Source organism: Microtus pennsylvanicus, chromosome 10 (assembly GCF_037038515.1).
Source record: "Microtus pennsylvanicus isolate mMicPen1 chromosome 10, mMicPen1.hap1, whole genome shotgun sequence".
Taxonomy (NCBI): domain Eukaryota; kingdom Metazoa; phylum Chordata; class Mammalia; order Rodentia; family Cricetidae; genus Microtus; species Microtus pennsylvanicus.
In genome coordinates this window covers 26,996,915-27,106,784 of record NC_134588.1, presented here as the reverse complement: position 1 = coordinate 27,106,784, position 109,870 = coordinate 26,996,915, and the positions used below count along the sequence as shown (strand labels likewise).

Below are 109,870 nucleotides of genomic sequence, written 5' to 3'. Positions count from 1 at the left end.
AAGCTACACACACACACACACACACACACACACACACACACACACACAAATATGAAAAGAAATAAAAAGGAGAGAAAAGGACAAGGCTGCTCCTAGGAGGTATGGTGGAGAAGAAAGCTTATTGTAGATATGGAGGAGAGCATAGCCAGAGGCAGGGACATCTGGGAGAGCCCAGAGCGGACATGACCAGACTGAGCTGGCAAAGGGGGAGGGTTAGGGAGAGGAGAAAGTAGAGATGGGTACCAGGTACAGCAGCCAAGAGCCAAAGGTTCAAAAGAGAAGAGTAACCACAATGTCCCCTGGGCTGGGGAGTTCAGGGTACAGGGTGTGCAGCCATACCCTGTAGCAGGTAGTGACTGAAAGATGCTGGGGGAACCAGGCAGCCAGGGCCAGCTTTGGTGTGTTAAATACGCACCTCAGCTATAGTTTGAAACTTCTCTCCCCCCCCCCCCGTTCTCTCTTGCACACACACACACACACACACACACACACACACACACACACACACGGGAGGAACAAAAGATAGAATGTAGAAAGATAGAGACAGCCAGACACGGAGAGAGGCAGAAGTGTGTAATTTTACATCTAATGAAATGAGATCCAGGCAATGATCACCAATGGCCTAGATGCAAGGTTGGTGGGAAAGTCTATCAGATAGATCAGCTGACACCACCCATCCACTAATCAATATCAACAGCAAAAAATCTAGGGCAGCAAGGCACTGTATACCTATGAAGGATGCTACAGGAAGGATGCAGCCCTGCCTGTGATATGGTCTTACTGAAATAAACCCCGAGTTTAACCAAGTCTCTCTATCTTATTAGCAGCTTACGGGGCTGGGGGTGTAGCACAGTAATAGAGCATTTGCCCTGAATGCCCAAGGCCCTGGGTTCAATTCCCAGCACCACACACACAAAAAAAGAGGGTCATCTTAAGTTTAAACACCACCAAAGGAACAGCCAGCCCAAGGAAATGTGGACAGTACTTCAGGAAAAGCTCACTGATCTTAAGTAGATGGCAATTTAAAAAGAGGTGACACTCAGGAACGCAGTAAACAAGATAAAGCAACTAAAGGTATAGCGTATAAACTGAGGCCTTATTCAAACTAACTGCCTTGGTCAGTGTTCTCTTGCTGTGAAGACACCATGACCACAGCAACTCTTACAAAGAAAAGCACTTAATGGGGCTGGCTTACAGGTTCAGAGGTTTAGTCCATTATCACCGCAGGTGGCACCGCAGGGTGGCACGCAGGCAGACATGGTGCTGGAGAAGCTGAGAGTTCTACATCCAGATTCCCAGGCAGCAGGAAGAGAGCAACACCAGGCCTGGCTTGAGCTTCTGAAACCTCAAGCCCCTACCCCACTCCCTCACCCTCGCACCCCCAGTGAGACAATTCCACCAACAAGGCAGACAAGCAGCTAAAGGGCCTATTCAACACATCACAGCTGGGCCTGGCTGCCAGGTTCTCCCAGCATCCTTCAGCCTACAGGGGATGCATGAGCTGAATACTTAGCAATTATTCTGTACTTCACTGGATAACATGGCATTATGGTCAAGTGATTAAACAGTCTATTTTTAAATTGTGTGTGTGTACATGTGTGGGGGTGGGTGTCTGCAGAGGTGGGAAAAGTGTTTGCCCCCCCCCCCCCCAGAGCTGGAGTTTCAGGAGCTGCACGCTGGGGAATGGGAGTGTGATTCTCTGCAAGAGCAGTGAGGAGCCACTGAGCAATCTCTCTGGCTGAAGTCCTATTTCTTAGAGCTACCTACCCAAGGTTCACAGGTGAACAAAATGGTCTGGCATATGATTTTAAAAATAACCCCTGGAGAGGAGCTGAAACAAACAGCGTGGTCTGAGTTGTTGAAGCTGGGCTCTGGTTATACCAACCCTTAGGACTGTTTGGCAAGTCTCAGAATTAACTTAAATAATACGGAGAACATTTGGATTTTATTATTATGTGTACCACATGTGTATGTCTGAGGGGTATCAGATCCCCTGGAACTGGAGTTTACAGGCAGTTTTAGGTGATATAGGTGCTGGGAACTGAACTCGGGTTCTCTGCAAGAACAGTATGTGCTCTTAACCATCGAGCCATCTCTTCTTCTCCAGCCCTATAAGAAACATTTTCAGAAGTCACATGGGCTCTTTTGTGGGTATTAATGTACTGACCACTCTAGAGTGTCAGGGGCAGGAAGGCTAATCAGGATTGGAGCGTACAGGGAGAAAGCAAGGCAGGAAGGACTGAATTTGACCAGAGCTGGAGAGAAGAATGTGATGTAAAAAGGGGGTCGTCGCTGCACCCTACTGCTGAAATCCGGCCTCTATGTGCCAGCTACACTCTAGTGTCCTGGAAATGCTCCATCTTCTGTGACCCTTTTGAGAAAGAAAAGTGTACCTTGATGCACTTAAAAGACTTCTCTATCCCAGTCACCTGGGTGATGGTCTATGGCGCCATCTGCTGTCTACAAATGGAACTGAAGCTGCCAAAGCTGAGTCCCCAGGAACCAAATCAGGCTGATTTTAGCATGGACCCTTCTCAGCCAGAAAAGACAAACACGCACCAAGTAAACATATAAGAAGCTTTTAATTTTGTCACCATAAACATTATACTCTGATTTTTCACATACAGTATAAAATATTTACTCTGCTAAATAAATAAGACACAACATTATTGCAATCAGCACTGAAATCCACCCCCTAGACGAGAGCTCCTTGGCTCTGGCAGGGAGTAACTCCTGAGTTTGTGTGAGATTCCCCAGGCTGTGACAGATATGCCCCCGAGGCTGCGACGGGCAGAGGCCTTAGGAACCACACTTGTGCTTCGGGTTCATAAAGTCCCACATAGAGGTCATGGACCAGTGGACAGAGTTGGAAGGGCAATTGCTTCACGGGTTCGTTCAGTCCTATAGGGGGGAAGTGGGGGAGTCAGGGAGCCAAGCTGGGGCGAGAGAAAAGTGGGACTTGGCATGTTGTGAAGAGCCTGGGCCCCATTCCACTTTCCCTCAACTCGAGTGGGGACATCTCATGGCTCTCAGGGTGAAGAGGACTGCCCAAGGTACTGGGCTAGGCAGTTTGGGGGACCATATCTACCACCCTAGGAGTCTGGCAGTATCGGCTATTTTAGGGGAACCAATCCTTGGGGATCCCATCCTACTCAACTCCTAGGCACACAAAATGAGAATGAATTTTACTTCTAATGCGTTAAATAAATAAATTAAATATTTAAAGGCCTGTGCCTCCCTGATGGCAACACAAGGGCCAACGAAAGGGCCAACAAGCTGAGCCATTTCCCGAAACAGGTGGGGTGGGAGACTCAGCAGAAAAGCGGTGTTGTGGACCGTGGGGTCTCATCATGCCTCTTAGGGCTCCTCCTTCCTCCTTCCATCCTGTCGAACCCTATGGAGGAAAGGCCCATGCACGAGCAACGGGGGCAGAATCTGGACAAGAGACTTAAGAGGGAAGTTCATCCAGGTCCCCAACAACTTCCGTGGTGACTCAAGCAGGAGGTTAACTCTGAGCCTCGGTAATGCACCGGTACCCGCACTTGCATCCCTGCGGAACGTCAGCCAGGCACCCAGTGGGCCGGCTTCTATCTGTGCAACTACACACCTCACAGCCTTCGGGGGGCAGCAGAGAGCTACACCACTTAGGCAACAACAGACCTGGAGAGGCCAGCTTAGCAGCCCTCTAGGCCGAGACTCCTGAGGCAGACCCTTCCTCGATGCCTCACAGCATCTACACAGAGTATTTGGACAAGTCATTCTTGTCAAACACTACCTGTGTAGCGAAGTAAATGGCGACCAGACCCAAGCCTGCAGCTGACACCATATAGGCGGTGACAGAGTGGCTCAGCTGGACAATGGAGCCCATCAACAGGGACGGAGCCACCTGGGACAGCAGGAACGCACTGTCCAGGATGGCGAGGTCCAGGCAAATGCCCCGTCCAGTCACAACCTTAGCCTCGGGTGGCTCACCCACCACCACTCGCATGGAGACATCGCAAGCGGAGGCCCCGCAGAGCGCAGGTGGAGGCACCAGGATGCTGCCGCTGCTGCCAGGGTTCACATGTCCATTGGGGAAGGGAGCTCCTGGCTTAGGGCCTGACAAGAAGCTGGTTGTCTGGCTGTCCTCACTGTTACCACCACCTCCAGCGTCCCCTCGGTATTTGGGCAGGAACACCTGAGGGTGGGGGGCAAAAAGGAAATAAAGACAGGTGTGTATCCAGATGCAGGGATCCCCAGATAAGAGGAGAGTTCCTCACTGCCTCTGACTCAGGGGCTCTAAGAAACCAGGCAACTGGCCTTCAAAAAAAAAAAAAAAATCCAACAACTGGGAAGACTCTACTTGCTGTGGATCTAAACAGAAACCCGGAATTGGAAGCCTGAAGTCTACTCTAGCTTTTCTTAGAATAGATAAGAAGCCAACAAACTCAGATCTGCAGGTTGAGAGAGGCACAGAATTCTCTAGAAAAGACAGAAAGAATGGGACAGACAGAAGCAAGACACAGAACAGAGAAACAAAACCCAAAGGAGGGCACTCCAAAAGTCCCCAGTCCCACACAGGCTACCTCACCCCCTGTACACCCCCCCCCTTCTTCTACTGGGCCACAGGAAGTCTTCACTGTCGTTGTCTCTCCTCTAGGGTCCAGGCTCTGGCTGGAGATACTGCCCAAGGTGAGGTCATCACTGTCCTGGCCTTTGACCAAAGAGAGCCCAGAAATTGGGCCTGCAGAAGAGAGAGGCAGCAGGAAGGCCATTATAGTGACCTCCACAGCCCAGCTGCCTGACCCCACCAACCCTAGGCCCCGATGGCCTGGGGCCTCCTACTGCAGGACAAGACGAGGTCTTATCCCACACTGGTCTTCGTGCCAGGCAGAGTCGAGCACGGAAGCCTGACGGGGCTGCCTGCACCAGAGAACTGGGAGCTGGTGGCCAAGGCTGGGGAGGCTCACGACTCATCAACCCATCCCATAGCTCAGAGAGTGGTAAAGGACAGACAGACAGACAGGATGCAGGACCAAGCCTGTCTGCAGCTGCTGCTGGAGTCAGGCCTCTACAGACCCTGTCCTCAAGCCTGGTCTTTGGACAGCAGCTTTTCTGTTTTTGTTTGTTTGAGACAGGGTTTCTCTGTAGCTTTGGAGCCTGTCCTGGAACTAGCTCTGTACACTAGGCTGGCCTCACACTCACAGAGAGTTCACCTGCCCCTGCCTCTGCCTCTGCCTCTGCCTCTGGAGAGCTGGAATTAAAGGCATGTACCACCCAGCAGATAGCAGCTTTTAGAGCCCAGCCCAGAGCTCCAAGAGAGCCAACAGAAGCCCAAGGGAGCAGGTTTCCATTCCCAGCCCACCTCTCCATGCCTCTGCAAATTACTGTGATGCAAACTGGCTGTGGCCAGGGCCGTGTCCTTCCTAACTCTGAAAACTACGAGGGAGGTCTGTAGTCTCTCCCCTAAGCTACACCAACATGTGCTCCTTAGGGTAGAGTTCTGAATCCAGGTCTTTAAACTCAGTGAGGACAGGGCAGGGGTCAAGGTGAGCATGCTGTTTAGGTCAGGAGACCTCCCACAGAAGGGGCCTTCTGCAGGGGCTGGTTAGTGCAGGCCGAACAAGGAACCAGGACCTCAGTTTATTGCTTAGGCAAACAAAGTCAGTATATCAGGATCAGGTATGCGCTGAGGGGACTGAGAGAGGGGATGGAGGCAAAGGGGGAAACAGGAGAGGTGGGGGGTGGGTGACAGAGACACAGGGAGGATTAGAAGGGAAACCAGAAAGAGGGGCAAGAAGAAGCCTTCTCAGTCTTGCAGCAAGCAAGATACAGAATGATCAAATTCCTCTCTGAAAGAATAGCTAAGGCCAGGCTATTCCCGTGCCATCTGCTGCAGCTACACGCCAGGGACCCATGCCCTACCTCTGGATACAGCCCGGAGTAGAGGGCTTCCGTTGCTTATTCTCCAGGACTCCCAGCGACGGACTCTGCACTTCCTGCAATCATCCACTCAAGTGCTCTCTAGTTCTAAAGCCAGGAAGTCATTCCTAGAATCTAATCTACACTTCTTCGGCAGCTGGAGCCTCTGGCCCCAGCTGTCCTCTCTGGTCAGAGAAAGCCAAGCCTCTTCTAACATCTCTGGTCAGACACCCCATTCAGAACAGCTCAGCCCGCCCCACCCTGTGCCTGGCCAATGGGAATACCTGTTTCTCGCGATGGTAGAGGGAGGCCAGCGTGTAAGGCAGGATCTGCAAGGCCGAGAAGGTGAAGCCGGTGAGGGCAGCTGAGGCTGTTACTACGACCACACTGTGCGACAGGCAGGTGGCACCAGCAGCCAGAGGAAAGGTCATCACACTAGCCAGATAGACTGCCCGGGTGCCAAAGCGCTGTACCAGCCTGTCCATGACCAGGGAGAAGAAGAGGGAGATGGCGCACTGCAGGAAGAGCCCCAGGCTGCCCATTCGGATGCCTGGGGGTAGGGAAAAAGTGGGGTAAGGACCCTACAAAGTCTGGGAGAGCCAGAGACTAGTGGCCATGGGCACCTGCTGCCCAGGGCCCTCCCCGCCTGCTCACAACAATGGGATCTAGATTGTGGCCAGAGCTGTCAGATACACTAAGGAAGAGGTACAAGCTGTGTAAAGGAGAAGGGCTGAGGAGCACAAGAGGGCCCCACACTGGTTCTAAGACAGCTCTGTGGAATGCCTGAAGTAGAAGGCATGGTGAGTTCCTGGGAAAGTAAGCAGGGAGCAGAAGGCCCGGTGGAAATGGAGCCATACAGACTTAGATGCCCTGCTGAGAGACCACAAGGATAGCAGCCTCATTCATGAGCACATAGATGAATCCTTTTTCTTTCACTGACAGGGAGCTGGGGCCCAGGGTATTGTCACCAGGCAGGGCAGCACCCACAGCAGCCTCCCCTGGAGCCAAAGGCTTACCTTCATCATAGTGTCTCCGGGCCTCAGTGCCTGGCTCGGCTCTGGGTACGCCCTGGTACAGCCCCTCTCCCACAAAGTCTGTGTAGAATAGTGTGAAAGTCATGAGTGCCATCCAGCTGCACAGCTCAGCCACGAAGAGCCGGCGCAGGGTGCGAGGCATGCGGCAGCACAGCTGGTGCAGCCGGGGAAACAGGGCGCCCAGATTCCGGAAAGCCAGGCCCACACGGCACGGGCAGCGGCGGCGGGGTGACGTGGAGGGGACCAACAGCCCTTCTGCTGGCTCGGGTGGGCCCAGGACTGCCTCCTCGGCCACAAACAGAGTGGCTGCCATACAGGCGAGAAAGATGAGGCTGAGGAGGCCAAAGAGGCATTCTTCCTGAGTGCCCAGGTAGGGGGCCAGGGCACTGGTGTCCCAGTCAATGGCAGGTAAGAGGTAGCCCAGGCAGCCCCCGAGGCTGATCATGAAGGCATAAACAGAGAAGGCTTGACGGCAGTGGTCTGGGTCCCGGAAGAGGTCGGAGAGTAAGGCCTCCAGCGGAGTGAAGCACACCTGACCGCAGAAGTCCAGCAGCCCCACTCCCAAGATCAGCAGGGCCAACTCCAGGGGCCTGGTATCCGGGCACAGCAGCCCTGCCAGCCAGCCAGCTCTTGGGATGAGAAAGAGGCTTAGCAAGACACCCAGGGACAGAGCCCAGATGAAGGGCCTCCGGCGGCCATAGCGCCCACGCCACTGGTCACTGGCTGAGCCAAGGAGTGGAACAGAGACCAGGCCCAGCACTGGGCCAATGCCTGCAAGGACAAACAGCACAAATCAGTGGTTGGGACAAGAGGGACAAGGGGGAAAAGCTCTAGCTCCTTGGCATGACAACATGTCATACTGTGGCAAGACCCCACACTCGGCGTGGCAGGGACTCTGCTCCTCTCAGTATGGTGTATCACAGACACCGTGTTTTCTGGTGAGGAAACTGTGGCAGGCATGTAACACCTGAGAGGCAATGACACGGGTCTGCTGTGGGTTAGAAGCAGGGTTTCAACAATAGCAGAACCCAGAGCCTGCACCCCTGCATCCTCACAAGGCATTCTTGCAGGAGGGAAGCCACAAGAGTAACCACCTCTTGTCTGTGGCTCTTGCCGAGCTTGTTCACACCATCAGAAGCCCACTCCACCTGTCCTGTGCCCGGGAAGGAGAATCCTGACTGGGAAACCATGGTGAAGTCCCAATCCTACCGAGCAAGACACACCAGCCAGGCTAAAGAAGACAGACCTAGTCTCCCCTAAGCTTCCCTTTCCTTCTGTGTAAAGTGGATTGTCCCCAAGGGCTGGTGTGAATGGGAACAGGTAATGCCCCCACCCCCTCCCAGGCAGATCTGCTGCCTACAGTCCAGAAGTATGTACTAGAACAGACGGCAAGGAGGGCGGAGTGACTCACCCAACACCATGGTCATGAACTTCTCCTCTACCCCGACTTCCAGCAGAAGGGGCGGCACATAGGTAATGCCAGCAGCCAGACACACCTCCAGGCCAAAGGTCAGCAGGTTAACCAGCAAGAGTTGGGCTTTCCGATGCCGTAGCAGGCGGCTGGCCCACAGCCTCTGGATCATGATGGACAGGGCAGTTAGGGCTTCAGGGGCTGTTCATATACTCCACAGCTGCTTTGGCTCAGCCCTGCCATGGCGTCTCCTCGCTACCACCAACTTCCTAGGGTTCAGTCGGACTCCCATTTCTGTCAGCCCTTTGGTACCAGTGCAGCAGCATTTCATCCCACGCTAAACACATGACATCACGCAGTGCCTTGATGGGGACACATCTCATCAGTCAGATCCTAGAAGGGCAAGACAGTCACAGTCACGTGAAATGTTGGGACCCGGGCACCAGATCTCCGACGTTTGCTTCACATTCTCTGAAGCCTACTCTGCCTTTGCAGGCCAGTGAGGTAGCCCTATGCTCGGCTGCCCCCAACCCAGCCACTCTGTCAGAAACGCCATGTTAATTTTAGTCTAGCATTGATAGAAGATAAAATGACAATTGACCGTCAGCACGCCAAGGCCAAGCAGATGTCATTTCCTCTCTTCTGAAGCATCTCTACAATTGCCCTTTTTGGAGAAACTCAGGACTGGCTCCCAAGGTGGTGCTGGGCACCCTCTGCCAGACCCAACTCATTTGCTTTTCTCTCCAACTTCCCAAGATGGGGCCACTCAATTCTTGTTCGAAGTGACAGTTCTGGAGCTGAGGGGTGGCTCAGTCAAGCGTCTACTGTGCAAGCAAGAGGCACTGAGTTGAGATTCCCAGCAGATTCTTAGCTGGGCACGGTAATGCATATCTGTAACCCTCAGGCTGGGAGGTAGAATCAGCTGGACACAGGAATGTATATCTTTAACCCTCAGGCTGGGAGGTAGAAACAGGACGATCCCGGGGTTATCCAGATGAGTCGGTGACCCCCAGCTCCAGTGAAGACCTGGTCCCAGAAAATAACTCGGAGAGCAATAGGAGAGGACATTTGATTATTAATCTCTGGCCTTTGCACACACTGATACACATGCATATGAACACATACCACACACACACACACAAATACTTCCAGGCGAGGACGGGGGTGGATGCTCAGTTGGCAAAGTGCCTGATACAAAAACAAAGATCTAAATTCCGATCTCCAGAACCATCTAAGAGCCAGTGTGGCCTCACTCAGCTACAGTCCCAGTGCTGGGGCGGAGCCTGGCAGGTGGCTCTAACTCATCGGCCAGCCAGCCTAGCCAATTGGTGAGCTCCAAGTTCAGTGACCGATCCTGCCTCAAAAAAAATAAAACGTCAAGGAAGACATCCACTAGCTAACCTATGGCCTCCACTCACACAAACAAGAACACACAGCACACACGTAATTATGCTCGTGTAACCTGTTAAAAAGCAAAACAATAAAGTGGCACTTCCTCTTCACTACCCGAGGCCCTGAGCCATGCATGTCACACTGTAACCCCCACCCCCCAGGCCAGAGACATGAGGGAAGAAAGGGGACAGTTCCTCACGTGGGGTTTCAACCTGTCACTGAGACGCAGAGTTCCTCTTGGAGCCCAAGGATCTCTTGAGTTTTCCCTTGAGTTCACTGTTCCCAAGAGGTGGGGGACAGTACAATCCATATATGACTGCCCATCTGTCCCAACCAGCTGGGACCACTCCTTAACCCCAGCCTCACAGCACAGGATCCTAGATCTCAGCCCTATGTATTGACTGGTACCATCTGAGATGATGCCGATGAGCCCTGAGCTAGTGGGATGCCATCGCTTCCTGGCTGACCTCTGGCCTCCATTCACACAGTCCCTCCATAGTTACTGGGTTCACTGGGTGAGTAACTGCCAGGTCTTGCTTCCCGACAGGTACTACTGCTGCCTGCTATGCAAACTATGAAAAAAGGGCATGGTGGGTAAGCAATCCTACATACAGTTCCCTCGCTTGGAATACTGAAGCAGGAGGATCATCAGTTTGAGGCCAGCCTGAACTACATAGTGAGCCCCAATATTAAAGGAGGGGTTGCGTGTAACTAAGAGGTAGAGAAACTGCCTAGCATGTGCAAAGCCTTGGGTTTAACCCTGCAGCAGCGCCACACACCCATGCATACACACACACACGTACGTACACACACACACACACACACACACACACACACACACAGGTTTCTAAAGACTGAAAGGGGAAATTTCAAATCAGCACAAAAATGTACTAAAAGCCCGGGGGGGGGGGGGGGGGTTAGGCCCTGGTGAGAAAAGCTAAGAGCCTGCCAACCTGCATTTACCCCAAAAGAGGAACAGGAAACAAACTTGCCACTACACCCCACCTTTCCACTCCTCACCAATCAACCCGATAAATGTTGCTGAAGAGAGGCTGCTCCTGATGGGAGGGGCTGAGGCGGCTGCAGCTCCCTCCACACGTCCCCTCCGCCAACAACCAACTCCTGATAAAAGACACTCCTTTTATCCTCTCCACTAACACCAGGCCCCATGCCCCCACCCCAGGGGACCCTGTGTCAAAAAGCTTGTAGTAGGTGCTAAGCTGCGCCTCAGAGAGACCAGACACCATCTAGCTGAGGAAGGTCTGTCTACTCCATAGAGGCCCCCTGGGGTTCAGCTGCTGGAAAACCAGGAAATACAGAACTTGAGATAAATCTGGGCACTTGGCAGCTCCCTCCCCAAAGTCCTTACATGTTGGTAAGGGTTTATGAAAGGTTTATGGTAAGGTTTATGAAAGGGCAGCATGAAAAAGGAAGATAAAATACTGACCCATACATTCCTGAAGCGGAAGCAGCGACAGTCATCAGCGTTAGCTGGGCTACTTGGGTTCAACTTGACCCCTGCCCTTTCCCTAGTAATACAGAGGGAAAGTTCCCCAGCCCAGAGGGGCAGATTCTGGGGTAAAAGACTTCTAGCCATTCTACTTCCCACCCTTGCTTGGCCTGGGAGGGACTGGGCACTCTCCTGCACTGGGTTTAAGAGACCAGGTCCTCCTTGAGCAAACAGAGACTTTGCCAGACCCAACCTCACCCATAAACCTGCCCTTATTCTCCAAGTCCTGCTTTCTCCATTAGTCAGGTCACTCCACCTGCCTTCCTTCAGGTAAGGCAGTTCTCCCTCAGTCCTCTGGGCACTTCTGGGAGTGGGGAGTTCTTAGGCCACCGGAAAAATAGGAACACAAGCATTCCCCCATCCTCCTGTAGTCCAGGCAGCTTCTGAGCTAGGGTGCTTCTCTGCACCCCACAGAGATCCTCTTCCTGGTATCTGGGGTCCGGGCCAGGGTCTCACACAAATGATTCATGGAAATGAGTGGGGTGTAAGGCAGGCAGGCTCCCAGGCCTCTGCGCTTTGGTTGCTGAGTCTGCCCTCCCTCTTTTTATACCTTCTCTGCCCTGGAAGAAGAAACACTCTCAATGGCCCAACTTTTCTGAGTCCAGAATTATCCACGGAATTCTAAGCCCCAAAGAACGCACCCCCCCAAAGTCCTACTTTCTTACCTCATTGCCCTACCCTCCTCAACTGCCGCCCTGATAAGGGTCTGCCAACCCCATTGCAGGCCCCCATGCCCTGACTCCAGCTGACAGAATTACCCACAGGGCCCTCTGCCCCGGTACCACTCTGGTGGCAGCACCAGAGTGTGCTCTCATCAAAGCCGTGAAGGGACAGATCACAGTTGCCCCTTTCAATCCGGGCTCCCTCATCCTCCTGGGTTAAGGAACACCGGCAGGGCGACAGGGTCTAACCCTCCCCATTTTCTTCTCGTCAGAGACTTTCAGATTCAGGTGCTTTCCCCACGACTTCTGGAGCGCTTGGTCTGCCAAACAGGAGATCAACCCGCAGAGCCAGCTGCTCACCTGGAGAGGGGGTGGCAGGAAGAGAAAGGCGGAGGAAGGCTGACCAGGTCAGGGGAGGACGGATAAGCATGAGCAGCCTTGCGGGTGCGGATGTTCCTCTCAAGCTTCAGACTCCTCCCTCTGTAGGTCCTCGTGGCCAGACAGCAAAACAGCCAGAAGAAACCACTCGGACGGACCCTTCACGGAGCTTTCCCTAAACCATCCTTCCTCATCCCTATCAGGATCAGAATTAAAGCCTATGAAGGTGGAATGGGGGTGTCAGTGAACCTGGACTCTTAACAATTCTATGAACCTCAAGATGCAGCACCAAGCCCCAGGGCAGGTAACTCTTTGACACACTTCCCAGCAAGACTAGGGACCTGAGAAACGTGTGTGCAAAGGGATGAACAGGTTCAGCAGAGGTGTGGGTTTAAAGGATTGAAAACCTAGTCTTCCTCCCAAACACACCTATAACATGCCCAGCCACAAACCCAGTGAGAGCCAAGACAGATCCTGCTGGCCCAGAATGCCCCCACTTCACCCCCAGCAGGCAGCCTAGGGAAGCGAAACTGAGTCACAGGAACAAACTTGGCCTGAACTTTGTCCAAAACTCAAAAGACAAGAGTGGAGGCCAGCATAGGAAAGTGACCCAAGTGAGCCCTGTCCTTCATGGCTCCATAGGGGAAGGGCGGATCAGAGGCAACATAAAGAGGCCTTTGAGGGCTTTCAAAGGGGCTCCTGCCACCCCGCATGGCTGAGGTGGCCCGGCGGAGCAGATACCCTCTGCTGACAGAGGCCACAGCCAGCAGAGTCTGGGACAGGCCCCGCCCCGCCACTGTCACACAGAAATTCTATGGCCTCTTTATGCATGCCGGAGTCCCCACACCCCGCCCAGGCACATCAAACAGCCTCGGCCCTCACATTGACCCCGCAGGCTCTGCGACCCTGTGTCCTCCCCTCCACACTCACAAAGAGGGCTGCTTTCTCACAGACGGGGTCCGCTGGAGACTCAGAACACACTTCTCTAGCCGGCACCACAACCCACCGTTCTTCCCGGAGAGAGAAACCTGGTAGGGACTGTCTCGCACGAGGCACAGCCAAAGAAAGGGGTTGAGCATCCCAGTTCAACTTCTCTGCTCCTCCACAGTGCACGGGATTCAATGCTTTGTTCCACACTGGGCAGCCCCTTGAGGCTGGCAGCAAGAAGATGACTCTCTGGGGTCTGAGTGTTTCCCAGCGCAACACCCCTACTGCCCATACCCTTGCCTCAGTCCCAGGAGACCAGTGCCCTGAGCCTTGCCTAATAGAATTTGGTACACAGCACTCTAAAGTGCAGCTGCATCCTCATGGTAGCTTCTTCATAAGGAAACTTAGAGACACCTTGAGGCACGGAGCTTGCAGACCTCAAGCAGGTGCTGTGGAAATGTCTACCTGGGCTCCTGGGACGGGGGACGCAGCATGGAACCACTAAGTCCCCATACCTCCCAGCCCATCACTCACTAGTCTTTGGCTTTCTGGGACCCGCTATTTCCAAATATCCCTTGCCCCACTCAAGAAAAACTCCACAGTGACTACTCAAGCAACACCACCTCGGAGGCATCCGAGGACCCCGTCGTAAGGCAGGCTCGCCACTCTGAGGGAACCCTAACAAAGAACAAGGACTGGGCAGAGGGAAGGGGGACCCGGCCCCACCCCAGGCAGGTTCCCCAGCTCCTGCCTTCCCCGTGGCTGGGAGGCCAGGGATTTAGAGTTCACCCTGCTGAGCTGCCTTTTCTTCCTTCAGACTAGAAGCCTTCTGCTCAGCAGCTTGTCAGAGAGAGTGAGGGGCTGCAGGCCGGGACACAAAGGGGGATTAGGGAGAAACCTCTGGGCCTGTGGAGTAATCCATCAAACTCTCCCCCGCTGCCAGCTCTGGCCCCTTCCCACTCAGTTCCCCTTCCAGCTGCTGCTGGCCCCCCACCTCCTCCTGCTCCAGAGTCCTGTCACAACCAGGCAGCAAAGAGAATCCCAGGCCCTGGGGGGGCAGCGGGGGCACACTAGAGACACTGGGAAAAGGGCAACGGCTCCCTCCCCCCACTCCCTCGAAATGTGTGAAAACCCAACAGGTGGCAGTGGCTTGGAGGAAAGTGGCCTTTGTTGCGGTGTCTAAGAGCCCAGCGCAGCTTCGGAAGGAAACAAATGCTAGAGCCTGGGGGAAGGGGAGGGGAAGGGGTAACAAGCCAGCCCTGGAGGCCGTGCGGATCTCCCCTCCCCTCCCCTCTCCTCTCCAAACTAATGACAGGGACTCTGGGGCTGGCCTGAACCTCACCTTGGCCAGCAGTCAGTCCTGGCCAGCCCAGGCTGAGGCTGCAGTACCCTTAGGTCTCCTGGTCGGCCCTGGTGACAGTCAGCACACACGGTTGTCTGTTTCCAGGCTTCATTGCTGACAACAGCTGCCACCCACGGTCACACTGTATGTGTTCTCCATACCAGGACAAGCGGCAGTCTTCTACCAGAAGGAACCCTCTTCCATCCCTGGGGCTCTCCTGCACCCTGGCAGGTTCCACGGTAACCCAGCTTTTGGGGGATGCCACTTTCAGCCTGCTTGTAACTTGACCTACTGACCCTTAGTTTCCACATCTATAGCTCTTAATTGCAGTTAGCCCGTGTGACTGCTGGCTACGTGCACGCCAGCCCCACTTCCAATCAGTTTACTCCGCCAGCCACTGGGTGATAGGGGTGCAACTAGCATCCTGTTTCACAGAAGGAACTTCATGCCACTGACTTCGGGCTGCAGGTATGGCTCAGTGATAGGGTGCTAGCATGCAGAATGTTCCGGAGTTCCGGCCTGAGCGCCACGAAGCCAAAATCCTACAAGCCAACAACTTCAAAGCCACGTAAGAAAAAGGCTAAGAAGGGCCTTCGGTGGAGGGAGCCTGGGAGGGGCTTTCTCATGACCTAACACAGAGGTTGAAAAGCTCCATTCTCCTCAGCTTCCCCTCTTCCCCCCCCATCTACAAGGCCTCTCACCAGATCCCAGCAGCCCCCAGCGGCAAGAGGAATGCCAAGAATGTAAACGCCTTCCCAGGTGCTGGCCCCAACAGGTGAGGCGAGGCCAGTGCCACAGATCTGCTGCCGAGGGAAGGCTGTCCCATGGTGACCAGACAGTTGTTTCCATCCACAGGACATGGACGACAATAGCTGACCCCACCAACTGCCCAGCGGACATTTAGTACATGCCAGGAGCGTGGTAGGTCTCGTAATAAAGGTCTACCACACAGACTTGCTATTTCATAGTCCTAGTTCCCAAGAAACAAACTTCAGTTTCAGAGAACCTCCAAGGTTGAAAAACTAAAACCAGGAAATCTGCAACCATTCAAAAAAATTCTGGAAGACACTTTGAACTGCGAGCCAGAAAGACGTAGTCCTATTTCGGCAGCACTGATAGCTGTGTAACACAGAAAGCCATTTCACCGCCCTAGGACTCGGTTTCCACACCTGTAAAACGAGAGCTAATCTAATGCCTCTCCGGTGCACAGTGAGGTGACCTAGCACCTGTCCTGAGTCTCCGCTAGGGTGATCTCATGGGCAGGTGTCCCCTGACAAGGCCACAGGGCATCAGGGAGGGGCTGGCCACAGCCGGTCTCCCATGAGTCAGGGAGATGCAGTGGGGAAAAACTCCCCAGCAGCACTTACCCCTTCAGGCCCCAGCACACACTGCTCAGATCCCAGCACTAGGCCAAGGTCAGAAGTCACCTGAAATGCAGCCGAGTAAGCAGGGCGCCGGGACAGAATTGCCCTTTTTGCTCCTCTCTCCTGGAGCTGGACTCTGTTCCTGGCAGAAATCAGTAACTAAATTCTTTCTATTCGTGGTCCACAATAAAAGAGTGCCAAAAAGTTCTGAAGTCCTTTACAGAGGAGGAAGAGAACCAAGGGAGTGACGGGGGTCTCGGCACAGTCTCCAGGCCACTCAGAAGTTCCCTCCCACTCTTTCAGAGCCTCTGCAAAGTGAAACTTCAACAGCCTTTCTCTCAGTGAACTTGACACCTGTCCATCAGCCAGGCCAGCCTGGGCAGCTCTTCCCATGGTGCACACAGCCAATCGGAGTCCTCTCCCTTAGCCTGGCCTCTTTCTAGAGGTGAGGAACGCGAGAAAGAGGCCAGGGCTGAGCAATTTGAGCCAAATTCAGGGCTGAGGAGAGCCCCGGGCAGAGGCTCTGGATGCCCTACCTCCAGGGTCGTAAGTCTGGTGGCCTCTCTCTACCCTGACATACTCAGGTCTGTGATCAGTCTATCTGTAATGAGAAGGATCTGGGGCAGTCAGTTCTGTGGAAGTGTAGTCCCAAAGACGAGGAACACACCTGAAATCCTAGCATTAGTGAGGCTGAGACAAGAGGACTATGGATTTGAGGTCAGCCAGGTCTTCATGGTGAATTCTAGGCCAGCCAGGGCTACACAGTGAGATTATGTCTCAAAAACAAAGCAGGCTGATGATCTAGTTCAGTGGAACAGCTTATATAGCTTATAGTTGATCCCAAGTCCAGAAAAAACAGTCAAGCAGGTGAACAAGGTTAAGAACAGATCCCAAAAGAAAACATGAAGAAGCTGGTTTACCCATCCTTGGAGGAAGTACACCTCAACGTACTTCCTAAGGACCCCTAAAGAAATGTCGAAGAGAGTGGTTGTGGCATGCACCTTTAATCCCACACTCGGGAGGTAGAGGCAGGCAGATTTCTGTGAGTTCGAAGCCATCCTGGTCTACACACAGCAGTTCCAGGACAGCGAGGGCTACACAAAGAAACCTGATGTCGAGGAGAAAAAAAAGTGTCTAAGAGCCCTAAAACGTGCCCATCAGTACTCACAGAGCCGAGTTCTTTACCATCCCCCCACACCAGTGAAAGTGATGGAGGCACAGAAATAATTGATTAGAGCCCTACTTAGCAGGAAGTGCGATCCGTGTGCAGGTCAGGCGGTGTAAGAGCTAAGACACAGGCCAGCGAGTAGGGGGCACGGTAGTGTCAAAGTCAAAGCTTCCTGGAGGAAGTGGACCTGTGGCTGAGTCACGAAAGGTAAGCAGGTGCTGCACACAAAGGGCACAGAGCCCCTGGAGCCTGGGATTTCCAAACACAGCCAGGCCTCCTCCTGGCCCCTCTCCAGTGAGGTATACAGGAAAGAACATGAGAACCAAAGCCACACCACTGGGTTCTGATCTCAGATCCGGCTCTCAGATCGGTGTATCCTAGATGGTCACACCTCCTTGGGCCCAAGACAGGGGAATTCACTGGCACTTGGCTCGTTTTTGCTTTTAGCTATTTCCCCTTTCTGAGCAGCCTCTGCCCTTCACCTGAACCCTTTAGCTCAAGTCCTACACCTAATCCTTCAGGACCCCCCTGTACCCCAAGATGTCATGTTTTTTCTCTTCCCCCAACTCTTTGCCACAACTAAGGCACGAGGCTGGATTCTGCATTTGCTCCTCAGTCTCTGGTTTGCCCCTTTCCCATGGCACCCACCCTGTGCAGTCCAGACAGCAAGAAGCAGAGCAGCCCAGGCCCTGGGGGTCCAGAGGGCAGACCAAGACAGGAATCTTTTGATTGGATGAGGGAACCCAAGAGTCAGCCAGGGCACTCTCAGGCATCTGGGTGCACAGATCTCCAGCAACAGGGGCTGAGATTCTACATGGCTATACCCCTAAGTGATGAAGTGCTCCTAGCTTGGATACTATTTGCTAGCTCCAAGTACACTTGAGATTAGATGCTTGGGGGTGCTGAAGGCCCTCTAGGGAGAGGAACTGCTGTTGGGGGCTGGCTGGTCCTGAGGGTACCCCATCTGGCTAGTCATTTAGCCTGGCCTGGGTTTGATGACCAGTGACAGCGAGGATAGGAGTTTCTTCTGACCTTCTTCATTCTGGCTTGTCCCAGCACCCCAGCAAAAGTGATGTCCAGAGTTTGGGGAAGGCGAACAAACATTTTTTTGAGTATCTGGTTTACGGAGATTTTGCCAATATATGTCACATCTAATTCCCACCACAGCCTTGCAGAGTGACTAGAACCTCCACCTTACAGAGAAAGCAAGCCAACAGTGTAGACAGGATGACATCTTCAACCTCGGAATTAAAAAGGCTCCCCATTCCAGTCCCTCAGCAAAGAAGGAAGAAACACAGACCCTGTAGCAGAAAATGGGATTGAACAGGTAATTCTGGCCAAAGATCAGGCTCTGTCACTGCCCTGTTCCCCCTCCCACCCCCATCCCAAGCTACACTCAATACACTAGACAAAGCTCAGTACTCCAGCTCTGCTGCTGGGAGTCAAGTGGCATCAGCATTTGAGACGCTGGGCCTGGCACCAACTGGTCCAGCCTCCGCGCACAGTGTCCAGCAAGCAGGGCCACTGGCTTTTCATAGGAAGTTAGGACTGCAATCTAACCCGGTGACGGAATGAAAGCCTAGAAAGCTAGGCTGGGCTTTCCTCGTGGATACCAGAGGGTAGCGTGAAAGACCCCAAAGGCTGGAGAGAGAAGACAGACAGACGCTCTCACTTCAGGGCACCCTCCCCACAGTCTTCCTAAAAGAACACGTAACCTATCCACACACATTCACTCCCTTACCTCGCAGTGCCCTCCTCCAGACTGTGAGTATACTCCTGGGAGGGAGGCAGGCAGTGGTTTCTGCACTAATCATAGAACACGTCAGAAAGTACAGAGATGTCCACCCAGTCTTGGTTTGTTCGTGGCACCGGACTCAAAATTCAACTGCAAATGTGTTCCTCGTGGCTTATGTATGGTTATATATGGTGATAGTCTCTGGCTAAGAAACCAGTTTCCAAGTTAATCCACCATGATTGCCTGCACACAGCAGCAGCTGACATTTATCTCCATAAGCAGCCACTCTGCACAGAGATTTACCTGCAGCCATCTCCTTAATCCCGAAATCCTGGAGGGCAGGTCCTCCTATGCTTGCTTTGTGGAGGAGAAAGCACAGTCAGGAGCCAGTAACTCACTCTGGAGGAAATGGGATCTGAGCCACTTGCTAGGGCCAAGTCTCTTAGTGACTTGAACAAACTTCCCAAACGGACAGGAGTCTAAAGAAGTCTAAAACAGTAGCCTTTTAAAAAAATAAGTATAAAAAGAGCAGGGCCCAAGTTGGACGTGATGATATACACCTATAATCCCAGCACTAGAGCGCTCAAGACAGTTGTGAGTTCAAGAGCAGCCTGAGCTCCACAGACACTGTCACAAAAAAACAGCAGGGCCCCCAAAGAGTCTCAAACCAGTTGCTGCAGACCACCCAGACACGAGTGATAAATATAACAGTTCAGACTAGCGTGCATTGAGCATTTACTACATTTTCAGACAACAAAATGGGTTTGCTTGTTTTGCTGGGGGGGGGGGGTTACTTATTGTTATTTTAGTCTCACGTAATTCAGGCCTTCCTGGAACTCATTAAGTAGACAAGACTGGCCTTGAACTCCTAATCCTCTTGCTTCCGCTTCCCCAGTGTGCTGAGCTTACAGGTGTAGGCCATCAGGCTGGGCTAAAGACACACAGTTAAATTCTATATATGTTATTTGATGAAGTTATATGTTTAGACTGTGTATCTTTTTAGTGCTATTTGTGTGCTGTAATTAACTTAAATAACAAAGCTGTACAGAGGACATGGTCATTATCATCATTGTCCCCATTTCGCAGCAAGGCTGAAAAGTTAGCACAACTAGCAGGCTAGTGGAGCGCAGCCTGTGGAGCGGAACAGGCGACGGAAAAGCCGCCTCTCCTGGCAGTCTGTGTTCTCACCACCCCCCACCCCCCAGTGCAGCAAGGGACCAATGGTTCCCACCTGAAGTCAGTCTTATTTCCGGTGACCTTGAACCAGTCATTCCTCCCCACCTTCCAGCTGTTCTGTCCCCTGGCTCTGTTCCAGCTTGGGACCAGTACCCAGAAGCCTGAAGGGCATAGTGACCACCCAGGGACCTTGTCCAGTTCCTCTTCCAGCTCCTCCAGGGTTACTCAGAGAACCAGGAGGACAGCGGATTTCACCCTCCACCCCAAAAGTGCATAGGAAAGCTCGCTTGGAAAAAGACCCTAACTGGGGCCCGTGTGTCCAGAGCGGTATCGTTATCTTTAGACTCATCCAGTGAGTCAAGCTGCTTTTACTAAAAGTCTGGGCACTTTTAGTACAGTCTTGCTTCCAGGACAGCCCTGGAGCTGGGGCTGGCGGGAGATAAGGGAGGAATGAGGGGATGAAAAGGATCCAACAGAAGGACCAGAGGCTTCAAACACGTCCCTCTTACTCCCTAGGACATGGAGCTGTGTGGGGTTCTGAGGTTTCCTGTCCAGCATATAGTTCTTGGGCCCCTCCTCTTCCCAGATCCATATGTCAACTTGTTCCCCACGTCTTAGGCACGTGGGCCCACACCGAAGCTGTTATTCTGGGAAAGGAATTGTGCTTCACGCTTAGGAAACAGAGGTCAGAAACTCCAAGAGTCTCACCCTCCCTACCGAGAGAGCCCAGCAAGAGTCATTCTGAACCCCGTGTCTACACCATGCCCGCCTGCAAGGCCCCAACTGGGCTATTCAAAGTTCAACTTAGCTGGGGTAGGGTCTGCCACAGCTGGCATCAAGTTCTCTCCAAGTACCCACCGGACCAAACTCCTCCTACCTCCTACTCAAGACTCCTGAGGAAAGAGGAAGCACCGGGTACCCCGTGGCCTTGGACGAGTCAAGTGCGTGTCACGAAGGAGTGGGCTGAGTCGTAGGTCAAGGGAGAGAGCAGTCACAGGGCTCCCTGGAGGGGTGCGGAGACCAGCGGAGGGCTGAACCTGCAGGCTCCTGGGGTTTCTTCAACGGGCGTGCTGCCGCCCGCCTAGCGCTCTCTAGAACCGCAGAGTACTCCCCATCCCTACCTGAGCCTTGGGACACAGGAGCTACAGACGGCGCTGCTTTCCCCTCCGCAGGAGAATAACCGAGGCAGAAGGAAGGGGCACAGAATCGCGCGTGTACACATACATTCACCAATCCAGCCTCAACTCCACCAAAGCCTAGCCCCAATTCTACCGCCAAGAAAGTTAAGTCCCCCTTCTGTCCCGAACCACGGCGCCCAGCTGGAGGCCCCTTCTCGGACTCCCCCTAAGCGTGAACTGTGCACGCCGCGGTGACTCATCTGCCCCTTTCGGGCGAAGCCCAGACAAGGGAAGAAATAAACGCAACTTTCCAAAGAAAACTCTGCAGCGGGAGGCTGCAGCAGGGCCGGCCTGGCCCGGGACTCCACGGCCCCGATCCCGCCCTCCGCGCGCGGCCCCGGACAGCAGGCGCCGCAGCTCAGAGCTCCCGGAGGAAGCGCACTCCGCGCGGACGCGAGCGGGCGCCCGCCCTGGGCACCGGGCCGCCAGGGGCCGCGCCCTCCCCACGAGCCTCCTCTCGCGCAGGGCCGGGACGCCACGGCGCGGCCCCATCCCGCGGGAAGCAGAACGCCAACCGCCGAGCGTGGCCACCCGCGCGCTCCTTTCCCACCGGGACCGGCCCCTCCCCTACCTGGCCCGGCGCGCGGCTGTCACCTGGGGCTGGCGCGTGCAAGCTCGGACCCCTGCTTCTCCAACGCGCGCCAGCGGGCGGCTTTTAAATCTCCAGGTTACTCGGTGGGGGGAGAGAGCATGCGCGCTGGGGCTGCCAGGAGGGGGGCGGGGCGAGGCGGGTCGGAGGTGGGGGTGCTGGGAGGGGATGGAGGGGTGGGGCCGGTCCCCAAGGGAAGAAAGCGGGAGGTGGAAAAGCAGTCTCCTTTCTGGTCGCGGCCGGACGGGCAGCCCCCGCGTGGCTCCTAGACTGCCCTATCATTACCTAGGGCCGTGCACCGCCCCCTCTGCCGCTCGCCACCAAAACATTTTGGTAAAAACTACCCGGCTCCACGGGGTACCTCCCCTCCGCTCCCGAGCCAGTCTGCGACCATTACCCGCGCGTGCCATTCTGGACATCCTGCTGTCCAGGCACAGCCACGACTCGGGTACCCGCCCTGGCCCATGCCTTGAAAGGATCTGTGACATTCTGCGAGTTACTCTCCCTGCTGTCAGAAAGCTAACTCAGTGCCTCCTGCAACTCAAAGACAAACTCCCAATTCTTTTTTTTTTTTTTGTACTGTGATTATGTATACGGAAGGAGAGGTGATAAATTGCCACCCAAATGTTCCCAGTCAATGTTTCTAAAAGTCCCTTGGCTAGCAGGAAGCCAGTGCAGGTGAGAGGCAGATCGCTGCGGTTCTGGCCTGACCTCGGGGTGGAGGACGGGGGCTTTATTGCGTCTCTTTCATCCATGGAATTTTATAAAGAGAGGAGAAATTCATTTAGGCGACTTGTTGATTTCAATACCAGCCAGGGATTTCTGCGAATTTTTGTGGTGCACGAGACTCAACTGATCACAAAATATTAGAGGAAAATGTTACATTGATATGTGTTGTGTGTTAGGCTGAGGATTATTTTGATTGTCTCGGTATGAATGTGAATAGACCTTTTTTTCTTGTCATTCTCTGAGCAAGATAGACATAACAAGTTCTTACCTGTGTGAGCATTTATATCATATTAAGTGTGTGTAATCTGTCAATGAAATGAAGTCTTCAGGAAGATGTGTGTAGGTTTGTGTTCAAATACACCATGCTACACCACGAGATCTTGAGATGGATCGGGTATCCATAGGGTCCTGGAACCATCTGCACTACAAAGTCCCAGGAGATGCTTTTGATGGGAAGGACCTGGCTGGCCTTGGGTCGAAACTGGCCTCTGTGGTGCTGGATTGCAGTGCTAGCCTGGTGTTAACCAGCTGCGCACCACGGGGCAAGTCCTTCCCATGTTCTGGGTTCTGTTAGAAGAGGCAGCTAGTCAGCTGATCCTTAAAGGCACCCCCGGGTGGGAGGATGGGGGCAGAATAGAAAGGGAGATATCAAAGGGAGAAGTGGGGTAGTGGGGAAGAGAGTGTGTGTGTACAGGGGCAAGCAGAGGACAAAAATGTCAAGAGCTTACATTTTGAGTCATTAAGTTCAATTTGAAAACCATCTGGGCATGGCCTCTCTGGGAGCACATGAGCCTTCATCCCTAGCCGGGACCCTGGCTTTCCAACATTTTTGGCATAGTTATTTGTGGCCAGCAGAGAGCTCAGGAGTCCTGGGTCCCTGAGCGAGTGTCCCCTTTGCCCCAGGATAAAGGGCAGGAGTCAGGGGGAATGCTCAGTCAGGTGGTCAGGTGGAAAATTACAGAGCCTGGAAGAATGGATAGTGGTATTTTCCAGGCTTGGGAAAGAACAGCAGGAGCGGGAGCAAGAGTGTTGTCCTACCTCAGAGGACTGGGAGTGCTCTCTCTTGTCTGGGCTTCATTCCTTGCTCCAGGGAAGAGGGGGAAGGGTTCCAGAGAGTGAGGGAACAGCTTGGTAGGAGACCCAGCAGTCTGCCTGCCACCTGAACAACTGCCTGAGACTGTGTTTTCCACAAAGGTGCTTCCTTCCCAAGCCACAGGGAGACTTTAGTGCCTTAGGCCATTCTGCTCTAATATCCCTTCCTCTTTGTGCAGCCTTCTGCCATAATCCTGGGTAACCAGTATGCCAGGAACTGTTTCTGAGTGCTTAAGACTACCTAGGCCACGAATATTACTTAAAGACACTGAGGCAGTTTCTCAGTTTCATTCTTTTCCCCACAACTCCCAGATCACAGTCTGTGGCTGCAGAAGCCTCTCATCTAGCTCTGCCTGTAACTTGGGAGCACAGAGGAATTGTCACACCTGTGTTCCTCCCTGCCATGCTGAGGCTCTTCTGCACAAATAGCTTCTCTGGGTCTCAGTTCTCCACCGAGTAGGAAAACCACCAGGAGCCTTACCTTCCTCTCCTGTCCCTCCCCCATTGTTCACATGTGCACACACATACTAAAGCCCTACTCCCTAGTCACTTCCCATTTATAGGAAATGGGGGATGATGTGAGGAATAAGGCCATCCTTGGGGACCTGCTAATAGTCTGGCTGGATATTGGAGAAACCAAAGATGCTGGCAAAATGCATTAGCAGATTCTGCCCCACCCCCTCCCCATCTTCTCCCCATTATCCTTGGGCTCAGAGCAGGCAGCCTCCTTTCTAAGAGATAGATGTCTAGCTGAGAGTGGGCTTTGCAGAAGGCCGGGAAGCCAGGAAGGACCCACAGATCCTTTAATGTCTTCTCCCTGTCTGCACTGGCCATTTCACCATCTCTTCCTTCTTCTCCTGCCTGCCTCAGGGTGAGAGTCAGCAGTCTCTTGAAATCAGAAGGACCAGCAACAGGGTCAAATCCATGCTGGCATATTGGAAGAAAGAATGGGTCCCCTGGACACAGCAGTTCTATTCCTGGGAGTAGCCAGGGATGTGTCTTTCAGAAGCGCGTGTCTCATTATTCTCCAGAGCTGGGGAAAGCTAGAAACAAAGCAGTAGAACAAGGCCCTGGTTCAGCAAATTATGGTGAATCCACACAAGGAAAAGCTCTGCTACTATTAAAAATGGTGACAGGCAGGTAGTGGGTGTCTGTAACCACTTCATTCCAGAGGGAAAGCATGAGCATCGTGATTTGAGGCAGCCTGGGCTACAGCAGTGAGATCCATCTCAAAACCCTAAGGAGGAGAAGTACGGCTCAGCTAAAGATCGAAGATGTCTTTAGCATGGTCCTGGGTTCCAGGCCAGTCAGCAGAAAAAAAAAATCGAATTATGATTACAATTGGAGAAGGGTTTGTAATGTGTTATCAAGTGAGCGGAGCTGGTAACAAAATAGCACGCACAACAAGTTATAGCTTTGTGTAAAAAATGATGCCTCGGCCTGGAGAGATGGCTCAGAGGTTAAGAGCACTGGCTGTTCTTCCAGAGGTCCTGAGTTCAATTCCCAGCAATCACTTGGGGGCTCACAACCATCTGTAATGAGATCTGGTGCCCTCTTCTGACCTGCAGACAGAACACTGTATACATAATAAACAAATCTTTAAAAAAATTAAAATTATTTTTTAAAAAATGATGTTTCTACTCATATAATAGGATTGAATCTTGGAATGAACAAGGGTGTTAACGGAAAGAGTAGACTTGGAATAAAATCTCATTCTTGTAAACAGCACTTCGCTAGTATTAATTTCTCGGTTTTGATTACTGTGCTGTGGAAAACTGGCCCAACAGTAGACTGTTATTTTTGTGATCTAGAATTAGTCCAAGGTTTAAAACATGGTTTTAAAGTGAGAGCCCCAGGACCCTTCTGTCTCTTTGCCTACAAATGCTTTGGGACTACAAGTCATTCTCCGCAATGCCTGGGTTTTTTTTTTTTTTGACATTTATTTAGTGTGCATGTGTGTGTAGGTCAGAGGACAACTTGCAGGACTTGGGTCTTCTTCCATCATGGGGGTTCTGGGGATCAAACTCAGAGTATTAAGTGTGACAGCAAATGCCTTTATTCTATAGCCATCTTGCTAGCTCAATATATGTTATTTTTAAATAGCAAAAATGAAATAAAGGAAGGGGAAAGAAAGAGAATGAGTGGTCACCACTGTGGCTGTCTCTGCCACCTGTGCCCAGTGGGCTAGAGGTGGGCAGGCCAGAAACAGGACAGCCACGGTTGAGCAATACTCCTGACAAAGGCTCTATGGTGTGAGGAAGAATCCAGGAGGAACCTTGTGGAAAGGGTGAATAAGGAACAACCTGGAAGATTGCGCAGCCGCAGCTGGGCCAGGCCTGCCAGTGCTGAGCATGCCAAGCTCCAGGATGTTCTGGGAGTGAAAGAGTAGGAAATCGAAAGCACTGACAGAACCAGATGGCTCATCTCCCCTCTCCAGCTCAGGGATGCTCGTGGCCTCTGGGTCGTGGGGTCACTGTGCTCCACCCTGACTGCTGTCAGAGGCCAGAGAACCTCACAGTTGTTGACAAATGAGGTCCTCACCACATAGCTTAGGACACAACAGTCCCGCTCTTCCAGGCACTTTCTGGGAAAAGCTTCCCTCAGAGAATGTTCTGGAACCCTTTTATGAGGGACCGGTCTCTTGCCTTCAGACTTCCTTGTTGAGGCTATTGCACGGCACCACTCCTTACTCCCCCACCCTCCCACCGCCCCCACCACCCTCACTACTTCCCTGACCCGGCCCAGGGAATCTTTGAGAACCAGGTGCCTCTCGGCTGCAGCTTCAACTAGCAGAGGTAAAGCGTAGAGGGTGGGAGCAAGCAAACATAATAGCTGGAACACTGAGCCCATTCCTGCTGCAGGAAGCTCTTGGCTTTTGCATGGGCAAAAGCAATATCTAGAAATGGCTTCAGAGAGCAAACTAAGAGCAGAGTTATTGGGAGCCAAGCAGAGCAAGCTTCAAAGAAATAAAGAGGGTTAGAGAGGAGATACACCTAGAGGCAAGGCCCAAATGACTTCAAGTGGGCATTAAGCAAGGTAGGGACGGGGGTGGTGGTGGTGGTGGTGGATGAACTGCTCTCTCTCTCTTTTTTCCTCCCTCCCTCCCTCCCTCCACATGTGTTGCAAGTACAGCCTAAGGTGCCTCTTGTAGAACCCTAAGTAGGAGGCTACATTGGATGTGGTTAGACACCTGATGAAGGTGTCTTAAGTCAAGTCTGTGAGATCAAGGCATATGTAAAGCCGTCTCCTTCCTCATGGAGGAAAGTGAACCCCATACCGTCAGTCATTCACCCAGCTGTGTGACAGCTCCCAATGCCGTGGAGGTGCTGTGTCTTCATGAACACTTGAACACTGAGCTTCCATGAGAGCTTCGGCTGTGTGCGGGGCTACATTCCTGGGTCAAGAGAATGGGGAAGAGCCAGAGACCACACAGAGCTCTGACAATTCCATTCCCCCAGGGAAATGGAAATCCTTCGCCAATGAGTCTGTCACAGGAGACTGCTACAGTGTAGCAAGTGTGGGCTGTGGTGTCCCACAGAGGAGTGCTACTCAATGGACATCAGAGCCATCATTTCTCCACCCACTAACATCTGTTAAGTAACAAGTAAAAGTCATGCTGTACCTAGGGTTAGATCACTTTGCCTGCCTTTAAGGGTCAGGTGAAGGCTGCTTTTTTTTTTCTTTTTTTTCTTCCTTTCCTTTCCTTTCTTTACTTTTTCCAGGGTTTTTCTGTAGTTTTTGGAGTCTGTCATGGAACTTGCTTTGTAGATCACGCTGGCCTCGAATTCACAGAGATCCACCAGGAAGGACACTTTCAAACAAGTTAAACGTACTTGGGGTCAAAGCCGTCATACCCATTCTGTCTTTGATACGGAACCCTAAATTGGATGCCATGCTGAGATGGAGAACACCTTGGATAGCTCCTGCCCCAGGGAGATAACAGTTGGCCCCAGGATCTGAAGGTGGCACCCAAAGGTGGCTCAGCCATATGTCTACAACCACAAACTTGGCAGGCTTCATGCCAAGCCTCATGGTAAAGATAATCCTGGCTCAGTGGGCCAGTCAGGGAAGTGGGCAGAATGGGGCGGCACTGGGCTTATAGGATGCTGGAGACAGGGCCCTATGGCTGCTTGGTCCTTTGCTGAGATTCACAGCTCCTGGGTGCTTCTCAAAACATCTGGGGGTGGTTCCCACGGCTATTTCTACAGGAGGCAGGTGCCACTTTTACGGTGGGGGAAACTAAAGGCAAACAACTTGCCTAAGGTGGTAGAGCCGAGGAAAGTGAGTGCCCAGGCAGGGCTTGAGTGTGGCTGGAAAGGCTTGAGTGTCTTGTCCTGCAGCGTGGGGGCTGACTCAGATGGCCTCAGTACCAGCCCTGTACCCAGCCATGTGAGAGCAGCAGGCCTGGACAGAGCTCACACCGGCTGAGGATCACAGAGGGACTCGCTTTGGCTGTGAGCTATGACTACAGTCTACAGAGTCTACAGAGGGGTCGAGCAAGGGGTAGAAGGGTGCAAGGAGAAGTTCTGGGCTCACACTGCACAACAGAGACAGAGGATGAAATGTCACCTACGCTAATTGGTGTTTCCATAGCATTTGCTCACCCAATGTACTAAATGGAAGCTGAAAGCCAGGAAAACATTAGAACCACAGCGAGAAGGAGGACTGCCTATGGTGTCTGAGCAAGGTATAAAATCTAACCTTGTTCTCGTAAGTGCCTGCTCAACCGAATCCAGTGCATGTTAATCCAAGGGTATCAGGCAGGTGAGATGAGCTGGCTCCTTCTTGGGTATCCGAGGATGCTGAGAACTGGGATGGCTAGCAAGGACCCGGAGCTGTGTGTGCTGGGCCTGGAGCTCTGTGAGCTAAGCCCGGAGCCATGTGAGCTAGGCCAGGAATGGCTTTGGTGGTATTCCCTGCTGCAGCTAGTCCTGTGTGGCTGAGGGAGCCAGCGGGACTGATACCAAGTTAAGTGGCAATAAAGTGATTCTCACGGTGCTGATGCAATGCTCAAGATAACAAGTGAGCAAGTCATTAATAACCAGGTTCTGAAGTAGCAGGGAGCACACAGTCTATCCAGCCTCTGGGAAGGAGTGGCAACCTGGGTCCAGGTATCTGGCCAGGGACATGGGCTCCAGAAATAGTAGTGTAGAAACCTAAGGGTTCCAGGGCAAAAGCAGGGAGCAGGGACAGTCACTTTAGTTCAGTGGGACGTGGGAAGGGAGATGCCAGACCAGCACGTGAGACCACACGGACGAATGTCATGGCAGTCATGGGCAAATGGGCTCACCAGAGGCACTGAGAGGGTGCTGAGACCAGAGGACACACAGCAGACACAGGGTCAGATGTGAGGCCGCTGTACCTCCGCCTCCCTCCACACTTCTTTCAGTTGGCTTCTCTCCTACCCCAGCTTAATCTCATAGCCATAACCAAGACAGGTACTCTACATCCCTGGTGGGCATGACGACCAGGGCAAACGGCAGGCCGACTCGAGCTGGCCCGTCCACAGCCCATACTGTGTGCTAGGGACCTGGCTGCTGAAGTAGGTAGATTCTTCTGTAAGATTCAAATAGGGTAGCTGTCTCGCAGGATGAAGGTCAGATGCCAGTGGAGTGCAGGATGGAGTACTCAGTGGGAACCCCACTTTTCTGTCCCCACCCCTCATGTGCAGTTCCGTGCCATGGTTGGCCTGGGTCATGGCCCTGCTATGCTTGTGCACACGGCACCAAGTTCAGCTCTCCTCTGTGAGCACTTGCCACTGGTCCCTCGCAGCTCTGGAAGGGGACAGAAGGGTGCCCATTCTGGTTTACAGAATGAGACTTGTTAAGGGCTGTGTGGACAGAGCGGCAGCAATGGCTGGAACTCCCAGCGCTCCTGTTGCCCTGGTCTCCCCTGAGTTACTCGGGCATTTCTAGAACCTTCACGACCTTCCCAAGCATCAAAGCTGAGAGAGGTGCCACCTGCAGCCCACGTAGTCACTGCCGCTCCACCTGCCCAGGGTTGGGAAGCAAAGCGCTAGTTTTGTGGAAACCAAAACCCACCCTATCTCATTCTTTCTTAACGGCCTTTGGGCTTAAACAGGAAGCCAGGGCCTTATCAGAGATGTAAGCACACCACCCTGGGGGAGGGGGAACTGTGTGAGCCTGCACGGCCTGGCATGTGCCAGCACCACCCTCAGCCTCTTGGGGACTGAAATCTGTCCTGTTGGGGAAATATGCTGCTTTTTCTCTACAGTCTGGTGGGACCCGACTCATGCTAATGTAATGAGCAAGGTCCCCTTTGTCTGCCCAGACAGCGTAAGCAGAAAGGCTGAAGCTCATTTAGTGAATGCTCCTGTCTGGGCTTCCTGGTTTTCATAGTGGCTTTTGTGTGCAACCTGTCATTTGGTTTTTACAGTGACCTTGAGAGACAGGTGTTATTATGGGGCGGAAATGTGAGCTCAGAGAAGCAATGAATTACTTGCCTGGGCCGTGGAGCCTTAAGTGCAGGAGCCTGACCTTGTCCTATTCTCTTCAAACTAAGTCCCTCTCTAAGGAAGGCACCCCAGAGTGAGGCGGGAGACAGATACTCTATCTCTGTTTTCCGAAAGGCATTTAGGAAAAGGAACCTTTCTCTTCCATAGAGGAAACAATGCTGTGGGCATGCCAGCCTGGTGCTCCAGACTCCCCAGGTCTGGTGGAAGATCAGAGAGGAAGAAGGAGGCTCCAGTGCGCATGCGGCTGCCCAAGTCACACTACCACCCTGCATCCTCACCTCCTAGGCAGCTAGTCTCTTCCTGCTCTCTCACTCTGTCCCCTGGCACCTTAGCTTAAGCCAGGCTGGAACCACTTCCCACTGTAGTCCTGAGTGTGTACCGCCCATGCCCCAACAAGGCCACAAAGCAACTTCCCTCGATGTCTTGATCTCCGTCAGGCCTGGCATCTCTGTCACATGGAGGATTATTATACACTCCCCAGAGACAGAGAGAGGCCTGTTATTAGGAGCTGACTTCCCACCTTCCAGAAGCCACCATTTCTCCTCTCCTCTCTAAGAATAATTCAACAGACTCTTGCAGGCTGTCTCCCACACAGACTGCAGAGCGGATGTGAGTGGGATAGTCTCCAGGACAGAGGGCACACAGGGTAACTCCCTGGGCAAGGTCACCTGTATCTTAAAGAGCTGACGTCTCAAAGAAGTGCAGCCACTTCAACGATCCCACTCCCTACCTACCAGGGAGGGGGCACACAGTGATGGGCAGGTCACCCCAGCGATTGCTGAGGAACTCCTCCCCAAAAGCCCCCGGGGGGGGGCCTGGAGAGATGGCTCAGAGGTTAAGAGCACTAGCTGCTCTTCCAGAGGTCCTGAGTTCAATTCCCAGCAACCACATGGTGGCTCACAACCATCTATAATGAGATCTGGTGCCTGTTCTGGTGTATATATGTTAACAGAACATTGTATGCATAATAAATAAATAGATCTTTTAAAAAAAAAAGTCCTCTCGGCTCCAGGAGGTGGGCAGTGCCTCTGGGGACATAGGTGAAGCAAGGCCTTTCTAATTCTTCTTCTTCTCCTCCTCCTCGTCCTCTCCCTCCTTCTTTAAGTTTTTCAAGACAGGGTTTCTCTGTGTAGCCCCGGCTGTCCTGGAACTCTGTCTGTAGACCAGGCTGGCCTCAGAATCAGACCTCTGCCTGCCTTTGCCTCTTGAGTGCTTGCAGCTGGAGCTCTGGACAGGGACGGGTCCCCTGGGAGCCATCCTTACCCCTCAGTAGCATCACACAGACTTCAGACAGGCCCTTGACTTTTGCCAAGGCCCGCGTACCTTTTCTGAAACGGACCAGACAGAAGTTATTCAGGGCCCTCATGGTCTCCATAGCTCTTCTTGCCTCTGCTTATGGCACAAAAACAGCCATAGGTATCAGTGAAGGAGATGTTGAGTCTAATGAGAAGCTGTTACCTGTGGACATTGAAGTTTGACTTTCATGTGTCCCAAAAGGAATCTCTCCCCCTAGTACTGCAAATGAACGAAGGGCCTTGTCCTAGCCAGGAAGGGCTTGGACCCATCAGCTACACACCTGGCCCTACACTCCTTTGATTTTCTTTTTAACCACTTAGAAATGTGGAAAATCAGAGCTGAATCAGACGACTTAACAATTAAGAGCCCTTAGCCGGGCGGTGGTGGCGCATGCCTTTAATCCCAGTACTCAGGAGGCAGAGGCAGGAGGATCTCTGTGAGTTCGAGGCCAGCCAGGTCTACAAGAGCTAGTTCCAGGACAGGAACCAAAAGCTACAAAACCCTGTCTCAAAAATTCATTAAAAAAAAAAAAACAGTTAAGAGCCCCGACTGCTCTTGCAGAGGACCAAGGTTCAGTTCCCAGCACCCACATGGTTGCTCAAAACTGTCTATAACCAGGCGGCGATGGTGGCATGCACCTTTAGACCCAGCACTCAGGAGGCAGAGGCAGGTAGATCCCTGTGAGTTCGAGACCAGCCTGGTCTACACAGTTAGTTCCAGGATGGCCAGGGCTACAGAGAGAAACCCTGTCTCAAAAAACCAAACCAAACCAAACTAAAACCAAACCAAACAAACAAAAAAACAACCTGTCTGTAACTTTATGTAATTAGTTCTAGGAATCCAATGTCTTCTGGTCTCCATGGGCACCAGACATGCTTATGGTGAACATACATACATTCTGGCAACAAAACACTCATACACACAAAATAAATAAATCTGGGGAAAAAAAAAGAAATATGAACACTATTTTTTCCCTGTGAACCACAGGACCTCAGTAGTAGCCTGGCCTCGGACAGCGGGGAGTAGTTTCTGGGTCCCCACCCTGCCACCACCCTCTCAGGATGCCAGAGGCCAGCTTCCTTTCGTAAGTGGAAAGTATGACAGCCCTGACTGCAGGTATGAAGCTCCCCAGCCAGCAACCCCGAAACCGTTTCACTCTCTTTAGATAAGCACGTGGACTGAGGTTGAAGCCAGAGCGTATTCATACCGATTTTGGTCTTTCACGTACTCCGTTCATCCTTCCCACGCTTCCCTCAAAACCGCAAGGTAGCAACATCTACCTTCCAGATGAGGAAAAGTAACTGCAGAGAAGTCCAGCCCCTGCCTGGGCTTCTGGGCTTCTGGGCTCCAAGACCCATATTCTTCTCATAATGTGGGCTTTTCTCAGTCCCAGTGAAATCTCAGGCTGTTCCCTTTGTCACCCAATGCAATATTTCTTAGGCCCTTTTGCAATCTGGGGGCACACAGGTGAATGGGACAGATAAAGCCTCTACTGACTTGGAGAATACAAAAAGCAAAAAAAAAACAAAAAAACCAAAAACCCCCACACTCCTGACTTCAGTTGGTATGGAGAGAGTCTAATGTGATGATAGGGGTGGGTGGGGGAAGGGAGAGGAAGCCCTTGGGGTGATGTTGGAGCTGATCCTACGAGGCTCCTCCCCTGGGAGATTTAGGAAGAGAACACTAGGAAGACGGAATGACAGGTGCAGAGGCCCGGAGGCAGGACTGTTTACTAGGTGGGTGAGCTCCAGGAAGAAAGCCAGTCCAAGCAAGAGGAAACAGAAATGGGGTCAGGTAAACTGGCAGAAACCAGATGGTGTGGGTCTCATTCTTCTGTAACAGGAAGTCCTTCAAAAGGACACGGAGGAGTGACAGGGTTTAATTTATAGTTTTCAAGATCATGTGGGGAATTGGGTATTTGGCAGTGAAAAAGATGCTGGGGGTGATGGCGATGCTGGTAGCGGTGGTGATGAAGATGATGATAAGGTGGTGGTGTGAATGAGAATGGTCCCCAGAGGGTCTAGATTTCATCGCTTGGTCACCAGGGAGGGGCACTGTTTGAAAGAATTTGGAGGCGTGGCCTTGTTGGAAAAAGTGTGTCACTGGTGGTGGTGGGCTTTGAGGTTTTCAAAGTCCAAGCCAGGCCCAGTGTCACTCTCTCTTCCCGCCACCTGAAGATCTGGATGTAGCTACGCAGCTACTTTCTCCAAGCACCATGTCTGCTTGCGTACCTCTGTGTTTCCGGCCACGATGATAATGAACTAAACCTCTGAAACTGTAAGCCAGCCCCAGTTAAATGCTTTCTTTTGTAAGAGTTGCCATGGTCACGGAGTCTCTTCACAGCAATAGGACACTGACTAAGACAGGAGGCAATAGGGATAGGTGCCCAGCCGAATGGTAGATGGATCCATTGGGTCTAATTCCGACTTGTGAATTTCTACTCTGTTTGAAACACGGCCTGGACTTAGAGAAGTGCCTACATCCACCTAGCACTCACTGCTTAAGCAGCCTAGGCGCCCGTGTTGTCCCTGTTGTCTGTGCTCCAGGCCTAGCTCCTCTCCCAGTCCCTTTCAACTTGCCTGCCTCAGCATCTGTGTGACTGGGATGGAGGCCCATAGAACACTAACAGCTGCTCTGGGGCTGGTGGGAGTCCAAAACTACATACACACTATCTTATTTATTCCCTTTGACCCTTAGGACAGAGATCTGCTCTCTATATTACGGCTAGGAAGTGGTGCCTCAGAGAGAGTATCTCTCTAGAATGTGAGTGAGCAAGAGTCAGGCCTGGCCCCAGCCTGCTCTTACCTCCATCAGTGATCTGGCATCTGCAGGCCATCTTCACCTTGCCACACATATCAAACTACGCTTTGTTCTCTTATAGTACGAACCACTTTGTGCTAATGATGGCCCCTGTCTTTAGGTCAGACTGTTTTCAAACTGGGCCTTGATTTTTTGGTCATTGTTTTTTGCAATTCCCATTTTTCACTTTCTCCCTTCCCCTTACTGGGACCAAACTCTATCTACAATCACTACCAAGGACTAGTGACTGAGGGTCCATGGTGTGCCCAGGAGGATGCTGTAACTGGATAAAAAGCTCAAGGTTGCCAGGCGGTGGTGGCGCACGCTTGTAATCCCAGCACTTGGGAGGCAGAGGTAGGTGAATCTCTGTGAGTTCGAAGCCAGTCTGGTCTTTAAGAGCTAGTTCCAGGACAGGCTCCAAAGCTACAGAGAAACCCTGTCTCAGGAAAAACAAACAAACAAACAAACCAAAAACCTCAAGGTTACACCACTAAGGTTGGCACAGGTAAGCACATAGTAACCTATAGTAACCTTATCTTGCCTATCACTAAGGCCTATCACAACAGGTGAGTGGCAAAGCAGATTTGGGTACTCTGTTAGTTAGGATTTAGTTAGAAGAGACACAATGACCTCAGCAATTCTTAAAAGAAAAACATCTAATTGGGGTGGCTCATTTACAGTTTCAGAGGTTCGGTCCATTATCATCATGACAGGGAGCATGGCAGCGTGCAGACACACATGGCTACAGCTTGATCACAAGGCAACAGGAAGTCATGGTACGCTGAGAATAGGAAAACGCAAAGCCTACTTCCACAGTGACACGACACACTTTCTCCAACAAGGCCATACCTGTTCCCATAAAGCCACAGCTCCTAACAGTGCCACTCCCTCTGAGACTGTGGGGGCCAATTACATTCAAATTACTACAAGCACTAAGAGATCAGGAATAAAAGGAAATGAACTACTGATGATTGGTTAGCTATGCAAGGGACTGCGTTGAAAGACAAGCATTCCCAGAATCACACAAAACATTTCGTTTAAAAGATTTGTTTTTAGCTGGAGGGTGGTGGTGCACACCTTTAATTACAGCCCTCGGAGAGGCAGAAGCAGTCAGATCTCTGTGAGTTCGAGGCCAGCCTGGTCTACAGAATGAGTTCCAGGACAGCTAGGGCTGTTAGACAGAGAAACCCTGTCTTGAAAAACAAACACACAAAAAACAACATTTGTCATTTATTTATTTATTTATTTGTTTATTTATTTATTTATTTATTTATTTATTTATTTATTTATTTATTTATTTATTTATGTGTGTGTGAGCATGCCAATGCTCATAGAGTCCTGAAGAGGGCATCAGATCCCAAGAAGTTATAGATGATTCTGTGCCACCCATTTTGGGTGCTGGGATCTAAACCTAGGTCCTCTGGAAAAGCAATCCCTCCAGCCCCTTTGAAACACTTTGAAACAAAACTTCAGCACTGGAGGCACAGGAGGGAATGGAAGGTCACAGTGTGTTGATAAAAGGGCAATATGGGAAATCCTTGGAATGTGTAACATTCAGAACTTGATTCTAGTGATGGATATTCACATTTACATTGTATAGAATTAGACAGACAGACACACACACAAGCCCACTCATCTGTCTGAGTGGTGGGTACATCTGCATCAGAGCTGATATCTTGGCTCTGGAATCATATTGTATTCCCGCAAACTGTTATCTTTGGAGACACAGGGCAAAGTGAGTGAGTGAGCTTTCTAAATAGGTTCTTTTTTCTTTTCTTCCTCTGTACACCTTGGTATTAGGGAATCAAACCCCAAGACCAGTGCATGCTAGGTAAGTGCTCTAGTTAATACTGAGCTAGATTCCAGCTTTCTACATATTTATTGGTTTTCTGAGGAGCACCCCCCCGCTCATGTACTACAGACTGGCCGGAACTCATAAAGATTTTCTTGTCTTTGCCTCCCGAGTGCCACCACATCCAACCATTTTTTTTTTTGTAAGTATAAGAATAACTGTCTTTAAAAAAAAAAAAGGTTTTTGAGACAGAGGACAGAGTCTCATGTAACCCAGGCCTTGACTTTTGGTCTCCCAAGTGCTAGGACTGTAGGTATGTGCCACCTGCTGAATTTGGGCAGTGCTGTGGATTGGACCTGTGGCTTTGTGCATCTTAGGCAAGCATTCTATCAACTGAGCTACATGTTCACATTCACAGAAATTTTTTTTTATTTTCGAGACAGGGTTTCTCTGTAGCTTTTTGGTTCCTGTCCTGGAACTAGCTCTTGTAGATCAGGCTGGCCTCGAACTCACAGAGATCCACCTGCTTCTGCCTCCCGAGTACTAGGATTAAAGGCATGCGCCACCACCGCAAGGCTCACAGAAAAATTTTTAATTAAAAAAAAAAGTTTGGTTCAGTGGTTGGTTTGTGCAAGGCCCTAAATTCTGTCCCTGATGCTGTTTTAAAAAATAAAAATAAATGTTTTTTTGTGAGATCGAGAAGCCTGTCCTGGGTGTGCGGTCTCTAAAGTATCCCCGATTCTTCTTCCTGTTTTTGAGGAATCTGGCAGACTGTCCGAGTTTCCTCAGGGAAGGAACTGCTAACTGGCCAGCAAAGGACCATAAATCCACTCCTCTTCCTCATCTCCCACCCGGTCATCTCAAGGTTGGTATTTCGGTTTTCTAGAGAACTGGGAGAGCTGAAAGAGGAGAGAGCATGCGAGGCAGGGGCCCGAGTCTCTCCGCTCCGTGCCCCTACCCCCTAGTTCTTTCTCTCCACAGTGGTCCCCGAGAGTCACATCCTGCGCTGTCCTATCCGTGCTTCCTGTTCCCACAGCTGTCCCCTCTGTCTCCTCACCTATGGCCCCACAGGAACTGTTTTCTAAAACCACCTGCCGGGACAGCGCTGACCCGGGAAAGCCTAGTGACACTAGGGAAGCCTAGTGGCAGAGGATGCTCCTGCAGGCCTGTCCTGGGAATCCAGCCAGCGTCACCTGCTCCCCTGTCCGCAGCAGTGGCCGGGGACAGCTACACGCCAGGCGCTGACAGACTGAGAATAAAAACTCTGACCTTTTCGGGCCCCCCTCTACCGTATAATCTCATCTTTTGCTCAGCTTCTCTGAAACTGCTCACGTCCCAGCTCTGCCCAGTGGCAGGTTTGGAAGCTTCTGCTGGTTGAAGGGAGTAGTCTCTGTCCCTGGCGGGGATACGGAAGAGAAACTGCTTCTCTTCCTTCCCTTCCCAGGACTCTCATGAGGAGGGGGCACCAGGAACTTGAGTTTCCCATCTCAGTCCAGAAACTATTTCATTACAGAAGCGTGTAATTTGCCTGGGGAAATGGAGGAAGTCCGAGAAGGAAAGCATCCCTGTGCCCCATAGTCTGCCTTTCTTGTTAGGGTTCAGAACCCAGTATCTCAAGAGGAGGGTCCCAGAGGCCTCAGCTGAGCAACTCTCTGCTCCCCGTCTCTCATCCTTCATCTGCCATTGGGGTAAGCTCCGGACACCGGACTTTCTTCCCTCCCTCAAGATGGGCTAGAGAGGGGAAGGTCCTTTCCCCTAAGGCAGCCCTAACTTGTCAAGGTCAAAGATCCCTGCTTCAGCTGAGTCGGACTCCGTACTTTACAGAGAGGCCTTGCTGGGTCCTTCTTGGTTGTCATTACGTCCACCATTTTTCTACATGTCTGTTCCTTCTTCATCAACTCTACATAAAAAAGTTTCCCCTGGGTCTTGGGTCTTCAGTTTGAAGGGTCAAATGTCACATCAAGCTTTGATTACATAGATATAATTTCTTCCATTAACTTGCCTTTGTTTCAGTGAAGGGCAGGGACGGTGGTCAGCCCTTTCCTCCTGACACTATTTTACACACACACACACACACACACACACACACACACACACACACGGGCCATGGGGTGACCCCTCTGGCGGTGCTACACTGAGGGCATGCTATGTCAAGATGCAAATGTGGACCAGCCTGGCACGGCATTTCAAACTGGCATGGATAGCTGGGCAGGGGGCTGCAGTGGTCCATATGGGAAGCAAAAGGCTACCCTTGGGCTCCTCGAAGTGGGGTATGGAAAGTGGAGGCCAAGGTCTGGGATTCTTCTCATCAGCCAGTTCTCCCCTTGGCTCTTAGAAGAGGCCTCCTGAACAAAAAAGCATCAGCTTGCTAGGGGGAAATCCCAGGAAATCATTAGGTGGATAGTTTTCAACTCGAGGCAGCTTTATACCCTGGGGACATTGATGTGTCTGGAGATATTTTTTTATTATACCATGGGGGAGGGGCGTTGCTGGCACCCAGGGAATGTGGAGGCCAAATATGCTGCTAAGGCACCCTTTAGCACATGGCACAGGCTCCCAGCACCCAGCACAGGCCCCCAGCACCCAGCACAGGCCCCAAGCACCCAGCACAGGCCCCCAGCACCGGGCGCAGGCTCCCAGCACCCAGCACAGGCCCCCAGCATCCAGCACAGGCCCCAAGCACCCAACACAGGCCCCCAGGACCCAGCACAGGCCCCCAGGAGATAGCCAAGGTCAGGAGACCCTGATCTAGAGAAACTAATCGTTCTGAGATTTCAGTTCTGAATTTCTCGTGCTCCTCCATTCCAAAATGAGGAATGAGCCAAGTTAGATTCCCAGCATTTAGGAGGCTGAGGCAGGGGGATTGAGTTTGGCACTCTGTAATCTCTATAGGAGCCAGAGGTACCTGAAATGATATTGATGGGCTATCCCCAGTGTAGCCTGTTCCACAAGACTCAGGCTCAGCTAGGGTCCAGCAAAAGAAAAGTAAGAGCTTGTAGGATTCTCCCATGAGCCACCTGCCCACCCTTAACCCTTCACTCCAGCATCAGAGAAAGGCGGGGTGGGGCAGGTAGGAGCTCATGACGATGCGTTCCTTACCAGAGTAACTCGGGGGTTTCTAGTTATCTGCCAGTCCCATCTGTTTATCATCCATGGCCCCTAACCAGGAAGATCTGACTAGCCAAGAGAATCTGGGGAGGCAAGCCTGGCTTGTGCCGTTCCTAGATTCATGGACATTCAAAGGCCTTTCTCTGGATCACTCACACGTATAAAGATGTATTAAAGGATCTTGTTTACCTGGTGGTTCTCAGGATGAGTACAAATAGACAGTGCCTAAGGCAAGGCATGCAGGAGGCCTGAGGAACCGAGTGGGCAGCTGTGTGAGTCGGAGCTGGCACTCCCTCTCACTGATTTACCTATAGCCATCATTCCACCCTGAGAGAAAACACTCCGCAAGATAGCTTCCCTGTGCAGCAAGAATGAACGGCATGGTGGCTCAGCGACTGCTCCTTGCTTCTGCTCCGGGTGTGCCATTAACCTCTCATGCCCCAGGAGAAGGCCTCCTGTGAGCCTTTGCAAGGTGTTTTGTGTGTGTTCCTGCCAGTCACGTTGAGAAGATGCTGCAGACAGCTCACAGCTGCAGAACCTGGAACTCAGGGAGGCGAAGTGTCTTACCGAGGCCGGTTAGTGGAGAACCTGAGCTCAAATCCAGGTCCCTGATTTTCCCTAAGTTTTTACTGGAGTAATGCTCCTTTCATGTAGCCTCTGGTGACCTGGTGCTTCTGCCAGAAGCTATTCTGGTACACAAACAAAGGGAACCAAATTGCAATCGATCCCTTTTGACTTTAGTCAATAAATATTTGTCCAGTGTTGGGGTATCAGGTTGTATGTGTTAGTGGGCACATTGTTTAACCATGTTTCGTCCTCTTTAAGTCAAGGACAAGTGTGGTAAGGATTCGTGAAGTGGTAACATCATTGCCAAGGCTCAGTGTGTTAGGAGAACAAGGTGACAGCCCCAATGAGGGTTTACACTATTCCAGATGAAACTGTGTGCTCTGTGCGCTACTCTCGAACATGACCACCTGTGGGGTTTGTCTTTTTGTTTTAGTTTTTGGAGACAGGGTTTCTCTGTGTAGCTTTGGAGCTTGTCCTGGAACCCGCTCTGTAGACCAGGCTGGCCTCGAATTCATAGAGATCCGCCTACCTCTGCCTCCCAAGTGCTGGAATTAAAGGCGTGTGCCACCACCACCTGTGGTTTCTGCTACCTGTGGTTTTCAAAGGCATTTGCTCACTTGTCTTCTAGAGTGGGAGAAGGAACCTAAACAAGGCCTGGATCTGCAGGAAGTCTAACAGCAGGCGGGATTCTTGGTGGGTATGGGCATGTGCTTGTTATACATGCATGGTGTATGCACATACATGTACAGGTGAGTGTCCCTGTGCACACACACGTCACCCAGTGTAGGACATCAGGTGTCTTCTGTCAGTCTCTGCCTTAGGGTTGCCCTGAACCAGATGTTCACCCTTTTAGTTAGGCTGGTCCTATGTGTCAACAAGGCTCTGAAACCCAATGCTGGGGTTGCAGGCATGTTCAGCTTTTTATGTGGGGAGTTCAAATTTAGGTCCTTGTGCTTACAAAGCAAATGCTCTTACCTGTGGCGCCATCTTCTCAACTCGCTCTCTTAAGACTTTGTGTGTGTGTGTGTGTGTGTGTGTAGGTACTCATATGGGTACTCATGGAGGGTACAACTTTTTGGAGTCTGTTCTCTTCTACCACATGAATTCATGAGGGAATGGACGTAGGTGGTCAGGTTTGACAGCAATCAGCTTTAGTCACTGAAACATCTCGCCAGCATCGAGGTTTATTTGTTTTGTTTTGTTTTTTTAGACAGGGTCTCAGCCAGGCATTGGTGGCACACGCCTTTAATCCCAGCATTTAGGAGCAGAGAAAGGTGGATCTCTGAGTTTGAGACCAGCCTGGTCTACAGAGTGCATTCCAGGACAGCCAGGGCCACACAGAGAAACCCAATCTCAAAAACCAAAACTAAACATAAACAAACAAGACAGGGTCTCATTCTATAGCCCAGGTTACCCTAGAAATCTCTGTGGAACACACATTGCCCCCAAACTTGTAGCTTCTGCTTCGGCTTTTAGAGTGGTGGGGTGACAATTGTGAGCCAGCGACAGTGCCCTCTTAGCAGACAGGATTCTTTTTTTTTTTTTTTTCGAGACAGGGTTTCTCTGTGGTTTTGGAGCCTGTCCTGGAACTAGCTCTTGTAGACCAGGCTGGTCTCGAACTCACAGAGATCCGCCTGCCTCTGCCTCCCGAGTGCTGGGATTAAAGGCGTGCGCCACCACCGCCAGGCAGCAGACAGGATTCTTGAGTCACAGGATAAAAAGCAGAGGAGTCAGAAGAGGTGTGTGATGGAGCCACAGGAAAGAAACAGGTCACTTCTATCCTTGGTGATTCCAACAGATGAAATATCCAAGAAAAAAATCAGTTACTTCCAGATCAGAGAGATGTCTCAGTGGGTAAAGGCATTTGCCGTGCAGGCCTGAAGACCCGAGTTCAAGCCTCAGAACCCATATAAAGGTGGAGAGAGAGAGCTAACCCCACAAAGTTGTCCTCTGACTTCCATATGCATGGGTGGCACATGCGCACACAATTACAAATAAGTAAAAATTTTGCCAGGAATAGTAAACGAAGATGCAGTGGTAAGATTTCACTGGTGCTGCTTAACAAGCCATCAGCTCCTGATACCATAACTGCCTGTGTCAGTAACCTCACTCGGGCGAAGGCGGTGGGGGTGGTGGAGAGGGGCAGGGGGAGGATGGAGGAGGAAACGGTGAAAATTTAGTTCAGCTGATCCTTGAGTATACTTTATATCGGAAGTGGCTGTCAGAATCCACCGGAGGACTTGTTAAACCCGAACTGCTGGGTCCTATGCCCAGTTTGGGATTTAGTAGGTCAAGGCAGCGCCCAGGATTTGACTTTTCAGGCCAGTTTCCAGCTAAGGTTGAGGCCACTGGCCAGGGCCATGCTTGGAGAGCCCTGATATAAAGAACTTTTATGGGCAGCCAGAGTATCAATTTGCAGCATCCTTCCTTAATACTTCGCTCCCCAACTGCTCTGCTCGGCCTCGTGGATTAGAAGAGATGATTACGCTTCAGTTCGAAACTTTATCCTGAATTGGGCGTGGTAGCATGCACCCCAAATTCTAGCCCTATGGAGGCCGAGGCAGCTCGGGCTACTGTGTGAGGCAAGACCTGTCTCAAAAAGAAAAGGAAACACTAAAAACTGAGAATCAGTTCTAAAAGATCGGAGAGAGCTAAGCCTGGGGGAAGGATACAATCCTAGTTTTCAGCTTTTTTTTTTTTTGGTACCACACTCTTAGTGGGAACAAAAATACAGTTCTCACGACCTTAAAGGCTGACACTTGTCCAAATGTCTAGTGAGGGGAAGCGTGTGTCATACACATTAACGGAACTCAGTGATAGCAACTGAGCAGACAGAACTGAAAAGTTGACTAAAGCCAAAACGAACAACCAGATAACACAAGAGGAACTTAGGACTTCTGGGAGTTATCTGTCTAAAAAGCACAGATGATACCTACATTGATCTGATGGAAGCGCCGATTACGTGATAACATGTTCCTGACTAACCGAGGATGTGTACAGGCTGAGCATTGCCCAACAGACATAGCCCAAATGCTTTCCGATCTGTTGAAACTGGGTCTTTGTTCCCTGCAGATTGAAGAACTCGTGGGGAGGAAGGCATCCATCTTGTAGTTTGCTTCTGCGTCCGGCTGCCAAAACGCTATTAGTCATAAAGGGACTCGTGATTGCGCTCCAGAACAAGCATTTTTCGCGAGGTTTTAGTATCTGAGAACATGGGGCATTACACTTCATCAGTTAAACGGTTCTGCCGCGGACTGTGGACCCACTTTTGTATCTTCCTTTAAATTCGAGGCAAAGACACCAAAACATGGTCTTTTCACACACCAAAACCATGCCATTTCCCCTGCATTGCTGGGGATTGAACCCAGGACCCCACAAGACACAATGATCAGCAAGTGAACTCTACCCCATCACTTGCCAAGTATTTCTAATCTGTTTTGCAGACTCAGACCAACATTCTCCCATTTGAATGTACTTAATAACTAGGAATACAGTTTGGGATCACTGGGTAAAATTCCTTTTTCTTATAAGAAGCTGAAAAGATGAACTCCAACAGATCTTGTATTCACACTAAGGAAAAACCCCAAACTCCACCTGAGTAGTTAGTGCAGGTGACTTGGTGCCGCTGTCACTTTCCCTTAGAACCACCCTACTGTGGCCTGTTAAAGATTACCTTTTTGCAAGTGTGCTCACACTAATAAATAACTCACTTATCCCTGAGACAGCGCTCAAGGCTTCGTGTTGCAGGAGCGGGGTTTTAGACTCCAGGCTGCCTTCCCCGGAGATAACTAGCTTTGCTGCCCTTGTGTGAAGCTGGTAGCTCTACAATGCCGCCAGCAATGGTGTGTAGACAGAGCCTGCGCTCCAGCCTCCCTAGGGCTACAATGTCCCTTTGAAGTAGAGAAACAGTCCCTTATTATCCTTATTGTAGGAGAGGGCAAGGGAGTGGCCGATGACTTGCCCAAGATCTTCCTGTAAACTTATCTTCTGACTTACCAAAATCAGTCACAAAACTGAGAACCCCCCACCTACAAAAAAAAAAGCTACAAAGTTGAGAAGAAAAAAAGATCAGCCACAAAACAGAAAACAACACAAAAAAACCCAGCCACAAAACTTCGCTGAGCGACAGGTGTGTATGTGTTGGGGAGTGTGGAGTCATGCGCACCCTGCGAGGCTCCACTGTCCCAATACTTGCTTGTTTTCTGTACCACTTAGGTCAGTTCCCTGGGATAATATAGTTGTCTACCTTGAGCTTTAGTTCCTTAAGACAAAAGTCATGGACATGTCAATATTCGGAGACCTAAACTGCTCTTAAGCTGGTTTCTGTTAAGAAATACGATGTACCGCTCATTTAGTTGTTTTGTGTGTGTGCACACACGTGCGCCTGCACGCAGCTAGTGTGTGAGAATATAGTATTTCCACAGTCAATAAAAACTGCCTGCCAATTCTGAGGAATAGGCATTCTAGGAACGGCTGTTTGTTCCCACTGCCTGGCATTGCAGGTGTGTCCCAGAGCAAGCGCCTACCTCTCAGACTGCTCAACAGTGTTGACTTCTAAAGAAGGGTAAGTAGTAGGCTTTATTGCTCCAAGGGCGTGGGTGGGGAAAGAATCAAGGAATACTGGGTCTAGAGGTGACCTGCTTTGCTGATGGCCCAACACTGACCCACTGTGCAAGATGGAGGACAATACCTACAGTCTTGAACTAGATACCGTCTTTATCCTGCATACCTGAAGCCGGACCAGCATTCACAATAGAGCTTTGGAATCTAAGCTCTACATTGTTCCCCGTTTACAAGGCAATGCTGTTTATCTTGTACTCAGGCCAACTGTGTGGCTTTCTACAGGACAGCTGGCTCCCCATCCACCTCCAGGGGGCCGGTTCATAGCTAAACAATGTTAGTTGTCTCAGAAAAATCTAAACCTATGGAAAACAAATGGTCATTCACAAAAACAAGAGAAGGAAACAAGAAATAGTGGCAAATAAGGCCAGAAGTAGGAGGAAAACATAAAACACTCAGCCTGTAGTTGGGATGAGACAGGCAGTAGATACAAAGTTAGGGTACCAATCAGGGCTAGGTGTGGTAGCGGCACTTGCCTTTAATCCCAGCACTCAAGAGGCAGAAAGAGGTGGGTTACTGAGTTCAAGGCCAGCCCAGTCTACAAAAAGAATTTCAGGCCAACCAAGGCTACATAATAAGACCTTGTCTCAAAAGGCAAACAAAACAAATACAACAAAATAAACAGAATGTCAACTGAGTCTTACATAAGAGTTTTGTTACTTCACTATTTTTAATTACTTTGGCAGTAAAATCATGTATTTATTTATTTTTTCTGTGCTCAGTATTTTTACTCGGTTAGGTTAGTGAACTGCTGGGTTGAGGGATGGCTCAGAGCACTTCCAGAGGAGCTGACTTCAATTCCCAGCAATCTAGAATGGGATCTGATGTCCTCTTTCAGTATAAAATCGTCCATGTAAATACAGCACTCATTAAGTATTTCTCCAAATATTCAGATACATGTTGGCAAGGATCACCTCTCACTATGTATCTCGTCAGCTGTGATTACAAACTGGTAGTCATTTTCCCCTAAAATTTCTGTTTCGGTTTCTCAGGACAGGGTTTCTCTGTAGTTTTTTTTTTTTAATATTTATTTATTATGTATACAATGTTCTGTCTGTATGTATGCCTGCAGGCCAGAAGAGGGCACCAGATCTCATTACAGATGGTTGTGAGACACCATGTGGTTGCTGGGAATTGAACTCAAGACCTTTGAAAGAACAGTCAGTGCTCTTAACCTCTCAGCCATCTCTCCAGCCCCCTCTGTAGTTTTTTTTTTAAAATATTTATTTATTATGTATACAATATTCTGTCTGTGTGTATGCCTGCAGGCCAGAAGAGGGCACCAGACCCCATTACAGATGGTTGTGAGCCACCATGTGGTTGCTGGGAATTGAACTCAGGACCTTTGGAAGAGCAGGAAATGCTCTTAACCTCTGAGCCATCACTCCAGCCCCTCTCTTTAGTTTTGAAGCCTATCCTAGAACTAACTCTTGTCGACCAGGCTGGCCTTGAACTCAGAGATCTGCCTGCCTCTTCCTACAGAGTGCTGGGATTAAAGGCTTGAGCTACCGCTGCCTGACTCCCCTAAAATTAAACCATTATTTTTCTTAGATTAATAACTTCATTCACCTGCCCTGGTCTCTTATAATCAGGAACACATACAGACTACCTATTCCTGTTGCTGCCCAAGATGGGGAAAATACAATTAGACACAATACCTCAGCCAAAGAAGGGTCTTTTTCTTTTGCTCTCATTCTTTTTTGAGAACAGGGTTTCTCTGTAGCTTTGGAGCCTGTCCTGGAACTAGCTCTTGTAGACCAGGCTGGTCTCGAACTCACAGAGATCCGCCTGCCTCTGCCTCCCAAGTGCTGGGATTAAAGGCAGGCGCCACCACCGCCCGGCTTTGTGTTTGTTTTTCCTGAGATAGGGTTTCTCTGTAGCTTTGGAGCCTGTCCTGGAACTAGCTCTTAAAGACCAGACTGGCTTCGAACTCACAAAGATCCGCCTGCCTCTGCCTCCCGAGTGCTGGGATTAAAGGCGTGCCCCGCCGCCTGGCGTCTTTCTTTCTTTTTTTTTTTTTGAGACAGGGTTTCTCTGTGTAGCCCTATCCTGGAACTAGCTCTGTAGACCAGGCTGGTCTCGAAGTCAGAGATCTGTTTGCTTCTGCCTCCTGAGTTAAATATGGATTAAAGGCATGCACCATCATCAACTCCACTGGTGTCTTTAAAAAATTATTTTTGTTTTTACATGTGAGAGAGAGAGAAAGAGAGAGAACACATGAGGGAACACATGAGTACAGACGTACAGACGCTTGGAGCAAGTTACAGGCAGTTTTGAGCCAACTGACAGGGGCGCTGGGAACTTGGGCTCTCTAGAAAAAGAACAATGTTCTTAACCACTAGAGGTGTCTTTCTTTTCTTTTTTCTTTCTGGATTTTCGAGACAGGGTTTCTCTGTAGCTTTGGAGCCTGTCCTGGAACTAGCTCTTGTAGCCCAGGCTGGCCTCGAACTCACAGAGATCCGCCTGTCTCTGCCTCCCGAGTGCTGGGATTAAAGGCGTGCGCCACCACAACCCGGCTAGAGGTGTCTTTCTTATATGCTTGAACAGAAAGGGCATATATGGGTGTACACACACTCCCAGTCATACTTTAAACACTACCGACTAATTACACACATATACACACACTCACAGTCATACTTTAAAACATTACCGATTAATTACACACATATACACACACACACACTTTCTTGTAAATTTATCTTATAAATCGTCATCCCAGTGCCTGCGCAGAGCACTAAGTCAAGGCAAACAATCATTTCCAACATTTTGTTATCACACTTAAAGTAACTATTTGCTTTACTAGGTTGGAAACTCTGGCTATACCCTTTAGCTCCCTGTCCACAGAATTAGCACAGCTTGTATTCCACAATGTTTGTCCAGAACTTCACTACTGAAACAGGGAGCACACATTTTTCCTGGCAGTGGCCCAGCTAAAGCATGTCAGAATGGTAAGCTGTCCCCTGGGCTGAGAGAATAGAGGAAAGAGAGACATGCCATCAAGATCAAGGAGTGGCCAGCTACCACATTTTCTCGAGAACAGAGTTCTGTGTTTGTTGTATGAATACTTGTCAGTGCTGACACCTTCAAAAATGGAGACAGCTGCAAAAGTCAACACTTGTTTCAAAACTGGGCCAAGAGGTCACAACTGAGTTTTGAAACCTTAGTGCACACATTCATTTCAGGATGCTGTCTGCTAAGCTTCAGAATTCTATGTGGGGAACAGCACAAGAGAAAGTATGCATAAATCAAGAGACCCTACTTCCTGTTTAAAACCCTGAAGATTACTGCTGCATGCTCCAATGGACACACTGATCACAGACTGTAACAGAGGTGGCAGGCTGTGCTGAACTGACAGAATCTGAAAATGAGCCAGGGAGAGCAGGCATGCCACAGGCTGAGTTGACAAACACTGCCCTCTATTGGCAGAGGACAACTGTGTAGTCAAGCTTATTTTAAAAGCCAACTTTGACACAGGGTCTATTATGTAGCTCTGGATATCCAAGAACTTGCCTTTTTCTGACCTCAGCAGGCATACACATGAATGTGATATATGCAGGCAGAACACACATAACTCCTTAGAAATTCTACAGAAACCAGCTTTAATCTGGTGTACACAACTCCAGTAAGAATATAGTTTGCCAGGCTGTGGTAGGCTCACGCTTTTAACCCCAGCACTCAGGAGGCAGATCTGAATTTGAGGCCAGTTAAGCCTACAGAGTGACTTCTAGGACAGCCTGGGCTAAGCAGAGAAGCCAAAACCAAAGCCAACTAGTCAAACAAAAAGCAAACCTTTAATCTGAGCATTAAGGAAAGAGGCAGGTGAATCTTTATGAGTTCAAGGCTACCGTGGCCTATATAGTAACTTCTAAGATAGCCAGAGCTATGTAGAGACCCTACCTAAACATATATATAATAGTTACAGCAAACATTTGGTTATTTCAACTCGCAAGTGAGAGAAAAAGTTGGGGGGGAGGGGATGCCCAAATAGCTGGTCTGGTCTCAGACCAATTCTAAAGAGGGGTCATGCACCATGCTCCTCATCCCAGCACACCACTGACAGGTCTACCGTTTAATTCTTTTCTTATATTTATTTATTATGTATACAATATTCTGTCAGTATGTCTGCAGGCCAGAAGAGGGCACCAGACCTCATTACAGATGGTTGTGAGCCACCATGTGGTTGCCAGGAATTGAACTCAGGACCTTTGGAAGAGCAGGCAATGCGCTTAACCACCAAGCCATCTCTCCAGCCCGAGGTCGATCGTTCTTTACCTTTGAAAAGGGTACTTTTCCTTGAGAATGTGATTATGACAATAGCTTGTCTAGTACTGTCTGTTACAAGTTCTGGGGGATGTTTGGCACTGTACAGAAATGTGTTCTGTGAGCATAAAAAACACTTTCATTATACATCTGATTGTTAAACTTAATTGCCCTTCTCACTCTGGAGACAAGAAACTAGGGATCTGCAGACTAGGGATTCCCACATACCTAACCCCTCCCAATCAAGCAAAACTTAAGTATTTTAGTTCAGTGTTCCAAACTATTGACTTCTGAGGCAAGATGAGTGTTCCTTTTTCGACACAGGTGGTCACTAAACAATTTGGGAAACAGCTGTACACCCTTCAAGTCAGATGAGTAGTTATGGGCCAAGGTAACTGCTGCACAAGAGGCAGTGTATTTGCTTTGAATATCTCAAGAAGCACACAGAGCACACATCTGGGTTACAAAAGCCCTTTTATAAAGCCATTTTAAAACAAAACAAACCAAAAGGTTTATAAAAGAAAAAGATACAGAAAATAACTTGCTTCATATGTCCCCCAAAAGAGAAAAAAAATAAAGGGGACAATGCCAACATGCTCAACAATAAGGATTCTTTTCCTTTTTTTTTCCTTTCTTTTTTTTTTTTAATACAAAATACAAGCAAAGGATACACGCACTTAAACAAAGTTCAGAAGACAGCAGTCCTGGAAATCCTCCAATCAGAGCAAAGCAAGAGTTTCTTTTTGTTTATGTAGATACATACAGACTGAGAGATGTGAAAATGAAGAATCACATTAGACCATCACATGATTCTACCAATGCATGTTGCATCTGAAATTCACAAATATGGTCAACAAAAACATGTTCACTTCAACTTTAATTTAAATTAAAGAAAAAACTTTAAATAAAGTGGTTACATTCACACTTTAACTTCCTTAGTACCATGCTGCCTATTTCAGCACTGCTAAGGTATTGCAAGAATGCCCAACCCTCTGATGTCTGATCATATGTCTAGCCACACTGCAACATGAAAACAAAAGGATGCCTGGCTCTCAGCCCACAGCCTAAGATAGGCTAGTTCTCTGACCCTTCCTGCTCAGAACATGAAAGATTAAGGACTAATATCGAGGAAGACTGGGAGTTTTTAGAACTGGCAAATGAAGTCTAATAGATGAATCAAGGCAAACAATTACTGAGATTGTGGCTGCTGCGTAACCTGGCAAGTCATGCCTTGCAGGAATGAAGCATGTATGCTGCAACATGTTCGTGGTAAACTGACTATGTAGAGCTCTTATTTACAGACCTTGTAACAAATACTTCCAGAGAAAAAAGGAAAAAAATTCACTAACTTCTAGAAGATAAAGATTTAATTGCTAGACATTTACAAACACACACTCACACATACCCACACCCACACACTTCAGGATTTTATACATGTTATTTTTAGGGCATGACTGAGTACTATACTCCCCACCCCACCAAAAAAGGAAGAAAAAAAAAATCCAATTTACCCTCCCCCCAAATCTAGAAAACCCTCCCTCACCCAATATACAAAGTGTCTGCACAACTGTGGTGCTCTACAGCCATATAGAGCATGCTCAAACAGATGTCACTGGTTCAGTTACTCATTGGCATGGCAACAGATAGGCATATGGGACCCCTCCCCATAGTGGTTATTACAATCAGCACCACTGTTAATTAGGCTTTAAACAAAAGTATAATGCATGGATTTGATATTCAGAATCATGTATTTTGTTCTCTAAGACAAAAGGAAAATGAGAGTGAAATAGGAACATGGCTACTGACAGCTTGACATCCCGATACTCAAAAAACAACGAACTCCCCATTATCAAGTAACTTAGCAGCTTCCTCCAGAGGGAAAAAGTGACAATACTCCAACCTCAAGAGCAACCAGTGGCTTTAACTTTCCCTACCCCCTAGCAGGAAGCCTGCACTGCTTGTTTTGACCTCTATCTACATACCATGAGGAGCCTACCTTGGATTTTTTCCTACCCATTCACAGGCGGGAACTTTTGTTGTGTAGCTTCTGATGCTACAGGTAAAGAGAACTGTTCTAACAGGCACTCACTCTACAACACCAACAAGGCTTTCTGTTGCTTCTAAATTCTGCTCTTGTAGCAGCCCTAAACCTGAGTTTGTTTACATGATTCTCCTCTCTCAACCTGTAGGCCAAAAGTCCACTCGTCACCTGCATGTTCATAAAAATAAAAACCTATCTTAAAAAAGTGTCACCTGTCACGGTGGCATTATTCCCAGCAGTGTTGAGAGTGGAAGGGGTAGGAGGTCTCCCAGCCAGGCTACATAGTAAAACCATACTTAAAAGAAAAAGTTAAGCTTAGCTATTAAAAATCTTACTAGATTATAACCTCAAAATCCATTACTGATTGGTTATCTGGAAGAAAATGATATTTGAAACAGTACCAAATAGAAAATTGAAATAAAACTTGTTCTGAAAAAACAAACAAAAAAATAGGAGTTTAAATGAAGCAGCCTGGGGTACACAAAATGCTGTGTTTTGTTTTCTAAAGAAAAGGCATTTGTAGAGGATTCTCTTACCACTCTAGAAGAAATATCCTACCATTAGTTTTTAAGGTTAATTCTGAGTGGGAGGTATTTAAAATATATCCTTTGGGTCCCCTCTCCAAATCTATTTGAGGTGGAGGGTTAAAAGCAGCAGTAAGTACCACTGGGTGAGACAGAGGCTACCATTTCTGGTTGCGAAAGAGAAAGGCTTTAAAAAGAGCCTCAAGAGAACTAGAATGTAGTGTTAGTCAGCAGAGCTGCTGTAATCTGTTGGAGGTAAACCCAGAAGAGGTTAGGTAACAGACAAGCACCTTCAAATGAACATCCCCATTTCCTGAGCACTGCAAAGCAAGACAGTGAATACATTGCCACCTTACTATAGGCACACAGGGGAGAGAGAGAGAGAAAAAAAAAAAAGGAGGACAGACAGTAAGCCACGGAGATGCAAAGGGCCAGTCATTAAGGGCTTATAGCTGTGACCTATCCAGATGTCTGTATTAGACCTAACTGCTAAGCACCTGCTTCCAGTTGAGTCACATTAAATGTCTTCCTATTTGCATGCATGATTTGAAGGAAGACCAGTGTTACAAACTAAAACAGTGAAAGCAAAGGTCATTTAGCGCCTGTGTGCTTACTTGAGAACCAATCAACCTAATCAGCCTGTGATTAGAAAATATACTTTTCAATCTAATTAATTAGCTAAACAAGAAGCCCAACAAACACAAGTAATCTACAAGACAGTATTGTTTCTCAATTATAGGTAGATAAAATCAAAGATGTTAGTGCAGATTAATATACTAAAGAGACTTTAAAAATTGAGGCTAAAGTTGAAAGAGACCCTATCCACAAATTTTCATGAAACATAACCTAAGAAAAGCCCAAATATCACTAGGAATGTAAGACTGAGTTGTAAACCCCTAAAAGGGAGAGATGCCTGGTGGAAACGATGGTGAGTCTCCTCTTTGCTTAAGGATGGGTACCTGAGCAAGCCCACTAAAGCAAACAGATTATCTGTAATACCTCACTACACAGCTCACAACTACTCCATTACACAATACAATAATGCAACTGTTTATGTTCAAGTCTCTATTTTTGGCCATATTTAATACTCATTTATTAACAGTGCAGGGTTGAAATGACTCTCTGCCACTGGGTGTTTTATTTATTTATTTTATTTATTTTAAAGCAGATCTAAGAATGTTCTTTAAAGTGTCTTAAAAACCCGAGTAAAAATATTTCTTAAATAACCCTTTGTCCTAAGAATACCTATAAGAAAATGACATTGTCTGAGACAAACATGTCACTTAAAAAACACAAAAGCAGAATACTGAAGGAGCAAATTTAGCTTAAGTGCAGAAAAATATACAGAAATTAATTCCACTAAATCTTTAATTTAGTAGCGTAATAGGACCCCTAAATTTTTCTTCTATTGGTGCATGGGATCTGACTGTGGAGATCTATGTCCTGACGCTCTGTTAAAGTGTCTAGACTGTTATCAGTGGCACGTCGGCACCCTAAAATACAGTTCACTCATCCTGTTGAGGCTCAGGCTCTTGCTGTGAGAAACACGAACAGAAAAGAGGGATCAGAACAAGTAGTAAAACAATTCCACAGGACGGAAGCAGCATTTAACACACACTCCCATGCTGTCAGTAATGAAAACAGTATTCCACGGTTGAACTGCAAGATTCTGAAGTAGCAGGACAAAGTTGTGAGATGTATATCATAGTATGCTACTATGAAGAAAAGATTTAATATCAAAGGAAATCAATTCTATCCCCAAACAAAACCAACAAGGCTCATGGGCCCTTGAAAACACATTTATAACATAAAAGAACTTCAATTACCTGTATTTATAAAAGATGAATCTCAATCCTTTGTATCTGAGCTTCACATTAACTCAAAACTTTATTTGCTTAAAACTCTAACATCATCAGCCTGTGAAGAAATGCTCCGTGAGGTGCACACTAATCTTGTCATCCAAATTCTAGAGAATCTTTAATTTTCTGATCATTGGTAAAACTCTATCCAAAAAACAGGATATATATATATCACCAATCAATGAAAACATGAATGAAATATGAAATTAAAAATGATTTTGGCTTCTGGTGGCCCATTTTTAAAAAGGACTGTTATTGAGACAAATGAACCACTGGCTCTTGAGTCTCTTTGAGAATAACATAGTACAAAATAAGAAAGCCCACATTTCCAGAAAAGCTCCAGGAAGCGTATTCCCTCCACACCCAGGAGATAATGTGAGTAGTCTGAGTTAACAGCCCAGAATTCATGTTCACCTCCCAACTGCCTCATCAGTTAAGTTTAGAGTCATGATTCTTTGACACGTACAGTTTAGACATGTAAGCTCATGTTAAATGATAACTGGTCTGTCAAAAGTACAGGAAAAGAAAGAACAATAATTTTCAACTAAAACCTTTCTAGTTTTTTTTGATTACTATTTAAGTTGCTATTCTTTAGCAAAAAGCAAAGTTTCCATAGCATCCATCTCAAATCTTACTGCTTTACAGCCGTGGGATTCTTAACCTCCATTAAAAATACAAAGATGAAGCAGTCAACCCAGTGATTGACATGGCTTTCATTGGGAGAAGGGGAGGAAGGGATTGGCAAAGAAAAAAGACCATTAGACAAAATGGCAACTTAAACATTTCAACATACAATGGTTTTGAGAGTGAGATAAATATAGAGATAGATAGCTATAGAAAGAAACAGTATTTTAGACAAATGAAATAGCACTGAAAGCCCATGAGTCAAGCCACAGCCCAAATGGTGTCCTACGTAGGTTTCCTTTTTTTGTTTTTTGAATAAAATCTCTCCCCAAACATCACTTTTAATCTTCCCCAGATGGGGCTTCATCTTCAGACCCTTCATCTCCAGACTTCTCAAGTGGGGGGCTTGCAGAAGTCTTCTTTTCTGGAGGGCTTTCTGCTTCCTCATCCTCTTCTTTGGGAGAAGGAGTTTTATCCTTTGATGCCTTTGAAGCTGTGGGGCGACCCACTTTTCCTTTGCCTTTCACTGGACTTGGCGTCACTGAAATACAGAAAGTAACAATTTGGAGACAGAGAAAAAAATGCCTTTGAAAAAAATCAGCTACAGGAGCTACAAAGAGAGAGAGAGGGAGAGAGAGAGAGATGGCTCAGCGGTTTTCAATTCCCAGCACCCTCATAAAGACTTAAACTGCTTATAACTCCAACAACACAACACCTTCACACACATATGCATGCAGGCAAACACACCAATGCACACAAAATAAAAGTAAGGAAAGTATTAAAAACAGCTACAAAAAGTCTGTAAGTATAAAAAATAATCCCACCTCACTAAGAAACAGAGTTTGTAGAGAAAAATATATTACTCCTAAAGAGGATAATATAACATTCAGAGCAGAAACTGGAACCAAATAGTTTTTGGACTTCCATCATCCTCTATAGTATGAAAAGTTTAAAACAAGAAATTCACAAATTATGTCTGCCAGAATAAAGCAAATCTAGACTTCTAATTTAACAAACTAGCTCTAACTAGGAAAGTACCTGGCAGAACCCTTGAAAACTCAGAAGATAAATCCTTATTATCAACAGTGGTTTTGTTTCTGTCAGCATTATTTTACCCTGCCAGAACAGAGAGCCTTCCCTAACTGCTGGGACCAACCTCAAAGCAGTCAGCACTATGAGCACAGTGAGGAACACTATGCCTGACAGCCTAGCTCACAGGCTTTTTTTCTTCTTTTGAATATTCATTTTTATGCACACTGGTACTTTGTAGCATGCCAATATGAGGGTTACAGACAGTTGTGAGCTGCCATGTGAGTGCTGGGAATTGATCCCAAGTCCTCTGGAAGAACAGTCAGTGCTCTTAATCACTGATCCATTTTGTCAGCCCATTCTTTTTATTTTTTTCAAGATTTATTATTTTTAATTGTGTATGTGTTTTCCTGTGTATAGGTATGCACATGTGTGCAGGTGCCTAAAGTAGCCAGCAGTGGCAGCTGGGGTCACAGGTAGCTATTAGCCTCACGATGTTGCTGCAGAACTGAACTTAGCTTCTCTGGAAAACCAGTCATCACCTTAATCACCAAGCCATCTCTCCAGTAGTCTTGAAGGGACCAAAGACACAGGTAAAAGCCCTTTGGGTTTCTATCAAATACAAGGCCAATGCTGAGGCCTAATGAAGAATCTGTGTTGAGAAAGTTTAGTCCTTAAAAATTTTAAAGGCAGAAATGTGTTTCTACTTTCATGGGCCTCACCTGTAGCCTTTAGTCTAGGTTTGGGCATTTTCTTTTCTTTTCTCTCAGGTTTGGACTTCTTAACCATCTTTTTGTTTTTCTTTTTTGAACTGCCATAATCACTATCGTCATCGTCTTCCATTAGGAAATCTTCATCGCTGCCAGAATCTTCTGAGAGGAAAGAAGAATTTCAACGTCCAACTTAAATGTACACATCCTTCCAAGTGAACAAAGGGAAAGAGTGCTGAGAAAGACTGGATTCAACAAGGAGTTATAATACCAACTTGGCTGGAGCTGTCCTTGGCCCACTGTAGAATGGATAGGTATGGTATGGACACAAATATCTTAGAGTAGGAAAAAAAATCCTTTTGATTCAGGATTGGATAGATTTACTGGGTAAAAGGTATGTTCCATCACACCCAGCTGCACAGTTCTATCTTTTAACAGGTAGCATCTGCCTGATGCAAGGGACTGGATGCAAACATTTAGTATCTCAAAAAATATCAAAATAATCTACAATTGCAAATAAGTACCGAAACTGGAGATGAAGCTCAATTGACTGAGTACTTGCCTAGCGTGCACAAAGCCCTGGGTTAGAGCCTCACTTCTCCATAAAACTGGGAGAGGTAGTGCAGGCAGATCAGTTAGTTCAAGGTCATCCTCAGCTACACAACTGAGGTCAACATGGGCTACAGGAGAGCCTGCCTAGACAAACAACTAAACAGTGGGTAACTGTACATACTCTCCTGGAAAGGTGTCTCATCGTCATCTTCTGGCTCTTCCTCACTGCCAACATCTTCCAAGAGCATCTCTCGCTGCTTAGAAGCTGCTTTGGATGCTGCCTGTCGTTGCTGGCGTACATTTTTATGATCATCTTTTTCATCTTCACTGTCATCTGCAATATAAAAGTTACTGTGATACAACAATCAAAATATTTCACATCTGCGTACAGAGGATACAACAGCAGCTTAACTTCATTCAGAAAGGAATAAAACCCATCCTTAAAAAAATTCCTTAAAGTAGCCAGCTGGTGGCACACGCCTTTAATCCCAGCATTTGCCACTGCTTCCACCCAGAGGCAGAGGTCGTCTGGTCCCAAGTTGTTACTGAGGGCTATGTTTGGGTCTGTGTAGCTGGGATCTGTGTCCTGTGTCACCTCAGTGGGCCTTAGGATTCATTGGAGATGAAATCAAAAGACCATGAGTCAGCTCAGCCCTTTATTGACCCTATGAGAGCTGGCCCCTGCAATCAGGAGAGATGGCTGCACTCCTCTAAGGGTGAACTGAAACTGAGGGCACAGATAAAGGGGAGTGGACTTCTGTCCCCTCACCTGAGGCTAGTGGCCTCAGTGACCTGGATTGACCAGCTCAGCTACCACCCAGGCCCACAGCTGGACCTTGGGTTAGCCCACCCTAACATCTACTCCCCACCCCTCGCCCGCAGACCTGCTGAAGTAGGTGAAGGGACTGGTCCTGCAGAATACCCACAGGATCTTTAAGAGTTGATGCAGCCATAGGAAGTCTAAGAGAAGTTCTGGTTAGGACCCAGTGGTGATGGTGTATTAGAAATCATCTTGAACCAGACAATGACTCATTGCAATGAACATTGGCTAGTAAAGCTGATAGGACAAATGATGTGGGATTCCCCTCTGTATGCTGTGAATATCACTTGGGGCTAATAAAGTAACTGCCTCGGCCTGTTGATAGAGCAGAACTTAGGTAGGTGGGGAAAAACTAAACTGAATGCTGGGAGAAAGGAGGTAGAGTCAGAGAGAGAAAGCCATATAGCCCCAGAGATAGACAGAACTTTTCCCAGTAAGCCACAGCCTCATGGCAATACACAAATTAATGAAAATGAATTAAATTAATATGTAAGAGCTAGTCATTAAGAAGATAGAGCTAACAGGCCAAGCAGTGTTTTAAGTAACATAGTGTCTGTTGATTATTTGGGGCTGAGCAGCTGGGAACCAACAAATAGCCTTCTCCCACAACAGACAAAAGGCCATACTATGTGCAGATTGAGACCTCCAACGACACCAGAACAAATGAGGATATGTTGGCAAGGCAAGAAAGAAAGAGAAGCAAAGGGGTTTGTTGCTGTTTTATATTTTCATTGAGGGGCATTGCAGGGATGAGAGGAGGATATAGAGGGACTGGGAGGTGAAAGGAATTGGGATGCATGATATGAAACCTCAAAGAATCAATAAAGGAGCTAAAAAGAAAATAATCCCGCAAAATATAGAGTGCTAATGTTAAAAATAAACTTTAAATGTACTTTTGATATATAAAGCCCTGGGTGGTCTCAAAACTACAGAGACCTGTCGGCTTTTATCATCATGCCTGGCATAAGGCATGTAGTTTTTTGTTTTGATTTTTCAAGACAGGGTTTCTCCGTGGCTTTTGGTTCCTGTCCTGGAACTAGCTCTTGTAGACCAGGCTGGCCTCGAACTCAGAGATCCGCCTGCCTCTGCCTCCCCAGTGCTGAGATTAAAGGCGTGCGCCACCACCGCCCGGCGGCATGTAGTTTTTTTAAAACTACAAAGCTGAATTAAACTATGAACACTTAAATTTCTAATTGTTTAATCCTAAAATTATCAGTTACATGCTAACCTATGTTTACTGATTTTTAGAAGCCAAAGTGAGAAAAAAAAATTTTAAAATAGAAGTGGGGGGCTGGAGAGATGGCTCAGAGGTTAAGAGCATTGCCTGCTCTTCCAAAGGTCCTGAGTTCAATTCCCAGCAACCACATGGTGGCTCACAAACATCTGTAATGGGGTCTGGTGCCCTCTTCTGGCCAGCAGGCATACACACAGACAGAATATTGTATATATAATAAATAAATAAATATTAAAAAAAAGAAGTGGTAAGGAGGCCTTCCAATTATCTCTATCCTAAGATAAAAAACACATAAACAACAATGCTAAATTACTCCTCCTTACAATGGATTGGGTGACCTTTTCAATTTAGAGACAGGCAGGGGAAAATTTTTAGAAGTACATTTAGATGAGTTGGCTAAAGATCCAAGGCCAAGCTTATAAAAATTATTCTCATATACTACAATAAACTGTTTCATCAATAGTTATTTAGTCAGGTAATTAAAGGCCAAGTTGCTTGCCTACCAGCTCTAGACTAAGTTTGATTTTGCCGGTCTCTACTTACAGCTCTTTACTGAACTTTTAGGCTTCCCTAAAGGTTTAGCTGTCATACTTCTTCTAAAACAGTTCCTGAAGCCTTGCATGGCCCATGTTTTTCTTCTGGGAAGAAAAAAAAGAGTCCAGGCAGTGTGGCACCTGACAGCCAAGGCTACACAAAGAAATCTTGTCTAGAAATACTAAAAACAAAAAACCCCAAAACATAGCACCTTTTATTTATTCTTTGAGAATAAAAATATACATGAGATGCATTTGGTCCTATCTATTCCCTACTACTCAACTCTACCTCCCCTGGTTCACTCACAACACATATCTGTCCTAATTTTATGGTGTGCATGTGTTAATAAACCAGTAAGACCATAAGTGCTACTCATACATGAAATATATGAATGGGTGTGAGGCTTTCTAATAGACCATGGACAACCTACCAGTGGCCAATTTCTAGTAACTATTAACTATCAAAGAGTTCCTCAACTATGGTTGGGGCCTTGTAAGGCTCTCCCCTTTGTGGTCAATATTACTATTTCTAGTGCCAGATCTCATCTAGGGACAATTAGAGAATAAAGTTGACTATGGCAGAGCCTAAACTAAACCAAGCTGGAAAGAGTTGTGCTTAATACAAGTACAGAGTCATGCATTTTGGAAGTATTAAAAATCTTAATAAAGAAATTTAAATTAGGGCTCACAAAGCAAATGAATGCCAAAGCACATTACATTATTTAATACAGATAGTACAATTTAAGTAGTAGGGAAGGCAAAACATGTCAATAGTTAATTTAGCAGACTGTTGTCTACCTTTCATACTTTTCTTCAACAGCAGTCATGAAAAGGGACATTCAAGAAGACAAAGGAGGCATACTGGTTAAAATTAAAGTAGCCAGAAGCAATAAGGAATATAGAAAACTGTAAGCCACGAGACATAAGTGCTGGGAACGGAACTCAGGTTCTCTGTAAAAGCAGCCAGCACACTATATAACTGCTGAGCCATCTCTCGTCTTTCTATCATTTTTTGACAAGATCTTCTTATGCACCTGGCTGCTTTGTACTTCACAGCAATTCTCCTGTCTCAGCATCTGGGATGCTGGTATCAAAGGCATATTCCACCATACTTGGTTCATATTAATTCTTTTAATTAAAAAATTTTACAGAATATTTTTTCTATGGCTATTATTTCAAATAGCGTTTACTTAATTTGCTGTAATTTCTTTATTCCTATAAAAGTACACAGCAGCTGGGCACATACCTTTAATCCCAGCATTGAAGAAACAGAGGCAGTTGTATCTCTTAAGAGTTTGAGGCCAGCCTCAAATAATGAGTTCCAGAACAGCCACGTTCACATAGTGAAACCCTGTTTCAAACAACTAAGTAAAATATTTTTAAAGATAGTTTCATTTTATTTTTTTATGTGAATTGGTGTTTTGCCTACATGTATGTCTGTATGAGGGTGTCAGGTTTCCTGGAACTGGAGTCATGGACAGATGTAAGGTACCAATGTAGGTGTTGGGAATTGAACCCTGGTCCCCTGGAAGAGCAGCTAGTGCTCTTAGCCACTGTGCCATCTCGAAAGCCTCCAAAATAAAAAGGTTTTAACCTCAATTTTGCATGAAAATAACCTGTAGATACTTAAAAAAGCAGTAAAGATGGAGAGTAAGGTTTACCTGGGTGAAGATAGAAACGGTCTTATAATTCCAGTACTTGAACTCAGAGATCCGCCTGCCTCTACCTCCTGATTGCTGGAATTAAAGGCGTGCACCACCACTGCCTGGTCCCCAAAACTTCTTAATAAATAAAGAGTATGTAAATTATTCCTACTGCAGTAAACATAGTTTACCTGCTGAGTGAGAATCGTCCTTCTTAGTCTTCACATCTTTTTCTTCTGAGTCTTCACTGTAAGGAAAAAACAAAAAGAAAATACTTGTTAAGACTTAGATCAAAGATCAATGGGCAGAGTGGCTACACTTATAATTCTAGTAGTAAGGATGTTCAGACAAGAGGACTGACATCAATCAGTTCCCACCCATCGTAGGCTACGTAGTCTGTTTTAGGTCTGCCTGAACTAAAGAACAGGACCCTAAGCTGGGTGTAGTGGTACACAGCTTTGATCCCAGCACTTGGTTGGCAGAGGCAGGAGGATCTCTGAGTTCATAGCCAGCATGATCTACAGGGTGAGTTCTAGGACACCCACAGCTTGTTAAACAGAGAAATCCTGTCTCAGAAAAAACCAAAACGTTCAAACACAGATGCTAAGGAATGAAACTGCTTCATTATTATCTTCAGGGATGCTAGTGAATAGGTATGATTGTACTCCTCATGGAAAAATAAACTGAGTCAAGACTCAACCAGAAAGGGAGTAAGTATCTTGAACAAACAAAAAGCCCAAAGGTCTAGCAAGGCTCCCAGTCTAATCATTCCCAGGGCCACAACAAACAAAATTCAGAAACAAAAGACAATGAAGGAAAGTTTATAAATCTAACTTATGATCAAGTGTATGATTTTTCGCTGGCAATTTCAATGAGCAAAGTCAAGGAAAAGCTCAATTTTTTAAATTTTTTTTCATTTATTTCTATTTTATGTACACTGGTGTTTTGCCATGGGTGTTGGGTTCCCTGAAACTTGAGTTATAGACAGTTATGAACTGCCATGTGGGTATGGGGAATTGAACGCCGGTACTCGGGAAGATTATTCAGTGCTCTTAACCAGTATGCCATCTCTCCAGGCCGCCAAAACTCAATTTTTAAGTACAAATGAATAGAAAACTCAACAAGACACTGAGTTATAGGTTTAAGATCAACCTAAAGGCTAGCCTGAGTTACACTCTTGAGATCCTGCCTGCCCCTGACCAAAAAACAAAGAAAAACTTTAGGCCAGATATAGACACTGATAAGATAATGCACACAAATGGTTCACATTTAAGGAAAACTGTAAGTGAATATGATTTAAAAAAAAAAAAGAGAGATAGAGACGTTTGTCTCTTAAAGGCATAATACTGAATTATTTTCTCAAAACTACATCTCTGTAATTTTCTACTAAAAACATTAGAAGTTAGGTATATAAACAAACAAAAACTATTTGGTAAATGAATACATTTATATTAATATTCTTTTTTCAGACAGGGTTTCTTTGTGTAGCTTTACAGCCTATCCTGGAACCCACTCCAGGCTGGCCTCGAACTATGAGATCTACCTCCTGCCTCTGCCTCCCAAGTGCTGGAATTAAAGGCGTGCACCACCACTGCCTGGCGTTTAATATCCTAAGAGTTTTTATTTTTTTTTAAATATGTGTATGGATACTTTGTCTGCACTTGTTTGTGCACCAAATGTGTGCCTGGTGGCCATCAAGACCAGAAGATGTCATTGGATCCCCTGAACCTAGGATTACATACAATAACGAGCTGCTATGTGGATACCGGGAATGGACAGTGGGTATTCCAGAAGAACAGCCAGTGCTCTTAACCACTGAGTCATTTCTCCAGCCTCCATGGACTGATGGTTAAAAGTGGAGTTTCCACCAGGTATGGTTCCAAAATCTGCTGGTCAATTTGCTTGTTAACCTCCTGGTAGAAGTGTTATGAGAACTGACAATGTACATAAAGCACAATACAGCCTGACACTAATATTCTTTCTTCTCCTTCTTCATCATCATGTCTTAAAGTTCATCACCACCATCCTCATCAAGTCTTAAAGTCTTAAATATACTAAGAAATGTGTGTGTTCACTTTGAAAACCAGGAGAAAAATTCTATCATCCTTTTCTCAATGTAGTTATGTTACGGTTAAATTGCAATTTATGTGAACACATTTGTAAAACTAAGGGGAAAAGTTTGAAGATGAATAGCTCAGTTGCAGAATGTTCACCCAGCACAAGTAAGGTCCTGGGATCCATTCTTAGCACAAGAAAAAATAATTAAAAAATTAAAAGGAGAGGCAAAGTATCTAAAATGATTACTTGAACAATAAAGACTCATCTTGAGAGTAAAATTTAACAGAGTTCAATGCTTAGAATTCCACAAGGTAAAGTTATGGTTCTGCTATTGATCACCACAATGAAGTGTCAATACCAACTTTAGATAACAAATTACAAACTTAAAACATTCTTTTGGCTCATGCTCTTAAATTTGAGGAAGCGGCACAAAAAAAAAAAAAAAGATTTCCTGGATGGAGATCACTTCCTGTTCAGACCAAGTTTCTTCTGGAGAAAAGACTGACCCACAAGCCTAGAAGCATGGCCTACACGGTATGAACACAGACTGCATATAGAAGCTTCACCCAGTTAGAGCTCACAGATTGCCTTCATTTTGGAGCTCTGACACTGTAACTAGGAAGATAAAAACAATGATGCCTCCTACCTGTCTTCTTGTGAATTCTTTCCAGATCGCCTTTTATTTTTAGCTTCGCGGGGAGATGACCGAATTTTCTTAGCAGGAGGGCCTGAATCTCTTCCATAATCTTCATCTAAACAAGCAATTTTTCAAATATGGTTAATTAGATTATGATGTTTACATGCTGAAATCACACATTACTCCTCATGCTATTTAAATAAATGGGACCCGATTTCCCTCATGGTTTCTTTAATTAAAGGGAGAAGGGGAGTTAGAGATGGCTCAGTGGTTAAGAGCACATACTAGTTTGACTCCCAGCACCCATATAGGGCCCCACAACTCTAGTTCCAGAGGATCTAATGCCCTCTTCTGGCCTCTACAAACACCAGGCATGCATGTGGTACACAGATGTACATGAAGGCAAAACAAACAAACAAAAAGTACTCTTAAAAAATCGGGGCTTTTGGGCGGTAGTAGTGCATGCCTTTAGTTCCAGCACTTGGGAGGCAGAGGCAGGTGGATCTCTTGTGAGTTCAAGACCAGCCTGGTTTACAAGAGCTAGTTCCAGGACAGGTACCAAAGCTACAGAGAAACCTTGTCTCAAAAAATAAAATAAAAAAATTGGGGCTTTGCCAAGTGGTAATAGTGCACCCCCTTTAATCTCAGCACTTGGGAGGCAGAGGCAGGTGGATCTCTGTGACTGTGAGTTCAAGGCTAGCCTGGTCTACAGGCGAGTTCCAGAACAGGCTCCAAAGTTGCAGAGAAACCCTGTCTTGAAAAATCAAAAATGACCCCTCTACCACATTAAAAGAACAAAACAAAAAACCACCAAAGCTAGAAATATTTATTATCTAACATGCAGGAGGCTGAGATCTATTTCTCCAGTACCACAAAAACAAATAATTAAAAGAGGGCCAGCAAGATGGCTTAGAACTTAAAAGCACTTGGCTGCATAAGCCTGAAACCTGATTTAGATACCTGGAAGCCACGGTAGGAGAGAACTCACTCCCAAAAGTTTTCTCCTGCTCTTCCTTTGTGCCCACACTCATACATACATATCACACACACATACACACAACTGAAAACTATTTTAATCCCATTTCACATATTATCTAGTTCTTATATACACACCTTATACAGTTACACCATAGCTTGTCATTTAATATCATTTCCATTTAGTTTATGATTTCCCCATGTTTCAACATCTTCATAATTACTTAAAATTATAGTAATAGTTTTATTATAAACATCTTAAAAAGAATCTAAGATCTACAATCATAACATAATGTTGTGATCAAGCAAATTATTCTTAAACTGAAATAACAAATATATAATATACCCTGGATACCTAAAACTTTAGTCTTCTGGGACTTCAGCAATTCTTAAGTTGCTGGATTCATTATGAATTCCTTAGCAGAATATCCTAACCATTATCAGCAATATTTATTTTAATTATGTGCTTGTGTAGGCTGTATGTGTAATGCTGTTTGTATGTGGTTATGTGCATATGAGCTAATGGATGTTGAGAACTGAACTCAGGTCCTCTGCAACAGCAGTATATTTTTAACTAGTGTACCATCTTCTGCTTTTTAAAAATAACAAAACAAAAACAACATCAAGCATGCCTATGCCTACATGCCTTTAATCGCAGCACTCAGGAAGCAGAGGCAGGCAGATCTCTGTGAGTTTGAGGTGAGCCTGGTCTACAGAGTGAATTCCAGAACAGCCAAGACTACACAGAGAAACCTGTCTTGAAAAATCAAAAATGACCCCTCTACCACATTAAAAGAACAAAACAAAAAACCACCAAACATTTATAGTGTGTGTGGGCATGCCTGCCAGGTTGTGCATGTACAAGAAAGGACAACTTGCGGGAACTGGTTCTCTCCTTCCACCATTTGTATTCTGGAGATCAAATTCAAGTTGTCTTTGCCTGCTGAATCATATATTGCTGTTCCTTAACTACATTTTAAAAAGATGAAAATCAAAAAGAAAAAGGTCAAAACAGCTACATGTCAACTAAGGGACATAAGTATCAACTATGCTTCAGTTACCTTAGCTGTAAAATGAAACAGAAAATACCAAACAGTATTGCTCCAAAAAACAACCTATTAAATAAATATATACATTTAGAACAGTTCCTGGCAAGTAGCACAAGTAATTGATTTTGGTATTACTTCAGAGACAGAATTATATATATATATTATATAGTTTTTAATTCTTCTACATATCTTCCAAGCCTTCCTAAAGGGTACATTATTAAAGGCACTGGTTGGTCTTCCAGCACCCATACAGCAGCTAAAATGGCAATAAGTTCAGTTTCAGGATCTGATCAGGATGGCACACAGTTGGTGCACAGGCGCAAACACAGGCAAACACTCAAAACACAAAATAAAATATTCAAGTAAAATAAGGTAATAAAAAGATCCATCTAACTTCATTATACAAACAGCATAAATTCTTAGGCACAGATTTTACTGTGATAATAATTGCAACAATAGCACAATTTTCTTGTTTTTGAATCAGGGTCTTGCAATATCACAGTTGGTCTAGAATTTCTGGGTTCATGTGCTCTGTGTGCTCTGTCTCAGGTTCCTAAATAGCTGGACTATCTGCTCATACTACTGGGCTTAGCTAACAGTGGGTATTTTATATAAACAAACACTGCAAATTACTGGACATTTAACCTTTGGATTCTAAAACCAGATAAGAAAAAAAATCAGGTGTTTATTTCAATGATTTACAGAAAAAGCTAAGCGCCAGGCATAGTGGCACACACCTTCAACCCTACAATTGTGAGGTAAGAGCATTTGAGTTCAAGGACAATAACAGACCTTATCTCCAGGAAAATGGGCAAGTTCACGTTGTTTTGACACAGATCACTGGGTGCTTTTATTTAAATAAGAGACCTTTAAAGCATGATAGAACGCACATAAACTGACAGTTCGGTCAGTACAGCAAGACTGTAGAAATACAAACATACCTGCATCATCTGATTCCTGAAACTGTGAGTAATCCACGACCTTTCTATTTCTGCAGAAAAAGACAAATATAGGTAATTTAAAAAAAAAGTATGACTTCTAAGACACCAGAATACACATTTTAGTTTTACAAACAGTAGTTCTCAGGCCAGGGATGCATGCCTTTAATTCTAGTTCTTGGGAGAGAAAGGCAGGCAGATCTATATGAATTTGAAGCCAGGCAAACTCTGTGAGACCCTGCCTCAAAACATCAATAACAGAAATCCAAACAAACAGACAAAACCAACTCTCTAACTTCTACCACTTACTTACCTCAGTGACAGCTTAAACACTGTTCTTCCCAAGCTTTACACTTCCTACCTTCCCAAGAACAGAACAGGAAACCAGGGCCACTCACCACACATGTTCATTATACAGACATTCCATATACATCTATTATACACTGATGCGGAAACAATCTTGTACACTGTAAATATGTATTACTCTCACTGGTTATATCCATGCAGGAAGGGATTGGGCAGGAGAACCAGACTAGGATGCTGGGTACAAGGGTGGAGTGTGAGGAATCACCAAAGATGCAGAGAAGCAGCATGGAAAGAACATTCATGAGGTAAGCGAGCCCTGGGACAGCACACAGATTAATAGAAATCAGTTAAGTCACAAAAGCTAGTTAAAAACAAATGTTAAGTCTGTGTGCGGTGATTTTGGGGAGTGGTTGGTGTGAGAGAAAAGTTGCCTACAATACATATATATTCGTGGGTGAAAATTTTAAGTGTTATTTTAGCTCCCTCCCCGCTTCTGTATTATACAGTCCTGGCTGTTCTGGAACTTGCTTACATAGACAAGGCTGTCCTCTAACTCAAGAGATTCTCTTGCCTCTGCCTCCCCAGCACTAGGATTAAAGGTATTTGACACCATGCCTGGCTGCTATTTTTAATTCTTGGTTTTTGAGACACAGCTTCGTTGTGTAGTCCTGGTTGTCCTAGAACTCATTCTGTAGACCAGGCTGGCCTATAATTCAGAGATCCACCTGCTCCTGCTTCCTAAATGCCAGGATTAAAGTCATACCCTCTTTTTGGGGGGAAGGGAGGTGTGTGCACGTGTGTTTTATTTTTACTGTTATATGCATAATATTTATACTTGATAAAGCAAAATTACTGCTAGGAAAAAGTGTTGTTCTCCCCCACCCACCCCCAAGACAGGGTTTCTCTGTAGCTTTGGGACCTGTCCTGGAACTCTCTCTGTAGACCAGGCTGGCCTCAAACTCACAGAGATCCACTCCTCTCTGCCCGAGTGTTAGGATTAAAGGAGAGCGCCACTACTGCCTGGTGCAAAAAAATATTTTTTTAAAAAAATTATTTATTATATATACAGTGCTCTGTCCACATGTTTGCCTGAATGCCAGAAGAGGGCACCAGATCCCATTGTAGATGGTTGTAAGACACCATGTGGTTGCTGGAAATTGAACTCATGACCCATTGAAGAGCAGCTAGTGCTCTTAATCTCTGAGCCATCTCTCCAGCTCCAGTTTTTAAGATATAGTTATGTTATAATGCTCCCAAATTATGATAAGATTAAGCCTTAGAAGAAATTTTTTTTTTACTGTCATCAAAGATGTTTAAAAAAAGATGGGGCTGGAGAATGGCTCAGGTTAGGAACACTGGATGTTCTTCCAGAGTACCTGAGTTCAATCCCAGCAACCACATAGGAACTCACAACCATCTATAATGAGACCTGGTGCCCTCTACTGGCGTGCAGATGCATATGCAGGGAGAACATTATATACATAATAAATAAATCTTAATAAAAAAGGGATTTTTAAAAAAAATGTATGTGTACATTATCTATGTATGTGCATGCATACCGCATGTGTTCTGGTACCCAGAGAGAACAGTTCTCAGATTCCTAGGAAATGGAGTTAGATAGCTGTGAGGATGCCTAACTTGGGTGTTTGTTTTTTGTTTTGAGACAGGAATCTCACTATGCAACAAAAGCTGACTTCAAACTCAGACTCCTCCTGCTGCCCCTTTTCCAATTACAGATGGGTACCATCATACCTAACCAATGGAATTCTGTCTTCTGCTTTGTTCCACGAAAAACTATAAAATCTGGAGCTGACTTTGACGTATGTAGGGGAATGTGCACAGGTCATATACAGCATTCTATATAAGGAACTTGAGAAGTCTACCTGGATGCTTGTTGTACTAGGGCTAAAATATGTTTTTAATGAACTTGTTCTTGTCAAACAGCAAGCTGAAGCCAAACATTTAAGAGGAGGATTACTAAAACACAAGGTCATGCAATGTTCTATTTATTCCTAGCCAAAACAAAAGTCTTGTCAAAATCCTACTACAGCCAGAAATGGGTGCTACACACCCTCACCTCAGCCCCTAAGAAGCAAAGGCAGGAAGGTCAAGAGTCTGAGGTGGACTGAGCTGCAGAGAGCCCTAGACTTAAACTGTTATTTAAATTTCAAGTGGACAGTAACTACCAGAAACGTAAGCAAATACAACATAATTCAACACAGCTCAGATGACTGAACTAAACTGAATCAGGGTTCTGCCACAAAGCAGTTCTATGTCCTCGAGTAAGGGATTCCCCCTCACTGACCATGTTTTTCAACTGTAAAATAGGAGGAATACAAACTACTAGACGGGAGACATGGCTCAGTGTCTAGTAGTAGGTAATAGGATTTTAAAAGTGATGGTGGTACAAATTTGTAATCTCAGCATTTGGGAGCCAAAGGCAGGAGAATAATCAGGCAATTATTTTCAGCTACACAGGGGAGTTGAAGGCCAGCCTGAGCTACATAAGATGCTGCCTCAACACCCCCACTCAAAACCAATGGGATTTCAATTATAATTCAATTTCTTTCTATTGAACAGTGAAAGCATGTTGAGGGCTGGTAAAAATGGGTAAAGGTACTTGTCAATCTCTAGGACCAGCAAGGTGGAAAAGAAGAACTGCTTCCATGGTTGTCCTCTGGCCTCCATAAACACAACAGAACACATGCACACCCACACAAATAAATACTTGTAATAATTATTTTAAAGAACAAGAATGCTAGTTTCACATGCCAAGAATATCTTTTGTCTGCTCTAAGAAAAAGTATTCTTCTCTCTGAAGAATGAAGGAGTACATTGTTTCAGAGTTAGAGATTACCAAGCTTTGAAATTATTTCACTTAACCCCCTTAATTTTACATTAAGAAAATGGAATGAGGCCACTCAATGGTTAGGAGTACTGGCTGCTCTTCCTAGAGGACCCAAGTTCAATTCCCAGCACCCATAGGGCAGTTCACAACTGTTTGTAACTCCAGTTCCAGGGGTCTGACAGCCTTACAGACATACACTCAGGCAAAAAACAAACAATTTAGCTCTGTTTTCTGTTGAGATAGCTCACTATGTAGCTCCAAAACTCACTAAGTAGAGCAGGCTGGCCTTGAACTCAGAGATCCATTACCTCTGCCTCCCAAGAGCTGGAATTAAAATTGTATACCACGATGCCAATTAGAATTTAATGTTTTGTAACAAGTCTGCATATCTGCCTGAAATCTGTGTAAGGAAAACTATACCATGGACAACACAGCCATTTTTAAAATTAAGTCTAAGAGACTTTTAAATAATCTACAGTTCAACCAATGGTTGATCTCACTGCTACTTCTATCCCAAAGTTAATTATTATTATAAAGCCTGACTTTTCTGGGGATTGGAGAAGTGGCTCGGCAATCAACAGCACTGAGTCAGGTGGCTCACTACCACTTGTAACTTCAGTTCTAGCAGGTCCAACACTCATGATGAATGAGATGCTGCAGAGCAACACTAACTTATAGGCCACAAACCTTTGTTACTGGGCCTTGGACTCATTTATTGGTGCATAAACAGCATTTTATTTTATTTTTTTAAATATATTTATTATGTATACAATATTCTGTCTGTGTGTATGCCTGAAGGCCAGAAGAGGGCACCAGACCTCATTACAGATGGTTGTGAGTCACCATGTGGTTGCTGGGAATTGAACTCAGGACCTTTGGAAGAGCAGGCAATGCTCTTAACCGCTGAGCCATCTCTCCAGCCCCCCATAAACAGCATTTTAAAAGAAAAACAGCAAATAGAAAATAATAAAGAAAACTGTACTTTATCTAACACACGTAAGTTCACAATCTATCTCCCAGGCATCCACATTCTTGTACAATGTTGATTATAACATACACACATTTCAATTGGAATTCTACCAAAGTAGTTCAAGAGCTACTGCGCGTGTGGGGAAAGCAGACTGCAGAGAGAGACACTTCCAGATTTTTGTTTTTACCTTTAGAAGAACAACTCTGTTTATAACCTATGACCACAAAAGTGGTATTTTGTGTAAGTAAATGTCACATGTGTGCAGGTGCTCAAGGAAGAGACCAGGAGGTCTGGGTGTTTACTCCCCTAGTGCTGGTGTTTTGGGTGGTTTAGGCAGCAGAGTCCTCTGGAAGAACAGCAAGTGCTCTTAATCCCTGAGGTTGCTTTTCAACCCTTCCTATTTCGGTCTAAAATTGGTGTTCTTTCTACTCTAAGCCTCCTATGTGCAGAAAATCTGGAGCACACCTTCAAACCTGACTCAAAATATTTTTCATTTGAGATAGCAAGCTTCTTAAAGTTTAAACACTGTTAGCCAGATGTGGTTACACATGCCCTTAATCCCAGCATGGTGTGTGTGTGGTGGGGGGTGCAGAGGCAGGCCTCAGCTAGCCTGGTCTACATAGCAAGTTCCAAGACAGCCTGGGCTATAAGAGACCCTGTCCTTAAAATAATAAAAGACCTATCAGATTTTGATAGTAGTGATAGGAAGACACAGCAATACTCAGCAGATTCTGTTATACTGAATTCTAAACAATCTTATCCAGCCTTGAATCTTGTCAATAAAATCCCAAGAGAACTAGGATCCACTCATAATCTCCATGGTAAAATTCCATTTATTAAATGGTTCTTCACAGGGAGTCCAAATCTGCCTTTACCATCTACTGACTAGGTCATGTAGTTCTACATACTTTAATTACCTTGTCTAACCCTATCCCTTCCTCCTGAGAGTAGCCCTTAACATTTAGCTAACCTCATTTTTTTTCCTTCAAAGTAAATACTGTTTTGGTTTGGTTGGTCTTAAGACAGTCTCTAAATTGCCCCTCTGTTGCAACTCCCTATGTCGACCAGGCTGAATCCAAACTCAGTTATCTGCCTGCCTCCGTCTCCCCAGTGTTAGGATTAAAAGTGTGTGCCTCATCTCCATGCCCAGCCAGCCCCTAAACACTATGGTTTTAACACTCACTCATAATGTATCTCAAGAACCTTCTTGTTGCTCTAGTTGATTTCCTCCAAATAAAAGATAAAGTCTGTCCTGTAATGCCCACAGTAAATATGACAATGTGGTTCATAAAAGATAGAGGGGGGGTGGCTGGAGATGGCTCAGAGGTTAAGAGCACTGGCTGCTCTTCCAGAGGTCCTGAGTTCAATTCCCAGCAACCACATGTTGCTCACAACCATCTGCAACAAGACTGGTGCCTTCCTTGCCAGAAGTACATTGTGTGCTTAATAAACAAATAAATCTTAAAAAAAAAAAGATAGAGAGGGAATAATAAAGGCTACACCTTCCTCTACTAATTCTACTTTATGTTAACACAATCCAACATTTCAGTTGTCTCTGCTCCTTCCTACAGTGAGTTTCACACTCTAATTCTAATGACTTTCTTCACACAGTTTCAACATATTCTATTTCTCCCAACATCCCATCTTCTGCAGATATCTTCCAAGCCAGTCTTCACCTATGTCAAAGAATAAAACAGCCCCTCGCCTCTCGGGGGAAAAAAAAGAAGAACATGATGACAGGCCAAGACCAGAGAAATTACGACAATTGCCCATCCGTCTGAGACATTCTGTTTGGGTTTGGATTTCTCCATCTTCCAAGATCTTGATGTGAAACTGAAAACTCTTGCTAAAATAAAAACTCAGCATTTTCACAGAATTCTTTTGCTCTAATAAACCTTTTATGTTTCCCTTCTATGATGCTGGGGTAGAATTTAGAACTTTGTGCATGCTAGCCAAGCACACTACCAGTAAGCTATGTCTGTCTCATTTAAGGAAACAAAAAAGCAAAGAGTTTACTTAAATCAGTGAACTTTTTAGTGCATAAATTAATTGTTCATCTAAAAGTAAAATCAGGGCTGGGGACAGCTCAGATGGTAGAGTGCCTGCCCAGAATGCACAAAGCTGTGTTCAAACCTTAGCACTGTATCAATTAGGCCTGGCATCAGGTTTGTAACCCCAGGAAGAAGAAACAGAAACCCAAGGCCATCCTTGACTACATATTAAGTTATAACACAAGACTGTCAGAAAACAGTAAACTCAACATTTTAAGAGCATACATTTGGGTGTAAAAGGTGTAACTGAGCAGTAGAAAACCAAACGGTATAAATTTGTCTTGTAATTCACATTTTAAAAAATTTGTCTCTCAGACTAGAGAGATGGCTCAGCAGTTAAGAACATGTGCCACTCTTAGGCAGGGCATGGTGCCTGCCTTTAATCCTAGCAGAGGCACGTGGCTCTCTGAGTTCCAGGCTAACCAGGACTACATAGGGAGACCATCTTGTGGGGTAAGGTGAGGGGGGTATTAAATGAAGTCATTATGCAGACCAGCCAGGCCTTGGACTTTTCAAATTCCTGCTTTGTTTCTCAAGTGCTAGAATGACAAGCATAAGTATACCTACACATTTAGTTTATAAGACTTTCCTGATGCCTTAAAAATTTAAGTCTATAGATACAAATTTCTTTAAAGTCACATTTCTTATTCATAGGCACTTATACATCTAGAAGAAAAGAACCAAAAACACAAGGAAAACAGGTTCATCTAGAAGCACATTTAATGGGGCACTAAATTTAAGCACATCCTTGTACTTACTTGCTAAATTCTAAAATTTCTCCAATTTCCAAATTTAACCTTTAACTAGAGTTTTCTTTAAACTACTTTCTTGCTAAGAAAAAAATATTAAATTTTAGAATTCAGACATCTCAATTTTTTGAAAAGACAGCACTCCTGAAAAACTTAATTTTAATCAAACTACAAATAAAAGTAACATCCTATCAATTTGTAAGAGCCTACATTCTTTTCTTTTTTTCTTTTCTGATTTTTCGTGACAGGGTTTCTCTGTATAACAGTCCTGGCTGTCCCGCTTTGTTGACCAGGCTGGCTTCAAACTCACTGAGATCTGCCTGCCTCTGCCTCCCAAGTGCTGGAATTAAAGGTGTGTACCACCACCACCAATCATCTGAGACTATACTTTTTCATTTAAGTAATGGCAAAGATGTGTGCAGGGGTGGGGTGGGGTGGAGGGTGGTGGTGTAGAGAATACAACAACAAAACTCAAAACCAAATGTGCCAGCATTTGGGAGGTTAAGGGCAAGATTTGTGGTCATCTTCAGCTACAACACAACAAGTCTGAGGCTGGCCTGGAGCTATTTAAGACTCCAGTTCAAAAAAAACAAAACAACAACAAAACACTCAGTAGTACGCCTTGGTGGTTAGGAGGGCTTGCTGATACAATCATGAGACAGGAATTTGAATGCCATCGCTCACATACTAAGCCAGGTGTCCCAGAGCATGCCTGCAGCTCCAGCTCCAAGGAGGCAGAGACTGAAGGGTCCCAGTGCTTACTGTCTAATCAATTTAGAAAACGTGAGCATCTCTGGAAGAGACCCTACCTCAAAGAGTGATGGAAAACACAAAATGTCTTTTTATTTGGGAAGGGGTTCTAAGACAGGGTTTCTCTATAGCTTTGGGGCAAGATGTCTGCTTTTGACCTCTTTGCACACGTGTACACACACACACACACCATCTCAGAGGGAAAAATTAAAACAAAAACAGGGCCAATGAGAGAGCTCAGAGGCTAAAGGTACGTGTGCCAAGACTAGGTTCAAACCCAGAACCCACAAGAATGGAAATATTTCCACAAGTTGTCCTCTGACCTCAATCAGACAGGTAGTATGTATATCAACACATATACTGAAGTAAATACAATTTCTAAAAAAATTTAAAGTTGAGTATTTTTTTAAGAGCAATAAATCAGCTATGTTACAATGGAGGCCTAAGTGCTGATCTGAGTGACTTCAGTTCACAGAAAGTACACTTACTATGCTAGATCAAGAAAACTGGATGAACCAGTAACTCTGAGCCTCCTCATTTTTTATTTTTTAATAAAGATTTATTTTTTATGTGTTTTGCCTGCATATATGTCTGTGTGGGGTGTCAGGTCCCCTGCAACAGTAGTTACAGACAGTAGAGGAGCTGCCTGCCATGTGTGGAAGAGGAAGCCAGTGCTCTTAACCCCTGAGCCATCTCTCCAGCCCCCTTCTTTTTTAAAGACAGGATCTCACTGTATAGCCCTGATTAGCCTAGACCCTGCTACCTGCTTCTGTCTCAAGTGCTGGGATTAAAGGTATGTGTCACCATGCTGGGACAGTTCTCATCTTTTATAAGCAACATTTTTCTTCTTTCTTTTCAAGGTTCCAGAGTCATGAAAGCACTCTGAAAGTTAAAATAAAAGATAAAAAAAGACTTATGCTATGTTCTTTAATTTAATGAACACTGGTAGCATACTATACACCAAACAGAAGATGACGTGGTCACTATGGAGGTGGAAAAATGACCAGGACTGTTACCTATAAAATGGTTCTGTAAGTCACTTTGATAAAATGAAACCTACTACTATCAACTTTACCACCTATTTTTTCCCTTCCCTTGAAGTAAAAGACCAAAACCAAACAAACAAACAAAAAAACCTTTTAAAAAACAATACCCCCCCTTTTTTCCGAGACAGGGTTTCTCTGTAGCTTTGGAGCCTGACCTGGAACTCAGAGATTCACCTGCCTCTGCCTCCCAGTGCTGGGATTAAAGGCTTGTGCAGCCACCACCCAGCAATACTGTTGTTTTGAGGAATAAGGGGTCATTTTTGCTGAGCTCCACTGCCCTCAGGAGTTGTTTGCTGTTAAAATACACAGCTCCCGCTCCACTCCATCTGCAGCACAGTGTGAATAGGAAAATGAAGCTTTCATTCCAGGGATCTTTACCTAATTTCACTTTCAATAGCCACCCAGACATCTGTCCTAGTAGGGACAGGTGGTGTCTCAGATCTGAGTCTGAAACCAGCCTGCTCTACAGAGTTCCATGCTTGCCAAGGCTATACAGTGAGAACCTCCCCTCCACTCCCATAAATAAATAAATACACCTGTTTGGCAAAAAGAAAAAACAAAGCATCCCAAGTTCTAGCCCCAACTAGACCTCACTTTTATTGAGGTCCCAGTTAAGCTGCCAGTCAGCCCTCACTCCCACAACGAGTTTACCTCACTTTCTTCCTAACCCCTGGACTACGTACAATTTTTCATCAGTTAGGATGTCCCCAAAGTACTCACTATAATCTGAAAGAGCCATATACTACTTGCCTAAACAGCAGCAAACTCACAGAAGACATGGTAATTTGAAGGTGTGGGTTGAAACAAACTGGAAAAAAGCAAGCAGGTGGGTAACTCATTCTCAGCCTTTCCACCCCGCACGAGGAGGGAGTATGCAGTCCCGAACGACCAGGTGACAGGAGATCACCGCATCGGGAGACACAATGGTGGGGTACCAAACCGCTGTCAGATCCAAACCTCTGACACTAAGAGACTCCTGATATCGAAACTTGGAATGACGGAGACTGACAGCTGTAAAAATCCTCAAGAACTAAATCTTTACCTATTTAGGAAACACTCCTTTACGTGTAACAGGTATTGACTTCGGTCTCTGTCCTCTATTCTTCCCTCCCTCTCTCCTTCTCCCCCCTCTCTCTGTCCCCCCCCCCCAGGCCTCAACAGATTGGACCAAGCCACACCCCTCCACCCAAGGCACATTCCCGTACAAACAGCCCTGGAAGACATTAAAGGAGAGCCCACCGAGAGAGGAAATTAAAAACTTCTTAAAACCATGGTAATCAAAGTCTGACGGCTAGCGGAACATTACGATTAACGTCACTCGGGAAGAGAGAGGGTTACAGACATATCCGAGACGTGTACGCGGGTGAGGGGGAACGAGAACCACACGGGATTTGGGTCGCGCGGTTAACGCGCACGTCCCCGGAGGAAGGGCATTTACAGACGGGGAAAAGAAAACTTGGGGTTAACTCGTCCGGAGCTCATACGTGGAAGGGGAGGGGGGAAGCAGCGGCCCTTATTTTTCGGGGTTTAGAGTCAAAACTCACTTTCACCCCAAGGGGAAAAGAAAACGTGGGTCCCGCCCAAGCCGGGCTGGGAGGCGGGGCCTGCCGCGACCCCGAGGACGGAGGCGGGGCCGGGCAGCGGGGCACAGGCAACCCGCTCGCCAAGGCGCTAGGCTGCCCGCGAGCCTCGGAAGGACGGGATCGCGCGTGGCGGGCCCCGGCTCGGCAGCAGGCTCGGGTCGGGCCCAAGGGCTGCGGCCTACCGAAGAGCCGACCGCGCGTCGCGTCAGCTCTAGGGCCAGGGCCAGAGCGGCGGGCCGGGCGGCCTCGAACTAGCCCCGGGCCCGGGAGGGGGGTGGAGGCGGCGAGCACGGGCGCGCCCCCGCCACCCCGCGCGCCGCCGAGCACCCCACGCGCCGGGGCGCGCGCGAACCCCCAGAGAAAGCCGCGTGTGGTCGTCGGGAGCACGACTGCAGGCCCTGCTCCTTTGCCGCTCGTCCCGTCCACCCCGCCCCGGGCCTGGGACTCCACACTGACCTGACAGGCCGAGACATGTTCGCTGTCGAGGCGCGACCGAGTCAAGGAGCCGAGGATCGGGACCCCCCTCCCCGCGCACTCGGCGCCCCACCCCCCCGCTCCGGCCGGCGGGGCCGCTGCTGCCGAGGCCCGAGGTGCTGGCTTCTCCGAGTCCGCGGCTGCTTGTTCCGGGCCCCTGGATCTGACGAGCCCCCCGCTCCCCCGTCTCCTCAAAATGGATGAATCAAACCAGCCGAAAATGCGCCAAAGCCGTGGTGTAACCAAACGCGCTAGGGTCTGGGCGCTCCGCCCCAGCACGCCCGCTCATTGGCCGCTGCTGCCAGACGAGCCCTAGCCATTCGTCCGTTTGAATCATCACGCCTCCTAGGCCCCGCCCCACTCCCTGATAGGCCCCGCCTCCCCCATGGGGTCCTGTTAGTCAAGATGCGCTGAGAGCACAGACCTGCAAAACAAAAATGGTCGCCGATTGCCCGCCCCCCGGTTCCACGCCAGAGCTGCAGATTCGGCTTGGGTTCTGTCTTGAGCCTCCCAAAGAACCTGATTTATATAGAGTTCAGTGTGGATCAGATGTTCGTGAAATAGATTTAATTGCTCCTAGCGTGATTTTTTGCAAATCAGCTAGTTGCAAGACTCGTGAGATAGGAGCAGATTCGTCACTAAGGGACTACTTCAGAATTGGAGGGAAATTTCTTAGGTTCAAAAATTTGACCTTAATCTTAGGAACCCTGTGCTCTGGCTTCAGCGTCAACTTCCCAGGCCTCAGCCACGCTGCTGGAGTTGAGAGTTATGCTCACAATCAAGGAATAGCTTCGATCCCATTCTTCATTCTCCAGTATGCTCTTTGTGAGCTACTTCATACTCGTTAAAATCCCATTTTCCGACATTACCATTTCAAAGAGAAAGAGGTGGATGGCTAGGAGTGGGAGTGGTGGCGAAATACTTGCTTCCGAATTCTAAGTCCTCCACTTAGCAAGTGAATCGGTTTCCTCTCTACCCCTCAATTTCACGACAGCAGAAAAGGGAACATTACCTTATTATTCAAATAAACAAGGCCCTGTGTTGAATGGCCTTTAGTCTGAGTTTAAGGTTCAGTTTTTAGTAGAAGTAGTTGGGGCTGCTTCAAGACTTTTGAATTATAACTAAGGGCAACTCAGATTATCTAGTTAAAATATATAGGCATTTACTGAACGCCTAAATCTCTCAGGAGGGCGCAGTATCCCTGTAGCAATAACTGGGATTTATGTTATAGATTGGATCATCTGTCCCCCAGCGGCCCATATGACAAAGTGGCCAGTCTGTGGTAGAGTGTTTATGAGGCAGGACATTAGGTGGAAGTCAGGATATCAGTGGTGCTGTTAAAGCTGTCGGGACCACGGCTTGACCACCACTGTCTGTTTCCCTGTGGCCACAATACGATCAGTTTTACTTTGCTGACAGGCTTTGCACCACGATGTTCTACCTCTTAGCAGGTCCAAAGCCACAAGGCCAAGCAGCCCTCGATGGAGACACGTGACACTATAGCAAAATAAATCTGTTCTTATAAACTGGTCTTTCGAGTCACAGTAAAAGAAAACTGACACTTTACTAGAGCAAGCAGGCTGTAGTCCTTGCCACAGGCAATGTTAATAACCAATTGGAAGGTGGGGGTGCGGCACAGTAGAGAACGCTTGCCAGCCCGCAGAAAGTCGTGAGTTCAGTTTTCAGCACAACCTGAAACGGGGCGTGGTGCAGAGGTAGAAGTTCAAGGTCACCCTGACTTACACTGGCGCCTTAAGACAGTTGAGGCTCTGGAGGCTACAAGAACTCCAGAGTCAACAACAAAACCAAGTGAAGATATGGTCCCCAAGCCACAGACCACATCACTATCTGCTTCCTGAAAGTCTCCATAGTAAAACTGGACTTCTCTGAGGGAAGAGAACAACATAATACAAGAAAGAAACATTTTAAAAGTTATCCTTGGGCTGGAGAGATGGCTCAGTGGTTAAGAGCATTACCTGCTCTTCCAAAGGTCCTGAGTTCAATTCCCAGCAACCACATGGTGGCTCACAACCATCTGTAATAAGGTCTGGTGCCCTCTTCTGACCTGTAAACATACACACAGACAGAATATTGTATACATAATAAATATTTTTTTTAAAAAGTTATCCATGACCCTTTCCATTCAACATCATTCCCTCTTCACTTTAAAAAAGGTGTCAAAAAAAAATCTCCAACATAACTGGGAAGTGGTGACACAAGCCTTTAATTCTACCACTCAGAGGCAGAAGCAGGCAGATCTCTGAGTTCAAGGTCAGCCTGGTCTATAGAGTAAATTCTAGGACAGCCAGGGCTAAGCAGGGAAATCCCCAATCCCACCTTGAAAAACAAAACAAAAATCTGTGACATAAAATGTAGCATCTTAGCCTTTTTATTTTTATTTAATTATTAATTATTATTATTATTATTAGTTTTTCAAGGCAGGGTTTCTCTGTGTAGCTTTGGAGCCTGTCCTGGAACTCACTCTAGACCAGGCTGGCCTCGAACTCACAGAGATCTGCCAGCTTCTGCCTCCCAAGTACTGGAATTAAAGGCGTGTGCCACCATCTTAGCCATTTCTAAGTGTACATTCTGTGGCATTAAGTACATTCATGTGTGCAACCATCCCCAAAATCCATCTCCAGAATTCCTTTTTTTATTCATCCCTCCAGTGTGTGTGTGTGTGTGTGTGTGTCACAGCATGAATGTAGAAGCCAGAGGAATATTCTCAGGACCATATTCTCCCCTGCCACTATGTGGGTCCTAGGAATCAAAACAAATGCTTTTACCTGTTGAGGTGAAAACCAGGAGTTCAAAACTAACAGGGAGGAACAGAGTGAAACACCCACCTCAACTCAAGAGGGAGGGCAGTGGAAGATGGCTTAGGAAGTAGATTCTTACTGCCAAGCTTGCTAACCATCTCCAGGACCTACATGGTAGAAGATGTCTTCTGATTTTCTACTATACACTAACTTTTGAAATAAAGACAGTAGGGGGCCTGGAGACATGGCACAAATTGCCCTTCTGAAAGACCCAAGTTAGGGTCCTAGCGCCCACCACCTGCAACTCCCAGAAATCTGATGCCTTCTTCTGGTCTCCATGGGAGTGTGCGTGCATGCACACACACACACACACACACACACACACACACACACACACACACACACACACATAAAAATAAGAGATGGTAAGAGATGGGGTTGGAACTCGGTGGTACAACATGTGCTTAATATACAGCCATGAGTTTATCTCCAGCAATCTGCACATGTACACAGGTGTGTGCATTCACATGTGCACGCACACACGTGGTGCACACGCGCACTCCCACCCACCCACCCAGACAACTAAAGCTGGGCAGAGCTGATCTGGCAGGACTGATGAATTTCCCATGATCCAAAGAAAACCCAACCAATTTCCTTCAAATACTGTGCTGTAATACCTAGGACCTTTTCCTCCTCATCTTCCTCCTCATTCTTCTTTTCTAACTTGGCAAAGAATTGTATTAACCTTTTCTCAAACCTGATTCCCAGGCTTCTTCAGCTTACTACAAAGAATGAACTGTGTATAAACAAGAACTGAAAAGAGCTGCAACATCCAAGGGGGCTTGGATGTAAAAATATTAGAGAGATTTCTGAAAGCAGTCACGTCAAGGACTAGCAGCCCCAGTAACTTCTCCCAGTTTCATCTTTCTCACAGTTGCCTCGGTTCCATTTGCCCCATTCTTAGAAGCCTCATCGAAATTCTCCACATAGCCTGCAACTTCCTCGTCCTCTCCAGTGGCAGCTGATGCTGTGCCATTCCCCAGTTGTTTGGGCAGAGTTTCTGCCAGTCTCCTTGAGCCAGTCAGGCTGTCTGCACAGAGCGGATGTAGGACATTGGGAAGTGTCTCTGCCGAATGGTGGAAGTGTTTTCGGCCTGAACTTCAGGGTGTTAAAATGGATCATTGTTCCTCTTCAATACGAGAGATACTGTTTACACCTAAGAGAACTGGAGTTCTTCGTCATCTGCTGCGGCTATACCATATGAACCACCTTCTTTCTGGAAACAGTTCCCTTTTCACCAATATGCACTTGTACCCACGCTCTGGCGAGTTTTTCCTGGGCCATGATAGCTTCTTTCACTTGGTTGGAGCAGAAAAGGGGCCGTGAGGGTGACTAGGGTTCGTGCTCAGGGGGTCTCTGGCAGAGCAGCTGAGATTAGGGGCACACAAGTGGGGATGCGAGAGGTGGCTGGAGGGGACGCGGGGAGTCCTTGGACCTTTGAAAAATGCCTTACAGTGCCTACTCTGCGCAGGGCATGTCTAGTTCTGTTCTGCTAGTTCTAGTTTTGTTTCTTTTTCTTCTTTTCTACAATGAAGACCGGGTTTGTTACTTAGCCCAGATTGGACTAAAACTCCTGATCCTTCTTCTTACCCCTCCCAGGTGTTGGGATCCCAGGCCTGTGCCACCACATCTGGTTGTTCTTAAAATTTTCTATTTCTAAGAACTGGGCACACATTTGTGATCCCAGCCCTGGGAAGTGGAGGCAGAAAGGCGAGAAGTTCAAGGATACACACATAGTTTGGAGCTAGAGACTCTGTCTCATTAAAATATCCAAATAACTATGTATTTTATTGTGTTTTATGCATATGGGCATTTTGGCTGCATATATGTGTGTGTGTACCATATGTGTGCCTGGTACCTGGGGAGGCCAGAATAAGATACTGGACCCCCCCCCTCCAGGCACTGGAGTTATAGACAGTTATGAACTGTCATGAGGGTGCTGGGAATCAAACCTGGGACCTTTGGACAAAAAGCCAATGCTCTTATCACTGAACCATTTCTCCAGCACCCGCACCCAAAAGCTTAAATCAATGAAATCTTACCTCCAGTCTGCTGACTCTGCCACTCTAAGTGCCTCTCATGGGACCTGGGGCTCTGTAACTTTGGTTTGCCCCTGTAGAGCCCGAGGCTAGGATATAGCACATGGTTAGATGTCGCCATCTTTTCAAGAGCTTTTCCTTTCCTTTCCTTTCCTTTCCTTTCCTTTCCTTTCCTTTCCTTTCCTTTCCTTTCCTTTCTTTTCCTTTCCCTTTCTGATCCTCCTCCTCCTGCTCCCTCTGACACAGGGGCTCAGGTAGCCCAGGTCAGCCTTGAACTTGCTAGGTACCTGAGGGCTACTCTGAACACTTCATCCTCCTGCCTCTGACTTCTGAGTGCTGAGATAAGTGTGTGTCACCATGACTACATTACATAGTCCTGGGCTTTGTTCACAACAGGAAGTACTCTGCCAACTGAGCCACATAGCCAGCCAGCCCTCATGTGTTTGATTCACTCCAGACGTCCATCTTCTTCTTTGCTTTGAAGAATGTTAAGAGCTAAGCTTAGGTTAGCTTATCTGCTGCTAAAACAAGGAAGATGTACAACTTGACATTTAAGCTGAAGGAAAGAAGCCGAAGACCAGTCCTGGCTATTTTACTAGACACCAATAAAATCCATAGAAAAGTTACCATTGTGGTATTGAAGGGTGACAGTTTTATTTATCTAACCCGCTAACAAATACTACGCTGTGAACATTGCTGAGGGCTAACAAAAAGAACACTGAACTTGTAAATGAGAGTACCTGTATTGGGCTACAGAGATGGTTTAGCATTGACGAACACGAGCTGCTCTTCCGGAGGACCTGGCTTCCACCACTTGTAACTCCAATTCCAGGGGAATCCAACACGCTCTTCTGGCCTCCCTGGGTACCTACACACACACACACACACACACACACCCATCCCTGTACATGTAAAACAGTAATACAATAAACCTAAAAAAATAAAAGAAACTATCTGTCTCTGGTAGTATAAAAAAATCTAGGAGTTAACAAGAAAATGAAAGATTTTGTCTTAGGGTTTCTGTTGCTGTGATGAAACTCCCATGACCAAAGAAACTTGGGAGGAAAGGGTTTATTCAGCTTCTGCTTCCACATCACAGTTCACCTTCAAAGGAAGTCAGGGCAGGAACTCAAACGGGATGGGAACCCGGAGGCAGGAACAGATGCAGAGGTCATGGAGGAGTTACTACTGGCTTGCTCCTCATGGCTTGCTCAGCCTGTTTTCTTACAGAACCCATGACCACCAGCTTAGGGGTGACACCACCCACAATGGACTGTGCCCTCCTATGGGTGGATTTTTCTTTGGGTTGCCAGTTCACACATACACACAAAAATGACATGGGGACTAATTGCTAATTATGAAAGCTCACCCTGTAGCTTAGACTTGTTCCACTAGCCCTCTTTTTAAAGTTTTATTTATTTTTTGTATATGATGTTCTATCTGTATGTACACTTGCAGACCAGAAGAGGGCACCAGATCTCATTACAAATGGTTGCAAGCCACCATGTGGGTGCTGGGACTTGAACTCAGGACCTCTGGAAGAGCAGCTCATGTTCTTAACCGCTGAGCCATCTCTCTAATCCCATCCCACTAGCTTTTATAACTTAAATTAACCAATTTATATTTACCTATATTTTGCCTCATGGCTTTTACCTCTCTTTCATCTTATACCTGTTTCCCTCTCTGTGTTCTCTGGCGGCTCTCTCATGCCTAGATTCCTCTGCCTAGCTCTTCCTGCCTAGCTATTGACTGTTTATCTCTCTCCCTCCCTCCCTCCCTCTCTCTCTTTCTCTTTGGGGTTTCTTTGTGTAATAGCCCTAGCTGTCCTGGAACTAGTTCTGTAGACCAGGCTGGCCTCGAACTCACACAGAGATCCCCCTGACTCTATCTCCTGAGTGCTGGGATTAAAGGCGTGCACCACCACTGACAGGTGGCCCTTCCTCTCTTTATTAAACCAATCAGAAGGTGCCTTGGCAGAGACACATCTTCACAGTGTACAAAGATTATCCCACAACACCCTCCCACATCTATCACTCATTGAGAAAATGCGCTAGAGCTCACCAGAACCCAATCTCATGGAGGCATTTTTTTTTCAATTGAAATTCACTGCTCTCAGATGATTTTAGCCCATGTCAAGCTGACATAAAATTAGCCAGCACAGATCTATACAATGAAAGCTTAAAACAATAAAGAAACTGAAGAAGACATCAAGAGATGGAGAGACTTCCCATGCACATGGGTTAGCAGGATTGATGCTGTGAAAATGGCCGTCCCACTAAAGCTATCTAATAACAGATTCAGTGCAGTCCCTCTCAGAGAAACGTTTAATGGTAAAGCTCAGCGCCCTCCGGCACCAGGACTGGCATGGAGTCAAAGCAGCAGGGATGGCTGGGTCTCCCCATGGAGCCTCCAGTGGTGAAGAGCATGAGGAAGGTGATCATCAAACAGAAGAGCCCCGTGGCCTCAGACAGGGCAAACCGGCATAGGAGAGGAGCTGTTGCTTGAGAGACCGGTTCCTGGCATAGCCAATAATCAAGCTACCAAACACCGTTCCAATGCCAGTCCCGGATGCAGTCATACCAACTGTGGCTGACCCAGCACGGATAAACTTGGCAGCTGTGTCAAGGTCCCAGGAAACAACACTGGTCTGGAATCTGGCCACCTGGAGAGAGGCGCTGCTGCAGGAAGGCTGGTGAGATGGGGCCTCTGGCCTACTCAAGAGGGAGGCAGACACAGGCCTGATTAGACCTCTGGTACAGGAGCGGATAAGAAACTGGAGTAACGAGCAGAGCCTTGGTGTCTGCATTTTTCCAGTCTCCCAGCTTTAGCCCTTGGTCTCCATCTCCCCATATCTCATACAATAAAAACATTGCTAGGTGTACCACCATTCCTAAGTTCAAGTCCCAGTACAGAGCCACAGTGGTAATAACAACAACGTACTGGCGCACAACCAGGTGACCAGAGAAATAGAACTGAGGATCCAGATGGAAGCCCAAGCACTTATAGCAACCTGGTATGTTTTGTTCTTTACACCAAGAACCCTGGAGAAAAGACAGCAAATGGTGCTGAGAAAACTGGAGAACTACAATAGAAGAACGGAACCTGATCCTTTCCTCTCACCTCGCACACAAATTAATTCCAAATAGATCTAAGGTCTTAATGTTAGACCTAAAACTTAAAAGAAACCATTTCAAGCACTCTTAAGAACTTTCTGAAGGTGTGGTAAGCACAGCTGAGGGGAACTCTAGGAAGGGCTGGTCACCCTAAGCAGGATTGGCTAAGCAAGGGGCAGTTACACTAATATGTTTCTAATTGGTGGAGGCCATACTCCTTTCATCCTAGGGCATGTCCGGGCAAGTTTGGGTGGGCCTTGGGAGGGCCATGCAGAATTTTCCCGTATTTGATTAGGTGCTAGGGGCTGATCCAGGTATGGCACTGCTGTCTCCCTCATCCATGCTGTCAGAGGCACTGTTGGTTAATTCCCATTGTTCACGACTTCTTGCTTCATTACCTTGGGGGACATAGGGACTTAGACCTAGAGACTTAGGCCATGCAATGGCCTCTCATTGGCAGGCAGATCGCTGTGAGTTCGAGTTCAGCCTGGTCTACAGAGAGAGTTCCAGGACAGTTAGGGCTACACAGAGAAACCCTGTCTCAAAAAACAACAACAATACACACACACACACACACACACACACACACACACACATGCACACACACGCACAAAATAGGCTATAGAATTGAAAGGTTCTCAGAACACAAATGGCTAAGAAATATTTTTTTTAAGTTAACCACCGGGAAAGAGCAAATTAAAACTCCTTTGAGATTTCCTCTTACTTTCCTCAGAGTGACTAAGATTGAGGCAGCAAAAGACAGGCTGGCGAGATGGCTTAAAGGTTAGGAGTGCTTGCTACTTTCACAAAGGAACCAAATTCGCTTCCCAGCACCCACACAGGGTGGCTCCTAACCACCTGAAACTCCAGCTTCAGGAGATCTGGTGCCTTCATCTGGCCTCCTTGGTCACTTCTCCTCATGTATAGGTATTCACACAAGACAGTAGACAGACAGACAGACAGACAGACAAACTGGAAATAAAATAAATCTAAAAACAAGCAAACCCACAACATGCTGGGGAGAATGTGGGGGAAAGAGGGACTCCTCATGCATGCCTGTTAAGAATGCAAATTGGTGCAACCACTGTGGAAATCAGGAAGGTGGATCTTCAGAAAACTGGAACGAGACCTATGCAATGAGTCAACTGCACAACTCCTGGCCGTATCCCCAAAGGACTCCACTTCCTGCTACAGAGACACATGCTCATCCATGTTCATAGCTACTCATAATAGCTATGTGCAACAGTCTCGCTCTCCTATACACAATAGAATCCTATTCAGCTGAAAGAAAAATGAAATTTGCAGGTACGTGAATGAAACCAGACAACATCATAGGAGTGAGGCGACCCGGACTCAGAAATATTCATGTTGCATGTTCTCACTCGTATGTGGGTCTTAGGGATAAATGTTTAGGTTCTTGTGTTTAATCTGCAGTAACCGAAGAATCCATAAAACTAAATAGGAACCATTGGTGGGGAGAGGGAAGAGATATCTTAAGGCAGAAGTAGTAGAACACAGGTGATATTAAGGAAAAATAGAAGTAACGAGAAGGACAATTAGGTGGGGAATGGGATGGCAGAGCAAAGGAAGGTCAGAGCGAGGAATAACAGGATGCTTGAAAGGCCATATGTAAACTATATATATATATATATAATTCATGTATTTTTTTTTATTAAAAAGAGTTTAATTGGAACTTCCATGCTGTTCCCAGAAGCTATGGAGTTGCCAAATAAAAAGCTCAGCGCCAAGTATTCCAAGAGATTCAGGTATCCGAGACCTCCACAACCATACAACCAGAACTCCATGGTCAGGCTGTGTTGCTAGAGACACTGCACTCATTGGTCACAGACAGGGAAAAGTCAAGTCGGTTTCGACCAGGAAGTGTCCGTCCTGATGGCAGCTCTCTTTGTACTGGGAGGTGCTATGTGCGTTGCTGGAGGAAAAACGCCAGCCGTGAATCCTGTGAACTTCAATAATGACATCTTGGCAAGATAAACCCATGGGCGCAATAGTGGCACGATTGTCATATGAGTAAGCGTCCACTCTGATTGGATTGAAGGCCGGCTTCACAAGAGGAAACAGGTGCCTGACACTAAATCCAGCCAAGAACTCACGGCTGGGGAGCTTACAGGCCCCAAGGGTGATCCTGCTCCTTTGTTCTGTAGCGTGCAGGTACTGCCAGACTGCACTTAACTTCGTATCTCTGTACCCACAGATTAGTACAGCTCCCAGAGCTCATCAGAGAAGTCCCTTTGTGTAGCTGACAATGGTTAGCACAGAAACCCAAAGCTGGCCAGGTAATAAATGTCAGTGGACTGATCTACTACAAATGGAATATCTGTATCACCCTCCCCCATGAGGCTCAGGGACCATTGCAGAAGGGGCGGGGAAAGGATTTTAAGAGCTGGAAGCCAGGGACTACCAGAGTGGAACCGAGTTTTCTGGACGCGATGAGCCCGCTGCACACGCCCTCACAGCGGCTACCGGCTCTCGTTGCCGTACAAGGCCTGTACTACATCAAGCCAGCCAACACTCTTAACACTGAGGGGGACGGTGTTTGAGAGCCCCATTCCTAACTGAAAGGCTGTGGATGGTTGATGGCTTCTCTGGAAGGGAAAGCCAGTTGTTTTTTTAAAGGGTGTGGTTTCTGGCAGGCCCATCATTCTTCAGAGGATGGTCCCATATCCAGGATACGGGCAACAACTGTACTCCAGGTTATTAAAAAAATAAAATAAAAGATGACACAATATTTAGTGGGATAGGGAGGTGGGAGTGGATCTGGGAGCAGTTATAAAGAGTGAAGGTGAATATGGTCAAAATACATTGTATGAGGTTCTTAAAAATTTATTGTTGCCCGGCAGTGGTGGCGCACGCCTTTAATCCCAGCACTCGGGAGGCAGAGGCAGGCGGATCTAAATGAGTTCGAAGCCAGCCTGGTCTACAAGAGCTAGTTCCAGGACAGGAACCAAAAAGCTACGGAGAAACCCTGTCTCGAAAAAAAAAAAATTTGTTGTTTCTGGTTTTTTGTTTGTTTGTTTTTTTCTTCTTTCTTTCTTTCTTTCTTTCTTTCTTTCTTTCTTTCTTTCTTTCTTTCTTTCTTTCTTTCTTTCTTTCTTTTTTTGAGACAGGGTTTCTCTGTGTAGCCCTAGCTGTCTTGGAACTTGCTCTGTAGACCAGGCTGGCCTCGAATTCCAAGATCTTCCAGTCTCTTCCTGTGCTGGTCAGGCATGTGCCATCATGTCTGGTGACATTCTAAAAAAGTATATTATACTAAAAAAGGGAACACCTGACTGAGCTTTGGGATTTACTACCTAGATGATGTTCACAAATTTCAAACATGCCAGGCAGGGACTTCATCTGTAAAGGGAAGATAAGGATACTGGGTCTTTCCCACGCCACAATGACAAGAGAAGAAACGGAGTCACTTATGAATGTGGTTTGCATCTATGAAGCACTGTGTCTGTGCCTTGGAGGGGGTCACATTGTTTTCACTACAGAACAAATTCAAAGTCCAACAGCAACTTTATTCCTCCAGCAGAAACCACCCGGGAAGAGAGTCAACAAAGCCTGCCCCAGGACGGGTGGAGAAAGGCCAGCTCAGGCAAGAGCACAGCCAGCTTGCAGCACTGTGAATGTTCACGATGCTGTTCCTTTGTCTCTGGACCCCTTAACAATGTCTAGGACTTCACTCTAGCTGTGAGCAGTATGGGTCTGTTCTACCAACCTGTGCTGCCTCCCTGCACATCTGTGTTTGAGCCTAGGATCACAATGTCTAAACACACACATTTCCACTCAGGTATCCAGAGCCTCAGCTTATCTACAGCAAACAAATCACCTTCTGTCAGGAGCCAATTTCCTCCTAAAATCATTACAGGAACCATCATCCTGGGGAGTCTGCAGAGAACCCCACACCCCTAATTGTGTTAAGAATGGTTCTATTGACAGAGCCTACCCCACACCCAAATTGGTTGTTAATGAGAGCTATCTGTTAGCGGAACCCACCCCACATTCCAAACTATCTAGGGAGCTAGGTGCGTCAACTTCCAGACCTACTGTGACTTGACCGAAGATAACCTCCTGCCTACGTGACCAACGAGGACCATGTGACCAACGTGAACCACGCGGCAAGAGCCCAGAACCCTGTGCCCATCCCCCCAACTCCTTACCCTATAAAAGGTTGTATCTCGTCCCTAATAAACGGAGGCTTTGACAAACTTTGCATAGCCTTCTTCCTGTCTCCTAGCCCATATCTTCCAGGTAGTGCCTCTCCGTGACCCTGGAATAACTGAACTGCCGGGTGGGTTACTAACCCTAGACTGAGTAGCCCACCCAAAGGCAATCGACAACCTTCCTTACCCACATTCTTTTCTCAGGGCCCCCAGTTCTGTCAGTTATACCGCTAAATTTATCAAACTATAACTAAGTAAAAATTGTAATGTAATGTAAAATTGTCCATATTTCACTAATATATAATATTCAGGATATGGCATGAAATGATCACCAGAATCAAATTAATAGGCCCGTCGCCTGTATGTGGTATGGTAAGAATATTTAAGATTTAGTCTTGTAGAACATCTCAATGAAAGACCCCCAGTGTGGAGACTCTCACTCAAGTCTCGGGATAACACGACCCCCCCCCAGTAACTATAACTTCTCTACTGTACTCCTTGAGTTCAGTGTTCCAAAAGTTCTTATGTAATTGGAATATTTGTTTCCGTGTACCTGATTTGTTTCATGTAGTATCACGTCCTCCATGTTGCCATAAATGGCACCGTCTCCTTTTATAAAGGATGAGTAATACTCTGTTCTTATGAATGTCACATAGTCTTTACTTACTCAACCATCAACGTATATATAGCCTGATTCTATATCCTAGCTATTATGAGTAATGCCATAACAAATATGGGATGCAGTCACCTCTCTGTTTCCTCGTTTTCTTTCCTTTGTGGACGTGGCGATACTGGGTCAAATGACAGAGTTGACATTTTTAGATGACGTTATTTATTTGTTTTCCTATATTTGCCAGGATGCACATGTGGAGGTTACAGGATAACTTTGGGGACTTGGCACTCTCTTTCCACCATGAAGGGCCTGGAAAATTGAACACATGTCATCAGGCTTTGTGGTGTAAACCTTCATCTCTTGATCCATTTCTCTGATCCTAAATTTTTAGTTTTTTTTTTTTTGAGGAAAGTTTGTATTGTTACCATAATGTTTACATCAGTTTATATTCCACTAACACCATATAAGGAAATCCTTTTCTCCAAATCCTCACCAATACTTATTACCCTTTGACTTCTTTTTAAAAGATCTATGTATTTATGTATGTTATGTATATGAGTACTCTATTTGCATGAATAGCAGCAACAGAGAGCCTCAGATCTCATTACAGATGGTTGTGAGCCACTATGTGGTTGCTGGGAATTGAACTCAGGACCTCTGGAGGAGCAGCTAGTGCTCTTAACCACTGAACCATCTCTCCAAACCACCTTTTGACTTTTTGATGACAGTCATTCCAAAAGGTAGAGGTGATACTTCATTGGAATATTGATTTTCATTTTCATTTTCTTTCTTTCTTTTATTTTTTATTTTATGTGTATGAATACATGTTTATGTATACCATGTATGTGTCTGGCACCCAGAGGGGTCAGAAGAGAGTGTTGGATCCCCTAGAACTGGAGTTACAGATGGTTGGGAGCCTCCATGTAGATCTGAGAATTTCACTCAGGTCCTCCAGAAGAGCAGCAAGTGCTTCTGACCACAGAACTTCCTCTCTAACCTAAATTAATGTTTTCCTGATGAATTGTGAGGTTGATTACGTTCTCATACACCTGTTGTCCACTTGTTTGTTTCGCTCAGGGAAAATAGCGATTCAGGCCCTTTGACCATTTCTTAATTGGAACATATGCTTTTTCGTTATCAAGTTCTATAAGTTTCTAAATTATTTGGACACTGACCCCTTATTGGCTATGAGAGACACAAGTAATTCTCTCCCTTTTTAGGTTGTCCTTTAATTGTTGCTTCCTTTGCTACCCAGGACTGTTTTTCTCTTAGCCATCTGATCTCATGCCTTTAGACTCCTGACTCCAGCTCCTTGTATCACTGCCAGCCCTTAATGTGCAAAATCTCTTGATTAGTTTTTTTTGTCGCATTTCAAAGTGCATTTTTTTCTCCACTTACTGGTGTCGTCCAGTCTGTGTGACTATAATAACGAAAAGCTTGAGAGCGGGTAATTTAGAAGGAGAGTTTGTTTAGCTCAGTTCTGGAGGTCCTAGAGCAGTGTTTCTGAATCTCCTCAAAGTCTGGTGAGGACTTCATTCTGCTTCAGCTCATGGTAGAGAAGTGGAAGAGGAGTGGGGGACATGTGGAAGGGTGCATATACAAGACAGAGGCTGAAGGCGGGAATCTGGCCCACTCTAGCAACCCACTCTCTTGGTAGTAACTAATCCAGTCCCATGTTACCTCATTCCCATGAGACTGAGCTAACTCAGCCTTCAGAGAAAGAAGTTTATCTATGTATGAGGGTGGTACCTCCACGAGCTAATGGACCTCCACTAGGCCACACCTCTTAAAAAGGTCTTATCACCTGTCAGGACAGTCACGCTGAGGATCAAGTTTCTAGACTTTGGTGGTGGTGGAGAGCCATATCCAAGCCATAGTGTCTGTCTTTTTCAGTTACCCCTGTGGTAGTTTGAATGTGACGGATCCCCATAAGCTCACAGGGAGCAGCACTATTAGAAGGTGTGGCCTCGTTGGAGTAGGTGTGGTCTTGTTGGAGGAAGTGTGTCTCTGAGGGTGAGCTTTGAGGTCTCATATGTCCAAGCAATGCCCAGTGTCACAATTTACTCCCTGTTGCCTGTGGATCAAGATGTAGAACTCTCAGCTCCTTCTTCAGCACCACGTCTGCCTCTATGCAGCCAAGTTCCACCATGATGATAATGGACTGAACCTCTAAACTATAAGCGAGCCACTCCAATGAAATGTTTTCTTTATAAGAGTTGCTGTGGTCATGGAGTCTCTTCACAGCAGTAGAAACCCTAGCTAATACAGCCTCCATCCCTGCTTATATCACTTAAGCAGCTCAAACCTCCCCTTTTGTGGTCTGTGGGGGTGCAATGGGCAGTGTTACCTTTGTTAAGACACAGTCCACATACAACTCCACAGAGCTTTTCATGAAGTTCAAACAGATTCTGTAACGGAGTCTAAATCCAGAATTTTACCTATCACAAGCTGAAACAAATCTAAGATCCCTCTGCTTATAATCCATGAACTGTGGAAAATTATGTTTGTGATACATATGACAATAGGCTGGTATACTTAATGTGCCAGTGAACTTTAAAAAAAATCGCTAAGAAGGGCTGGAGAGATGGCTCCATGGGTAAGAGCACTGACTGCTCTTCCAGAGGGCCGGGTTCAATTCTCAGCACCCACATGATGACTCACAACTAGCCAGTTCCAGGGGATCTGACACCTTCACATACATATATACATGCAGGCAAGACACCAATGCACATTAAAGAAAAAAAAAAGGTGTCCAGTCATTAAAATCATTAAGAGTCAGGCACATTGGCTTGCATTTGTTCTTGGGAGGCCAAGTCAGAGGGATTCTAATATATTCCAGGATCTATTGGGCTACATAGTGAGCTTCAGACTAACCTGGGCTTTAGAACCTGTCTCCTCAACCCCCCCCAAAAAATCACTATACAGGGATTGAGAGTGTGGGTTAGTTGTAGAGTGCTCAGCCTGTGTGAAGCCCTAGTTCAATTTTCAGGGTGTTCTTCCCTCTCTAAGGAAAAAAAGAAAATTCACCAAGAAAAGAACAACAAAACCCAAACAGTCCAGAGCTAGAAGCCTCAGTGATCTACATTTAAATGATGCTACTTTTAAACGTTTCTGCCTAACCACAGAGAAACCCTGTCTCGAAAAACCAAAAAAAAAAAAAAAAAGTTTCTGCCTATCAGCTGACCTTGAGGTGGGAGGCTGACTTTGTTTATCTTACAGGGTCCTAAGCAGTCCCAAGCGTCTCTGAAGGTAGAAAAGGAGGCGAGAAGGTTGGAGCGATGAGCTGAGGCAAAAATGATCCTCTTTCTGAATTTGGAGAGGAATGGAGGCGCTCAAGAGGCAAGGAATGGGAGCAGCTTCTAGAAGCTGGAAAATGCAAGGAAACTATGGGAGATATGCTTTGTTTTCTATAGAAGCTGCCAGAAGAATGCAGCCTGGCCCATACCTCAAAGGACTTTAGATAACCAAAACTGTGAGGTAATCAGTTTGTCACTTGAAGTTTTGACTTTTTAAAGAAGCGATGATTGTGTATTTTTTTTTCAGTAAGAGAAAAAAAAAGACTTAAAAAAATCATGTAGTATGCTAGGCACACACCTTTAATCCCAGCAGAGGCAGAGACAGGTGGAATCTTTATGAGTTCGAGGCCAACCTGGTCTACAGAGTGAGTTCCAGGACAACCAGGGCTACACAGAGAAACCCTATCTCGAGAAACAAAAAAATAAAACAAACAAGTAAACAAAAAATTTTTAAGCACAAATGCTTCAGTGTGATGTGTACCTCCCCACCTTTCTCTCCCTCCCTCTTCCTCTCTTCTTCTCCCTCTCCCTCTGTCCCACACCCCCGTGTGTGTGTGTGTGTGTGTGTGTGTGTGTGTGTTATTGAGAAATGAACACAGGATCTTGTATAAACACTCTTCCACTGAGCTATATCCCCAGACCCAACTCCCATTTTTTAAGGTTTATGATTGGGTTTTGTTTAGTTGAGACAGGATCTCACACTGTAGCCCATTCAATCCTGAAACTCATTTTGTAGCTAATATTTGTCTTGAGTTTGAGGCAATCCTCCTGCCTCAGTCTTTCAAGTACTGGGATTCAGATATGAAGACATCTCATTTTTTAAAGTTTTGAGATAGTTTTGATAGTTCATGTAGGATAATTTTGAATTCACTCTGTAGACCAGGAAGGAAGGATCTTGAACTTGAAATCTTCCTGCCTCACTTTCCCAAGTAGCTGGAATTTCAGGCCTGTACAAAGCCCTAGCTTTGACATGGCAAACAGGAAACTCCTTTATTTGACCCTGCTGCTAACTTCATTTTCTCATGTCTACTCCTGCTATGGTCTGTTCGTGTCCTTCTAAAATTTACATCTTGAAATCACCGACAAGTTGGTATTAAGAGATAGGGCCTTTGAAAGGTGACTAGGTCATGAGGTTGGAGCCCCTGAAAGAGACTAATGCCCCGTAGAAGAGGCTGAAGGGATTAGGGAAAGGGCCCAGTGGGAAAGCATTCACGGTGTAAGCATGAGGACCTGAATTTGAATCCCCAGAACCAACATAAAAGCCGAGCACAGTAGTGGGTAACAGTAATGCCAGTGCTCCTAGGGAGAGGTGGGAAATAGAAACAAGAGATCCTTGAAACCTAGTATTTGTCTAACCTGGCACACCCAGCGGCAAATAAAAAGAAACCCTCGAAGGCAAGGACTAACACTCAGGTCATCTGTCCTCCTTTTGCAGGCCATGGTACACCCCAACACACACACACACACTGTTGGAGCCCACAAAACTGTACAGTGACTGTAGAGCTGACAGATTCATAAAGGCAGACCCACAAGTGGACAACTTATGCGGGAACACTTGTCTTCTAGAAAAGTTGCTGTCTAGATGTGGAAACTTTGTGAGGTCACTATTCTTCCCTTCAAAACGGGATTCATTCCCGAAACACCTCAGCAGGGTGACTTCACCTGACAGGGCAATAGAATGACCTTGCTTCATCCCCACCCCCCCATACACACACCAGGAGGCCTTAGAGCAATAACAGTCACTCTTTGTTCTAATGGTCAAATTTACATAGAGTCAATCCCACAAAATTACCTGCTAACAGACCACATAGAAATGTCTATAGAAGACAGGCCCTGAGCAGGAAGGTAGCATGCCCCACCTTTGCTAACAAACAAATCTGGGCGTCTCCAAAGCTGGTTATGACAAAAGAGATAGGATGAGAAAATGGATGAATTCAGGATTCAGGGATGGTTAGTAACCTTGCCTAATGGTTTGGAATGTCAGGGATTTGCCTTTGAATGCTGGCTCTTTCCTGGATGGTGTCACCCGTACCTGTTCTGAAGTGCTGCTTTGTCAGGTTCTACCTGCCCTTTTTGTGATTTTGATATGCATATTATCAAAATCATATTATCATAGTTGGAATTTTCCAACTATATCTGTAAAAACTAGAAACCCCCTCTTCTTTTTCTTCTTCTTCATGCCCCTTCTTTTTACTTTTTTCCCTTGCCCCAAAAATAAAGAACATGCAGAGGTAACATGCTTGAGTTAATTTTTTACCCTCAAATCCTCGCCTGCCATAGACATCCTATTCTGAGCCCTGAGGGGTACCTAGGCTGGTACTCAAGGCCCCCAACAACCAACACACACACACACACACACACATGCACACGAGTTACAAAGTCACAAGTACCTGGCACCTGGTAGATATACTACTACTGGTTAAGAGAATGACCTAAAGGTTGGCCAGCCTGGTCTACAGAGCAAGTTCCAGGACTGGCGCCATAGCTACTGTGAAACCCTCTCTCAAAGAAACCAAGAGAGAGAGAAAGAATGACCTAAACAATGTGGCAGTCATCTTTTTAACCTAATTAAACTAATTAACACTGTCCTAAACATAAACTTTTGTGTAAGAGTTCTAATACAACCTTTCCTCCCAACCTGAAGTCCTAACCCAGCTCTGTGTGTGTGTGTGTGTGTGTGTGTATTCGGTTTTTCGAGACAGGGTTTCTTTAAAGGGACTCAATCCTTTGGGACCCACATGTTAAAAGGAGAGATCAGGCTCCTGCAAGTTGTCCTCTGACTTCCACATACTCATAGGGCCACTCATAGACACACATACAATGTATCATTTTAGAAAAGGAGAACAAATACCCTTAGGTTCTCACATAACCACACATACAATAATAAATAATTTTTAAATAGGAAAAAATTGTATATATATATATATATATGATATAGGTATGATTTTTTTCCCAAAAGAAGTCAGTCATTGGGCAGTGGTGGCACATGAATTTAATACCAGCACTCAGAAAGCAGAGGCAGGTGGATTTCTGTGAGTTCAAGGACAGCCTGGTCTACAGAGTGAGTTCTAGGACAGCCAGGACTCTTTCGTAGAGAAGTCCTGTCTCAAAAAAAAAAAAAAAAAGTGAGTCAATTACAGCCAGAGAACTAAACTGACAATTACATAAAAGGTTCGTTTATATACACATATCTGTCTGTATATATGTGTGTAGTCTTACTATGTCTTTATTTATTTGTGTATAGTGTCTGTGAGTTGTGTGCTATGGCACACACATGGAGGTCCGAGGACAACTGTTAGGAGTTCTCTATTCCCACCTTGGAGAGACAGGGCTTGTTGAGTCTCTGGCTTCTGCTGCGCGGCATCTACTCAGCTCAGACACCCAGAACTTCCCACATCCTTTGGTCTCCACCTACATCTCACCGTACAAGTGCTAGGATTGCAGGCACACATAAGAGATTTGGTATATTCCAGGGATTGAACTTGGGTCATCACACACGAATCAATGATTCTCTCAACTCTACGTAGAATTTATTACAAATTTATTAATATTCTCAAGTTTATTCCAAAGAATAAATGCCAAGAGTTAAAAAAAATGTATGAAGAACAACTAGAAATACTTTGCCTGGCAATGCCAACATATAGTTTAAGATGATGGTAGGCAGGCAGCATGTTATTGACAGCATATGAGAACCAATATAATAGAAGACATTCCAGAAACACCCTTAATTTAAAGCTTAGTTTCATTGGAGCTTTCAAACTAGAAAGGAAGTAATAGAGGATTTGATGAACACTGTTGGAATAATCACCAGTTGTAGGGAAAGAATCTGATACTTAAATTAAAAAGGACTGGAGTGCAGCTCAGTCCAGAGCGTTTGTGCCTGGGATGCTGGGTTTGACCTTTAGCACCACAGAAAGGATCAATGAGCTTCACTCTCCTCATGTATTTCTTTCTTACTGTCACTGTGGAAATAAAAATGGTCTGTGTGGGTCTCTTAGGAATATGCGTGGCTTGCAGCAACACTCAGGTTGACATTAGTTCCCACTAGCAACTGTTGAAAACTAGAATAACTGTTACAATCCCTAGACTTGCAAACAAATAAATAAAACCAAGATATTCAACACACTTGATAGTGTATCTCAGTACAATTGGCCACCAAAACATTGTGCAAAATGCTTGTACTGCTTGCTATCCAAGTTACAGCTTGTTTACCCCAGATTTAATAACGTGTCTCTATCCCGCACACCGTGTATTCTTAAAAGTGATATACCTAACGCAAATCAAGAGCTTTAAATCCCGAAGGACTCAGTTCTGTTTCTCTAAATGTCTGGGCTTAATTTCCAAAAAGGGTTTTTTTAGGCCAAATGTTTCCCAGAAACCCAAGTGACAGAGTAGAGCCGGGGAATGAGAAGACGTGCAGTTATGTCTTGGCTCAATTACAAATGCAACCAGCTGCCTTGCAGTCAGTCAAATTTCCAGACATTTGTTCCTCAGACATAAAATAGAAAGAACTGTTGCTTTTCTTATTTCTAACACAATTGAAAAGGCAAACACACCTTGTAGATCTGAGCGACAGAATTAGGTATGCAGGTCTTCCGGTTCACATCATGATAAATCATGAAATCTTAACCTTTGTCTTCCCAATCATCCTCCTTTTTACCTTCTCTCGACATAATTAGTTCTTAATTTGAATGTGAATCAAAGTGAATTTGTGTGAAGGTATCAAAATACTACCCGTGGCTTGCTAGGAATTATAAAGAATGTGTGGATAATTAATTTCATGTTCACTTGGCTGGGTGAGAGTCCAGGTAGTTAGCTCAATGCTCTTCTGGCTTTTTTGTGTTTTGATGAGATCACCATTTAAATTGGTAGACTATATAGACCCGACAGCCCTCCCTAATGTGAGGAGGCCTCAGCCAATCAGCTGAAGGCCCCAGGAGAACAAAAGGCTGCTTTCTCTCAAGTATGAGAGAGCTCAGTCTGACTGGCTTCAATGAGACAGGAACAACGGTTCTCCTAGTTTCCTGGCCTTCAGAACCCACACTGGGACGTTTGGACTTGTTAGCAATCACAATCGTGTTCCTTATAATAGGTACACATACCGTTATTATACAGAAACTCTCTAGATTGCTCTCGAAACTACAGCAGCATTTTCCTAACAGGTAGTATCTAGACATAGGCTACATTTTCTAGTATTTAGGTCTGAATTGCAAATACATGAGGGATCTAATGCATGGTTTCCTTGTGACTTATTTCCTATTCCCAGCTGCAGCCTTGGGAATTATTTTGTGGTGATAATGATGATGATGATGAAGACAACGGCAATGATGATTACTATTGCTATTGAGTCAGGGCCTTGTCTTGTAACCCAGGCTGGCCTGGAACTTGCAATCCTACCTCCGCTTCCTGAGTGCTGTTATATATTTGTGACATCATGCTTGGCTCTAGTTAGTGGTGACTAATTTACATAATCAAGGAAACTTCTGGTACCTACTAATACTTGTAGGGGGGTGGGAAAAGGTACTGAGGTCTGTTTCATTGGGCAACTGGGTCACTGGATTTTACAGAATTTCATCCCCTAATCAAGTCGAATGTAGGCCATTGTATACAAAAGGATGACAGGTAAGAAAAGCCTCACAGGCTAGGCATAGTGGCACTTGCCTTAAATTTTAGTACTCAGGAGGCAAAGGCAGGGGAAGTAAGATCTCTTGGAGTTTGAGTCCAACCTGATTTCCAGACCAGCTAGAGCTACAAAGAAAAAAGAAAAGACATGCCATGGGACAATGGTCTTGTACCCCAGCACATGTATTGTTTTAATAAAACGCTGATTGGCCAGTAGCCAGGCAGGAAGTAGAGGTGGGGCAACCAGGCAGGAAGTAGAGGTGGGGGACGAGAACAGAAGACTTCTGGGAAGAGGAAAGAGTCAGTATGCAGTCAACACAGAGGAAGCAAGATGAGAACACCTCACTGATCAAAGGTACCAAGCCACGTGACTAGCATAGACAAAAATAATGGACTAATTTAAGATGTAAGAATTAGTTAATAAGAAGCCTGAGCTAATTAATAGGCCAACCAGTTTATGATTTACATAGACCTCTGTGTGTTTCTTTGGGAATAAACGACTGCAGGACTGGGTGGGACAGAAACCTCTGGCAACAAAAACAACCCTCAGATAGGATGGGGCAGTGCAATGCAGACCATGGGAAGAAAAAAGTTATTTAGAGATAATGCACACACCTGTAATTTCAGCGTTCAGGAAGCTGAGACAAAATAATTGCTTGGAGCCTGAGGTCAATTTGGGCTGGATAGTGAGTTTGTGCTATGGACTGAGATTCTGACTCAAAACAACAACAAGGAGGGGGGAGTTAAGAGTGAGAAATACAATTACAGCTTACCAGTCACTTATGAAAGCCTTGTGGAACAATCCTGGCTAATTAGGAAAGATAAAAGAAAAAAAAAACCTTCCCTCCAATGCTGACGACCCCTAGTGGCTGCCCTATGACTAGTTTTCCCATGCTTATTTAGTCACCTGTTCTTCTATTCAAAGAACAAAGATAAGGCAGCCTTGTTCTCAGCCATTCACTGGGTTTTTCAGAATACACTGTAGGGTATTCTTGCCTTTTCTTATTGGACAAACATTAGCTTAGTGGTTGGAGGGGCTTTATTCTAAATAATGTATCTCTATAAATAGGAAGTCTTTATTTTAAACAATGTATCTTGTTTAAGTCATCCCCACCCACTCCTACTCCTCCTGTGGACCTCCAGCACATTCACCTTCTTATGTCCTCTTTCTCTCTCTCTTTCCTTTGGAAACTCAGTGAGTTCAATTACTGCTGCCTGCTGGGAAGCTGACTGATGCTGTTACCTTGATCCTGCACGGGTCCTGGGAAGGGAATCATAACTTCAGTAAGTTCACAAGTGCAACGACCTTGTCTTGTCCAGAAGCCGGCATTTCACAGCACTCTTCTCAATTCTTCAGCTCTGATGTCCTTTCTGATCCCTCTTCTTTGATGTTTGCCGAGCCTTTCAACAGGGCAGGTGGCAGTGGTGGTTGATACATATGTCCTGTCTGGGGCTGAGCCCTCAGAAATCACTTAATCTCAGCAATTTGATAGTTATAGTTCTGCATTAACTGTTAACCACTGCAGAGACAAGCTTTTCTGGCCAATGTGGAGGGCAGCACTAATCTATGCGTATGAACATAAATATTTAGAAGGCAGCTTGGCAGCATGTTTATTTAGCGAGATAACTGTAGTAAGTTCCCCACTGGGGACTTTGGCCTTCCCAGCCATGGACTTTTGGCTAAGTTTGCAGCATCAAGCATGAACTTCCTCTTGTGGAACAGGCCTCAAATCCAATCCAAAAGTAGTTGGTTACTTTCATAACCTTTATGCCACTATTGCACCAGTGGGCAAATCTTAATTGGCAGCCCAGAACTGTAGCATGAACAGTTTGCTGTTAATGGCTTCTCTCCCTCATCTGCCTGCATGGCATCTTCTGGCACTATGAAAGCTATCCACTATGAGAGCTATCATGTCAATTTCTGCTTGATTTCTCTATGTCCTGCAACTAAAGTCTGCTGTATTTCCAGCCATAGAGTCTTATCACCTAGTTCTGGTGGACAGCCAAGAGCAGTGGCAATAACCTGTGTTGTTTTGGGGGCTTCCAGAGTTGCCCTGACAAATAGTTTATAGGGAGATAGTCCCACATTCAGCATTGAGATTTTCATTTAATCACTTATGTATTGTGGGTTTTATCATAGTCCACCCATGCAGAATACCTGTATTAAAACTCTTTTAAATATATTTTTTCATTTTTCATGTGTAGGGTGTTTTGCCTTCATGTATGCCTGTGCATCACACTTATGCAGTACCTGCAGAGACCAAGAGAGGGCATCAGATCTCCTTGGACTGGAGTTACAGATGTTTGTGAGCCATCAAGTGGATTCTGGGGACCAAACCTGGGTTCTTTGCAAGAGCAAGGAATGCTCTTAACCATTGAGCTACTTCTTCAGCCCCTATGCTCAGTGGTTAAGAGCACTTGTTGCTGTTGCAAAGGACCCACTTGAGTTTCCAGTACCCATATGATAGCTTACAAGCATTTTTTTTTGAGACAAGGTTTCTCTATAGCTTCAGTGCCTGTCCTGGAACTAGCTCTTGTAGATCAGGCTGGCCTCAAAGTCACAGAGATCTGCCTGCCTCTGCCTCCTGAGTGCTGGGATTAAAGTCGTGTGCCATCAATGCCTGGCTGCTTACAAGCATCTTTAACTTCAGTTTAGGTTCAGAGGACTGATGCCCACTTCTGAACTCAAGAGTACCAGACACTGGGTGGTGGTGGCACATTCCTTTAATACCAGGACAGGCTCCAAAGTTACAGAGAAACCCTGTCTCAAAAACAAACAAACAAACCAACGAGTACCATATGTGCATGTGATGCACACACATACATACAAGCAAGCAAAAACACTCACAGACATTAAAAAAAACTTAAAAAAATATATATTTTTAAAAAAATATTTATTTATTTATTTATGTATACAATATTCTGTCGGTATGCCTGAAGGCCAGAAGAGGGCGCCAGACCTCTTTACAGATGGTTGTGAGCCACCATGTGGTTGCTGGGAATTGAACTCAGGACCTTTGGAAGAGCAGGCAATGCTCTTAACCACTGAGCCATCTCTCCAGCCCCTAAAAATATATTTTTAATTGGCTCCCAGAGAGGTGGCTTTCCATATACTGTTAGCTTTGCTACTCTTACCCCTTCCTCTCCTGCCTCTGAACTGCCTTCCCTGTTTAAACCTTTATTCCCCAGGATTCCTCCCTTCTATATTCATACCATACATGTTCTACCAGCCAACCTCTCATGGGCCCTTTATAGCTTCCTGAGCTCTACAAATTAAGCACACAAATCTAAAAATTCAAAGCTAGTATCTGCATGAAATGAACATGCGTCGTTTGACATTCTGGGTCTGGGTTGTCTCATTTAATACACTGTTTTACAGTTCAACATATTCTCCTGCAAAATTCACTTTTCTGTATAGCTGCTACTTTATTAAATATTACAATAGCAACATTGGCTTGTTTCCTGGGACCATTTGTTTGGAATACCTTTTTTCACCCATTCACCCTGAGGTAATATCTTTCTTTCATGGTGAGCGTGTTTCTTGGAGGCTTCTGTTTTTTGATCCAATCTACTAGTCTATGTCTTTTGAGGAATTGAGAGCATTAATATTCACAATGATTACCATAAGTTATGTGCTGATTCCTGCCATATTGTTGATTTTTTTAGTGTTTGTCTCTTCCTTTTCCTCTGTTGCTTATTATTATTCTAGTATGATTTATTCTTTCCTGTGGTCTCATCATGGATGGATTTATTGTTTCCTCTTGAAAGATTTCTTCAATTACCATCTGCAGAGCTAGTTTAGTCATCACAAATTCCTTTAGCGTATTTTTATAATTGGAAGTTTTTATTGTCCTTTAATTGATAGGGAAGCCTTGTTGATAAATTATCTTTAAGAGGTGGGACCAAGTTAGGGTGTGGTTTTCTGGGACCTGGAGAAAAACGGGCACATGGCCCAGGTGCTCTCTCTCTCTCTCTCTCTCTCTCTCTCTGGTTCCCTTGCCACACAACTGAGCTTGGACTTCTTGTTCCAGTTTTATGAGTTTTCACTTATAACAAATAAAAATATAATTGTTTATCTTTTAGCTAGCCTGGTTATATCCTGAATCGAGTTAATTTCTACCGTTAGCCCCTGATTCGTGGAGCTAGAGTCTCCAGTGGCTCTAGCCAGCCACTGTCAGGCTCCACACCATTCATTTGGGTATAGAACTCCCATGCAGTGTCCCTGAGTAGCCGCTGGATGTGGTTCTTCATATTTTCTCATTAGACGTCTCAGCTGGCTTCTGGGTCCAGTTTTCCAGCACTTGCAGATGCTCAGGTGGGACGTGGGCTTTCCTGGTTGTCTCTGTTCTGCATTTCTGCTCCTGCAGCCACTGACCAATCAGGGACCTCTGCAGAACATACAGTCTGTGATTTACACTAAATAACTGCTTTTAATTTGACCACATCTTTGAGTATCTAACGCTAAAATTCAGATTCAAACCAGCCACACGGCTATACGTGAGCTAAAACACCTACTGGCTGGTTACCGTTGTTGCACCTACTCCAGCTCAAACTCAACCACAGATAAGATTTATAATTTAAAATATAAATTTATAATTTAAAGGTCAAAATGATGGATAATTTAACCATCCAGGAGTTCAATAGTCTTTTTACTTATATCATGTATGATGTTATGCAAGGTTTATATGATTTCCCTTCTACATCCTCTATTTGATTCTGGAGATTAGCATTGTCTTTCATATTTTCTGCTTAAAAATGTGATTTGATAATAGGGCCAAGAATGAGGCACTTTTAGAAATGATACAGTCTTTACAGTATGCCCAATTGAAAGGGAAATTCAGCACTCTGGAGAAGGATACAGCCAATTTGGCAAACAAAACACAGTCAAATGAGGCACTTTTAGAAATGACAGTCTTTACAGGCTGATAATGATCAACTAATAGGGAAATTCAGCACTCTGGAGAAGGATACAGTCATTTGACAGACAAAACCCAGTCAATGACAGAGTGTGCTGAGACATTGTCTGAGAGAATTCATACTATTGAAATGTATTAATTGGACTCTGTTGAAGGGTTATGATAGATGGACTGACAGAATGTCTCTTCAGGAAGGTAATATGCATGCTATAAAAGTTATGTCCAAGGATGAGACCTTATCATTACTGGACAGACTTCACACCTTGGAATCCTCAATGAGGGCATTAGAACAGAACACTGGACAGGAAATGCAGACTTTACAAAAGGAAGTAGTAAATAGATTGGAAAAGACTGAGGAATTTATTGAATTTGATGACCAGGGACAAAAGGTACAAAGACAAAATGTAGCCTCATCAGTACGTAGCAAACTCCGGGATAGCTTACCCAGAGTTCTACCTGCCTTTCCAGTGATATCATCAGAAAGAGCATCAGGCACCAAATACCCTAAGGTAGTCAAAAAATATACATGGGAGCCCACACGTATGACTGATCTAAAGGAAATTAATCAAGCAATTGTAGCTTATGGAATATATTAGCCCTTTGTTAGGGAAATGGTCAAAATGTGGGATTCAAACAACAAAGCAACACCACAAGATTGGATTCAGTTAATCTCAGCTGTCCTAGAAAATGAAACACAGTTGCTTTGGAGGTGCTATTGTAGAGAAGAAGTAAAAATTTTAGAGTAACAGAGAAAAGCAAAAGGACTTGAGATTTCCCAAGATCAAATTCTGGGTGAGGGACTTTACTCTGATCCTCAGGATCAGGCTCTTTATGATGAATGCACCTTGTCCCTATGTAGCACAGCAGGTTTAAATGCTTGAGACAGGATTCAGGAACTAGGAAAGAGAATTGAATCATATATTAGGGTTAAACAGGGTCAGAGAGAACCCTTTAGTGACTAAGGCTGTATAAATAGGGGTAACAGACCAGGAAACTAGACATGTACTAATTGAATCTTTGGCTTTTGAGAATGCCATTTTTAGAATGCAAAAAGATACTTGGGCCTTTAAAGGTCAGATCAGCACCAATGGATGAATGGATCTTGCATACTGAATGTTGAGACACTTGACTATATACTGAAGTTTGGGTAGGAGAAGCAATTTCCAATGGTATGAGGAGACATCAAAATACCAAGTTTTAATTGTGGTAGAATAGGAAATCTGAGAAGGGATTGTAGACAAGGAATTCCTAGGAATAATGTCTCCTGTGGGAATGGCAAGAATTAGTAGAACAACCAAAATACAGACAAGGTAACCCAACACTATCAAGAAACTCCTTGGGGGAATTCTCGCATGCCCCCATGACAAATGTGGTCTAATCATTCCCAGTTACTGTGGAGAATGTGTCTCACCAGAATTAAGAAATCCATACTGGTCTGGTTGATGGAATAGATGTGGAGGATGGATCAAACACTCCAGTAGGACATAGGAAGCATATATTCTGGCAGACTTCTATGAATGACCAAAGACCAAATCTAAGAGTGTGTATAAATGGCATTTTTATTGAAGGCTTACTAGACATGGGTGTGGATGTAAATATCATTACTCCAGAATCTTGGCATCTGAATTGGCCTCTTCAAGAGGTAGATGTTCAGTTCCTAGGAATTGGAACCCTATCTCAAGTGAAACAAAGCATGTGATGGGTTGAATGCATAGATAGGGCCAGAAGGACAAAGAGGGAGGCTGAGGCTATATGTAGCTAATATTGCAATGAATTTGTGGGGTCATGACCTATTGAAGCAATGGAATACCCAGATTAACATTCCTGTAGCCCCAAAACTTTATGTTTCTGAGGAAGCTATCAGAAGGTATTACAGACAAAGGTCCCCAGCCATTTGGGCTGTACAAGAACACACTTATAATTCTGTCCAGAAGTGTCATACACAGAAGGCAGAATTATATGCTATTCTTATGGTACTAAGGGATTTTAAGAAACCTCTCAATGTAGTTACTGATTCACAATATGCAAAAAGAGTTGTCTTGCATATTGAAACTGCTGAATTTATACCAGATGATACAGAATTAACTTCATTATTCATTCAGGTGCAAGACATAATCAGGAATAGGCTTTGTCTCATATATATATATCACATCCAATCCCATACAGGTCTAACAAGTCCTCTAGCACAAGGTAATGCAGAAATTGATCAATTATTGATTGGAAGTGTATTGCAGGCCTCTGAATTTCATAAAAAAATCTATGTCAATAGCAAAGGTTTAAAGAAAGAGTTTCCTATTACATGGCAACAAACTAAGGACATTGTAAAGAGATGTTCTACTTGCTCTTTCTATAACCAAACACTGTTGCCTGCAGGGAGTAACCCAAAGGGTACTCAAAGGAATGAGATCTGGCAGATGGATGTGTTCCACTTTATGTAATTTGGAAAATTAAAATATGTATACCACATTCTAGACATGTATTCAGGTTTTCAATGGGCAACTGCCTTGATCTTGGAAAAGGCTAACTAAGTAATCACACATTTATTAAAAGTTATGGCCATCATGGGTATTCCTGCACAAAGACAGACACTGGTCCAGCATATGTCATTAAGAAAATAAAACGTTTTTTTTGCTTTCAGGTATACCAAATAATCCTACAGATTAGGCAGTTATAGAAAGATCAAATCGTACTATAAAGGATATGCTGAACAAACAGAAAGGAATGGAAAATAGCCCCAGAAATAGAGTGCATATTGCCTTATTAACCTTGAATTTTCTTAATGCTAATGAAAATGAATGATGCCAGCAGAGAGACATTGGATAATGAAAACACTTCTGAATTGAATCAACCAGTGTATTTCAAGGATGTGTTGACTTCACAATGGAAACCAGGAGATGTGCTACGTTGGGGAAGGGGTTTCACTCTTGTTTCCACAGGAGAAGAAAAACTATGGATACCATCAAAATTAATAAAGATTTGCTTTGAAAAAGAGAAACCTCTTGAGAACTAGAAATAACAGCTCATCCATAACAGTGACAACCATATAGGTGGTAAGGAAACCATATAGGGTTGGGGCAGGGTTTTGCTCTTGTCTTTACAGGAAAATACATATCTTCAAAAATTCAAGAGACCCTGGATATTTGGATGCTGACAGAAGGAAAAATAACTATCTAATAAGGATCATCGAGAAAAAGGAATATGACTTATGAGGACAGGTGATATATATGTGGATTTGGAGTGGGACAATGGCTCTGTACTTCTCTAAATCCAAGTATGTTGTTAAAAGGAACATCCAGAGTTTCTGTCTCATGTCAAGAGCCATCTGGTATGAAACAGAAGGAAGACTTTTGAAAAAATTTTACTTTTCCCATGTCTATTTTGTCTATATCATATTCTTTATTGAATGTATGTCTATATGAATAATGTTTAAGTTTTCCACGATGAACAATAAAGCTTTCTATAGATCCTTTTCTTGCAGTTATCTTTGAAGTTTCCAAGAAGAAGATGGGTCCCCACAGCAACAACTCCACCTGGTGGAGATGACATCATGATGCTGATAGTGCTGCTACAAGACTGGTTTTTGGGTACCAGCTGCTGAAATGGTGCACTTTCTCATGGCGTTCTGGCCAGAACTCCAAATAAGAACTTTGGGAAAAAAAACCCTGTTGACTGCTCGGAAATTGTTTGCAACTATGCTAGACAGTAATCTTGAATCTTAACCATCACTTTACTTTTGCAGGATCCTATAAAGAGAACATTGCCCCCATGACAGCAGGAAGCAATTCTAGAGGATGATGTCCCCTCTCCCAAAAAAGTTTGTCCTTAAGGTTGGGAACACCGTTCAGGGGTTGTTGATTATTACTTGTATCAGGTAGAGGGTTGATGTGGAAACTCTGTAGGTTCAAAAAAGGGGGGATTATAATAGTGGGTAATAGAGTGAATACTTGTGAGCTATTATTTATTTACATTGTTAGAGTTTTTGTATATTGGTACAAGTTCAAATTATATTTGTTATTTCTGTTTACACCTATACAATTTATTCTGTAGATTGTATGCATGCATGTTTCTACCTATGTTTAGAATATTTTGTATATTGATACAACTTTTAGAATATATTTTTGTATTGCATTATATATTATTCTTACCTCTGATCAAGATATTTATACATTGTTTACATTTTGAAGTCATTGTCCTCATTTACTGCACAATTATTTACAGATTATTTAATATTCTGACATGATGTCTTAAAGTTATACAAGTATTAAATATTATAGGTCAATAGTTGTTCATGTTTGTTATACATATAGTCAGATTAATTAGGTCCTTTAGATACATAGAGATTGTATTCTGCATAGATAGGTAATCTTCAACCACTTCAAGGATCTGTAGAATATGGCATTTAAATAACTTAGGGTTCTGTTGATATGAGACATGATTGCTCCTGACAACACCAATCCATTCCTGAGAGAATGTTGAGCACTGAAGACACTCCACTAGGAGTTTGTTTTCTTCTTGGCACAATTGGCCTTTGGGCAAGGAACTGCCCGTGCTTGACCACTGACCAAGTACATGGTATCTGAACTGGATAAGCAGGACACAAGGAAAAGGACTGTCAAATCTTGCCAAGACAGGGTAATACGGTTCTGAAAAATCCCCTGCCTCTGAAAATGGTCTGTCAGTTACCCGAGACCTTAGCCAAAGTTGGTTGCATCAATGTTGCAAATGAGACTTCGGCTACTCAGGTAGCCAATTGTTTCCATCACATACTGCTCGCTTTGGAAGCTGCTTGATTGCACTTCCTGCCTACTGAAGTAATATTATCTCCCTTCTCAGGCCTTCGATGGGGTTGAAAATTAGATAGTCATAGTTACCTTCCTCTTAAGATTTAGCCAAGTTTATTTCAGATGCAAGACTTAGACTCTTTGGAATAGAATGTTTATTAAAACATTTGTCATGTCTTCCTTGCTTAATATTGTTTATGTTGTTTGTAATTTTATACTTGATATCTGTTCCTATTGTTTATAATTTGGTATTGGGTTTGGATTGCTCTTGTTTAGACAAAAGGGGGTGGTGATGGGGAAGCTTTGTTAACCAATTATCTTTAAGAGGTGGGACCAAGTTAGGGTGTGGTTTTCTGGGATCTGGAGGGGAAAAGGGAGCATGGCCCAGGTGCGCTCGCTCTCTCTCTCTCTCTCTCTCTCTCTCTCTCTCTCTCTCTCTCCCTCTCCCTACCCCTACCCCTACCCCCCCCCTCTCTCTCTCTTGCTGCACAGCTGAGCTTGTACTTCTCATTATGGTTTTGTGAGTTTTCCCCTTATAACAAATAAAAATATAATTGTTTATCTTTTAGCTAGCCTGGTTATTTCCTGTATCGAGTTAACTTCTACATTTAATTCTGACAGATAGCATAGCATTCTGGGTTGGGAGCTGTTACCTTTCAGAACTTGAAATACATCACTCTGAGCCCTTCTTGCTTTTAAAGTTTCAGAAGAATAATTTCATGTTATTCTGATGGGCCTGCCTTTCAATGTGAGTTGATGTTTCTTTCTCTGGGAAGTTTTCTATTTTGACTCTTTTGAAGATATTTTTCATGACTTTAGGATGAGATGCTTCTCTATGCCTATCCCCCATGATTTTGGTCTTTTCAGGGCATCTCATGTCTTTTGGGATGGTCACTGGTCCCTTCTCATTTTACTTTTGCCCTCGTAGGACTGTTCCAGTTCCCCCATCTTGTCTTCAAGTGCAAGGATGCTATCCCATCCTCATTCACTCTATTGCTGAGAATTTTCAGTTTTTTTTATTTGACTTACTGTGATTTTTATTTATAGCTCTTCACATTGGTTTTTTTTTGGATTTACCCATCTGACAATTTTTTTGGTTGGTTTATTATTATTTTTTTATCAGCCTTATTCGTTCAGTTGCCATATTTACAGTGTTCAAGTGGGACTTGGATGTGGTAGTGTTGAGTGTGTAATTCAGAAAATAATCCATCCGTCCAGGAGCTCTGGGTGCCTGTGTAACGCTATAGTCTGAGTAAGGTATTGACTAGGAGAATAACTGTATCATTTTGATATTACCACCATGCATTAGCCAGTCAGTAAGAGTGGACCCTTTATCTTCAGTAACTGTTGGAGATAAACGACCTAGGATAACATGGAGTAGACTTGGATTTCTGTTAGTAAGATTAGAAGTGAAATGGAACTAGAATGAGTAAAGAGGAGAAAGTATTGGATTAACTTTGGGGGGAAAAAAGGAAAATTGAGATTGGTAAAACAAAGCTAGAAGCTGGGCAGTGGCGGCACACGCCTTTAACCCCAACACTTGGGAGGCAGAGGCAAGGTGGATCTCTGTGAGTTTGAGACTAGCCTAGCCTACAGAGCTAGTTCCAGGATAGTTAAGGCTATTACACAAAGGACCCCTTGTTGTTCTTTTTTAAAAAATGCTGCAAGATCCCCGGGGCAGTAGGCAGCAGAAATGCTGTAGGTCCCAAATGGTAGCGGCGGGCCATGTGGTGGCAGGCAGCGGGCCCTGGGAGCAGCCAGTCCCAGGCAGAAATGGCTGCCGGTCCCAGAGTGGTGGCCTGAGCAGTGGCAGCGGGCCATGTGGCAGCAGACAGCGGGCCCTGGGAGCAGCCAGTCCCAGGCAGAGACGGCTGCTGGTCCCTGAGCAATGGCTGGTTCCAGGCAGGGAGACACATGGCGGGTGGGCAGGCAGAAGACAGAAACATGGATAGACAAGACATGCAGGGTGAGGTTGAATGTTTATTAAGGGAGTT

General features: G+C 45.8%; 2 protein-coding genes and 1 pseudogene across 5 annotated transcripts; all 3 read right to left on the bottom strand.

Annotated features, from left to right (window-relative positions):
* Positions 1-2,563: 2,563 nt before the first annotated feature.
* On the bottom strand, positions 2,564-21,978 carry Slc45a3 (solute carrier family 45 member 3). 3 transcript variants are annotated; one of them, XM_075987874.1, is made up of 5 exons: positions 21,750-21,978; positions 8,347-8,739; positions 6,918-7,706; positions 6,186-6,451; positions 2,564-4,177 (listed from the first exon to the last, which is right to left on the bottom strand). In XM_075987874.1, the coding sequence occupies exons 2-5, from the start codon at positions 8,516-8,518 to the stop codon at positions 3,734-3,736; spliced, it is 1,671 nt and encodes a 556-aa protein (XP_075843989.1). In that variant the 5' UTR covers positions 8,519-8,739; positions 21,750-21,978; the 3' UTR covers positions 2,564-3,733. The 3 variants fall into 3 exon arrangements, with proteins under 3 accessions (XP_075843989.1, XP_075843990.1, XP_075843991.1); XM_075987875.1 differs by having other exon boundaries at positions 21,773-21,859; XM_075987876.1 differs by lacking the exon at positions 21,750-21,978 and adding an exon at positions 15,925-18,452.
* Positions 21,979-48,962: 26,984 nt separating this feature from the next.
* Positions 48,963-76,635, bottom strand: Nucks1 (nuclear casein kinase and cyclin dependent kinase substrate 1). 2 transcript variants are annotated; one of them, XM_075987872.1, is made up of 7 exons: positions 76,491-76,635; positions 65,735-65,784; positions 62,779-62,884; positions 60,266-60,321; positions 56,026-56,178; positions 55,305-55,454; positions 48,963-54,094 (listed from the first exon to the last, which is right to left on the bottom strand). In XM_075987872.1, the coding sequence occupies exons 1-7, from the start codon at positions 76,505-76,507 to the stop codon at positions 53,895-53,897; spliced, it is 732 nt and encodes a 243-aa protein (XP_075843987.1). In that variant the 5' UTR covers positions 76,508-76,635; the 3' UTR covers positions 48,963-53,894. The 2 variants fall into 2 exon arrangements, with proteins under 2 accessions (XP_075843987.1, XP_075843988.1); XM_075987873.1 differs by having other exon boundaries at positions 55,305-55,451.
* Positions 76,636-80,151: 3,516 nt separating this feature from the next.
* LOC142859177 (transcription factor BTF3-like) lies at positions 80,152-87,049 on the bottom strand (annotated as a pseudogene).
* Between the last annotated feature and the right edge of the window lie 22,821 nt (positions 87,050-109,870).

What these genes read in the sequence shown, in the direction of transcription:
- Slc45a3 (XM_075987874.1), bottom strand. Translation starts at nt 8,518, where the DNA reads ATGATCCAGAGGCTGTGGGCCAGCCGCCTGCTACGGCATCGGAAAGCC. An exon ending in GTTCATGACCATGGTGTTGG is followed by an intron (nt 7,707 to 8,346) that starts GTGAGTCACTCC and finishes TTGTCCTTGCAG; the next exon opens with GCATTGGCCCAGTGCTGGGC. An exon ending in TCTACCATCGCGAGAAACAG is followed by an intron (nt 4,178 to 6,185) that starts GTATTCCCATTG and finishes CCCCACCCTCAG; the next exon opens with GTGTTCCTGCCCAAATACCG.
- Nucks1 (XM_075987872.1), bottom strand. An exon ending in TCAGGAATCAGATGATGCAG is followed by an intron (nt 62,885 to 65,734) that starts GTATGTTTGTAT and finishes TTGCTTGTTTAG; the next exon opens with ATGAAGATTATGGAAGAGAT. An exon ending in GGACGATTCTCACTCAGCAG is followed by an intron (nt 56,179 to 60,265) that starts GTAAACTATGTT and finishes TTTATATTGCAG; the next exon opens with ATGACAGTGAAGATGAAAAA.